The 144,179-nt window shown below is 43.8% G+C and overlaps 3 protein-coding genes across 7 annotated transcripts; 1 reads left to right on the forward strand and 2 right to left on the reverse strand.

The window, feature by feature from the left end:
- Positions 1 to 4,102: 4,102 nt before the first annotated feature.
- On the forward strand, positions 4,103 to 63,667 carry hdac5 (histone deacetylase 5). Of its 4 annotated transcripts, XM_078161736.1 has the most exons (29): positions 4,103 to 4,347; positions 18,828 to 19,004; positions 39,867 to 39,950; positions 40,348 to 40,607; positions 40,692 to 40,836; positions 42,368 to 42,473; positions 42,931 to 43,064; positions 45,031 to 45,162; positions 45,289 to 45,398; positions 45,734 to 45,850; positions 46,005 to 46,116; positions 46,267 to 46,380; positions 46,488 to 46,681; positions 46,764 to 46,882; positions 46,973 to 47,168; positions 52,138 to 52,252; positions 53,523 to 53,656; positions 55,419 to 55,539; positions 55,630 to 55,679; positions 55,773 to 55,880; positions 55,969 to 56,024; positions 56,137 to 56,224; positions 57,892 to 58,011; positions 58,133 to 58,230; positions 60,146 to 60,264; positions 60,386 to 60,519; positions 61,142 to 61,223; positions 61,318 to 61,498; positions 61,588 to 63,667. In XM_078161736.1, exons 2-29 carry the CDS (start codon positions 18,983 to 18,985, stop codon positions 61,625 to 61,627), a joined length of 3,291 nt encoding a protein of 1,096 aa, XP_078017862.1. In that variant the 5' UTR covers positions 4,103 to 4,347; positions 18,828 to 18,982; the 3' UTR covers positions 61,628 to 63,667. The 4 variants fall into 4 exon arrangements, with proteins under 4 accessions (XP_078017862.1, XP_033500407.2, XP_033500405.2 ...); XM_033644516.2 differs by having other exon boundaries at positions 4,106 to 4,347; positions 40,348 to 40,836; XM_033644515.2 differs by lacking the exons at positions 4,103 to 4,347; positions 18,828 to 19,004 and adding an exon at positions 28,055 to 28,339.
- Positions 63,668 to 83,336: 19,669 nt separating this feature from the next.
- On the reverse strand, positions 83,337 to 90,986 carry pex12 (peroxisomal biogenesis factor 12). Of its 2 annotated transcripts, none has more exons than XM_033644203.2 (4): positions 90,757 to 90,986; positions 87,816 to 87,943; positions 85,817 to 86,352; positions 83,337 to 84,167 (listed from the first exon to the last, which is right to left on the reverse strand). In XM_033644203.2, exons 2-4 carry the CDS (start codon positions 87,936 to 87,938, stop codon positions 83,738 to 83,740), a joined length of 1,089 nt encoding a protein of 362 aa, XP_033500094.1. In that variant the 5' UTR covers positions 87,939 to 87,943; positions 90,757 to 90,986; the 3' UTR covers positions 83,337 to 83,737. The 2 variants fall into 2 exon arrangements, with proteins under 2 accessions (XP_033500094.1, XP_033500096.1); XM_033644205.2 differs by having other exon boundaries at positions 87,816 to 87,940; positions 90,757 to 90,974.
- A 4,952-nt stretch (positions 90,987 to 95,938) lies between these two features.
- Positions 95,939 to 128,272, reverse strand: tanc2a (tetratricopeptide repeat, ankyrin repeat and coiled-coil containing 2a). Its single transcript, XM_033644579.2, has 26 exons — positions 127,296 to 128,272; positions 122,255 to 122,394; positions 121,962 to 122,127; positions 121,550 to 121,873; positions 119,104 to 119,229; positions 118,742 to 119,008; positions 116,446 to 116,579; positions 115,708 to 115,939; positions 115,453 to 115,625; positions 114,889 to 114,969; positions 114,608 to 114,808; positions 112,831 to 112,965; positions 112,034 to 112,230; positions 109,768 to 109,876; positions 109,268 to 109,390; positions 109,053 to 109,190; positions 108,855 to 108,953; positions 107,554 to 107,839; positions 106,162 to 106,295; positions 105,952 to 106,075; positions 105,679 to 105,854; positions 105,422 to 105,554; positions 104,246 to 104,337; positions 104,009 to 104,143; positions 103,820 to 103,920; positions 95,939 to 103,082 (listed from the first exon to the last, which is right to left on the reverse strand). The coding sequence occupies exons 1-26, from the start codon at positions 127,582 to 127,584 to the stop codon at positions 101,255 to 101,257; spliced, it is 5,943 nt and encodes a 1,980-aa protein (XP_033500470.2). The 5' UTR covers positions 127,585 to 128,272; the 3' UTR covers positions 95,939 to 101,254.
- Positions 128,273 to 144,179: the final 15,907 nt, after the last annotated feature.

Genomic DNA, 144,179 nt, shown 5'->3' on the forward strand with positions numbered 1-144,179 from the left:
TTCTTATCTGTGAAATTAAAGTAAATCAAAGCTTTGTTTCCACTGAGGGAAATGGTTTCAGCTCACAGAGACAGACAGGAGGTCTGCGTCACTGTGACAATGACACAGGATCAACAGTTACAGACGATGGATGGATGAGATGACCTTTGACCTTCACCTCTGTCAACCAATCGACAGCCCCCCTGCTCCAAAGACCTCAACCAATCACTGACGTCCTTTAAAAATACCCACGAGGCACCTGTGGAGTAGTCAGACTGAGGACAGCGTCTCCATGGCAACAACATCATTACCAGAATAGCTCTCTGTTTCTCTCTATTTCTGTCTCTGTCCTTTCATTCCACCTCCCGCTCCCTCCATCTCCTCCATCTCCTCCATCTCCTTCTTTTGCTCTGTTCATGCAGAATGTTTCTCCTCTCTGTTTTCTCTTTCTCCACCCTCCTTCATTTCTACTTTCCCCCATCCATCCTCCCTCCATCTTTCCTCCTGCTTCTCCCCTCCACCCTCCCTCTGTCGCATCCTCTTACCTTCCTTCCACCCTCATTTTCCCTCGATCTCCACCTCTTCTGTTCCCTCCTCCTCATCTATCTGTTTTGCAGTCACATTGTGCAAAGAGTGAAGATATTTATAGCTTCGACTGTTTCCTTCTCTCCTCTCCCCTCCTCTCCTCTCCTCTCCCCTCCTCTCCTCTCCTCTCCTCTTGGTGTATCAGGTGTATACAGGACAACAGAGGTGTGTTCATTAGTGACATTACTGCAACAACAGATTTGACATATAGCTCCTCCTCCTCCTCGTATACAAAGCCCTACATGGGCTCAGACCGAGCTACATTGCTAACTCCATTCATCCATTTTCATCCACTTATCCGGGGCCCGGTCTCTGGGGCAGCAGGCCAAGCAAAGCTCCCCAGTGATGCTTTCCAGCTCCAGCTGGACCAGGAGGATCCTGATCAGATGTTGAACCACCTCAACATGAAGGAGCAGCGGCTCTACTCCGAGCTCCCTCCAGATGTCTGACTCCTCCCCCTATCTCTAAAGACCCTGACACGTCAAGCTGATGGTCGGCCGTCGACCAAAGTCATGCCGTCGGTGAGCGTCTGTCGCCCTAGTTTTTGCGGTGTGTCCCGCACCGTCGGCACTTCGGTGTCAGCGGCTTTTCGGCCAATTGAGCATGTTGAATCTGCAGTGGAGCTTGTCGGTGAGAGAGATCACTCTGATTGGCTGATCAGGTTTTATTTCCTCGCCCCTGTAGGTTAGGTTAGGTTCTTTAATGTCCCCAGGGGGATAATTGTTTTCACACATCATTGTTGGCTTCAGGGCAGCATACACAACATATAACAGATAACAGATAACAGACCCTCTTCCCACATATTCCCCAGATAACAAATAACAAATAACTCTCTCCCACACATACCACAGAAAACCATATAAACATAAACATGACATAGACAGTGTACAGGGGTGAAATATTAAATCTACATGTTTTTGTTTAGGGCTGCGATGGCTGAGGGGACAAAACTGTACCCTGTATCTGCGGCCAGATGGGAGAAGTATGAAAAATTGGTTCAGGGGATGGTCGGGGCTGTTTACTATTGCACATGCTAGGCGTGTGATGGCAAGTTCATTTGCTGCATTCACTCATCAGCGAATGAATCTGCCTGTAGTGAAACCGGGGCTAACCGGTGCTTCCTCCTCAGGCTCCACTTCACTCAGCTGCCCCACAGACCCGCTGAGAGAGAGTTGGGTACCCAGGGGCATGCGGAGGGGGGCCAGCCGAGGGCCGGTCACCGCGACTGCGTTGACTTTTGAGGTTCTGAGTGGTTTGGCGGGCCTCTCCCGGAGCACCGAACGGAGGGATGCATCCGATCGGGAGGAGGCCCAGACTAAAAAAAAAAAATGCCACGCGCCGCCGCAACCACTGCCACCCGGTGGCCCGGGAAGTTACGACGTACTGGCACGAGGGAGATGGACGACACGTGGCGAGCGCCTCGGGGCCAGGACCCCTCAGCAAAAAAGGGGCATAAAAAAAGTTCATACATAGCTAACGTTACCGTCGTCAGGTTGCTTGTTAGCTAGCTAGCTCGCACTATCTGGCGTCTGTCATCTGTCCTGTTCTGCGAAATTGTCGGACTTTTCACATTACGATAACACGTCAGCTAGTATAACTACGCTGCCTCGTAATGTTAGCTAGCTAGCTAGCTAGCAGAAGTCCCCTGTCGTCTGTCGTTCATCAAACGAAGCATGATGAATGCAGCAAACGCGATCAGTAGGATGAACTCAACTGGAGACTCCATTGTAGATGCCGGTTGGAAATGTAGATGGCTCGCAGCTTCCTGTTTAAAATAGTTACGTATGTGTGAACATAACCGACACGGTGACGTAGAGAGTGGTGTCTCAATTCCTAGGGAAAGATTTCTACCCCTACCCCTCGTTGCTTTATTTTGAGGGCCAAGGGGTAGTGGACAAGGGGGGGTATTGGGATTGGACCGTATAGTTTACAGTTGGAAAAAGGTAATAAATCACAACATATTTAAAATTGCTATAATATTGTATCATGACTTAAGTATTGTGATAATATTATATATTGTGCATCCTCTGGTGACTCACACCTCTACTGCCTGTTGATTCTGTTTTCATGTGCAGCTCTCAGTATCTTGTATGAAAGGTGCTTCATGAATAATGTTTATTATTATTGATGGTTAGTCAATAAATCAATGTGTTGAAGCTGCTTGTTGTGGACGACAACAAACCCATACATATTTAGGTTATGACGGAACAAAGAAAAGCCACGGATGGATTAACCTGCAGGGGCCCCGGGGCCAAAATGACCTGCTGGGTCTCTGTTAACACCTTCACTTCCCTCCACTCTCTTTTCAGTGTGTAAATGTTTTCTCTGAATTTATGAGGTAAATGTATGAAACACATAAATGCTGGAACGTTAACAATAATAATGATAATAATAATGAAATAATGACGGTCTTGAAATGAGAGGGTTCGTCTTCAGGAGAGAGATCGGGCAGCGAAGCAGCTCCGTCTCTGAGTCAGCTGATATTGTGCTTTAGTGAGACATGTTCCAGACAAAGTTATGATGTCACCAAAACTGTCACACCGTAAGTCTGGTGCTCGTGGCCCCTGTGAGGGCCTGAAGCAGTTGGTAGTATATGAAGAGGAGACTGAGGACTCTGAAAATACCCGCAGATCACTCATGTGATGTTAAACAGCTTTCTGGCTTTTTTCAAAGACTGTGCAGATATTTTATTTTATTTTTATGTTAATTCTGTAATATATACCTGTCATACACAGAATGCAGCACAAAGTGTTTTATAGTTCAGCAGCAGAGACAAACAGCAAATAAATAAAGCCAAACAACAAGTCAACACGTGTTCAAGGGGCAATGAGAAGAATCAATTCACTAACAAATCAATCAATAAATTAGGAGAAAAATAAAAACATATGAAAAATACTAAAACAGATGACTGATAATGAAAGGCTATATTAAAGATATATTTTGAGATGTTGTTTAGATGTTGTTAGCCAGCAAGTTTAATATTTTATTTAATTTATTATCATTATTGTTACGAATTATTTTCTTTTTAAATTATTAACTTTAGGAAAGGTCCAAAAATAACATAAAATAAAATCATAATTATTAATATGTTTTTTTTTTTAAACCTTTAAACATCAACAGTTAAGTTTTAAAAATATAATAACAAATTTATGGTGGAGGGAGGCTCATGGGAAAAAATTATTAAATTTAAGAAGAGTCCAAAAATAACATTATATAAATTAAAATGAAATAAAATGAAATGAAATGAAATATATTCGTTAGTGTCTGTTGATGAGTTGATTAATGAAGGTGTTAAACTGTCCTCACATGTCTCTGTATGTTGGACAGTTAATGTCCTGTGTGCACTGAGGGACTGTCCCAACATGAGACTTTAATATATAAAGGAAGACACCGTGTGTGTGTGTGTGTGTGTGTGTGTGTGTGTGTGTGTGTATGTGTGTGTGTGTGTGTGCTGCCTCCATTGGTTTCTATTGGGTCTATTTTTAGCCCCAGCAGACTGGTCACGTGGCAGGAGGAGGACGTCAATAATGTTGTTGTTGGTGGGAGAGAGGGAGGGAGACAGGACAGAGGAGGCTCACTGTAAATATGGAGGAGGTGAAACCGGAGCGGCTCCGACACGGCTTCATGTGAAATAACGCGCACAGCAGCAGCTCCACGGAGGGACACACACTCACTCACTCACACACTCACTCACACACACACACACACACTCACACACACCGGGGCTCGGCGGAAACCACAGCCGGGGAAGAAGCGATCCAGGCGGACCCGCCGACAATCACGGTACCGAGAGAGTGCGTGCGTGTGTGTGCGTGTGTGTGCGTGACGGTGGGAGAGGATCCACCGAGAGGCAGGCGGTGAAAGGTTTCCTGGAGACTGTTAGCAGAGGTGACATTTTGTGCTCCAACACAGGAGCTAACTCACACACAGTTATCATCACACAGCTAGCAGCTAGCTAACAGAAGCTAACACCTGAGGCAGCAGCTAACAGGCTAACTCACCGAGCAGGTAACACTTTGTTACCTTCATTAGCTGCAGCTCAGCAGCTACCTGGGAGCTAACGGCTAGCTGCAGCTGACAGGCAGAAGTGTAGCTGCGATTAAAGGGACAGTCCGGATGTTTTCATGTGGGGTTGTGTGAGGTGCTGTTGGTCACAGTGGGTGACAGTGGGCACACCCCCAGTTTGGAGAAGCAGGAAGGAGACTGGGCACTGAAGCTGAGTGATGTACTGCGGAGGACGGGGTCGGCAGCAAAACTATATGTCTTCACATCACAGAGAGAGTTCTGCAGGTTGGAAAATGTGAGGCGTGCAGCACTGGCTTTTTAAAAAATGTAAATGTCACGAGTAAGAAAACGCTTGCTGCGCCTTTTTATCGTTGCCAGGCAACCACGCCATCACGTGTTGAGGCAGAGGGTGCTGTCTGTAGCTCTGGTTGAGGGTGAGAGGCTGTCAGCAGATAAACAGAGATCTGTGTGGGTACATGAGACCCTAAAAAAGAGGCTGGATCATGGGGAGTACCACCAGTTGGTCCAGGAGCTTCTCCTCCATCATGGACGTTTACAGTACTGCACTTATCTGCTGTTTTCTATTGACATGGTGCTAACTGTGCTTTGTAAAGTCGTATAGCTCTGGGTATCCAGCAACCACTACCACCAGTTTCTCCTCCATTGTTTACCAACTGTTAACTTGTTGTTGTGACCACCACAGAAGCCCCGCCTCTCAAATCATCCCATTGGACAATGTAGAAAAAGCAGCAATTATGAGGGGTCCTTTTCCAAGATTAGAGATGATACACCGTCTCATGGTAGTCACTTCCTGTCAACGTTACAGATCAAAAGCACAGAGAGTTGTTGACTAGAGACAATACGCCGTCTCATGGTGGTCACTTCCTGTCAACTAGCAGGTTTTTACAACGTTGCAGAACGGATCGTTGCAGTTCATCTTGTTATGAATCTTTGGTCTGAAGTGGACTTTATTAGAGTACACTATATTTAGAATATTTTCACTTCAGTCAGACAGCCTAGTCTGATGGGGTAGCTGTTAATGATTTCAGTTCCTTGTCTATTATTTTGTAAAAACAGACTCCAGTGAGAAAAACAGTGATTTGAAATTGTTGACCACAGGAGCTGCTGCTTCTATCAGTTAGTTAGTGTTATTGTGTGACTTTGGTGAATCTAAACTAACTAACTGATGCCTGTTTCTCTGCTGCCTGCTGCGGCACTCTCTCTCAATACTGAACCACTTTCAAAAGTCTTTCTCCACGGTGCTCATGGGCATCATGTCTCCAGCTAGAAAGTACGACACTGTGTCTATATCTGCTCTTCTATCTCTTCTCATATGGGTTATGGCCTTAAAAGAGGACCCTCTTGATTGGTGTTTTGGTGCCGCCCCACAGCAGCAGAGGTGCTCGGACGTTGCAGTTGTTGGTGGACTTACTACAGTTTGGGTGGATTTTCATGCTCTCAGTGTAGTCGCTGGGACGCCACCTTCCCAGGTGATGGAAAAGGTTTGTTGTGTTTCCCGTCCTGGTTGGCACCAACCGAAGACATATTTACAGACCGTCATTGTCCGTGCGTCGTCACCTTTCAAGTAGCCAAACAACTCCCACATTACTGTAGTTGTTTGATCTTTTTTTATCCATAGTGTCTGTTTTTGAGGATAACGCGAGCTCTTCTTCAGCTTCACTTCCACTCATTTTCCCCTCATTTTGTTATGTCCATGCTACTTTCAGTTCCTCCTCACCTCAGCACAAACTTTGCGGTGACAAATGGGCGTTAACGATGACGCACATCCCCAACACTGCAGACTGACTGACAGCTGTCTGTTAACGTCTGCTGCATGACACGCTGTTTGGATCAATCTAGGTCTGTCCATATCGAGTAAAAATGACTTCTTCGACATACATTTAATATGACTCGCTTTGAGATCGTTTTATCGCCCAGCTCTATGTTACGGTCATGTAGATGATGTTTTTGTAGGGTGAACTGGAGGAACAGAGCACAGCTGATGGCAAATAATGTGTCTGTGATGTTTTTGTGCATTGGCTAGAGTTCAGCCTGACGCAGAGGGGCCCAATAAGAGAAGTCAAAAGAAATCAACATTCTTGCTAAGCAAGGTCAGATTCTCTTATAGAGGGTTTGAACATTACGTCGCTGTATGCCCAGCTGTAAAAGCATCACTTTGTGAGTCTCTGATGACGTTGACAGATCTGGCTTTAGAACAGGAGCCGGTATCTGTATGACTCATCCCTCCATCTTTCTTTGTGGTGTCTAATCTGAAAGTGTCTTTGTCTTCTTTTACCAGTCCTCCCTCACAAGATGTGAAACTTTTCAGCTCACAAAAAGTCAATTTTATTTTATGCAACATTCGCAGTCTAACCTTGGTGACGCATATTGTTGGGCGGCCAGGGATCCACAGAACGATGAAGGACTGAACATAGAGTCAGACTGGAGTTTAATAGGTCTGTACAGAATCTGTCTCAGGACTTTGATGTCTGACGTTGATCTGTTTTCAGTCGGAGTTGATTTGTCACATCTTTGGAAATGTCTCACGTCATGAATACGATCCTTTTTGCACTGGGGTCTGATCTTGGACCGTCCCAACCCCCCGCCAGATCAGCAAACTTTCTGTCAACAGAGCCGCTATTTTTTACATTTGAAGCTTTTCAAAGTGAAAAGTGCACAATTAGTACAGTTATTTGCAATCACACAAGAAAAAAGAAGACTTTACACTACACAACAACACTACACCATATCTGAAAAAATACAGCTGTAGTGCAGACAAGTTACTGAAATGCCTGTCCAAACAGGTGCATCTATAGCTGGCGTTAGGGAGCAGGCAGAGCGTTCCAAAATTTAGGTTCTATGGCAGCAAAAGCTCGATCACGTGGGTCTTAAGGTGAGGGACATATAAGATTTGCAAATGTTCACTCACAGAGTTTGATTAAATCACTGATTCTTTAACCAGTCACACATTTGACAGTTTGTGAAGCGCTGACCTCCACCTATCTGTAGATAGTATGAAAATAAGATATGGTCTCTTATAGTTCTGATATCTGTTGTAGAAGTTTTGCTGACAGCGTTCTGCCTCTCCTCACCCTCTGATGCTGTGAGTCACCTTTGTCCTCCTCTACTTAAAATTTCGATTTACTTCCTTCTTCCTTCCAGCACATCACATTACTGAACATGACGCCAATAAGATATTGTTTTCATCCTGGCAGTTTGTAGATTCAGGGTTTAAGTAGGTTGGAGGGCACACACAAACAAAAATATTTACAGGTGCTGGATCAAAAATCAAACTAAAGCAAGAACCAGACAGGACAGGACAACACACTGGATTAAAAGCTCCCAGCAGTTTTAATTGTGCAATGTTTTGATCTCACAGAGATCTTCACCAGGCACTTTGAAATCACCATCACAAATCAGAGCAAGCAATAAAAAGCCTGACAAAGATCTCTGTTAGAAACAATTAAAATTACTGGGAGCTTTTAATAGAAACATACCACGTCATTACACATCACACTTGTCCCGTACTTTGGCTGCGCCGGTCCGTCGTGGTGAAGAGGGAGCTGAGCCAGAAAGCAAAGCTTTCGATTTACTGGTCCATCTACGTCCCAACCCTCACCTATGGTCATGAGCTCTGGGTAGTGACCGAAAGAATGAGATCACAGATGCAAGCGGTGGAAATGAGTTTCCTCTGTAGGGTGTCTGGGCTCAGCCTTAGAGATAAGGTGAGGAGCTCGGACATCCGGAGGGAGCTCGGAGTAGAGCCGCTGCTCCTTCATGTTGAGGTGGTTCAACATCTGATCAGGATCCTCCTGGGCGCCTCCTGTTAGAGGTGTTCTGGGCACGTCCCACTGGTAGGAGGCCCCGGGGCAGACCCAGAACACACTGGAGGGATTACATATCTCATCTGGCCTGGGAACACCTCGGGGTCCTCCAGGAGGAGCTGGAAAGTGTTGCCGGGGAGAAGGATGTCTGGGGTGCTTTGCTTGGCCTGCTGCCCCCACGACCCGGCCCCGGAAAAGTGGATGAAAATGGATGGATGGACTGTATCTTTGGCACAAACTGGACCGTTTGTTAATTCAGAGCACTGTTGTAATACTTGTACAGTTTGGTTATTCAGAGCACCACACTCAGAGCACAGAGAGTATTCTGCGTTGACTTCTTGTGTCGTTGCCAGGGGTTGGCTAGCTAACGATGATCAGGACTGTGCTTCTTTCACTTCACAAGTACAGCTGCAGGCTACGGGTGAGCTACACTGTGTCGTCTTTGAAGTGCTGTTTTATTTGTCGTCAGACTTGACCAAGAAGGTGGAGTGGAAAGAAACAAAAGTCTGATAATGGTCGAGGAAACCCTGCTGTTTATTCTGGCATCATGTTGACTGAAATGTTGGTGACATTCTTATGGAAACAAACAGGCAATATCAAGGTCAGCGAAATGATCTAGGAAGTCGTAACGTAATGATCCTGACTGATATTTTCAGCTGTATAGACACAGCCACTTATTTGATTGTCGAGAGTGTGGACATAATAACTGTTCACGGGAAAGTGATGTAGACAGCAGGGCTGGACAATATGAAGATATTATATCGTTATCAAGACATGAGAATGTATATTGTCTTAGATTTTGGATATCGGTTTATCACGATGTGGCATTAATGGTGTTTGTTCTCTCACTTTAAAGGCTGCATTACAGTAAAGTGATGTAAATTTATCCACTTACCAGACTTTTATTTGTCTTAACTCTCGCCTTTAACAATTTAGTCGTTATCTCCAAATCATTGATGATTGTTGATCATGTTGTTGAAATATTGTTATGTTTGAGTTTGTCTCCCTTTTGAGGAGATATATATCGTGTATCGAGATATAGCCTAAGAATATTGTGATATGATTTTCTGGATGTATCGGCCAGCCCTAGTAGACTGTAACGAAATGAACAAACGGCCAATGATGTGGAAGCCTGGAGAACGTTTTTACCTTTGTGCTTCTTCTGGGTCGCCGTCTATCAACACTGTGTCCAGTCCTCTTAATACGTCCGCGGCCCCTCCCTCCAGAGGGCCTGACCCCCACATCAGTCCAGCTGCTGGTGTTCTGGTTGGACGGTAGAAAGGGATTTGCAGCTGGGTCTTTTACTGAAGCTCAGAGGTCACAGGTCACAGGTCAAAGGTCGCTCCATTAGTTACATAAGAGCTTTAAGGGCAGAGCCACTGATGTTCACCCCCAGTGTCACATTTTACATCACGCTTATTCTGCTTTATTCTGTTTCAGGTTTTATGTCAAAGTTCATTTCCTTGGAATTACTTTGACCAAAAACATGAGCACACGAGTCACCAGCTGTTCCCAGAGCCATTAACCCTTTCTGACGTGACCATGCTGTAACAACATGAGGATAAAATATCAGGCTGAGGTCGTCAGTTTAAGCACCTCAGTGTTACAGTATTCTTTAATTGTACAGTGTGTCTGTGTCGAGCACAGCAGAGGGAGACAAACTGGTACTCAGGATAAAACCAGCAAAATAACAAAGTCAAAAACACCCTATGGATCTTGTAGGGGTGGGAATCACCACAGCACCCACGATATGATATTATCATGATACAGTTGTATTGTGATTTTAGATATGTTGTGATAAAATATATTGCAATTTATTACCTTTTATCAACTGTACATTTTGTTCTCAATAAAAAAACATTGTCAAAACCTGTTTTTATCTAATAACAGAAAGTTTTCAGTCAGGACTAAAAAAGCAGTTGATTATATTGATCTAGTGGGCTGCCTAAAGTTTAATTTGTAATATTAATAATTTATATAATAAAAAAATGTGATACTTGGCACTGTGTGACGATATGAAATTTGCCACTCAAAAATATCGCAATATTATGCTGCATCGATTTTTCCACCCCTCGTACATTGTGACACTGGGTGTGGTTACATGATGGCTTCTCATTCAGAATGAAATAAATCTGAATGAAATCATTCTGAATTAAAGTCTTTCCAGGTAGTTTACATGGGAAATATTCATTCTGAATGAGGGTTTACACAGAGATCAGTTTAATCGCCTTTATTCGGGTCTGCACAAGGTTTGGGGCAGGGAAGGTTTCTGATTGGATAGGGGGCGGGACGGATGTTACGTGTTTACCAGAAGAAAACACTGTAGTCCTCGCTCTGGATAACAAGATGCTTGATGACGCCGTTCTTAGTGCCTTTTTCGGGCTTGTTTTGCTTATATTCTTGAAGCAGCAGTACGACAACAACCTTGTTCTGCTAATGCTTCGTCTGTTGAGGAGGAGAAGGGAGGTAGAAGGTCGAAGAAGGGAGATAGAAGACCGTGCTGTGGCGAATGGAAACCGGTGAGTGCAACGAGTCCGACTGCTCTATCTCAGCCCGTTGCTATGAGCGCTATATACGTCATGGCGCCAGAAGCGCAAGGAAACGAGCATGTGCAGAAAGACAGGAATGAACTTAAAGAGGAATGAGTGTATACAAGTGTGAGAAATTCTTTCATTCGGAATTAGAAACGGAATATTCCAGCTCCTTACATCGGATTGAATTTTCAATCACATTGGCCATTTTCATTCTGAATTAGGTGTTTACAAGATCACTTTTAATAGGAATGAACTTTCATTCTGAATGAAAAGGGAATTAAACTGTCCATGTAAACGCACTCAGTGTCTTTTTGTAGTCTGATGTGGAAGATTAATTTGGAATCTGAATGGACAATTCATTTTCTGTAGGTTAGCTGTAACGTAACGTAGCTCCAATATGCATTGGTTTAATTTGTATTTGTAATTTTATTTTTTATAATAGATAATTGATACTTGGTACTAGGTGTGTTGATATGATATTCCTACTCAAAAATATCGCAGTACTCTCCCAATCTTAAATGGATCCCTTACAGACCAAGGACCAATTCCATTTCTTTCCCCCCTTCTCCGTCAGGTTAAGAGCTAACCTGATGAAGAATTGGGACACCACTTCCCCTCACGTGAACGCGCAAAACCAATGGGAAGGGCCAAGACAAGGGCTAAGGGGAAGAAATGGAATTGGTCCCAGGTCTGTAAGGGATCCATTTGGGATTGGGGGACTATGCTGTATTAATTTATTCCCCAACGCCTAGTATCTTGTATCCTGTCTAACTGCGTTAGTTCCCCTCCCCCGTCATCTGTCTCATATCCGTTCAATATGTTGTTGTTGGCTTTTTTTTATGTGAAAAGGAGCAGTGTGTAAGGGTTAGTGGTAACTAGAGGTCGGGTTGCAGAAATATACCAGTTTCAGAGTATACAGACTGGATGTTGAATCTCTCCTTTAATTGAGCTGTTTATTTGAGTTATTTTCTAAGCAGCTCCACATAAGACAGTTTCTATAATACAGAGTCCTGATGTCACGTCTGTAACAAGGACAGCTGTAATGTGTGTGACAGACTCTGTGTATGTTTGTCTCCTTGAGCCTGTCAGACAAAAGACAGGGCTGACGTTATACGTGTCATGACTGAATAGGTGTGTGTGTGTGTGAGACAGAAAACCATAAAGAAACACACACTGCACAGAGATGGACTGCCGCTCAGACTCTACATCCCGTCCTCTCACTTGCTCACACTTGCTGTTTGTTTAGGGAAGAGGTGCTCAGGTGAACCGTTACCACGGCAGCCAGCTCCCTGGTTGCCAGGCAGCACTTCCTGCTCCTCTCCAGGATGGGAGGGGCCAGGTATTTTGGGAAATTTTGGTGTGAAGAGGAGGAGGAGGAGGAGGAGGAGGAGGAGGAGGATGAGGCAGCAGAGAGAGATTTATATTTCTTGATACTTTGGCAACATCGACACACATGACTCAACGTGGGAGCTCGTCCTCTTTTCAAATATAGTCTTTCTTTCTTTCTTTCTGTCTTTCTATCATTAGGCTAATAGAGTAGTTGGCCAGCAGGTTAGTCTGTCACAGCTAGTTAGCTCCATAACCTAAGCACACACTCTCTCTCTCACACACACACACACACACACACACACTCTCACTCTTACACACGCTCACCCGCAGCTTTTCATCCCATTATCTGCTGTAGGTCCTGACACTGTTACCACGGCACCCGGCCAAGTGTCTGTTGTGACACGGACTTCCTGTGACTTCTTCTGAGAGTTGGCGGAGTTGGAGAGGAGCCACATGCTGTAAAGGCAGCAGCAGCTATAAATACACACACCAGCTGGACCCAGACTTATTATAGATTCAAATGTCTTTATTTTTATTGTTTCATTTAGTGCTGAATCTTAAATTTCTGTTCAAGTTTAGCTTTTGTTATTTTTCATATGGTGCATTAACAATTTAAACATTTCTGTTTAACCTTGACGACTAACTCGACTGATGAGTCAGAAATCTTGAAAAGGCAGAAATAAAATGGCAGAATTTGAAAGTGCACCCTCCTCCTGCAGCTCTCTGCTCTCTGTCTTAAGCCCCTCCCATCAGACGACTGCGTGCAACATCTGTGGCGGGGCTCCGTTCACTCCAGCGAGTGCTGCTCAGTGACGCTTGAAGCCAAAATGGTTCAACTGTTGCATAAGAATTGTGCAGCCGATACACTAGGCACATTAGAGACTTGCGTCCAACTTCCACCAGCTGAACGGCTAACCCCGAGTTTAGCGCTCTGCTAACTTGAATTTCCTCCAGGTGCTCTGACATGTTCTCCCCGTGTCAGCGTGGGTTTCCTCCAGGTGCTCCAGCTTCCTCCCACAGTCCAAAGACATGCAGGTTAATTGGTGACTCTAAATTGTCCGTAGGTGTGAATGTGAGTGTGAATGGTTGTCTGTCTCTATGTGTCAGCCCTGTGATAGTCTGGTGACCTGTCCAGGGTGAACCCTGCCTCTCACCCAGTGTCAGCTGGGATAGGCTCCAGGTGGACCTTCGCTTGGAGGCTCTAGTAGCTTGATTTTCGGCAGCTCAAACCCTGTGTGTCACAGTGGTCTAACCTGTGTAACAGCAGCAACAGAAAGTTTGCAGATCCGGCGGGGAGTCTGGATTGTCTGGTCCGACGGAACTGGGGTGTTTTTAATCCTTCATGAAAATCACACGTCAGACTGTTTGTCTTGGTCAGGCTACATCACATTGCTACCTCCATCAATTTACAGTGTTGTTGCTGAGAAAGTTTGTTCCCTTGTCTTTGTTGTTGTTGTTGTCAGAAACTCATTTCAGTGAAGTGAGAAATGTGCTGAAGGAATTGCAGCTGCAGCAGTGTGGCAGCTTCTTCATGTACTGGAGACAAAGTGTTAATGTGCAGTGTAATATTGGACACATTCAGCATTTTGAGACTGTGATGAGAACATTAAGTTCTCCTCCCGTCACAGAAGAGTTTTGCTCTTTGTTGGCTGTTTGAGTTTCACTGTGCAGTTTGACATCGGGAGGCTTTTTCACATCCATCTGCTGATGAAGGGAAAATTCTTTGTGCTCACAAACAGGAGACATTGCAGGGGGAATTTGCTTTTATAAAGGAGTGACGCAACAGTTTGTCACACATGATGACTATATATGACTATAATATTATTACTTTCAATAATGTTGTAAGCTACTGTCATTACCTGCATCTCTCTCTCTCTCTCTGTCTCATTGTGTCATACGGATTACTGTTAATTTATCATGTTGATCTGTTCTGTACGACATCTATTGCACTTCTGTCCGTCCTGGAAGAGGGATCCCTCCTCAGTTGCTCTTCCTGAGGTTTCTACCGTTTTTTTTCCCCGTTAAAGGGTTTTTTGGGGAGTTTTTCCTGATCAGCTGTGAGGGTCATAAGGACAGAGGGATGTCGTATGCTGTAAAGCCCTGTGAGGCAAATTGTGATTTGTGATATTGGGCTTTATAAATACAATTGGTTGATTGATTGATTGATTGATTGATTGATTGATTGATGTGTTCAAGGACTGTCAGAAATGTGAAAATACAAAGATGGTTTTCTGTTTTGACACTTTCTGGCTGCGATGAATGGTGTCATTTGGGCTATTTAAAAATGCTTATGGAAGGCATGTTTTCTCCATTTATATCCAAAAGGTCAAAGGTCAGCTTGACTGTGACATCATCATGTTTTAACGTCATATCTCAGGAACAGAAGGGGAGACATTTGGTCAGGTCAGAACCCTGCCATGTCCACCTCATCAGAAACTGGGGAGGGATTAAGAGGAATATTGGATTTCTCTGCAACGCTAACTTTTTAGCACATTAGCTAACGTTAGCTTCCATAGCAAAACAAACAAGTGTGGTCCTCCTTTGTAAGATTGGCTTCCTGTGACATCATCCATCCACTGAGTGAGAGCATACGGGTCGGCCAGTCTGGTCCCGTTGGTCAGTGTTTACTTATTCAAGTAACACTGGCGGTCCCGGAGAGTGAGTGACCTGACATGGTGCGTTGGTAAATTCAGTCTGACGCTCTACACTAAAATGAGAGCCCTGTTGGTGGAAGAAACGCAGCGTTATATTTCTACATGAATGAACCAACGGTTAAGTTAATCACACATTCACTCCGCTCGGCGCTCTGCTGCTCCGTCTCCACAGACAGAGTGTCCAGAGTGCGCTCTGCCACTCTGAGAGTGCGCTGCTCTGGATAACCCAACGCTACATTCAGACAGCGCTCCCAATTTATCAACGCTCCACAGGTGCTCCAGCTTCCTCCCACAGTCCAAAGACATGCAGGTTAATTGGTGACTCTAGATTGCCCGCTGACCTTTCCACCGTCATCTGGGATAGGCTCCACCCCCCGCGACCCCTAACAGGATAAGATGTTATGGAAAATGAATGAATGAATGAATGAATGAAAGGAACAATAGTTGACGAAGGTGAAGAATCAGCCCTCCCTCAATAAGACCTTTAAATGACTGATCTGATCTGGCTCAAAGTGTGTGTGTGTGTGTGTGTGTGTGTGTGTGTGTGGTTTGGAGCTAAACATGTTCCTTTAAATCACATTACAGTTAAGCAGCCTGAGCCTCACCTTCGACACACACATTCATTCAAGACAATTATTCAGGATGTCGCAGTCTGTGACGTCTTCCTGTGTGTGTCCTCTCTCTCACACACACAATCACACACACACGCACACACACAGTGTAGAGAAGGTCCAGCAGGTGGCGCCAGAGGAGCAGGAGCTGCAGTGAGCAGCAGCTTGTTTCCTTCATGTGATGTCATTCCTGTTCAGAACAAAACACACGGAGGATCATTCACAAATGTCGAGCAGACACACACCAGCTGAGTTTATTTTGTTTATTAGGCAGGGACACTGTGCATTAACCCTCTCACGCATGAAGTATGACCACATCAGTCAGCCTGAGTGTTTTTATTCATCTTTAAGCATGAAACAAAAAGCTTGATTTTTTTAAAACATGCATTTTTTAAGGAGTTTTTCACCACGTTCACTGAGGTGGACAGTTTAAACCAATGAATAAAACAATATGTGAAACTATAAAAATATGTTTTTAATCCTGTAAACCCCTTATGGTCATCATAAAAAATAGTATAATGTAAACTGCAGAGGAGCCACCTTGTGGTAAAACATGTTAATGAATGCTCATTGACACACATCAGTAATGTTGTTGGCTGTGTTACCTTCATTATAATCAGGCCCATCTTGAATTTGCACCACAGAACTCTGCAGATTTTAGGAATCTAGCTTCTTGTAAAACTCAGACAGTCTGCACTGTCTCCTCCACCTCCTCGTACATGTGTGTGACGGTCGTGTGTTGTATTCAGTTGCATTAAAATCAGAGTCGGTGTCGTGAGAAGAAATGTCAGAAATCAGATTTCCTCTTAACAGATAGTTTGTGTTTGTTTCTCTCTGCTCCCTATTGAAGCTTCAGTTTTAACGACCGTGTGTCCCACAGTTTGTTGTTTACATTGAAGTATTGATGTTTAAAGGGATAGTGCACCCAAAAATGTAAATTCAGCCATTATCTACTCACCCATATGTCGAGGGAGGCTCAGGTGAAGTTTTAGAGTCCTCACATCACTTGCAGAGATCCAAGGGGAGAGGAGGTAGCAACACAACTCCACCTAATGGAGGCTGACGGCGCCCCAGATTCAAACGTCCAAAAACACATCATTGAAACCACAAAATATCTCCATACTGCTCGTCCGTAGTGATCCAAGTGTCCTGAAGCCCCGACATAAAAAGCTGTTTGGAAAAACCTCATTTGAACTCTGTTTTTAGCCTCATTGTAGCCTGTAGCTCTGACTGCCTCTCTGGGCACCACGCTCACAGATGGAAAACAAAAACCTGACTCAGTGTGTAAAGGCCAGGTCTACCTGTGATGTGTCAAAATGTCTACATGGGGACAACAAAGAAACAAAGTGCAGTGAGGCTGAAGGTGATCATGGGTTAGCAACATCAATTCAAAAAGTAAAACACTGTGTAAAGACGTAAATCTGGACAGACTGAAGGATCGGAACATTTGGATATAAACTGACTCCAGGAAGTTGTCGAATTTGACAATAGAACGCAGGTCATTCATTAAGCTCATCTCTTCCTCTGTCACTTCCTCGAAGAGCAGCAATACAACAATAGACACTGAGGAGAAACCACCAGGAAACACACTGAGGCTCCACAGCAGGACTATATATGTCTGTAATCCTCTCACTAACGTTCCTCCTGTAGGAGTGAAAACATTGAGTTTGTTGTTCTCTAATGTCACAGTGTATCTCTGTGAGGATGATTTCATACCTGGACAAAGAAGACAGAGGTTTGATTTATGCTCCTGTTTCAGTTTGTTTGACTTTTAAGTGCGGGTGGGAAACAGTTCACCGAAGTCTGGGCAGAGACGGAAATCAGGTACAACTTTTACTGTTGTAATCTCTGAGTAAAGTGACAAAATATCAGTTTCAAGAAAAACATGAATGAAGCAGGAGAGCAGAAAAAAGCAAACAGCTCAAGGACGTGGACCTTTAGTTAGCAACTGTAGCAACTCAAGTTAAGCTAATGTCTGATCCTGGACCACCCTGACTCCCCGTCAGATCATCAAACTTTCAGTTGCTGCTGTTACACAGGTTTGACCCAGCACTGCGACTGGCCTCCAGCTCACTGTGGCCCTGGCACTGGAGTTTGCACTGGTTGAAGGTCCATCTTCGGAGCTGTTGCCTGACTTCCCTTTCGGCAAAGTCTATTGAGCCTTTTCCACTCTCACTTTTGGCCCCGCCGAGTCAAGAAATGCAGCGCCGATTTGCGTTATTGCGTTACATTAGCCTCAACTCTGATGGATGTGCTGTCATGAGCCAGGCTTTTTAAAAACATAGTTAAATTTCCCAGGGCCCTGGAAGTACCGCTGGGTACTGGGTTCAGTCACAACTGTAGTTCGTAAGCGAACTAGCTATTGAACTACAGTTGTGACCTGCTAATGTTCAAACTACATGTTACAGCAGGTAAACATCTCGTCTTACACGTTTGTTCTTGCGTTTTTATGTGGCTGGAAGGGGTATGTTGGACATTCTTGTGATCACGATATCTCAAGAACGCCTTGAGGGAATTTTTTAAAATTTGGCTCAAACGTTCAGATTCTGTTGTTCAAAGGTCAAGGTCACCTCGTCTGTCTCGTACTTGTGAAAAGGGTATCTGAGGAACACTGTCAGTCATTTTCTTGAAATTTAGCTCAAACGTCTGAACTCAAAGATGAGGTCAAGGTCACTGTGACCTTGCGCCCATCTGATTCTCATAAACCTGACATCTCAAGAACACCTTTCTTAATTTCTTAAAAGTTGGCACAAACATCTACTTGGACTCAACACTGAACTTACCAGATTTTGGTGGTCATAGGTTAAAGGTCAAAGTCACTGTGACTTCATCTGTTTCATACTTGTGATTGCGATATCTCAAAAACACCCTGAGGTTTTTTTGTTTGTTTGTTTATTTAGCACAAATGTTCACTTAAACTCACTAATGATCTGATTAGACTCTGTTGTTCAAAGGTTAAGCTCACAGTGACCTCATCTCATCACAGGTTAAAGGTCAAGGTCACTGTGACTTTGCCTGTTTCATACTTTTGAGCACAATATTTCAAGATGGCGTTGAGAGAAATTTTTTTAAATTCTAGATTGGATTTAGAAAAGCTGAATAAAATGACCACCTTCTAAAGTCTTTATAACGACTGTCACCAACATGGGGACTCATTTATAGCCTGACAGACCTGCTGTGGCTACTTTCAGTTGCTGAATCATGATTGGACAGTTGCTGTTTGGGGGGAGGGGTTTACTGAACACTCACCTGTATGAAGACAGAGAAAACCTGGTGCTGAGAAACTTTTTATTTTGTCTTTTTCAGAAGAGTCGACATTGAGAAGAAGACCTGATTCATCCGTCTGTCCGTCCGCTGTCTGTCCTCCAACACATGGCCGACCTCGAGGACCCACTTTAACACACACACACATACACAACCACAGTGGAAGGACGGGGGAGGGGCGTCCAGCTTCAACCTTCATGAATTCATCACACACCTCAGGTAAACCTCCTCTAGTCTATCTCAAAGAGCTGCTGTGGTTCATACTGGTGTTACTGGAATTACATGTACTGGTTTGTCAAATGAAACCGTGTTTGACTGGTTGGCTGCTGCTGATTTGATTGGTGGTGGTGGCTGAAGACACTGGGGACTGGACGTCACCTGTCTGAATGTCTTATCATCTTCTGTTTTGATACTGTTGTCAATGAGCATGAACTGTCTGCACCTTCACCTGATGGTGCTCATACAGGTGATCTCTGTGTTCACTGTGTCAGAGTTTTGAATCCACATGATCATTTCCAGCTCCGGTCTTTGTCCTCGGGGATTCGGTTCCTCAGTTGTTGGTTTGTTGTTGCTCTTGTCAGCTCAGTTGATTATATGAAGGGAACCTTATCGAGCTGGCAGCTCAGTTTACTGACCGGAGGTAAACAGTCTGAGGACAGAAAGATTTCCAGCTGATGCATGACTCCTCCTACCTGAGGTTAAAAAAATATTTTGTTTTCATGTCTTTATGCCGTTGATTGACTGGTCGGAGGCATTATGTCTTCAGGTTGTTCGTCCATTAGCATGTACGTAAGAACGTTTGTCCGTCTCATCCTTGTGAACACGATACCTCAGGGTACCTCAAGGGACTTTCCTCAGATTTGGCACAAACGTCCACTTGGACTCAACGATGAACTGATTTAGATTTTGGTGGTCAGAGGTCACTGTGACCTTGCATCCATCTAATTTTTGTGAACATAATATTACACGAACACCATAGGGGAATTTTTTCAATTTTGGCACAAACGTCCACTTGGACTCAACAATGAACTGTTTAAATTTCAGCATTCAAATGTCAAGGTCAGTGTGACCTTGCCTCTGTCTCATTCTTGCAAACGTAATATCACACTTAACACGTTAGGGGAATTTCGTGGTTGCAGTGATATACTAGTTTTAAGGTGTACCCTGATATTAAAGTTGATGATTATCTACGATATTGGAAAGAAAATGCAGCTAGTCGGAGAATCTCAGCTTCATTTTAGTTCTTTTCAAAAGGGAGACATTTAAAACAAACTTCCATTTAAAGAAGTGTTGCATCATCAATCTCAGCTTTATTTTACTTTTTATACAACCTTTCATTTATAAAAGTGTTTTCAAGTTTCAGTTATAGCAATAAAATATTTGTTCAACCAAAAGCAACCCCTCTGGTTTCATTCCTTTAGGGGTCATTTAGACTTATTCTGTAATCCTCTGGGGTTGTATGAGGTACTTATCCATAGGCAGGCCCCAGCTTGGAGAGGCAGGCCAACCCAATCACCAGAAAAAATGTTGGCATTGTACATTTCTGTATACCATGGATACATTACATTTAAATGTTATTACGTGGTGGATACGTTGAAACTTTAGGTTTCAACAACACTGTGGCTAATGCGTGGTCAGGTTTGCTAAAAGATGGCGTGGTTATCATTAGGAAGAGTTCATGTTTGAGCTTAAAAGTCCTGGTTTTGGTGGGACAAAAGCACCTTATGTCATCCTCATGGCGACAAGAAAAAGTCAGGGGATCATCGAAGTCACAAGGGTTCATCCTCTGGGGAGCAGAGTACAACACATCAGAAATGTTAGCTTCATTTTTAACTGTAAATATGGACATAGAGTCATTGAATAAAAGAACAGAGCACCACAGTTATTATACATACAGTTATGTAGGAGGGCTGTCTCATAGAACAGGAAGCTCAACAGGGTTTCTGTTAAATTAAATTACAAATAAAAAAAAACAGCTGTTTTGTCGGTGAACCTTGTGAGTCATAACGGAGCTGAATGTTGTAACGTTACCATTGTTAAAAGTCGAGGAAAATTCTGCTGGCCTCTAGGCTAATTTATACAATGTAAAATACCATAGGCTCATGCTAATAACGTTAGCATGTTTTATTTGTGGGGGAAAGTGTCCAGATAAACACTGTTGTTTTATCTGTGAACCTCGTGAGCTAAAATGGACCCAATTTGTGTCCTTGTGTTCAGTATTGTCGCCATTAAGGCATGTTTTAGGTGTGTTTGAATCACAGAAATCAACACAGTGACATAGAAACCACACCGACAACTATTTGGAGGTGTAACGACAGAGCAACACAGAGACACCACTGCACAAGTACAAATGCTCACAACGCTGAAGGCCATGTGTGTGTAGGCTACGGCCACAACTATAAATCTGCCTTCAGGCCTACTTATCCTCAGAGCCAATTATTCTCACCGCACATTATGAGTGTAGAGATTTAAATATGTCGGACTAAAGCAGATTTTTATCATCAAAGACCAGTAACTATTGGATAAACAAATCCCTGATGCCAAAACACACTGATACTCTGTTCCACCAACATGGAACCAGTTGCGTTCCAGTTCCCGCACCTGATTTTTAACTGTTCAAAATCATGTGTGTGTGTGTGTGTGTGGGTGTGTGTGTGTGTTAATTTGGCAGCAGCACACGGTGAAGACACCTGTGCGACCTCCGCTGGTATTTCTTGACACTTTGTCTCCGACTGACTGACTGACTGTAATTTGGTTGTCATGGATACAGATATAGTACCTAACGCACACACAGACACACAGACAGCAGTGTGACTCCAGGGGTTGATGCGCCTCAAATAGAAACGCAGAGATGAGTCATCCGCTGAGCTGCTGCAGTACACACACACACACACACACACACACACACACACACACACACACACACACCTTCAGCAGATGTGTTTAGTATGTGAGAGCATTAAGATGTCTGACACACTGGTCAGCACACGGTCCTGATGGGTCTGTGTGTGTCTCTGTGGAGCCATGACGTCAGGTAACAGGACAGAGGACCAGAGGACAGGAGGACAGTAAAACACAGGACAGGAGGATAGGAGGACAGAAGGACTGAGGACAGGACTGAGGACAGGACTGAGGATAGGAGGACAGGAGGAGAGTAGGATAGGAGAACTGAGGACAGGAGGACAGGAGGACTGAGGACAGGAGGACAGAAGATAGGAGGACACAGGACAGGAGGAGTGGGAACAGGAGGACAGAGGGCGGGAGGACACAGTACAGGAGGACACAGGACAGGAGGACACAGGACAGGAGGACAGAAGATAGGAGGACACGGGACAGGAGGACTGAGGACAGAAGACAGGAGGACAGAAGGACAGTAGGACAGAGGACAGAGACAGCACTGCAGCAGCTCCCAGCCTCACTCAGGGATCAGTCGTCAGTATTTACATCTGTGTGTGAGTCACGGTGAATCTGCTGGAGGACACAGAGCTGTTTACACAGGAGGTGAGGACGATGAGGGTGATGAGGGTGATGAGGAGGAGGTGGGATGAAGGTGATGATGATGATAAAATGATTCAATGAAATATTATCATTCCTGGAAAGGAAGCTGTCACCAGAGCAGCAGCAGCAGAGCACCGTCCTGAGATGATCCACTGGATCTGATGTAGAGCTCTGACTCCATGACGCCTGATTGGCTCTGATCCTTTGGTGTGTTTATTGTAAAGCAGTCAGTGACATCCCATAATACTCTGTGAGAACACTGGAACCTCAAAGCTTCAGTCAGGACACTATAAATAGCAGCCAAGAGTTTCAATTAATAATATCCACACTGCCACAGCTACGGCCCAGAGACGTACCCATCGGTAGCTTTGTCACCTTCTACCTATGCCAGTCCTCAATGCCTATGTGCAGTTTCACATAGATTGACCACGTCAGTGAGTAGAAAAACGTGGGACAGACAGAATGACTGATCGGTCGCATTTTAGCCATTTTGAAGCATTTTTCTGTTGTTATAGCGCCACCCAGTTGCCAATTAGAGTTAAATTTCTCCAGTCACCTTGAGGCGTCCTGTTCTACATATCTACCAAGTTTAGTAAAAATCCATATGGCGGTTAGGCCTAGATAAGAAATGAGCTCTCTAGCGCCCCCATTTTGTTTGATGGGGTCAATAATGGAGGGGTCCCCTCAGATTATGTGTGGTCATATGCCTACAAAGTTGCGTGGTGATGGGTGAAACCCTTGAGATGTTATACACCTTTATGTGATGAGCCACGCCCTCCACAATATTCATTGCCTTATAGAAGCTCAGTTTTAGTAAGTTTTCCAACTTTTGCCAAGAGGGAACTTTAGATATTGGTCCCTAGATTATGTTCACCCAGTTTCATGCAGATCGCTCAAACTTCCTAGGAAGAGATCCATTTGAAGTGTTTTTCAAAAAATTCAAAATGGCGGAAAATCTCTATAAGCGGAAGTTATGGGTTCTTGAGGCAAATGTGTTCCTCATGAGGAGAGGCATCTCTGTGCAAAGTTTCATGTCTCTACAACATACGGGGCATGAGATATGCCCATTCAAAGGTTGACATTTCAGTGGGTTGCTATAGCGCCCCCCTTTGGCCATGGATTTCACATGGATTGACCAAGTCAGTGAGGAGAAAAACATGGAACACACACACACACACACACACACACACACACACACATTATATAATAAGATAAAATATAATCAGTGTGTTTTATTTAGCATTTAATCAGCTGAGAATCAGAATCATGTTCTCGTTACCTCAGAATAAGACGTTTGTACGGACATCAGGTCCTCGTCTACAGAGATCACCATGTTGCACTGAGGATTCAAACTGTATTGGTCAAAGCTACTGGTGAGTTTACATCAAAATAAAATGTCACATCATTGAATCCCCAGAGACATGTCGGAGCTAAGCTACAAGAAAACAGCAAAAGTAACTCGCTACTTTTTTTTTTGACTTTATGTTAAATCAACGTTGTCAGCAGAAAATGTTCAGTTGAACAGTTTATTATAAAATAAGAGCTAAATGAAAACTTTTCTTTTCATGGGACATTTGGACTAGGCTTGGCACGATACCAGAATTTCAGTAGTCGATACCAACACCAGTGAATTTCCACGATTCTCAACACTCATTCGATACCACGATAAAAATCAAAAACAGAACTCATGTATTTCTAAATTCTCTACTTTATTGAAACTGTTTCAAACTTTAACTCTAAGGCCTCATCTACACCGCAAGTGATGCGGCAGCACACGTGTATTCACACCACAACCGAACAGATGCGTCGCGCAGCAGCCGCTGCTGTCCCGTCAAAATATAAACCACATGCGAACAGTTGGTGGCGGCAGTGCACCGTGTTTGTAAATCTCCAATAAACAACCCATGTTGCACCGCCATGTTTTGATTGTAGCCCAGACAAACCAAACACTGGCTCTAGACAGAGACTTTAGTTCGCAGCCTCTCTGTGACGAGCAGCGATGAAAAAAACACTGATTTGTAATGGGAAGCACTTTATTCAAAGTTTTTACAGGTTTAACCTTTAAAACAGATCATTATGTGAACAATTCTGTTTATAACGATCTTAAATAAGAACAATTACAGCAGACGTACTTACTCTTCCTGCAGCAGAAAGCTGAGGCTTCTGTCTTCCTCGTCATCACTTTGTATGCTCGTAATGACGTCACTGCGCTACAGTGTGTGCTGCAAAACCACGCAACTGACGTCTCTTTGACTGGATGGTGAAAACATTCAATCACTGCCAGGTTAGGAAACATGTTAGCATGCTCCTTCCACCACCATCAAACCTCCAAAGGATCTGAACTCCATGTAGGCTGCCACCTCATCCTCGGGCTGCAGAGTTTCATGGCTGGAGTCCTCCACGTCGGTGACCAATGTGACCAGTTACCCAACCCGATGAAGGACTCTGACCTCAGTACTTTTTGGTACCGACCAAAATGTGTCTCGTGATGTGTTTCATTCAGTGATTTTGGGTCTTTTTATCAGCTGAGAAGCCAAACAATGAGCCAGTATGAAACACACAGGTGTCGTAGCATCAGAGAAAGTTATGACATCACGTCCACGGCTTCTGGGTGTGTAGTCTTTCTATTGACTTATGTTCACAGTCAGTTTGTTTCACAATAACCAGCGACGTTCTTGACTCATAAAATTATCTGGTCAGTTGGAGTTATCGGGGTATCACGCTGCTCAGCCTCCCTGAGAAGATTAAGTCAGGGTACGTGAAAGGAGGCGCCGACTGATCCTCCTGAATCTGAGGTTCATGTGGATCCTTTCCTGGCCGTGGAACAGTGGACCAGCTCATCACCCTTGTAGGGCTGCTTGAGGGGTCGTGGGAGTTTGTCCATCCAGTCTACAAGCGTTTTGTGGACTTGGCGAAAGCTTATGATCGTATCCTTTGAAGAGTCTTGTGGGGGGTACTGTGTACTGAAGTCAAACACGTTCTCAGTGGTCGTCAGCCTCCGCCATTGTTGTCCCTTCTCTCTGATTCTGTTTGTGATATTCATGGACAGGATCTCGAGGTGCAGCCGGGGGAGGAAGCGGTCTCGTTTAGGGACCTTAGCATTGCATTTCTGTTCTTTGCAGATGATGTGGTTCTGTTGGCTTCATCACACCGTGACCTCCAGCAGGCACCGGGGCTTTTTGAGTCAGCATCTCCAAATCTGAGGCCGTGGTTCTCTGGGTTTGGAGAGAGTTACTGCCTCAAGCGAAGGAGTTCAAGTATCTCATGATCTTGTTCATGAGTGAAGGTAGAATGGAGTGTGAGATGGATCGGCGAATGGTGCTAGACCATCATGGTGAAGAGGGAGCTGGGCTAGAAGGCAAAGCTTTCTATGTACTGGTCCATCTCCGTCCCAACCCTCACCTATGGTCATGAGCTCTGGGTAGTGACTGAAAGAATGAGGTCACAGATACAAGCGTCTGAAATGAGTTTCCTCTGTAGGGTGTCTGGGCTCAGCCTTAGAGATAGGGGGAGGAGTCAGACATCTGGAGGGAGCTCGGAGTAGAGCCGCTGCTCCTTCATGTTGAGGTGGTTCAACATCTGATCTCGATCCTCCCGGTCCAGCTGGTAGGAGGCCCCGGGGCAGACCCAGAACACACTGGAGGGAGTATAGATCTCATCTGGTCTGGGAACACCTCGGGGTCCTCCAGGAGGAGCTGGGAAGTGTTGATGAGGAGAGGGACGTCTGGAGGACTTTGCGCAGCCTCAGATAAACAGCCCAAAATGGACGGACAGACAGTTGTCATATGTGTAATTTAATGACACAATTCAAACAGGATCAAAATATTATTTATCTATCTGTTGACTACTGAACATGTTTAATCCCAAAATAAGTTCCCATGGTGTTCCACAGGAAGGGGAGGGGCTTTCCCATCCCTCGTGTCACCAGTCTAGCACTGCAAATATAAAGTGGAGCGACACCTTCTCTAACACACAGACGGGACAGGGCGGCAGCGCGAGCAGTCACAGACGCCGAGGTTCAAACATGGCTGATCTCCACCTATAGAAACTCCAACACAGAATCAGAGGAAGAGGAGGTCACAGCCCCGCCCACACGGTTTGATTGACAGGTGATCTCTGGGCAGTGCGGCGCAGAAACATGACAGCGCTGAACAGCTCCCCCTCCCCCCTCCACCACCACCACCACCACCACCACCCCAGAGCTGTAGGCTTACTGCTCTCCCTCCGTCTATTTTTATCCCCGGCTCCTCCTCCTCCCCGCCAGGCTATTTTCAGCTATAGTCCCTCCATCAACCCCCCATCTCCTGTGTTAGTAAATGCTTCTCTCCTCTCCTCTCCCCTGCCTCGTCTTTAATCTTTAAACAACAGAAGCACGCAGCAGAAAGAGGAGTGAGTGAAGGTGGACGGAGGGACGGACGGCGAAGGAGTGTTTCCTGTTTCCCTCCGTCTGCATGTGAAGAAGAAAATAAGCTGTTGTTGACTTTCTCTTCATCCGTTTAACTTCCTTTCCACCCAGTGATCTACTTTCAGCCTCCCTCTCTGTCCTCACCCTCCTCCCTCTTCCTCAGTGTTCATTCAGCAGCTCAAAGAGCGTCACACACACACACACACGCACACACACACACACACACACACACACTCGGCAGTGACTCTCAGACAGTGAATATTAGCCGTCTGACCAGCAGCTGTTTCTGGTCGCTGTGCAGAGCTCCACTCTGCAGCAGCCTGCCGCTCTTTGCTGTGTGTTTTCAGGGATCAGAGGACAGCGTGTGATCTGTGGATGTTCATTTCTCTGGGAGGACTTTAACTCGCCACCGCTCGTCTTCCTCATTTCCTCTTTTTTTTTTTTTTTTGTTCATGATTATAGCGCTCTGTCCCTCTCCCTCTTTTCCTTCCATTTCCCTCTCTCTGTCATTCTCTCAGCGCTTCATTCTAATTTTGGAAGCATGGAACCTCGGGGAGCACTCTCCCAAAGCTATTTACGTCCTCGCCTCTCCTCCTCTTCTTCCTCCTCCTCCTCCTCCTCCTCCTCTCCTCTCCCTCTCCAGGAGGAGAACAGCATGAGGATCCTTTGATGCAAGCGAGCAGGGGAATTCTGCTTCTCCTCTCCTCTGTATTTGTGTTGTGTTGTTAGCTGCGGGTGGTGGTGGTGGAGAGGCTGCAGCGAGCGAGCGCTCCTCAGCATATGGAAATGCACAGGCTGATCACGGCGATGTGATTTCATCAATTACCTCCTGGTCTCCGTCTTCGCTCGTCCAGTTTGTTTGTGAAAGAGTCAGAGAGGTGTTCAGTGCACCAGAGGAAACTTTTTTCTTCCGTCTGCAGCAGAGCGCTCTGCGTGGATCAGGACTCCAGGTGATGGAGGCGACCGACCACAGAGTCACATTTCAGGTCACTGCAAAGTCTGGATTTCCTAAATTTGACTCCTAAAGCTGCACGTCTTTTTTGAGTTTGATTCCTGAAGCCGAGCAGAGGGGGAGATTTGTGCAAGCTGCGTCTGAGCCGTCTGAACATTAGAGGAGAAGATTTTGTCCCAAGTGTCAGTGACTGGTCATCGCAGCACAAACGGAGCAGCCAAACAGCAGACGCTCCGGGAAAAGGTAGAAGGTCCCTGCAAGAATCTGCAGCTGAAACAGGACATCTCTGCTGGATTACACAATAAAAGCACAGAGGAGTTTTCTGCATTTTCTCTTTGATGGAATTTATGATCATTTTTTAATCAGTTTAAAGAACAGAAGCACAGAAAAGCTTTTAAAGTTGAAGAGCATCTTTCAGTGTCTGCCCCCCCCACACCTGTCCCCGGCAACTTGAATCCTAAACTGAGCCATGCTGACATCGGGGGAGAAGAATTGACTGGTGTCTGTTTGTGACAAAAGAGAGCGCTGCCTCTTGTCTTGGCATGCTGTTACATCCCACAGTGTCAGGATTGTGCGCCATGTTGCAGACCATCTATGAGACTGAGTCCTGTTTCTCCTCCACCAGCACAGACAGCCACCACCAGCCTCTGGAGCTCCTGAGCGGCAACAGGGGCTCCAGCACCGCCATGCCCACCGCCGGTGAGTCATCTCTGGGAGAGGAGAGGAGAGGAGAGGTGGGGGGGGGGGGGGCTTGATAGGGCATCAGACTCAAGGTTCAGATTCAAATATAAAAAATGTATCGCTGCTTTGCAGGCTTTTATGTGTGAAGAAGTCTTTTGCTCACCTTTCCATGTTATGTTTTAGTGTGGTTATGAAAGAAGGATGTGTGTGTGTGTGTGTGTGTGTGTGTGTGTGGGCGCTCAGAGGTTTTGTTGTTGAATCGGATGTGTTGTCTGAGACATGAGGCGAAGATACAACGTGCAGTGAAAGGTACAGGAGCACGCCGCTGCTCTCAACACAACAGGAAGTTAGTTATTGTAGTTTGACCTGCTTATTAACACGGTCAGCAGTTTAAGCTGCAGCAGCGTCTGTGACACACAGATCATGGAGGTAATTAAGGTACTTTAAAACCCCTCAGCACCAGACTGCTGCACCCTTGATTCAGGACTGCTTCTCATCGTCAAATCTTAACACAGACATGTTGCACATATTTTTAAATTCAGTGTGACTTTATCTTTCTGAGGATCTCATCCTCTCTGATGTCCATCACAGATAAACTTGTGCAAGTCTGCACTTGCATCTGAACTTAAGTTTCCTTCAGTATCAAAGTATTTCAGTGAAATGTTTCCACATTAACGTGTGCACTGCAAACAGGTGCTGCTGGTGGATAATTCGGCATACTTCTAATAATGCCAGGGCTCAAGTTATAGCTCAGAGCTAACTCGCTGCATCCACAGCAACATAATACTTCCTGTTTACATCCTCCAAAGCCCCTAAATTCAACACATCAATTATAGGACTATACTTCACTCACAGGATGACATTTTGTGTTATCTGTCAGTCCCCCTTTGTTTATGTTGAATTTTCTTGCATCCAAAGAATCCAAAAATTGGAGAATTCTTGATGAACTGACTGGAGCTGAACAACAGCAACACTAAATCAAACATAAAAATTCTTACAACTCGTGCAGAGTAATCCGAGTCTCATTCATCCAGTCAGTACTTTACAAACAGCCCTGTCTGAGAGCAACTAAACTTAAAGCCAGACTTCACTGACAAAAGCACTAATTTTACCTGACTGAACACAGGAGCTGCTGGTCTATAGCTGCCCCCGTCAGTTTTGCTCGGTGTAGCTATGCTGTTGTTAAACTTTCTCAATAATTTCTTGGGTTCTTTGTTCATTCTGGATGCGTGAAAGAAATACAAAGGTTTGTTCGATTCAGTCACACTCAGGTTGGTTTGCTCCCTCAGTGCGGTTCATTTGTGCAGGTGTGAACACACCAAAACAACCGGACTGAGACCTTCTTGAAGAGGTGGTCTCAGTCCGGTTCCAAAGGAACTCTGGTGCGGTTGGTTTGTGGTGAGAAGGTGTTCCGACCTGGATGTGAAGCAACTGCAGTCACATGACACATTGTTTGGGTTAAACATGAGCATGTTACAGTCCTGGAGGATTATTAATGTGCACCTCCTCCTGTACTGCCTTAATATGCACATTCAGCACATCCAATGCATCAAAACATTGTTTTCTAGTTGGAGCCGCGCCTCGTTTTCAAACTGTATGCTTTGACTAAAATGAACAATGACAGCAATATAGTCCACGATGAGCAGCGCTAAAATCAACCTGCGTAGTTGTCCCTCCATTGTGACATTAGAAAGTGTCACATTTATCTTGCAAGTGTACTCTTCTTCAACGTTTGCTTTACTTCCTGGATTTTTCCCACATGGAAATTCTGACCAATCAAGAGCAGCTTTCTCACACAAGGCATTTGATCTGGTCCTCTTGTAAATGCTGCCGTGAGAACACCAACCAACTCTAGGCAATTATACAACTTTGGAACAACATGAGTCCTTGATTCAGACCAAAGCAGACCACTCTAGGGCTGACAGGATCCCTAGATACAGATATTTGCCTGTGTTAAAAACCAGTGGACATATGGTTAATATTTTTAAATTGTACCCAGGGTGACGGAGGTGTTGATGCAGTAAAAACTACATATAGATGAACCAGTTGTTCTCGAAGCAAAGTAGATCCATAAAGCACAAAATCTCCTCAAAACTTTCTAGGATTAAAAGGGCAAGAATGCTTCAGGCGCTGCTCCTTAAATCACACGCGCTCGTGATTTCCTGTAAAATTCCATCCCTGCTGTACACAGCTCCTCATCTGTTTATGGATAACCTTTATTTGGGAACTTTTTGAGACTGTGAAGAACAGTTTTGGATCACAGAGCCGTGAGTGTTGACTGCTGAGGACCTTTATCTTTGCTCTGATTATTGATTGATTCAGGTGATTTATTGAAACACACATGTAGAGTGCGAGCGCAGAAACTCAGTGGCTTTTGTTGGTGTTCAACCTGTGGACTTGTTGTTACAGTCCAGTCTGCTGAACACAGTGAGGTGAGCCGGGTTTGGAGCGTGGCTCGATGCCTGCAGGTTGTTAGCTGGTACAAGCAGGACGTGCGTTCACACTAATCTTCTTTTCTGCTGCATTTACAGTGTTGGCTCAGCGGCTAGCTCAGGTCAGTGTGTGTGTGGTCAGACTTAAAGAAATACCTCTCCCCCCATATGATCTGAAATCCATCAGTAAAACAGCCTCTGGTGGACAAAGAATCCAAAAACTGAGAAATTCTTGATGAAACAGGGACCTTGTATAATAATCCACGTCTCATTTATCAAGTCCTACGCTCAGTTCTTCACGGACAGACAGACCTCTCTGACAGGAAACGGAACGCTAAACTCAAAAATGTTCACAGCCACAAAAACACTGATTTTACTTCACTGAACACTGGAGCTGCTGGTCTACAGCTGCAGTGAGGTAGTTTGTGTTATTGTGTGACTTTGGTGTATCTGAACTAACACCAACTACCGAACTCATGGAGGCAGCTATAGACCAGCAGCTCCTGTGTTCACTGAGGTAAAATTAGTGTTTTTGTCAGTGGAGTCTGGCTGTGAAGAGATCATAGTTGAGTTTCTCTTTTTGGGTCAGTTTTAAATCGTTAAGTTTTAGTGAAAAGTTGTTTTTTTTTTGAAGCACTGAACACAACTGGATGAATGAGACTCGGATTTTACTGCATGAGTTGTGTGAGACTTTGTAAATGGATGTTTTGATTTAGTTTAGCCGGTGTTAAACGTGGACCTCAATGACTTATGTTCATCAAGAATGTTCACCTTTTTTGGATTCTTCGTTCACTGTGGAGGCATTAGAGTTTTCTTGAGTAATTAATACAAAAATAATTATTTGGAGGGGTGAAATTTTCAGTTACACAGATTGTCACAGAGACGATGTGTCCTTTGCCGTAGCTTGTGTATACGCATATTAGCGTGTGTTGCTCAAAGCATATGGCTCAAAGTTTCTTGTGAAGTTGATTCCATGTTATACGCATCAGTCTGCATGTCATGTATGTTGCACGTGGCTGCATGCACTGAACCGTGACCCCTGTACTGTGGCTGTTTGTCGCTGCGCTCATAGGGCAGTTGATATTGGACTTAGTTGTGATGCCCAACCTCCAGTTTACCCTGGTTAGCGCTGTTAGCTTAGTTAGCATTATTAGTGCTGTTAATGGAGTTAGCAACATTAACGGCTAGCCACCAGCTCAGCCACCTCCATATTGAGAACTGTGTGCTACAACTCATATGCTGCGAATTCACCTCCATATTAAGATCCATATGTAGACAGCTTATGTGCTTCGTATTTCACAGACCATTAGGTGCTAGCCACCAGCTCAGCCACCTCCATGTTGAGAACCATGTGCAGACAACACCTACCCATTAAATTTTGAGTAGCTATAATTGCAGCTGGAGCAGCTACATGACCTGCCTTCTAGCTATATGACTAACCTACCATACGGACACGTCAGTCCACCATCAGCCCCCTTTGCTCCTTGGCCTGGAAGCAAAAGTCCCAACAAAAGTTAACTAGCTATAAAGTACTACGTTAAAAGAGAGGTGGTTGAGGTTAGGGTAAGGGTAATGGAAAGGCTACACATTTGTTGTATTATGCTAATGCTAACTTAGCAATTAGCTAACGTTAGCTATGAAATATTACGTTAAAAAAGAGGTGGTTAAGGCTTAGAGGATAATGTGAAGGCTACACCTCATTATGTATGCTCAAGCTAACTTAGCGATTAGCTAGCAATGAAGTAGTATTAAAAGAGACCTGGTTAAGGTTAGGGTAAGGATAATTTGAAAGCTACATCTCGATACTTATGCTATTGCTATCTTAGCTATTAGCTAACATTCACTATGAAGTATTACTCTAAAAGAGAGGTGGTTAAGATTAGGGTATTCAATACAACATAGTGCTGTAGCAGGGTTCAGATAGCCGCCATGTTGACAGGTTTGTCTTGTAAAAGTGGTGGGTGTGGTTTGTAGGGGCATGTCGTGTACGCTACAAACTGAATGTGTCTGCAGCCATACATGTTTCCTGAATTTCGCACAGGGCCTGAGTTAGCTCCATTAGCTGCTAGCTGCTGCTCAGAAACCTCCATGTTGAGAACTGTGTGCAGACAACTCTGGATGTCACACAGAGCCCTGTAAACAGTACGAACACTGACTGTGTAACTGATCAGACCAGATGTTGTCAAAGACATGAAGCCTGGTGTAACAACAGACATCATCAGCTGTGGATGACCTACAGTCTGCCAGCCCATAATAATTCTGACCCACCCTCTGTCTCTATAGCAACGCTACACATGTGACTGCTCCCTCTCTGTAAGCTTCTAATTTGTCTAAAGTACACACAGCCATTATACTATTTTTACCTCCCTCTGCTGCTCTGTCTTTTCTCTCCTCCCCTCCGTCTCTCCCTCTCTTCGGGCTTTTTTTAGTGTTTTGCAGGGCTGATGTCATCGCGCCTATTTTCTGTTAGCGCCGCACAGCGAACAAGACAGAGACAGGGAGAGGAAGAGAGGGAAGAGAAAAGACGAATATTGGTTTCCAGAAATACCTCCGAGCAGCAGCAGCAGCAGCAGCTCTGTGAAATCACAGCGACTGAGACAAAGTGACAAAAGTCATCAAACTACACATTGAACTACACACCTCTTCTGTGTCTTTATGACCCAGACCTTTATTCATACCGGTTGACAATCTGAGAATGTTAGAGACGGCCAATTTAATCATTGGAAACATAAAGTCAAGACTTCCCAGGTAGCCAAAATCACCTGGCCCAGCATCTGGCCGAGACTCGGCATAAATGGCGCTCTAGACCATGCTGCCAATACTGTCATCACTGGGTCCTTATCAAAAATCACCTGACCCAGCATCGGCCCAAACTCTGCACTCTGGATGAAATTAGCCGGGCTGTGTCCAGTTGCCTAACTCGGCTGAGACTCGGCATGAAGGAGGCCCCAGAATTGGGCCAGATCATTTGGCCCGATTCCGGTTGCCGACTCTGCCATCACTGGGCCATCATCAAAAATGACCTGGCCCAGCATTGGCCCAAACTTGGCATGTTGAAAGCAATAAGACAAGACACATTTAGTTTCCCAACTTTGCTGAGACTCAGCATCAATGGCCTAAGAGACTCGGGCCATGTTCAGACACACATATAGAGACCAACGCATAGAGCAGTGTTCACAAATGCCTCATCATTTTGCCGTTTGCAACAGCGTTCGTAATCTCCAACTGGCGACATAAAACTTTTTTTTTGTTGTTGTGGCAAAGATGTTAGCGGAAACTCTGTGGCGTACCCGGCTGGCTAGGTTTGCAGCTATATACCGGTTTCAAGGTATACAGGTATAGGTTCATCTTGACTTATAGGAATAACTCAGAAATATTGTAATACCGTGAATCATGTTATTTTCTTTCATCGTACTGTGAAAATCTCACATCATGTTAATCCTACAGCTGGCAGCTAGCGACTGGCGGTGAGCAGCTGGTCCCTGCTTTGCTGCGGTCCAAAACAGACGGCTCTTTTCTACCTCTATGGCAGTTTTGGCGACACCTCTTGCGTCGTACTGGGCTGATTGCGATATCGTGACCATATCTGTGCAACAACTGTAGTTACAAATGACAGAAATCCACCACGCACACAAACAACAGTGTTTTCCATGAAGACACTCATCAAAGTTTGGTCGAGAGCTGCAGGCAGGGTGAAAATTAAAGGAGGTGGCCGCCTCCTTTAATTCTCTGCAGGAAAAACCCTCCATGTTTGAACTTATTGATTAAATTAGGTTTGACTTTGCTTAGTTTTTTTTAGTTTTCTTGTACTTTAGACTCATCAGCTGGTCTGAGTTTAAACTTGAAACGTTGGTGAAATGTGTCGTTAGAAACGTCCTCAGACTGGACAAACTGGATCCAGTGTTTTTACTGCTGCAGTGAGCTGAAGTCAGTTTTAAACCAACACGACTGACTGAGATGTTGCCTCTTTGTCACACTGTACGTTAGTGTGTGTGTGTGTGTGTGTGTGTGTGTTTACCAGACTATAAATGTCTTCAGTTTGACGTCAGACGCTGGCTGCTGTGGAATGCTGCTCTCTTGCCAAACTGACTGTTGCACACACACACACACACTCACACAGGGACAGTGTGTGTGTTGTAGTGGAGGGGGAGACACGTGCGTCACAGTCAAACGCCAGAATATTTGTTTAGGTAATTTAGATGTGAGTGGCTGCACACACATGCTCTCAGTTTTGGGTTTTGAATCGGCCTCAGTGAGTGAGCTGAACGCTCGCAGTGAGTGTGAGTGTGTGTGAGTGTGTGTGTGTTCAGTCTTTATCCAGAATAAGACGACGGAGGTGTAACGGTGGATTTGAATGAGTAAAGTCGGTGTTCCTCTCTCACGTTGGGACTAAAGTCAGCTCAGATTTGAAGTGATGAAATCTTTCCTGCTCTAAGTCGTCACAATCCTCCGTAATGAGCTCGGCCTAATTGTGACTGTTGTTGTTTGATGAGCTTAGAGTCCACGTGGGCCGCAGGAGCAGAGAGCAGGAGCTGACCAATCAGAGCCGCCCTGTAGAGACGGGTCACAGGTCAGACTACACCGTAGCTTCTTCCTAATTGAATTTCCTCTTTGGCCGGCAGACAGCTGAGAGCCTGACATCCCAACACTGATCCAATAGCAGAGAGGTCAGCTGAGGCCAGGAGAGCAGAGGCAGGTCAGGGTCGCTGCCGCCCTGCTGAAGGGCACGTCGACAAGTACTGCAGACCACCCCACATATAGATCTGTGTGTCTGTCTGTGTGTTAACCTGTAGCAGCTGAGATGACAGAGTGACACTGAGTGTTAGCGTCAGCCTATACATGTAAACATTGAAATAACCCCACACAGGAAGTGTTTGTTCATCCACCTAAGTTTATACACTTTTGAATTTTGCACAAAAAACATGACTCTCAGCAGAGCTGGAAGAGTTGATGTATTGATGAGAACACTACCCCCCCTTGTCCACTACCCCTTGGCCCTCAAAATGAAGCAACGAGGGGTAGGGGTAGAAATCTTTCACTAGGAATTGGGACACCACTCACTACATCACTGCGTCGGTTACGTTCACACATACGTAACTATTTTAAACAGGAAGCTGCGAGCCATCTACATTTCCAACCGGCATCTACAATGGAGTCTCCAGTTGAGTTCATCCTACCGATCGCGTTTGCTGCATTCATCATGCTTCGTTTGATGAACGACAGACGACAGGGGACTTCTGCCAGCTAGCTAACCAGCTAACATTATGAGGCAGCATAGTTATGCTAGCTGGCGTGTTATCGTCATGTGAAAAATCAGACAATTTTGCAGAACAGGACAGATGACAGACGCCAGATAGTGCGAGCTAGCTAACAAGCAACCTGACGACGGTAACGTTAGCTATGTATGAACTTTTTCCCCATCTCTTGCTCGGTGGTAGCCATGGCGACATCTACCCCTTGCTGGCAAGTCAGCATCTGAAATCCCTCGCTCCGAAGGGCTAGTTTCATACCCACTACCCCTCGTTATGCCCCCTACACCTACACGCAAAAAGGAACTACCCCTCGCGGGAACACGCAAATGTAGGGGTAGGGCTAAGGGGGGGTACTGGGACGGGCCCTTGTTTTTGAGGTTGAGAAATATCTTAAATTAAACGACCCACATTCCCATCGTCATAAAGATAGTGGTAAAAAAAGATACGTCCTGGTGAGCCACAGCTCTGGAGATCAGCTCCTCAGGTGAGAAATAAAGTCAGATTAGTGCTCGTCCACACATGATCTGAAGCTAATGCAGAGGTGGAGGAAACACACTTTTAGTGTGTGGTCTTTAGATGACGCACTGCAGCGCAGTGCTTCCTGTTGGTGTCAGCAGGCGGCACTTGACGCCCGTCATACGAAGACGCCAGTGTGATTTCTGTTGTTTGATGCTCTTTTAACGATGTGCTGATGTTCAGGGCAGACACCTGATTGGTCGGTTGATGTGCTCTTGTCCGACCAATTTCTCATTGGTTGGACAGTTCCTGGTGTTTCTTTCATAAGACTGTGTGTCCACCAAGGTGTTTTTTTTTCTAGCTGAAAACACTCAGCTGGGAGTGTGAGATAGCTGTAGGCTGAAGGCATTATGTTTGGGGTCATCTGTCCAAGAACACCTTGAGGGAATTTCTTCAAATTTGGCACAAACGTCCACTTGGACTGAAGAATAAACTGACTAAAATTGTTTGTGGACTCAACCAAACCAACCTGTCGTAACAAGTACTTGCTCTGGACGATGGGAAGTGCATGTAGGGTTGTGGGTTCAGTATTGATCCCATATCCATCGTCGTACTTGGTCTTTGTCCCGCCTCTCCTCCACTGTGATTGGACGGCCTGACTCATAATGTTTGCATCACAGAAGTGAATGGAAATATGCAACAATTCACATTTTGTTATGCAGAAAATGTGCATTAGGTTTGATGGAAACTTGACTACAGAGTGTGTGAAGAATGTTCATGAGAGACACAAGTTTCAAAAGTTTCAAAAGTTTCAAAACACACTCAGCATCTACCAGACACACCCACACAGCACAGTTACAGCCGGACTGTCCCTGAACACAACACTTTACAGACTGAAGCTTTAATGAAGCTGAAACATTTGAAGTGATGGTGATGAATTTTGGCCTTGGTGAGTTTCCATATCTGTTATTGAGCTAACGTCACTGTGGAGCCTGAAGCAGGAAATCAGTATTAATCTGTCACTGATTAGCCCACAAATCCAGATCAGTCGGAGGCGCTGCGTTTGTCACTGACGGAGAGGAGGGATGTGTTTTCTGTTTCTGGACTGCAGCAGGCTTTTCTCTCTCTCTGCTATAAATATGTCCAGTTAACGTGCGCAGGGATCAATGATGAGGATTGACTGATCACCCAGCGCCAGTAAATCAGCAAAAATAGTAAAAGTTGTAAAAAAAAGAATGAAATTATTTTTCTGGAGCTGATGACAGTGGTAGCGAAAGTGTGAGTCATCTCACTTCTTCTCATCTCTGTTGAGAGTTGCATACGTGCAGTACAGGTCGGGAACTCATGAGAAAATGGCGGCGTGTAAAGAAAGGTTGAAAATCAGCACCAGCCACCCGATGAATACCTGCGAGATTTGCTTCACTCATCAGCTGGAAGAAAGAAACAATGTTCACATATTGAGTGGCGTCGATTTCCAACTCTGTTGAAAAGACAGTTTATGAGCTGAAGCTGAACAAAAATACAAAATAAAAAAATACGCAGCTCTAAAACACATAATGTCTTTATCTGAATGGTGTCAGAGAACGAAGGCAAAACTCCGTCTGTGCATCGCTCAGTTTGACACAAGTTTGAGAGCAAAAAGCCAACATCAGTGTGTTGTAGTAAGATGTCAGCAGGTCACAGAGCACATCGCGGTAATTAAGATTTATATTTACCATTTTGGATATGTAAGAGTGTTTGTTACTTTGCTTCTATGACTTAAATGAAGATAAAACACAACTGTTAACGTCAGTCTTTGTTGTTATTTGATAACCACTAATAATAATCACTGATAACGATTTCTGACCAGCATTAATGTTTTTGTTACCATATCTTGCAGTGTCCTTCAGCCTAGCCAGTGTTGGGCAGTAACGCGTTATTAGTAATGCCGTAAGTTTTGGCAGTAACTAATAGCCTACTCTAAGGTGTTAGTTTTTAAATTCAGTAACTCAGTTACCGTAACCAAACGGTGCATTACTCCGTTATTTTTGGCTAGGTTTTAAAACAACCCGCAGCATGCAGTATTCCTTCACAAACTGAAGTTCGCTTTCACTAAAACATTTTAGCCCTAAACAATAAAAGATAGTCAAGTCAGATAGAGGTATATGAACAATTGACCTATGGCTAAGCCACGCCCCCTCCACTCACTCGGACAAACTATCAACATTCAGTGAGCGGCGCTATGGCAGGTGTCACAGTACACGGCATTTCACAGGAGGCAACTGATGATTTTTGGAGACATAACGATCAGATGTCATTGAGAAGTAACCAAAAGGGCCTAAACTACGCATTGGAGGGATATATTCATCATTTTATTGTTGAGAAGGTCGATGAAAAGCTTAAATTACAAGCCAAAATTTACAGGTCACAGTGTACGCTTGTGAACCGCATCTGGTTGCCGTCACCATCAAAGACAACAAGTTAAAGTGCCACTGAAGTTAAGGTTTTTGGCTCAGAATATGAGAAAAGGATAACGGCCTTTTTACCATCTTTACCAAGAGTGTCTCTCCGTTAGTTTGGTGCTACAGTATTTACACTGAATCATTCAGCATAAGGTTTGCCAACCTTTGTTATCTCTGCCATTACAGATAAGTTAATGAAGCTAAGCTCCAGAAGTTAACGTTAGCTTAACTAGAGCCCTTTGGACAACAGCTAACAATGATGTACGATCACCAAAGTACAAAACTAGAACAAAATAGGCTAATGAACTCCCAGCAAACAAGGTGACATGATGAACAACGCAGCTAGGAGCTAACGTTAGGCTAACTTTAGCTAACGTTAGCTAGAGATGTTAAAGATAACTTTATATTTCTTTCCAGCAAAGTGACAATATGTTGCCTCAAACACAATGTTGACTTACCTTAGAACAGATGTAGACATCATTGTTAATCTTATTCACGTTGAGTTGATGTTGTGGTCTAACGTTACCACACAACTTAACTAAAAAGTTACTTTTCTCAGTAACGCATTACTTTTTGGTTTAAGTAACTGAGTTACTAACTGAGTTACTTTTTAATGAAGTAACTAGTAACGGTAACTAGCTACGCTAACTACATGTTAGGCTAACTCCCATTGTTGCTGATGACAACAGTAGGGTAAGTCAATGCTAGGCTAATGCTAGTCTCGTGGTTGTTTTTAGGTTTCAGGACGCTGTGTTCCTCACCTCTTCCACTATCACAGCTCATCTGAATGAAATGAGAACTCTGTGTGTGTGTGTGTGTGTGTGTGTGTGTGTGTGCGTGCGTGCGTGCGTGCGTGCGTGCGTGCGTGCGTGCGTGCATGTGAGATGAATGATGTAATAGTCTGACAACATTTTCCAGACTAATCGATGGCTCTGTTTCTGTCTCTCTGTCCTGTGTCCTGCAGTGGAGGTGAAGAGCAGCCTCCCGTCGGGGATGCAGAGTCCCGTAGGAACAGCCAGCGAGCAGCGAGGAGGAGGCGGGGAAGGAGGTGAGTCTTTGATGGGGGAGGCCATATCTCAGAAGGGCGGTTTGATGTAGTGGGTTTATTACATCCTAAAAGTGGATCAGTGGACTGTCTAAGGGCCCGTACACATGCTGCGTCTTTAACCGCCTGGAAAACACGGGGTTGGTGCTGGGTGCTACTCTTGTTCCTCTTCTGTGCCTGTGTTTTTATAAAGCGACATTATCCTGCAGAAACCTTTGCCAGGTCACATGGGAAACTTTTTAGAAAATAAATTATATTTCAATGCTAAAACTTCAACCAAAAGTTTGGATTTGAATACATGAGGAACCTTAAAGAAATAATGACGCTGCTGTTTAAGGTGAACAAACAATCAGTGATGTCACCAGTATGTCTGACCTGTTGTCTGTATCTGTTTTCCCAGGTGGGGGTCCAGGTGAAGGCCCAGGAGGAGGAGGTGGAGGAGGAGGCCCAGTAGATCTGCGGACTGAGCCCAGGGTGGGCTCTCTGTCTGCGGGGGTGGCGGCGGTGGACACAGCCATGAGGGAGCAGCAGCTCCAGCAGGAGCTCGTTCTGCTCAAACAGCAGCAGGAGCTCCAGAAACAGCTGCTGTTCGCCGAGTTCCAGAAGAAACACGAAGTGCTGACAAGACAGCACGAAGTCCAGCTGCAGGAGCACCTGAAGGTAGGCCGACAGGTGTCCGCTCACCGTACCTGGCTTCAGCTTCCTGCTCTGGTGGTCAGCTCGGTAACATGTGTGTGTTTGAAGCAACAACAGGAGCTGCTGGCGGCGAAGAGGCAGCAGGAGCTGGAGCAGAAGAGGAAACTGGAGCAACAGAGACATGAAGAGCAGGAGAAGCATCGACTGGAGCAACAGCTGCTGCTGCTGAGGAACAAGGAGAAAGGCAAAGAGAGTACGTTACTCTGATACTGCTGCTGTTAACATCATGTCTGGCTCTGTCTCCGTTCCTGTCGCTACGTTAAACTCGTCTCACATGGCCAGACCTTTGTCCACACACGCGGAGATTTAATGCCAGCACTCACCTCTCCACATGATGTTCCACCAAAATGAGTTCATTCCCAACGCTTTTTGCATGAGCAGCGTCGCTGCATCCTGGGCTTAGCTCCGCCCCGATGACTCTGATTGGTTTAAAGAAATACAACTCAGAGTGTTTATATGCCTCTGTGCTGGTGAAAGCCGTGAACAGAGGCATGATGTTTTAGGGTTGTCTGTCCATCTGTCTGTCCCATTCTCACAGGCACGATATCTCAAGAATGCCTGGAGGAAATTTCTGTAAATTTGGCACAAACGTCCACTTTGAGTCTACAATAAGCTGAGAATTTGGTGGTCAAATGTCAAAGACGCTGTGACCTAGCACTTGTATAATGGAAGGAAATATCTTAAGAATGCGCGGTGGAAATTGCTTTCAACTTGGCACAAACGTCCACTTTGACTTAGTGATGTACTGATTAGATTTTGGTGGTGAAAGGTGAAAGGTAGAGGTTGCTCGGTCTGATTCTTGTGAACACGATATCTGTAGAACACCTTGAGGGTATTTCTTTGATCATCAAAATCTAATCAGTTCATCCTTGAGTCAAAGTGAACATTTGTGCCAAATTTGAAGGTCGCTGTGTATCCGTTTCGCTCTCCTAGAGGTTTCCACAAATTTGGTTCAAACATCTACTTTGACTTACAAATGAACTGATTGGATTTTGATGGTCAGAGGTCAAAGACACTGTGACCTTGCGTCCATCCACTACTCGTGAACACGATATCTCAAGAGTGACCCGAGGAAATTTCTTTAAATTTGGCACAAATGTCCACATTGACTTAGTGATAAAATGATTTGATTGTGGTGGTCATTTGACCTGACGTTAGCTGCGGTGGCCGATCATGTAACTGCCGATCAGAGCGTAAAGACACCCGCAGTCCACAGGAACAAGTCACACAGTCTGTTTCTATCTTTGAATATTACAGTGAGTGAAAGACTTAAAGTGTGTATTAGAAGCTTGTGTGTTTTATCCCTCAAAGGAGTGTGCACTTTTGTTTGTGTGCACACATGTGCGTCTTTTGTGGCCATAATGATAATCAAGAGAATCTCTGCAGATCTTTGAAGACATCCTAAACTTAGTGACAACAAAAACTCTGTCACTGAGATGGAGAGATTTCTCTCCTCCCTCCGTTCCCCCACAAACGTCCCATTTCAGCAACACTCCCAAACGCCACACACCCCTGTGGCTAATCGCCGCAGCACCAGATTTGGTGTAAAGCAACCTTAGTGTGGAATTTTAATGGGTTCAGCCAGACCTTCTCCAGCGCTGGCACAACCCGACGTAGGTCTGGCTCTGTGAGACTAATCACTACCATGCTGTACACATGTTTGCTGTGTGTGTCTATACAACATGGCCGCCGTCCTTTGCTGACTCTCTGCTGTGTTTCTGAAGGTGCCATCGCCAGTACGGAGGTGAAACTGAAGCTGCAGGAGTTCCTCCTCAATAAGAAAGAGCCCGGCATCGGTGGACTGAACCATTCCTTCTCCCCAAAGTGCTGGTGAGGCCTGTGGAGACATCAACCTGTCGCATCACTGAAACATGATATACTGACCCGAGACGGGTTTTGTGACTCATCGTTCACCCCAACTCGCCTCCTTACAAGCGCTCAGGACTGCTTCCTTGTTTACTGCCATCAGCACATTGGTCACGTAATTGTAGCCTTTCAAAATACGTGGGATATGTACGAATTTAGGTGCGTTACTTTTCATGGGGAAACAAACAAACAAACAAACAACGGTCGGGTCAGAAACAGGCTCAGATCATTGAGTGTGTGTCCAGATGAACAGGATGTAACAGGAGAAGGTTTCTGGGAAATGTAGGAAGTGACTAAATGAAGTTCATGAAGCAGGTCGTCAGAAAATTACTTCACTGAAACACTTTATATTCTGAAAGGATTTACCAGACGGATAACTCAGTGTGTGTGTGTGTGTGTGTGTGTGTGTGTGTGTCTTCAGGGGTGCCCAGCACACCTCCCTGGAGCAGGGCTCTCCTCCGCAGAGTAACACCCCAGGAACTCCTCCCTCCTACAAACTGCCCCCACTGCTGGGGAACTACGAGGGCAAAGACGACTTCCCGCTCCGCAAGACAGGTAGGACACACACACAGACAGAGGGAGGACGTGTGTGTGTGTGTGTGTGTGTGTAGTTTGACGAAGGATTATGTGGAGGAGGTGGAGTGTGGTGTGTTTCTGTATATGTGTGTGTGTGTGTGTGTGTGTGTGTGTGTACGTACGTACGAGTGTGCAAGTGTGAGTCACTTTGAGTCTGACTCACCAGAGAAGAGGTAGCCTTAACAAGACACACACACACACACACACACACGGTTTCAGATATAACTGATAGTATGTGAAAGCATTTCTCCGAACACGTCAATACAAAGCGAGGAGGTCAGGACAGGACAGACCAGACGTCAGAGGAAAACTTTAACATCGCACATTTACACGTTTCATTCGCATCATATCGGCGTTTCTGAAGTGACGTAGTGATGATGTCATCAGGTGGTGGAGAGGATGGTGGATGATGTGACACCTGCCAAGGTGCAGAGCGTTGGCTGACTGTTGGTGTGGTGTGTCAGGGCTCTTACACATGATAGATTTATATCACACATGTAAAACATTGACCGAAAGAATGCTCATGCAAAATCCTTTCAAGTCTTTCTCAGTCAGATCTGTTATTAGCTGCACTGATCCCACAGTCGAAGGATTAACACTCACCAAACATCCAGGATTGCAGCTGCAGCTGGATTCACAACATCACGCAAGAATCATGAGGTCACGAGAGAGTCCGACCCTGAACAGCTCACATTTCTGCTGCTGTTCGATACAGTGGTGAAATTTGGTGTTTGGAAAATGGCGCCACCTTTTTATGAACATGAATTATGTAGGTAGGTAACTTTCCAAAATCTCTCTCTGAAGGTGCGGACACACCAAACCGACCGCAGCACCTCCACGGACTATTACATCCAGACGGTCCCGGTGTTTCCTCCTCAGGCTCCACTTCACTCAGCTGCCCGATAAACCCGCTGCTTCTTCCCACTTTAAACCTGAATAACAAACCAGGGCTCGGTGCTCCGGTTGGATCCAAACGGAGAGCCGGGGCTAGCTCAGAGACTAGCGGAGGCTAACTGGCTGTGCTTCCCTCCGGTCATGCTGCGGCTAACGCTCCGCTAGCCGCTCCCAGCTAGCTCCGGTTTGTTATTCAGGTTAAAGTGTGAAGAAGCAGCGGGTCTGTGGGGCAGCTGAGTGAAGTGGAGCCTGAGGAGGAAGCACCGGTTAGCCCCGGTTTCACTACAGGCAGATTCACTCGCTACAGGGGCGAGGAAATAAAACCTGAACAGCCAATCAGAGTGATCTCTCTCACCGACAAGCTCCGCCGCCGATTCAACATGCTCGATCGGCCGAAAAGCCGACGACGCCGAAGTGCCGACGGTGCGGGACACACCGCAAAAACTAGGCCGACAGACGCTCACAGACGACCTGACTTTGGTCGATGGCCGACCGTCAGCTTGGCGTGTCAGGACCTATAGGCAGCTAGATTCTTGAGATCACGACAGAATCCAGCCCTGATTTGCTCCTGTGATAGAAACAGTATCGCCAAATCTCCCCAGTAGACACATTCCTACCGTCAGTGCTGGACACTGTTTCAGCAGCTTAAACCAATAAAACCTGGACGCTTCTTGTTCCTCTGGTTCCTCTTCCTGCTCTCTACCCTTCACCTTGACTTTTAAACCAAAGCCTCCTTAAAATACACCTGCTGCTGGCGCCGCTCATCCAGCACGCCAATGCTGCAGCCAGAATGCAGCAGAGGATTATCAGCCTGCGCTCCTGTATCCGCCCTGATAGGCTCCTGTTGGCACATCACCAGGAAACCTTCAAATACCCCAAAGAAATCCTCCGCCAACCAAAACAATGACATCACAATCAAACAAATCGCACCAGATTAAAAAGCCCCAAAGAAAGAAACACACACAGGAACAAATGTGTCTGAACAGACTGAAACACAGTCGGCTGTTGATCGTTGATGTGGTTTTTTTTGGCGTCGTCTTCCTGTCTGCAGTCTCAGAGCCCAACCTGAAGGTGCGATCACGGTTGAAGCAAAAGGTGGCGGAGAGGCGGAGCTCCCCACTCCTCCGCAGGAAGGACGGGACCGTCATCAGCACCTTTAAGAAGAGAGCCATAGAGATATCAGGTAAACACACACACACACGTGTACACACTGACATGACAATGATTTACATTCTGGAAGAACAAAAGGAACAATGTGTTTTCAAAGTAAATATATGAACTCCTCTTCCTCTCTGTGTCTCTGGTCCAGTCTCGTCTCTGTGTAACAGCGCTCCAGGTTCAGGTCCCAGCAGTCCCAACAGCTCCAACACGGCTATCGCCAACGGCAACACGGGGTCGGTCCCCAACATACAGACTGAGGTACACACACACACACACACACACACACACACAACCGAACTGACCCAAACAGGTCAGGTGTGAACGCAGCCTGTTTTTGTGTTGTTGCACAGAAACATTTATTTATTAACAGAGATAACAAGGCTCAGGAGCTTCATCGTTGATCCAACATGTGCAGGTCAGATTTTACATGAGGAGACTGAGGTGAAAACATGAGGTGGAGTCAAACAGCTGCACTCTGATGATTAATGACAGATGTTTTATTAACTGGTTAATGAATTTGTTTTAAAGCAGTCGAGCCCAAAGAGAAGAGTCACAGAGTGAGATGAGCTCCTAACTAACCTCTCTGTCTGCAGCTGAGGTCTCTGCACCAGACGCTGGGGGCTGATGGGACATTGAGTCCTCTGAATCTCTACACCTCGCCCTCGCTGCCCAACATCTCCCTGGGCCTCCCAGCCAACACACACATCACGGTGGGTCACTGGCGGCATTTAGGCGGCATTTTGCTGCACTCCCCGATTTTGTTTTTATACTGCCAATGCTGAAAAAAGACTGATTGGGCTTTCCTGCAAATTTGCACAACTCCTGTTTAAAAACCCCAGTAACCATGGTAACTTCCCCCCACAGCCCCCTCAAAAGCTGTCCACCCAGCAGGAGGCCGAGCGTCAAGCTATCCAATCACTGCGAGGGGGCGGAGCTCTAACAGGGAAGTTCCTCTCCACGTCCTCCCTACCTGCAGGTAAACTCACCTGAACGCATCATTTATTTTATTCTTAAACAGCAGGTGTATGTGTGTGAGGAAACATTTAATTAAAGAAGCTTCTTGAGCACTACGTACTGAAGCTGTGTTCTCTGGAACGAGTAATGATGTCATCATGTGTCTCTGCAGGGGTGGGGCATGAGGTGGAGACTCCGCCCCCCAGCTCTCACTCCGCCCATTCCTCATTATTACAACATGTTCTACTGCTGGAGCAGGCCCGACAGCAGACAGCCATGCTCGCTGGTACACACACACACACACACACACACACGTTGTCCACGCTAAAGTCCACGTTAGTCTCCGCCCACAGTGTCCAACTCATTGTGTCTCTGCCCCCCCCCCCCCCTCAGTCCCCATGTACAGCCAGTCGCCGCTGGTTACGGCAGAGAGAGGCGTGTCCGGCGGCATGCGGGCGGTCAACAAGTTGCCTCGCCATCGGCCGCTGGCTCGGACCCAGAGTGCACCTCTGCCGCAGTCGCCACAGGCGCTGCAGCAGCTGGTGGTGCAGCAGCAGCACCAGCACTTCCTGGAGAAACACTACAAGGTACACACACACACACACACACACACAGGTTCATATGCACACACACACACATTCACACACTGACGTTACCTTGTGTGTGTAGATGCTGTCGAAGGGGGCGGAGCTTCCCAGGCCGCCGCCCACCCACCCAGAGGAGACAGAGGAGGAGCTGACAGAGACCAATGACATGCAGGAGGACGATGAGGGGGCGGGGCTCCACAGGTGCCGTCAGTCAGCATCATCATCATCGTCACTGATCGATCTTCATCAGTACCCGCGCTCTGTCTCTAACCTGTCACTCTGACCAATCAGGCTCCAGAAGGAGGGATCAGACGACAGCACGCCGTCCTCCGAGCAGCTCGCCGTGCACCTGAAGGGCGAGGAGGAGCACGGGAGCATGCACGTGAAAGGGGAGAGCACGGAGAGCGAGCTGGACGAAGAGGAGGAGGAGGATGACGTGGTCCAGCTGAGGGAGGGGGATGAAGAGGAGAGGGGGAGCTACTCACAGGTTTGTGCTTCGTTCTTATCTCCCAAATATCCGACTGCCGACGTCACAACACCAGGAGTTTAATAATCGAAACCAACAACAGTGAAATTCCAAATATATTAATTATCAGACATGAACTTTATTTCAAGTTGAGTTTTGGTTAAAAAAAAGACCTGTGGACGAAGGAAAGCAGCTCAGCGTTTGTCTCTGCTCACAGCGAGCAGCTGGTGAAGCTGAACCAGAGTCGGAGGGAGACAGAGTGATTTTATGCCAGACTATCTTAAATTAGATTGGCTGTACTGATATGTTTAACAATGGTTTGAATTTGATTTGTGTGCGTCTGCCTCAAGGGAAGAGAGAGGGGCAGGGGCTCAACTCAGATGAACACGTTTAATTGAGAATTAAAAACTAAAATATAAAATAATAATAATAATTCCTTCAATTTCAAGAGCGTCCTCGCACAGTGTGCTCAGGCCCTAATTATTAAGAGATTAACAAAAAAAAAGGTCTTGCAAATAGCACCACCTGGGGTCTGTCTGTGCATGTGCCTGCTTACAGGTGTGTACGCTGCTCCGTCAGGTCGGGAAGAGTTGCCCGTGTGAAGCTGCAGCACTGGAGAGGAACCAGTAGCATCAGAGATTTGGCATTGACTTGGTACTGAACCGTCGAACCTCTTGCACTCCACCCCGATTCTGTAGCAAAAACGCCTAAAATGACATACTCAAATTAAAATGACTGTAGCTTCTGAACCGCTCTGACAACATGCATGCATGAGGTCTTGCCAGAAAGAAAACTCTCTGAAGTTTCTTGTGAAAGTGTCAGAAACACTCTAGGTGATACAGAGACAGAGTAATGGGCCTCTGAAGTCAGTAAAAAGATTTTGCCTAAAATAAAATAAAAAATATGTTTCAGGATGAATAACTGTCTGTGGCTTCATCTGAGCAGGTAAATGACACTGTGGGACTTTGTGTGTTTAGGCTGCTCTGGTGCAAAATACATAATAAATAAAAGAAAAACGATGTTATTTTTGAAAAGTCGAGAGCTTCCTGAATCCAGCAACACCAAACATCACATGGTTTGATGATGTAGTGCGCCTGGGAGATACCATTTAACAGAGGAGGGGGGGGGAGCGAGGTTAAGAAGGACTTGCAACAAAATCCACTTTTTTGGTGGTTTCTAGTAACAGTGACTTTTAAATCACAGTACGAAGATGATGGTGGGATGAAGGAGTGCTGGAGCTCCTCTGATACTCCCTCTTCATCAATATGGAACCGTCTTGTTCCCAAACCTAAGTTTGAACTGTTCAGAGCATTTCGCCCAAAATGATTTGCTTCAGAACCAGAACAGTTTCTTCTCAGCTGCAGCAGGTTTTTTGTCTCATTAACAGTTATTTTTGGTAAAAACAATATGTGTAATAACAGAACTAAAGTTTGCAGGTGATCAGTGATTTTGCTTCTAATGTTTATTTCCGCCCAACGCCCTCAGTTGATGACACATCCTCGATTAAAATGGCTCCCCTCACACGGGTGGAAAGGCGGGCTGCTTCATTAGATGTATGAATACAGCTCATTCATTAGAGAGCATCAGGTTTATAAGAATCCTGAACAGAAGTGGTTGAAGAGCTGAGTTAATGTGGTGTGAATGGAGAATGTCGGGGATGTGGGGGCACGTCAGATGGGTAAGCGCCGCTCTGAGGTCTCAGGTCCGTCTTTAACTCAGGCGGCGTTCAGCATCATCCCACAGAGGGATGAATCACTCAGCTGCATCATCAGCCGTCCTCCTGCTGTTTGCAGTCTTCGCTCTGTTACAGATGTTGCTGTGTGTTAGAGATCTGACTCATCGCAGCGAACGCTCGGCCCGTTGCTGCGGTCCAAACCTGAGATGGCTTCAGGTGCTTTTCACCCTCGCACCGTTGTTTTCACACTTCCTGAGCCGCAGAGCATTTCTGTTTTCCTTCTGGGTTTTTCTCTGGTCGTGCAGCTTCGTTACAGAAACAAGACGCTGCGCTGTGACGAGTTCGTTGTGTAACATGATTATTATCTGCTCTGAGAGAGAAGTTCTCATCTTTAATGAACCCAAATGTGATGAAGAGTCACAGACGAGACTCAGTGTGCTTCAGTCACCAGCTGCTGTGAAACTTAAGACTTTGAAACGATCTGATGTGATAGTCAGGTTTGTTGTCACATTAGAATCAAAGTTTTTTTACAGAGAGGATTTTGGATCTTTATCAGTCAACTGATTTTATTATTCTCGTACCAAAGGTTGTGTTGAAATTAAGTCTGTCAAGCGATTGAAAAAATAGAATCTAATTAATCACATATATCAAATTTTGCTGTGAAAGTATTTAGAAAATTTCAGGTGAAATGAATGTTGTCAGATGTGTCGTAGTGAAGCTGCTGGATTTTGGACACAGTTGTCCCTCTGTCCTCGACCACCCACACTGGTCTGCAGTCCATTCTCTGAAGGTCCTGACACATCAAGCTGACGGTCGGCCGTCGACCAAAGTCGGGTCGTCGGTGAGCGTCTGTCGGCCTAGTTTTTGCGGTGTGTCCCGCGCCGTCGGCACTTCGGCGTCGTCGGCTTTTCGGCCGATTGAGCATGTTGAATCAGCGGCGGAGCTTGACGGTGAGAGAGATCACTCTGATTGGCTGTTCAGGTTTTATTTCCTCGCCCCTGTAGCGAGTGAATCTGCCTGTAGTGAAACCGGGGCTAACCGGTGCTTCCTCCTCAGGCTCCACTTCACTCAGCTGCCCCACAGACCCGCTGCTTCTTCACACTTTAGCCTGAATAACAAACCGGAGCTAGCTGGGAGCGGCTAGCGGAGCGTTAGCCGCAGCATGACCGGAGGGAAGCACAGCCAGTTAGCCAGCTCAGTCTGAACACCTGGTCGAGCATGGCTCGATGAGGCTGCTAGCGTTAGCATCAGAGGCTGTGCTAGCTCAGACCTCTTTGTGTTGACGTGATAGTTCAGGCTGAAGTTCTCTGATGGTGCGAAAGTTTCTTCCTGCAGAACCTGCAGAGAACAGTGCTCCTATCAACAGCTCCATCTGGGTGTTTTTTAAATGTAAGCAGCGTCGTCTCGTCTGCCTCTATCATGTGACAGAGACACTGTGGCCTTCAGTGACACACAGGGTCAAAGGGCATCATGGAACACCATCAGTCAGTGTTTATTTTCTAACACGTTATTTTTCTGTGATTAATTAACCAAAATTAACACGTTATTTTAACAGCATTAACAAAATGTGTATTTGCAAAAATGAATAATGTAGATAATAAAAGATAAATACTTGTTGTCCATGTGTAGACACAATATCACCATACTTTGCTGCATCAAAGTACTAGAAGACAAAATATGAACGTCATCCTCTGTCAGTATTTTACTTAAAGTTCATGTTGGTATTAGACGTCCTGACATTGAGTGTGGTCACCCAACACCAAAGGCGCTCTGAGCATGCTCCACAGTTTCCGCCCCGGGCTTTGACCCGGAAGTCCAATAGCATTAAATGTGTAAGAGAAGAAGAAGCCGGTAACAACATGGAGAAATCTACATCCAGAGCCGTGACTTTTTGGACGGACCAAATGTACAGAGCTGTAAAGTTGTCCACCATGGTAGCAGTTAGCTGCTAGCTAACCGTAGCTAACTTGTTTGTCCATTGTTTGGTCTGTGACGTAATAGGTCAACAGGAAAAAGGTCCAATACTAACAAGCTGAAAGGGGGCATATCTCCACCTATCGTAGAGGAGTCGCACATACTTGGCTCAATAAATGGATTCCCCTCCCGTGCTTGTATACTGGGACAAGGACAGTAGGCCAGTTAGATGTCCTCGTCCAGCTGGGACTGTAGAAACACTTCACTGCGCACAGGAAACATACTGAGTGATGGTGGCGAGCTGGGTGGCGTCTTGATGCTGCTTAACAACATTCGGTTTCTGCAAACAGAAATGATGCGTTTGTTTATTTACACACAGAGCAGGAAGTGAGATCAGATCACAAGTGTCACTCGAGACACATTCTGATATCATTTGTGAACGGGCTCTTTTGTTTCTCCCGCCTCGTCACACCCGGTCGACCCCTCTGACCCGTGCTCGCTGTGGGAGGTCTTTGTGCTGGAGGATGAATGGATGAGTCTCAAATCTGTGATCACATTCAGTTGAGTGGATTTTTGTCAAAGCGCACAGGAGCAGGATGAGTCATCCGGAGAGCTCTGACATTTTACACAAACAGAAAAAGGATGAATTTGAATGAAACTCAGTGCAACTCTTCGTTTTGTGAAATGCTCGCTGACGTCATCATGTGACATATAGATCCGTGTTCTGTCAGCGCCTGAAACCTGAAACCTACCTGAACAAACTCCTTCAAACTGTCCTCCAACACGAGAGCCTCACCGCTGGGCGTCCACACACACACACACACACACACACACACACACACACACTGACGCTGCAGTGACATCACCAGCTGGTGACTCAACCCCTGGACTCATTGCTGTGTGTCTTCCTGTACGTCTGTATATCTTGAAGTGTGTGTGTTTTAGTGTCCACCCACACATGATGAGTCACCCAGATCGCAGCAGGGAGCACAGCAACACTCCCTATATATAGACCCAGTGTGTGTGTGTGTGTGTGTGTGTGTGTGTGTCTGCAGACAAACCTTAAAATCACACACACTCTGTGGAGGTTGGTGATGAGTGAAGATTCAGCACAGTCAGTCCGAGTGTCACGAAAACCTGAACACAAATGTCGTCATCATGAAACGAGTCGCAGCAGCATTTTTATCACTGCGTCGAATCAGTCGCTGAGTTTGAGCGCTTTTATCAACGTTTATGAGCTGACAGAATATCTGAGTGTGTGATGACGGAGACGGACAGGAGGACTGTTGGCGTTCAGCACGCCATCTCTGCAGTGAATGAACGCCTCTCTGATTCATCCTGCTGCTGTGAATCATAACTCTCTCTCTCTCTGTGTCTCTCTTCTTCCCTCCTTCCCATCAGGCCTTGCAGCAGCTGGGTGTGTTCCAGTCCTCGCTGCCCCACAGACCTCTGGGACGAGCTCAGTCCTCCCCCGCCACGGCTACCGTCAATCCCATCAAACACCTCTTCACCACCGGTCAGTTTCTCTCTCTGCACATCTGCTCCCTTATTGGACGACAGTTTGACATCAGCCGTGTCGGTGTGCCCGCTGTTAAACCACCGTGCTGGTTGCCTAGCAACAGGGAGCTGACTGTTAGCTGGCGGTTCAGATGAACTGAAAAACCTGAAATTCTTCAGAGTTTCTTCTGCAGGAGCTGATGTCCTGGGACCAGCTGCACAAAACACCTTTAGTTTTCTCCTTAAATGTGACACTAAAGGCTTTATTGCTCCTTAGCTGAGGGACTTAGTTAAGTGGGATTCATACTTCTGTGTCGAATCAACACCGTACAGAGTCTACGGCATAACCTGCTCCGTAGACTGACGTTACATTACAGATCAGAAGTACAGAGAGTCGTTGACTAGAGATGATACGCCGTCTCATGGCGGTCACTTCCTGTCAGCGTTACAGATCAGAAGCACAGAGAGTCGTTGACTAGAGACGATACGCCGTCTCATGGCGGTCACTTCCTGTCAACGTTACAGATCAGAAGCACAGAGAGTCGTTGACTAGAGACGATACGCCGTCTCATGGCGGTCACTTCCTGTCAGCGTTACAGATCAGAAGCACAGAGAGTCGTTGACTAGAGACGATACGCCGTCTCATGGCGGTCACTTCCTGTCAACGTTACAGATCAGAAGCACAGAGAGTCGTTGACTAGAGACGATACGCCGTCTCATGGCGGTCACTTCCTGTCAGCGTTACAGATCAGAAGCACAGAGAGTCGTTGACTAGAGACGATACGCCGTCTCATGGCGGTCACTTCCTGTCAACGTTACAGATCAGAAGCACAGAGAGTCGTTGACTAGAGACGATACGCCGTCTCATGGCGGTCACTTCCTGTCAACGTTACAGATCAGAAGCACAGAGAGTCGTTGACTAGAGATGATACACCGTCTCATGGTGGTCACTTCCTGTCAACCAGCAGCATTTTACTACGTTACAGAACGGAGTGTCGACAGCAGTTGTTTGTTTGAATCTTTGGTCTGCTCTGCTCTGGACTTCACATTCAGGTGTCTTCTCCGTCAGTTAACTGGGACCTTCAGTCATGTTTCAGTTGTATCTGCTGACACCTGGTGGTGATCATCAGTTACTACAGAACACACAGTGGAGGATCTTTAGCGTGTATGATCTGTATGTTTTATTTCTCTTTATGAGTTTATTGTTTTACCCAGCATGCATCTCTCCCCAGCTCTTATTTGTTCAGCCCTGGTTGATATCTACATGTCTCTGTCCTTACTGTCTGCAGGGCTCGTCTACGACAGTCTGATGTTGAAGCATCAGTGTGTTTGTGGCAACGCTCACATCCACCCGGAGCATGCTGGGAGAGTGCAGAGCATCTGGTCCAGACTGCAGGAGACGGGCCTACTGGGCCGCTGCGAGGTACACACACACACTCACACACACACACACAGTCCTTAATACTCTGGACAGAGCTCCGCCCACATTGCTGTAATCTGATGGTTATAAAAGTTTTACTTAGTTTTTTTTTATTATAATTGTTGATTTTCTTTCATAAGGACAGGTTCAATATTATACCCATACAGAAATTGGAGAACTGACAAACTCACCAGGGGTCTCATTATTAAAACAATGAGTTGGATCTATACTAAAAATGTACAGTATGTACAGACAAAAGTCAAAATGGCGCGCACCAAAATATATTCAACCGTTTGCAAAATCAGCCTCCACCGTCTGCATCGCAGATTCCCCTTTTCCAAAATGTTCGTCAGCATGGATCAAAATTTCTTACGTCAAGTCTGTTTTTATAGATCACAACTTTTGCATGTGAAGTGGCGTTTGCCTCTTTCAACCCTCGGTTTGTGCGTACGCAGTGTTTATAAATGAGACTGCAGCTGATTTAAAACCTCTTGTACTCCACCCCCATTTTGTAGCAGAAACACCTAAAATGACATACCCAAATTAAAATGACTGTAGCTTCTGAACCGCTCTGACTACATGCATGCATGAGGTCTTGCCAGAAAGAAAACTCCCTGAAGTTTCTTGTGAAAGTATCAGAAACACTCTAGGTGATACAGAGACAGAGTAATGGGCCTCTGAAGTCAGTAAAAAGTTGAAGATTTTGCCTAAAATAAAATAAAAAATGATTTTCAGGATGAATAACTGCCTGTGGCTTCATCTGAGCAGGTAAATGACACTGTGGGGCTGTAGGCACACTATCAATGAACACTTGTTTCAGATTTGAAGAAGACTGCTCAAAGTATGACCATTCTACAGTGTTTTTACCATGAAAAGATCCAGGCGGAGCTCCAAATGACAAGTGGGTCACTCTGCTTCAAAACAGTACTATCAGTGATCAAACAACACTCAGCCAGCTTCAAACATTGTACCTTATTGAAATCAGGTGTGATTATGATAGCTGATGTTGTTTATGACACAGAAACACCATAAAATATCACCAAATAAAGCCATATGAAACGTGAAAGTTATGATCCCACTTTCTAGACGGTGTATCTCAGCCAAAAATAGTGGTAGGAGTGAGACTCTTACCTTTTATAAAACAGCTAAGTCCCCGCTAACAGCTCCACATAAGATCACGAGTAATCCTTTAACTTTTCCCCTCAAAAAACAGCATGACATGACTTGTCACCACTCATCGCGATTTTGGACTTTGTGTGTTTAGGCTGCTCTGGTGCCAAATACATAATAAATGAAAGAAAAACAATGTTATTTTTGAAAAGTCGAGAGCTTCCTGAATCCAGCAATACCAAACATCACATGGTTTGATGACATAGTGCACCTGGGAGATACCATTTAACAGAGGAGGGGGGGAGCGAGGACGTCGGCGTCCTGGCTGAGTTAGAGAGGTTAAACCAATAAAAACTCTGAATAAAGACGTTTCATTGTTCACATCAGTGTTTCTCTGAGACTGTTTGGTCTGTTGGAGATGAGCCGTTAGTTCAGCTTTGTTTCACATTGTAAAGTCTGGGCTACTGTAGAAACATGGCGGTGCAACGTGGTGATCTCTGTAGACGAGGACCTGCTCCCTGTGTAGATATAAACGTCGCATTCTGAGGGAACAAGAACACAAACATCAGATCAGATTCACTTTAAATCCGACACTCTGGAGCTTTGACTGTTTGATTTGTACAAACTCAGTGTGTGTGTGTGTGTGTGTGAGCAGAGGATTCGGGGGCGTAAGGCGTCTCTGGATGAGATCCAGTCGGTCCATTCAGAGTTCCACACTCTGCTGTACGGAACCAGTCCGCTCAACAGACACAAGCTGGACCACAAGAAGCTGCTGGGTAACCATCTGTCTGTCTGTCTCACTGTCTGTCTGTCTGTCTGTCTGTCCTGACATGACCTGTGAGCTCTGCTCTGATTGGTTGTTTCAGGTCCAATCAGCCAGAAGATGTACGCTGTTCTTCCCTGTGGAGGAATCGGGGTGAGGCTCTCTGTCAATAAACCATGTTTACTTGCTCACCAATATTATTCTATCTGTGGTCTGATGGTCTGAGCTCTGTGCCGCCCCCTGCAGGTGGACAGTGACACCGTGTGGAATGAGATGCACTCATCAGCGGCGGTCCGCATGGCAGTCGGCTCCGTCATCGAGCTGGCCTTCAGAGTGGCTGCAGGCGAGCTGAAGGTAACACACACACACACACACTGCTGAGTTTTCTGATACTCACACACTGTCTGATCCGTCCTTCACTCTGCGTCTCTGTCTGTCCCAGAACGGCTTCGCTGTGGTTCGTCCACCAGGTCACCACGCTGAGGAGTCCACCGCCATGTCAGTACACACACACACACACACACACACACACGCGGTCATTGTTACATTGTTGGGTGTTTCACCACGTCACACTCTGATGACGACTAACTGTAACACTCTGTGTGAACAGGGGGTTCTGTTTCTTTAATTCAGTCGCCATCACTGCCAAACTGCTGCAACAGAAACTGGGAGTGGGCAAGATCCTCATTGTGGACTGGGTGAGTAACACACACACACACACACACACACACACACACAAGCTTTCCTCGTATGCGCATGGAAGGGCAACTGCGTCACGCACGTAAAATCACTGAATCGATGAATGAACTTCTGCAGGTACGTCCTTGGTGTCATACGTCCCCAGAGGATCTCAGTGCTGATTGGCTATCACGGCGTGAATTGGTCGCTGAAGATCAGATTTTTCAACTCTTGCAAATAAGTGGATGATGCGAAATCACTCTACTCGCGTTATTCACGCCGCATCCATTCGCATCCATCACACTGCTCGGCAGGAATTCACATCTAATCGCGTCTTTACATTAACTTTACATGTAATTCACTTGTGTGAATTGTTTTATTTTCACCCGGTGTGAACAGGATTTCCTCGTATGTGCGAAGAGGTTTGCTCTCTCTGCCTCATATTGTGTTCTCATGGTGCGTTCGTTTTGTACTCGGAGGCTGTAAATTCCCAGTACCCAGTCGGAAGTTTAAACTCGAACACACCCTGAGATCGAATTTCCAACTCAGAAACTCGGAGCAACCACATCAACCTCGACATACAAATTCAAGATGACTGCCGGTCACATACATAGTGAGTCAACACTCTGCTAAAGTACTGTTTATAGCAATTTTATCTTATTTGTTTCACATCAGTTCAGCCTCATCTGCGGCGTTCATCAGTTGGAGTGCATGATGGTTTTGAAGCTGTCTATACTCCAAAAGTACAAGGGCAACAAAGGCTTTCTTGCGGGCGTCTGTGTTTTTTTTCCAACTTGTCCACCGTCGTCAACTAGAATGTAAAAACTGTTGTCAACTCGGAGGTGACGTCATTCCTACTTCCGACTTCCAACCTATGAGTACAAAACGAACGCAGCATCACCAAATGCGATGCAAATTTTCATGTCATATGACTCGCCTAAGTTTGAACGCTAGAATATTTTGTATTGGCTCAATTCACACGCGTGAAATTGCTGAATCAATGAATAATCTTCCGCTGGTATGCCCTCTGCGTCAAAGGATCTCAGTGCTGATGGGCTGTGGCGGCACGAATCAGTCGCTGAAGTTCAGATTTTTCATCTCTTGTGAATAAGCATGTGACACCAAATCATGTATTCACTTAATTAATGCTGCTTAATTCACGTGTTCGGCATTCATTACACTACCTGCTGCAAATACGTCATAATCTAATGGCATCTTTATAATGACGTTACAAGTAATTTTTTGTTTTATTCGTGCCCAGTGTGAACACATCAGGCTTTGCTCGTGTGCACGTGGAAGGGCAGAGCCATGCCGCCAAATATAACACTGCAAATGGGAATGAAGTTTCTTTGACTGAAGTTTTCCTGACTGAAATAAAGTTAATTCATTTGTTAAATCAGAGTCTGCCTCCATCCTGTCACACAAGTAAACCAGCTGTAAACACACGTAACACACGAGTTACGTTTAACCAGACGACTCTGTTTTCACCATTAGTCATAAAACTAACGGCTGATTTATTCTCAGTGTAGCTGAGCTGATCTTTCTTATATATGATGAGATGACAGCGTTACCATGACGTCTTTATGTCACAGTAATCATAAAGTGAAACTCAGCTCACACAGTGTGTCCACAGCGTCTTCATCAGCACTGACCTTCTCTCTGATGTCACTGTGACCTGTCACTGCAGGACATTCACCATGGCAACGGCACCCAGCAGGCCTTCTACAGCGACCCAAACGTCCTCTACATCTCCCTCCATCGCTATGACGACGGGAACTTCTTCCCTGGCAGCGGAGCTCCTGAGGAGGTACACACACACACACACCCACACACACACACACACACACACACACACACACACACACAGAGGTAAAATTACTCTGTAGCGTCCACAGTGACCACAGCTCTGTGTCTGTCTCTGTCTGCAGGTGGGCTCAGGTGCAGGTGTTGGTTTCAATGTGAACATCGCGTGGACTGGAGGAGTGGAGCCACCTATGGGTGATGTGGAGTACCTCACTGCCTTCAGGTAAACACTCGTTATTATTGTTATTATGGGATTGTTATCTTTTACATATAGTTTTCAAAAAGTGACACTGTTTGTAAGATCAACAGAGAGACACAGGTGGAGTGAGAGTGGACGCTGGTCGTCAGACAGTCAGTCTGGTGCTGCGTTCAAGTGCTGCTCGAATTTTCCCTTTTTCAGAGTTGGAAGTTGTTCCTATAACTTCAGAGTGTTGATGAGCTCTAATAGTTGTGATGTGGAAACAACACGGTTGCCATAAAGACGTGTTGTGTTTACAGATGCTTATCTGTAGGGCTGGGCGCTATGACAACATTTTCATATCACGTTTTTTTAAAAATCACATCGGTTTCACAGTGTTTCACGGTAGTTTGCTCGGGTTCGGCCCACTTGACACGCTGCTGTGTTGTGCTACAGCCTATTCAAGTGCTGGAATTTGTTATGTACGTAACAACGCCTGAACGCAGCACAGGCTCCACTCCATTAGTGCCATGCTCGCTTTTAATTGTCACCATGTAGAGAAAGAAATGACATGCCGTCATGTAAATAATATATATATATATATATATATATATATATATATATATAAGATGAATAACATAAGGCTCTTTAGTTTGTTTAATAAGAGGACAAGGTCTAGACCTGTTCTATAGGCCTGGATATGAAGCGTCCGTAGCTCCAAATAATGTAACGGTAGTTTCTAAAGTGCTAAGACAAAAAAAAAAGAAAAATAATTCAGCAGTTCATATTTCAGCATGACGGTGCGCCGCTGCTAGTTGCATTCAGGGAAACACTGCTCGTTGTGGTTTGAGTTCTTCTGGGTCATCGTGTACAGTTCAGTTTCAGGACTCTCTCCAGCAGCCATTCTCGCCTCTAAACTTTTCTCTATGCTCTCGCCGGCTCGAGCACGCCTGTGGTGTGCAGCGGTGAAATGGGTCCCCGCTGAAACACTTTCCCGCCGTGCACATTCCGGACGTTGTTTGGGCTATTCACCGGTATTGCGGTGTATGAAAAATTCATATCATAAGGAGAATAAAATAAACACCGGTTTTCGGTATGAACTAGTGTACCGCACAGCCCTACTTGTCTTGTTTATTAGATTCTGACAGTTTGGCTCCTCCCCCTTTAGTGCTTCTATAAAGCAGAGAAGAAGTGATGATAGACGCACGAGATCTGTGATACCTTTAATGATGATGATAATAATAATAATAATAATAATAATACATTTTATTTTTAAGGCGCCTTTCATGGCACTCAAGGTCACCATACAACAATCAAACAAAATACAGGTAATACAATTAAAACACATCTAAAATACAACAGAAAAACGGTCTGGTCAGCTTTTACAGTGAGAGCAGCTCAGTCAGACAACACTGATCAGAGACAGCGACACAGATCGTTCATATGGCGAAAAGAAAATATAAAATATGAATAAATAAATAAATAAATAAACAGGCAGCGAATCAGAGCAGAGGCAGAGAAGGACGCAGCACACTGACTGGCTCTTGTCACGGTTACTTCTGCTGCGTCATCGGCTATTTGATTTTCATATCCAGTAAAAATGTCCAAAGTTTTTCATCATTAAACATGAATTTCATCACAATCGGCTGTCGACATCGTTTTAATCGCTCAGCGCCAAATATGTGAACTAATACGAGTTTATTTTCACCTGCCAAACATTTACTGTCATCAGGTTTCTGTATATATGACATCAGAGTCAGCAGGTCCAGGTGCACCAACAACTTTGTCAAGTTTGGAGTTTACGTTCCAACTTGAAGCGGCGTCAGGAACTCATTTTTCCTTTTATTCTGACAGCACATGAACGCAGCATGAAAAAAATACCCTGTATTACGAATACTGTAAGGAAGGAGCTGTAATAGAGTGTGTGTGTGTGTGTGTGTGTGTGTGTGTGTGTGTGCAGGACCATAGTGATGCCTGTCGCCCAGCAGTTCAGTCCAGACGTGGTCCTGGTGTCTGCGGGCTTCGACGCCGTGGAGGGTCATCAGTCTCCTCTGGGAGGATACAACGTCTCCGCCAAGTGTGAGTGACACCCCGGTTACCATGGTGACCAGACAGAGACACGTTTGTGAGCGCGGCCTCAGCAGCACTTTGCCAAGTGCTTTTAATAATCAGTGTCTCTGAACATGTCGTGTGTCGGCAGGTTTCAGTCAGCTGACGCAGCTGCTGATGGGTCTGGCGGGCGGGCGCGTTGTCATGGCGCTGGAGGGAGGTCATGACCTCACAGCCATCTGTGACGCATCAGAGGCCTGCGTCTCTGCGCTCCTGGGAGACCCGGTGAGAATCTGATCAGTGATTAGTTATGGCTTAGTGTCAAACAGTGAACAGGACGAAGACATGACGAGGACTCTGTAGGTCTGCAGAACGCTTCGTGGTTGTTTGAGGCGTTTTACAGATTTTAAATCTCCGTACGACAGATTCTCATGTCCGTTTGAACGTTAAAGGAACAGTTCAACTTTTTATGCTTTGGCGCCAGCGATAGCTGCGAAGCTGCATTTTGTTTGCAGGTTCTCTGTTTGTCTTTTCATACGTATTCACACACTTTGAGGGAATTTCTTCAAATTTGGCACAAACGTCCACTCAGACCTAACGAGGTCACTGAGATCATGTGTCTGTGTCATTTTTGTGAACATATCTAAAGAACATCTTCAGGGATTTTTTTAAAAAATTTGGCACAAACGTCACTTCGACTCAACAATGAACTGATTAGGTTTGGATGATCAGAAGTCGAGGTCCCTGTGACCTCCTCTGTCTCATTCTCATGAACATGATATTAAAACACCTCGAGTGAAGCTCTTCAAATTTGGCACAAACATCCACTTAGACCTGATTAGATTTTGGTGGTCGAAGGTCACTGTGATTTGTGTTGTTAACGTGTGTGTGTGTGTGTGTGTGTCAGTGTGACGCTGTGTTTCAGAGGCCGCAGGAGAAGCCGTGTCCCAAAGCTCGGGCCTCGTTAGAGAGAGTCATCGAGATCCAGAGTAAGACACACACACACACACACACACACACTGTACGTATACACACTGATGACGCTGCGGCGTGTCCTGACCCTCCGTCTTTTCGTCCCTGCAGGTAAACACTGGTCCTGTCTCCAGACTTTGTCCCAGACGAGCGGACAGTCACTGTTGGACGACCCCATCAGCGCTCAGGGCCAATCAGAGAAGGAGGAGGCGGAGACAGTCAGCGCCATGGCGTCCCTCAGTGTTGATGTCGAGCCGCCGGGCGCGGATCCTGACGACACAGAAACCAGCAGGTCAGCGGTGCGGCGTGACGTTTCACACTGAGCACATGAACGCCTTGTTTAGATTTTAAATGTGTGACATCATTTCCTGTCGCCTTCAGGTCCACGGAGGAGCCGATGGAGGAGGAGCCTGTGTTGTAGGAGGAGCTTTAACCAGAACCACACAAGAACTCCACATTCACCTTCTGCTGGCACCTCCTCTTCCTTGTCCTTTTCCTCTTCCTCCACAAACACAGAGTGGAGGTGTGCCGCTGTGGAGGACTCTGATTGGCTGAGGAGGACATTATGGAGGCAGGAGGAGGTGGGGACTGTGACAAACAGAGACGCATCTCTTTTCTACTCGACCCGAGGAGGAGCGGACGACTTGTTGGCATCTCCATGGAAACCAGAGGAGGAAGGGTCATACGTCAGCACCTGTACACAGCTTCATCACACACCTGTCTGTCCCGACTCCTCTGTTTCCACAGCGGGACGATGACCTGTCAAAATGCCAGACGCCAAGTGGACGACTTGTCCTCTTGTCTGTCTGTGCGTCCGTCTGTCAGAGACAGGCCGAGCGAGGAGTTTGACAATGAACAGAGGAGGAGGAGGAGGAACTAGGTGCCTTTTTTTAACGAAAAACAAAACCGTCCGATCCACAAAACGCCACCGCCACAGCACCTCAGCAACCAACCAGCCAATCAGGACTGAAGAAACACACTGATGTGCACACACACACACACACACACACACACACACACACACACTGCTGTCGGTCAGTTCATCTTTGAGTCTTTGTTTCTTCGTCTGGATGCCTTAATTTGTTCTCATGTCACTCGTCAGCGCCCCGACAGAGACGGCGAGGGGAGAACTGCCATGTAACCACACATCCATCAAAGCTCCTCCCATCAGACTTTAAAGCCATCAGAACACGCCGGGACGTCCCGCAAAGTCTCCGCTGAATATGAACGTCACTTTAATAATGATATTCAGCCAGACTCTGTGGGCGCTGGCGCGAGTGTCTCAGGATCAGGCCCGTCTCAGCATCTTCATCACGTCAACCAACCCTCCGTCACTCCTCTCCCTCACTCACTCAGTCATGTGACCTGAGCCCCGCCCCTTCCTGTAAAGGGGATTGTGGGATTGTGGCACGTTTTTGAAACACCACAGCGACCACCACGCCCCTCCTTCCTTTCTTTCTTTGTTTTTTTATTTGGTGTAAATACTGTTTCCTGTCGTGTCCACGGCGCCGTCACAGCAGACTCACTTTTCTATCTCTGTACATACGTCTATGTAAAAAACACAAAATCTCTTTTTGTATAAAAAAGAAAAAATCATATTCTATATATAAATATAAATATATATATATGTAAACATTGTTTTATCCAATCAGATTGGAGTTCTGAATATATTCTATTTGGAGATTTGATGTTTTAAAGGTTTGAGCTGTTTGACAGGAAGTAAGCACACGGTCTGAGGTCGTCGGACCGCCACCTGTTTGTTTGTTTGTTTGTTTGTTTGTTAACAGATGTTGAGGGTGGCTGGATGATGTCATCGTAGTGGTGGTTGTTGTTGTTGGAGGTGAGCGGCGAGCTCCAGTTCCTCTGGCAGGACCAGTGCTGCCCTCCGCAGGCAAACAGCAGCGACTACAGAAAGGCAGGTTATCCAAGGTCAAAGGTCACGACTCGGTAAATAGGCTGGTCCAGTGATGATGCGTTTTTGTAGTCCAACAGCCTCGACCGCTGAACTACACGAAGCTGTTACAGAGACGGAGTTAAAAATACAAACCCACCAGATGGACGTCTCTCGGTTCAGGAGAAACGGGGTGACTCAGAGGAAGTTTGCCTTCCATCCTGTGAATTCATTTCTTCATCGTTCTTGCTGAAACAAACTTTTGATCCACTTGTCGTTCACGGTTCACTGTTCCTGGATCAGAGCTAACGAACCGCTCTGCGTACATTTTGATAGTGTGTTTTTTTTCCAGGATTCAGGTGCAAATGACAAAAACTCAGATATTCTCTATGATTAGTAAATCACAAATTTTCAATAGAATCAGAAATACTCTAAAATTAACGTCACAAATTGATGATAAAATTCCTTGAAAATTATCTAAGATTATTAGATCACAAATTTACAAAATACGTCAGAAATTCTCTCAGATTAAAGTTGCAAATTTAAAAAAACCCCCACAAAAGTCAGAAATTTACAGAAAAATCAGAAATTCTCTAAAATGTACGTCAAATTTTTACGATAAAAAAAATACTGAATATTTTGTAAGATTATTACGTTGCAAATCTTAAAAAAAAAAAAAATAGAATTTCTCAAAAATGAAAGTCACCAATTTACCATAAAAAAACCCTAGTGTGCTAATAGTAATGAAATCACGTCTGACCTGAATGTAAAAGTTTGTTCAAGCTTCTGACGAGTCGACCAAAACTCCAAACCAACGACTGTATGTAAAGATGGCCGACACGTCTCCACTTCCTCCTACTGTGCAAACACTGAGGCCAAAGTATCGCAGATACGGCTGCGGCCATCTTGTATCAAATTCCCGCCCATACAGCCGCACAACCAACGGCTGTTTGTCCCCTTAAAGCACAGCTTTAGAGACGTGACGTGTTCTCCAGCGTCACTTTTCACAAAGAATTCCCAGTCAAGGCCGTTAGCGACTGTTCTCTGTTGGAAGCCTCAGAACTGGACCACTCTATTGCTCACATCTACAGAAACTCAGCAGAGCGACATCAGTCAGCGAACTCTGCCGACACACTCTTCAAACCTCACAAACGTCCGTCTCCCAGGAGCCTGTAGCTGCCGCTGCTACCTCTGGGTCTCATCTGTTCAAAGCAATACAACACTGACAGGACAGCAGTGACTGGACCGACAGCGTCCAGCCTTCAGCAGGCAGCGTCACAGCACCACATCATCATGGAGCTTTTAAAGGTGCGGGTGAGCGCTCTGTGTGTGTGTGTGTGTGTGTGTGTGTTACCTGTCAGGTGGATGGACAGAGGATTGATTGATTGATTGATTTATTGAGCTCAGTGTCGTCTTTTTGTACTGATGTAAACACTAAGGCCATTTTGTCCATCATACCAGCAGTCAGTGAACGCAGTGCCTCAGGCTGGGGGGGCGGGGAGGGGGCGGGGTTACGGCGATGACACAAAAATTTACGTGGGAGGAACAAAACAAACAGCTGGAGTGGGACGAACAAGCAGCAACTACCAGGATTTTATCAGCTGTGTTTAAATGTACGGAACATCAACTGAGTTAATATTAAATAAATAAATACATGAATAAATTAATGTTTATGACAAATAATATATATATAATATATATATATATAAATGTTAATATAAAAATATAAATAATGAGTCAATAAATAAATCAATAAATTCTTTTTTTTTAAATTTCCAGAAATAAATTATGTTTTTCAAAAGAAACCTTTTTTATTTATTACGGAGGACTTTTACCTCCTGATGTCACATTTATCTCTCAGCTCTTTTAATAACAGGTTGTGATTCAGTTCAGTTCTGGTGCTGTTGTTTTGGTTTGATTCTATTGTTCAGACCGAAGTAAATATTTATTTAAATAAATCAGATGGAAATAAATGTGGAATTAGGAAATAAAAGTCCCTTAAAATAAGTAATAGTCTTTTGGCAAATGATATCCTATGTATTTATTTATTTATTTATTTATTGAATTACATTGACTCATTTATATATTTTTTGCTTCATTATTTATTTATTTCACAGCCATGTTCATTTATTTAATAGGAATAATTGTGCATTTATTTATTTAATTTTTACTTAAATTGAATTCTATATTAAACAGGCACCAACGAATTCAATTAAAATGAACTAAAATTAAATTGTCGGTTGAATAATTTGGTCTTTTTTCTCTCACTGCGGCAGCAGCTAGTGGCCATTAGAGGAACTGCAGTGTAAAATATACAGCTGTTATCATAACTCTGGTTTATCACAACTTGGGCCCTATTTTTCCAAAAGTCAAAATTAGTTTTTTTAAGACAGATGGAATCATTTTCAAAATTCACAACATGTTTTTATCCAATAAAATATTCTTCTTTCATTCATATTTATTGGCATTCAGCATTAATAATAATAATAATTAAAAAAAACATTTTCCCTGCAGTCAGAAAACTGTTCATCAAAAAAAAACTTTATGGTTAGACAGGAAGTGGTGAGCAGAAGGGTTTTCAGTTGGTTGCAATCTTCAACTTCACCACTAGATGCCACTCTTCAAAAAGTCATTGTTGTTGCCAAGACAATTAATGTTAAAAAATGATTTAATTGGTTAAATCATTTTATTTAAATTGAGGATTTTGTCTGAATATTTTTATTTCTTTTTTTTTGTTTGTGGGGGGTGATGACGTCTTGAAATACGACAGACGTTCAAAGCTTCCTTTGAAAACCTTTACAAAAGCTTGTGTCCGGCCGTAGTTGCTGCTTGTTCAGTTTGGTTGGGGTTTTTTTTCGGAGACAAACTGGAGTTCAGCACGTAGAGGAGCGTCTGCACCAGCACAGTGAAAACTCTGAAACATGAACAGTGCTGACAGTCTGATGATGATGTTGATGATGAATGTCCTCCTCAGTCCAGAGGCTGCGCAGCATCACTGTTGCTTCCACCCACGCACACACTGAGGTGAAGCGCACACTTTGACACACACACACAGACTATTTTGCTACATGAGTTAATACTGTATATTTCTTGATATGTTTGATACTGTGGTGTAAATGTAGTGTCCTGCTATGACGCGGTGTCGGGGGTGGGGTGTGGGGGGGTATTTTTGGACTCTTGGTGCGACAGAGGAGGTTCACTGTCACCTTCTCTCTCCGTCTCTTTTACCTCCGTCTCTTTTCGAGGGGGGACCTTCCTTCTCTCACCTTTCTCTCATCCAGCTCGTGACTGAAAACTCGGAAAACGCCGTTTTGGTTGGAACTGATCACAAGCACATTCCTGACTCTTCTCTGTCCGTGCTGTCGTTTTCTCCAGATTCTTTCCTGTTGCGACGAAACAACATGTGTCTAGATCTTGCAGACTCACATGTATATAAAGTGCATATATGTGTACACATGTGCAATACACGCTATTCGAGCAATCTATTACTGTGACTATTATTGATGATGATACTTCAGCCTGTTTTTTCTTCTCGTCCTGATTTCCTGTTGATGAATTGTGTTGCAGGAGCTTAAAAAGGGAAGAAGGTGACTCTTGTGATTCTTCACACTCAATTTAATTTCAGGGGTTTGTGGACATTTTAATGAAGCCCTTTTTTTTTATTACTCTCACTGTAATGTTGTGACGTTGATCCTGATTATCTGTTTCTTTGTTTTTTTTTTTAAGTGGGCCTGTTGTTAAACTTGTCTGGAAACTCAATAAAGCAATTCACTGACTGTCTGTTGTATTTCCCAACTCTCTGCAGAACACGAAACAAAATCTCTCTTCCATCACCTGCACAACTCCTTAACACAGAGCAGGGCTGTTTCCACTCTTATGCTAAGCTAAGCTAACCAGCATAGTTTTAATGAAAAATGTCATAGTAGTATGTCGCCAAATTTTTAAAAATACAAAACGTCATAGTGTAGTATGTCATCTAAATTTTCATGAAAAACGTCGTAGTATAGCATGTCGTCAAAATTTTCCATCTAGAACGTCATGGTATAGCATGTCGTCAAATTTTTCACAACAAACGTCAGTATAGCATGTCACCAAACTTTTTTTATAAAAAAAAGTCATAGTGTTGTATGTCGCCAAACTTTTTTATAAAAAACGTCATAGTATAGCATGTCGTCAAAATTTTCACGAAAAACGTCAGTATAGCATGTTGCCAAATTTTAAAAACTAAAAAACGTCATAGTGTAGTATGTCATCTAAATTTTCATGAAAAACGACATAGTATAGCATGTCGTCAAATTTTTTCACAAAAAAACGTCAGTATAGCATGTCACCAAACTTTTTTTTATAAAAAAACATCATAGTATAGCATGTCGCTAAACTTTTTTTATAAAAAAAAAAACGTCATAGTATAGCATGTCGTCAAAATTTTCACGAAGAACGTCACAGTGTAGTATGTCGTCTAAATTTTCATGAAAAACGTCATAGTATAGCATGTCATCAAAATGTTCTTCTAAAATGTCATAGTATAGCATGTTGCCAATTTTTTCATCTAAAACGTCATAGTACAGTATGTCGCCAAAATTTTCATGAAAAACGTCATAGTATAGCATGTCGCCAAATTTTTTATAAAAAACGTCAAAGTATAGCATGTCACCAAATTTTTTTTATAAAAAACGTCATAGTATAGCATGTCGCCAAAATTTTCATGAAAAACGTCACAGTATAGCATGTCGCCAAATTTTTTATAAAAAACGTCACAGTATAGCATGTCGTCAAGAATTTCATCTAAAACGTCACAGTATAGCATGTCGCCAAATTTTTTATAAAAAATGTCATAGTATAACATGTCGTCAAAAATTTCATCTAAAACGTCATAGTATAGTACGTCATCAAAATTTTCATCTAAAACGTCACAGTATAGCATGTCGCCAAATTTTTTATAAAAAATGTCATAGTATAACGTCGTCAAAAATTTCATCTAAAACGTCATAGTATAGCATGTCGCCAAATTTTTTATAAAAAATGTCATAGTATAACATGTCAAAATTTTCATCTAAAACGTCATAGTATAGTATGTTGTCAAAATTTTCACAAAACGTCACAGTATAGCATGTCGCCAAAGTTTTTTTATAAAAAATGTCATAGTATAGCATGTCGTCAAAAATTTCATCTAAAACTTCAGTACAGCATGTCGTCAAAATTTTCATCTAAAACGTCATAGTATAGTACATCGTCAAAATTTTCATCTAAAACGTCATAGTATAGTATGTCGTCGAAATTTTCACAAAACATGTCATAGTATAGCATGTCGCCAAAGTTTTTTTATAAAAAATGTCAAAGTATAGTATGTCGCCAAATTTTTTATAAAAAATGTCATAGTAGAGCATGTCGTCAAAATTTTCATGAAAAACGTCATAGTATAGCATGTCGTCAAAATTTTCACGAAAAACGTCAGTATAGCATGTCACCAAACTTTTTTTTTTATAAAAAAAAGTCATAGTATAGCATGTCGCTAAACTTTTTTTATAAAAAAACGTCAGTATAGCATGTCGTCAAAATTTTCATCTAAAACGTCACAGTATAGCATGTCGTCAAAATCTTCATGAAAAAAGTCACAGTATAGCATGTCGCCACATTTTTTATAAAAAATGTCATAGTATAGCATGTTGTCAAAATTTTCATCTAAAACGTCATAGTATAGCATGTCGTCAAAAATTTCATCTAAGCATTATAGTATAGTATGTCGTCAAAATTTTCATCTAAAACATCAATTTCAATTTATTTCAATTTCAATTTCAATTTTATTTATAAAGCCCAATATCACAAATCACAATTTGCCTCACAGGGCTTTACAGCATACAACATCCCTCTGTCCTTATGACCCTCACAGCTGATCAGGAAAAACTCCCCAAAAAAAAAAAAACCCTTTAACGGGGAAAAAAACGGTAGAAACCTCAGGAAGAGCAACTGAGGAGGGATCCCTCTTCCAGGACGGACAGACGTGCAATAGATGTCGTACAGAACAGATCAGCATAATAAATTAACAGTAATCCATATGACACAATGAGACAGAGAGAGAGAGAGAGAGAGAGGGAGCCCGGTGTATTATAGGGGGTCCTCCGGCAGACTAGGCCTAAGTCAGCCTAACTAAGGGCTGGTACAGGGCAAGCCTGAGCCAGCCCTAACTATAAGCTTTATCAAAGAGGAAAGTCTTAAGTCTAGTCTTAAATGTGGAGACGGTGTCTGCCTCCCGGACCGTAACAGGAAGATGATTCCACAGGAGAGGAGCCTGATAGCTGAAGGCTCTGGCTCCTGATCTGCTTTTGGAGACTTTAGGGACCACGAGTAACCCTGCGTTCTCAGAGCGCAGTGTTCTGGTGGGATAATATGGCACTATGAGCTCTCTAAGATATGACGGAGCTTGACCATTTAGAGCTTTATAAGTTAACAGTAGGATTTTAAATTCAATTCTGGATTTTACAGGGAGCCAGTGCAGAGAAGCTAAAACAGGAGAAATATGATCTCGTTTCTTAGTTCCTGTTAGTACACGAGCTGCTGCATTCTGAATTAGCTGGAGAGTTTTTAAGGACTTACTAGAGCTACCTGATAATAGAGAGTTACAGTAATCCAGCCTTGAGGTAACAAAAGCGTGGACCAATTTTTCTGCATCTTTTCGGGTCAGGATAGGCCTAATTTTCGCAATATTACGCAGATGAAAAAATGCAGTCCGTGAGGTTTGTTTTAAATGAGAATTAAAAGACAAATCTTGATCAAATATTACTCCGAGGTTTCTTACGGTAGTGCTAGAGGCCAGAGCAATGCCATCTAGAGAAACTATGTCATCAGATAAAGAGTCTCTGAGTTGTTTGGGGCCAAGAACAATAACTTCAGTTTTGTCTGAATTTAACATCAGGAAATTGGTGCTCATCCAATTTTTTATGTCTTTAAGGCAGTTATGGAGTTTAGTTAATTGATTACTTTCTTCTGGCTTCATCGATAAATACAACTGTGTATCATCCGCATAACAATGGAAATTTATAGAGTGATTTCTAATGATGTTACCTAAAGGAAGCATATATAGAGTAAATAGGATTGGTCCGAGCACAGAACCTTGCGGAACTCCAAAACAAACTTTGGTACGTAAGGATGATTCATTATGAACGTGAACAAACTGAAAACGATCAGATAAATAAGATTTAAACCAGCTTAGTGCTGAACCTTTTAGGCCAATTAAGTGATCCAGTCTCTGCAGTAGAATTTGATGGTCAATTGTGTCAAACGCTGCACTAAGATCTAATAAAACAAGAACAGAGACGAGTCCTTTGTCTGAAGCAATCAGAAGGTCATTTGTAATTTTAACTAGTGCTGTCTCAGTGCTATGATGCACTCTAAATCCTGACTGAAATTCCTCAAATAAATTATTATCCTGGAGAAAATCACACAGCTGGTCTGCGACTACTTTCTCAAGGATCTTTGACATAAAGGGAAGATTAGATATTGGTCTATAGTTGGCTAACACCTCTGGATCCAGGGTGGGCTTTTTTAGTAGAGGTTTAATTACAGCTACCTTAAAAGACTGTGGTACATAGCCTGTTAATAGGGATATATTGATCATATCTAATATATGAGTGTTAACTAAAGGAAAGACCTCCTTAAGTAGCCTAGTTGGGATGGGGTCTAAGAGACACGTTGATGATTTAGATGAAGAAATCACTGCAGTCAATTCTTGAAGAGAAATTGGGGAGAAGCAATCTAAATATATATTAGATTCTACAGCTGTGTTTGAGGTTAGATAGGTAGGCCTACCATCTGAGGGCAGGAGGTCATGAATTTTGCCTCTAATAGTTAGAATTTTGTCATTAAAAAAGCTCATAAAATCATTACTGCTAAGGGCTAAAGGAATACAAGGCTCAATAGAGCTTTGACTCTCAGTCAGCCTGGCTACAGTGCTGAAAAGAAACCTGGGGTTGTTCTTGTTTTCTTCTATTAATGCTGAGTAATAGTTTGCTCTGGCATTGCGGAGGCCCCTCTTATAAGTTTTGAGACTGTCTGTCCAGATTAAACGAGATTCTTCCAGTTTGGTTAATCGCCAATTCCTTTCAAATTTTCGCAATATTTGTTTTAACCTACGGGTTTGAGAGTTATACCAAGGAGCAAACTTTCTTTGCTTTGTTAACTTCTTTTTAAGAGGAGCTACAGAGTCGAGCGTTGTTCGCAGCGAGCCTACGGCGCTATCAACAAAATGATCAATTTGGGAGAGGTTAAAGTCGGCATGGGAAACCTCTGTTACTGAAGGTATTGGTATTGAATTTAACGACGAAGTAATCTTTTCCTTAAATTTTGTGACAGCACTATCTGATAAACATCTAGTATAGTAACTGTTGCTGAGTGGCGTGTAATCGAGTAAAAAGAAATCAAAAGTAATCAGATAATGATCTGATAGCAAGGGATTCTGTGGAAAGACTTTTAGGTTATCAATTTCAATTCCATACGTCAGAACTAGATCGAGGGTATGGTTAAAACAGTGAGTGGGTTCATGTACACCCTGACTGAAGCCAATGGAGTCTATTAATGAGATAAACGCGGTAGCCAGGGAGTCATTATCAACGTCGACATGAATGTTAAAATGGCCTACAATAATAACTTTATCTGATTTAAGAACTAAACTGGATAAAAACTCTGAGAATTCAGATACAAATTCAGAATACGGGCCAGGAGCACGATACACTATAACAAATAAAAGTGGCTGCGAGGTTTTCCAGGTCGGATGTAAAACACTAAGAACGAGGCTTTCAAATGAATTATAATCTAGTTTAGGTTTAGGGCTGATTAACAGACTAGAGTTAAAAATGGCTGCAACTCCCCCTCCTCGGCCGCTGCCTCGAGGAATGTGGGTATTATTATGACTGGGAGGAGTGGACTCATTTAGACTAACATATTCATCTTGACACAGCCAGGTTTCAGTGAGACTGAGTAAATCAATATGATTATCTGATATTAATTCGTTTACTAACACTGCTTTAGACGATAGAGACCTGATATTTAACAGTCCGCATTTAATTCTCCTGTTTTGTCTTTCTGTCACAGAAGAGGTTTTAATTTTTATGAGGTTGTTATGCACAACTCCTCTTTGTTTAATTTTAGATTTAAATAATTTAGGTGGTCGGGGGACAGACACCGTTTGTATAAAACTATGAAAACTATGGCTGGGTAACTGAACTAGAAGCTCAGAGAGGCGTTTAGGACTGCAACTCTCTGTCCTGGTCTCAACTCTGGGTTGTCAGGGATTTAAATTACTAATAAAATTTGCCAGGGTCCTAGAAATGAGAGCAGCTCCATCCAAAGTGGGGTGAATGCCGTCTCTCCTAATAAGACCAGGTTTTCCCCAGAAAGTTTGCCAATTATTAACAAAACCCACATCGTTTGCTGGACACCACCTGGACAGCCAGCGGTTAAATGATGACATGCGGCTAAACATGTCATCACTGGTCAGATTTGGGAGGGGTCCAGAGAAAACTACGGAGTCCAACATCGTTTTTGCATATTCACACACCGAGGCAATATTAATTTTAGTGACCTCCGATTGGCGTAACCGGGTGTCATTGCCGCCGACGTGAATAACAATCTTACTGAATCTACGTTTAGCTTTAGCCAGCAGTTTTAAATTTGATTCAATGTCGCCCGCTCTGGCCCCAGGGATACATTTGACTATGGCCGCTGGTGTTGCTAACTTCACGTTCCTCAGAATAGAGCTGCCAATAACCAGAGTTTTATCCTCAGCGGGTGTGTCGCTGAGTGGGGAAAAGCGGTTGGAAATGTGAACAGGCTGGTGGTGAGCCGTGGGATTCTGCTTGGAGCTGTGCTTCTGGCGAACCGTAACCCAACCTCCCGGCTGAACGGGAGTTACCGGAGGACAGTTAGCTGAGGCTAAGGCTATGCTATGTGGCTCCGCACCGGCTACAGGGAGCTGGCTAACTACCACAGCTACTGAATGGTTTTCCATGGTGCGGAGCCGCGCTTCTAATTCACTAAGCCTCGCCTCCAATGCAGCAAATAAGCTACACTTATTACAATTACCACTGTCGCTAAAGGAGGCAGAGGCATAACTGAACATTTGGCACACCGGGCAAGAAAGAGCAGGAGAAGGAGAAGCCATGGCTAAGCTAAAGTAGCTAACAAGGCTAAGAGCGTGCAAACAACAGCTAAGAGATTAGCGAGAAAGTCGTAGAAAGAAGGAGAGCTATAAGTGCTTAAACAGAACCAGTGTGGGTTATGACTTGAAGTAGACGTTAAAGCAGCGTTAAAGCAACTGAGGTGAGAAAGCAGGCTAGCAGAATTCACCAGAGCATCACAGTATAACATGTCGTCAAAATCTTCATGAAAAACGTCACAGTATAGCATGTCGCCACATTTTTTATAAAAAATGTCATAGTATAGCATGTCGTCAAAATCTTCATGAAAAACGTCACAGTATAGCATGTCGCCATATTTTTTATAAAAAATGTCATAGTATAGAATGTCAAAATTTTCATGAAAAACGTCATAGTATAGTATGTCGTCAAAATTGTCATGAAAAATGTCATAGTATAGCATGTTGCCAAATTTTTTATAAAAAAACGTCATAGTATAGCATGTCGCCAAAATTTTCATGAAAAACGTTATAGTATAGCATGTTGCCAAATTTTTTATGAAAAAACATCATAGTATAGCATGTTGCCAAATTTTTCATGAAAAAACGTCATAGTATAGCATGTCGCCAAAATTTTCATGAAAAACGTTATAGTATAGCATGTTGCCAAATTTTTTATGAAAAAACATCATAGTATAGCATGTTGCCAAATTTTTCATGAAAAAACGTCATAGTATAGCATGTCGCCAAAATTTTCATGAAAAACGTCATAGTATAGCATGTGGCCAAATTTTTTATAAAAAACGTCATAGTATAGCATGTCGCCAAATTTTTTTATAAAAAAAGTCAAAGTATAGCATGTCGCCAAATTTTTTATAAAAAACGTTATAGTATAGAATATCGCCAAAATTTTCATCTAAAACATAGTATAGCATATCGCCAATTTTTTTTATAAAAAACATCAAAGTATAACATGTCGCCAAAATTTTCATCTAAAATGTCATAGTACAGTATGTCGCCAAAATTTTCATGAAAAACGTCACAGTGTAGCATGTCGCCAAATTTTTTATTAAAAACATAATAGTATAGCATGTCGCCAAAATTTTCATGAAAAACGTCATAGTATAGCATGTCGCCAAAATTTTCATCTAAAACATAGTATAGCATGTCGCCAAATTTTTTATAAAAAATGTCAAAGTATAGCATGTCGCCAAATTTTTTATAAAAAACGTTATACTAGAGCATATCGCCAAAATTTTCATCTAAAACATAATATAGCATGTCGCCAATTTTTTTATAAAAAAACATCAAAGTATAGCATGTCGCCAAAATTTTCATCTAAAACGTCATAGTACAGTATGTCGCCAAAATTTTCATGAAAAACGTCATAGTATAGCATGTCGCCAAATTTTTTATTAAAAACATCATAGTATAGCATGTCGCCAAAATTTTCATGAAAAACGTCATAGTATAGCATGTCGCCAAAATTTTCATGAAAAACTTCATAGTATAGCATGTCGCCAAAATTTTCATCTAAAACATAGTATAGCATGTCGCCAAATTTTTTTATAAAAAACATCAAAGTATAACATGTCGCCAAAATTTTCATCTAAAATGTCATAGTACAGTATGTCGCCAAAATTTTCATGAAAAACATCATAGTGTAGCATGTCGCCAAATTTTTTATTAAAAACATCATAGTATAGCATGTCGCCAAAATTTTCATCTAAAACATAGTATAGCATGTCGCCAAATTTTTTATAAAAAATGTCAAAGTATAGCATGTCGCCAAATTTTTTATAAAAAACGTTATAGTATAGCATATCGCCAAAATTTTCATCTAAAACATAATATAGCATGTCGCCAATTTTTTTATAAAAAAACATCAAAGTATAGCATGTCGCCAAAATTTTCATCTAAAACGTCATAGTACAGTATGTCGCCAAAATTTTCATGAAAAACGTCATAGTATAGCATGTCGCCAAATTTTTCATTAAAAACATCATAGTATAGCATGTCGCCAAAATTTTCATGAAAAACGTCATAGTATAGCATGTCGCCAAAATTTTCATGAAAAACGTCATAGTACAGCATGTCGCCAAAATTTTCATCTAAAACATAGTATAGCATGTCGCCAAATTTTTTATAAAAAACGTCATAGTATAGCATGTCGTCAAAATTTTTATAAAAAACGTCATAGTATAGCATGTCGCCAAAGTTTTTATAAAAAACGTCAAAGTATAGCATGTCGCCAAATTTTTTATAAAAAACATTATAGTATAGCATGTTGCCAAAATTTTCATCTAAAACATAGTATAGCATGTCGCCAAAATTTTTATAAAAAACGTCATAGTATAGCATGTCGCCAAAGTTTTTTTATAAAAAATGTCAAAGTATAGTATGTCGCCAAATTTTTTATAAAAAATGTCATAGTTTAGCATGTCGTCAAAATTTTAATCTAAAACATAGTATAGTATGTCGCCAAAATTTTCATCTAAAACGTCATAGTATAGTATGTCGCCAAAATTTTCACAAAACACGTCATAGTATAGTATGTCGTCAAAGTTTTTTTATAAAAAACGTCATAGTATAGCATGTCGTCAAAATTTTCATGAAAAACGTCATAGTATAGCATGTCGTCAAAATTTTCACAAAACACGTTATAGTATAGTATGTCGCCAAATTTTTTATAAAAAATGTCATAGTATAGCATGTCGTCAAAATTTTCATGAAAAACGTCATAGTATAGCATGTCGTCAAAATTTTCATGAAAAACGTCATAGTGTAGCATGTCGCCAAAATTTTCATGAAAAACGTCATAGTATAGCATGTTGCCAAATTTTTTATAAAAAACGTCATAGTATAGCATGTCGCCAAAATTTTTATGAAAAACATCATAGTACAGTATGTCGCCAAAATTTTCATGAAAAACATCATAGTACAGTATGTCGCCAAAATTTTCATGAAAAACGTCATAGTATAGCATGTCACCAAATAAAAAAAAGACGTCATAGTATAGCATGTCGCCAATTTTTTTATAAAAAACATCAAAGTATAGCATGTTGCCAAAATTTTCATCTAAAACGTCATAGTACAGTATGTCGCCAAAATTTTCATGAAAAACGTCATAGTATAGCATGTCGCCAAATTTTTTATTAAAAACATCATAGTATAGCATGTCGCCAAAATTTTCATGAAAAAAGTCATAGTATAGCATGTCGCCAAAATTTTCATGAAAAACGTCATAGTATAGCATGTCGCCAAAATTTTCATCTAAAACATAGTATAGCATGTCGCCAAATTTTTTTATAAAAAACATCAAAGTATAACATGTCGCCAAAATTTTCATCTAAAATGTCATAGTACAGTATGTCGCCAAAATTTTCATGAAAAACATCATAGTGTAGCATGTCGCCAAATTTTTTATTAAAAACATCATAGTATAGCATGTCGCCAAAATTTTCATCTAAAACATAGTATAGCATGTCGCCAAATTTTTTATAAAAAACGTTATAGTATAGCATATCGCCAAAATTTTCATCTAAAACATAATATAGCATGTCGCCAATTTTTTTATAAAAAAACATCAAAGTATAGCATGTCGCCAAAATTTTCATCTAAAACGTCATAGTACAGTATGTCGCCAAAATTTTCATGAAAAACGTCATAGTATAGCATGTCGCCAAATTTTTCATTAAAAACATCATAGTATAGCATGTCGCCAAAATTTTCATGAAAAACGTCATAGTATAGCATGTCGCCAAAATTTTCATGAAAAACGTCATAGTACAGCATGTCGCCAAAATTTTCATCTAAAACATAGTATAGCATGTCGCCAAATTTTTTATAAAAAACGTCATAGTATAGCATGTCAACAAAATTTTCATGAAAAACGTCATAGTATAGCATGTTGCCAAAATTTTCATCTAAAACATCATAGTATAGCATGTCGCCAAATTTTTCATCTAAAACGTCATAGTATAGCATGTCGCCAAATTTTTTTATAAAAAACGTCAAAGTATAGCTTGTCGCCAAATCTTATTATAAAAAACGTTATAGTATAGCATATCGCCAAAATTTTCATCTAAAACATAGTATAGCATGTCGCCAATTTTTTTATAAAAAACATCAAAGTATAGCATGTCGCCAAAATTTTCATGAAAAACGTCATAGTACAGTATGTCGCCAAAATTTTCATGAAAAACGTCATAGTATAGCATGTTGCCAAATTTTTTATTAAAAACATCATAGTATAGCATGTTGCCAAAATTTTCATGAAAAACGTCATAGTATAGCATGTCGCCAAAATTTTCATCTAAAACATAGTATAGCATGTCGCCAAATTTTTTATAAAAAATGTCAAAGTATAGCATGTCGCCAAATTTTTTATAAAAAACGTCATAGTATAGCATGTCAACAAAATTTTCATGAAAAACGTCATAGTATAGCATGTTGCCAAAATTTTCATCTAAAACGTCATAGTATAGCATGTCGCCAAATTTAAAAAAAAAACCCGTCAAAGTATAGCATGTCGCCAAATGTTTTATAAAAAACGTCATAGTATAGCATGTCCCCAAAATTTTCATGAAAAACGTCATAGTATAGCATGTCCCCAAAATTTTCATGAAAAACGTCATAGTATAGCATGTCACCAAATAAAAAAAAGACGTCATAGTATAGCATGTTGCCAAATTTTTTCATAAAAAATATAGTATAGCATGTCGCCAGATTTTTTTATAAAAAACATAGTATAGCATGTCAACAAAATTTTCATGAAAAACGTCATAGTATAGCATGTTGCCAAAATTTTCATCTAAAACGTCATAGTATAGCATGTCGCCAAATTTTTCATCTAAAACGTCATAGTACAGTATGTCGCCAAAATTTTCGTTAAAAACGTCATAGTATAGCATGTGGCCAAATTTTTTATAAAAAACGTCATAGTATAGCATGTCGCCAAATTTTTTTATAAAAAACGTCATAGTACAGCATGTCGCCAAATTTTTTATAAAAAACGTCAAAGTATAGCATGTTGCCAAATTTTTTATAAAAAACGTTATAGCATAGCATGTCGCCAAAGTTTTCATCTAAAACATAGTATAGCATGTCGCCAAATTTTTTTTATAAAAAACGTCATAGTATAGCATGTCGTCAAAATTTTCATCTAAAACATAGTATAGCATGTCGCCAAATCTTTTTTATAAATAACGTCATAGTATAGCATGTCGTCAAAATTTTTATAAAAAACGTCATAGTATAGCATGTCGCCAAAGTTTTTATAAAAAACGTCAAAGTATAGCATGTCGCCAAATTTTTTATAAAAAACATTATAGTTTAGCATGTTGCCAAAATTTTCATCTAAAACATAGTATAGCATGTCGCCAAAATTTTTATAAAAAACGTCATAGTATAGCATGTCGCCAAAGTTTTTTTATAAAAAATGTCAAAGTATAGTATGTCGCCAAATTTTTTATAAAAAATGTCATAGTTTAACATGTCGTCAAAATTTTAATCTAAAACATAGTATAGTATGTCGCCAAAATTTTCATCTAAAACGTCATATTATAGTATGTCGCTGAAATTTTCATGAAAAACATCAAAGTATAGCATGTCACCAAAATTTTCATCTAAAACGTCATAGTATAGTATGTCGCCAAAATTTTAATCTAAAACGTCATAGTATAGTATGTCGTCAAAATTTTCACAAAACACGTCATAGTATAGTATGTCGTCAAAGTTTTTTTATAAAAAACGTCATAGTATAGCATGTCGTCAAAATTTTCATGAAAAACGTCATAGTATAGCATGTCGTCAAAATTTTCACAAAACACGTCATAGTATAGTATGTCGCCAAATTTTTTATAAAAAATGTCTCAGTATAGCATGTCGTCAAAATTTTCATGAAAAACGTCATAGTATAGCATGTCGTCAAAATTTTCATGAAAAACGTCATAGTGTAGCATGTCAACAAAATTTTCATGAAAAACGTCATAGTATAGCATGTTGCCAAATTTTTTATAAAAAACGTCATAGTATAGCATGTCGCCAAAATTTTTATGAAAAACATCATAGTACAGTATGTCGCCAAAATTTTCATGAAAAACATCATAGTACAGTATGTCGCCAAAATTTTCATGAAAAACGTCATAGTATAGCATGTCACCAAATAAAAAAAAGACGTCATAGTATAGCATGTCGCCAATTTTTTTATAAAAAACATCAAAGTATAGCATGTTGCCAAAATTTTCATCTAAAACGTCATAGTACAGTATGTCGCCAAAATTTTCATGAAAAACGTCATAGTATAGCATGTCGCCAAATTTTTTATAAAAAACGTCATAGTATAGCATGTTGCCAAAATTTTTATGAAAAACGTCAAAGTATAGCATGTCGCCAAAATTTTCATGAAAAACGTCATAGTATAGCATGTCGCCAAAATTTTCATGAAAAACGTCATAGTATAGCATGTCGCCAAAATTTTCATCTAAAACGTCATAGTATAGCATGTCGCCAATTTTTTTTTTTATAAAAAATGTCAAAGTATAGCATGTCGCCAAATTTTTCATCTAAAATGTCATAGTATAGCATGTCGCCAAAAATTTCATGAAAAACGTCATAGTATAGCATGTCGCCAAAATTTTCATCTAAAACATAGTATAGCATGTCGCCAAATTTTTTATAAAAAATGTCATAGTATAGCATGTCGTCAAAATTTTCATCAAAAACATAGTATAGCATGTCGCTAAATTTTTTTATAAAAAACGTTATAGTATAGCATGTCGCCAAATAAAAAAAAGACGTCATAGTATAGTATGTTGCCAAATTTTTTCATAAAAAATATCATAGTATAGCATGTCGGCAAATCTTTTATAAAAAACATCAAAGTATAGCATGTCGCCAAATTTTTATAAAAAACGTTATATTATAGCATATCGCCAAAATTTTCATCTAAAACATAGTATAGCATGTCGCCAAATTTTTTATTAAAAACATCATAGTATAGCATGTCGCCAAAATTTTCATCTAAAACATAGTATAGCATGTCGCCAAATTTTTTATAAAAAACGTCATAGTATAGCATGTCAACAAAATTTTCATGAAAAACGTCATAGTATAGCATGTTGCCAAAATTTTCATCTAAAACGTCATAGTATAGCATGTTGCCAAATTTAAAAAAAAAAACCGTCAAAGTATAGCATGTCGCCAAATGTTTTATAAAAAACGTCATAGTATAGCATGTCCCCAAAATTTTCATGAAAAACGTCATAGTATAGCATGTCCCCAAAATTTTCATGAAAAACGTCATAGTATAGCATGTCACCAAATAAAAAAAAAGACGTCATAGTATAGCATGTTGCCAAATTTTTTCATAAAAAATATAGTATAGCATGTCGCCAGATTTTTTTATAAAAAACATAGTATAGCATGTCAACAAAATTTTCATGAAAAACGTCATAGTATAGCATGTTGCCAAAATTTTCATCTAAAACGTCATAGTATAGCATGTCGCCAAATTTTTCATCTAAAACGTCATAGTACAGTATGTCGCCAAAATTTTCGTTAAAAACGTCATAGTATAGCATGTGGCCAAATTTTTTATAAAAAACGTCATAGTATAGCATGTGGCCAAATTTTTTTATAAAAAACGTCATAGTATAGCATGTCAACAAAATTTTCATGAAAAACGTCATAGTACAGCATGTTGCCAAAATTTTCATCTAAAACGTCATAGTATAGCATGTCGCCAAATTTTTCATCTAAAACGTCATAGTATAGCATGTCGCCAAATTTTTTTATAAAAAACGTCATAGTATAGCATGTCAACAAAATTTTCATGAAAAACGTCATAGTATAGAATGTCGCCAAAATTTTCATCTAAAACATAGTATAGCATGTCGCCAAATTTTTTATAAAAAACGTCATAGTATAGCATGTCAACAAAATTTTCATGAAAAACGTCATAGTATAGCATGTTGCCAAAATTTTCATCTAAAACGTCATAGTATAGCATGTCGCCAAATTTTTCATCTAAAACGTCATAGTATAGCATGTCGCCAAATTTTTTTATAAAAAACGTCAAAGTATAGCATGTCGCCAAATCTTTTATAAAAAACATCAAAGTATAGCATGTCGCCAAAATTTTCATGAAAAACGTCATAGTACAGTATGTCGCCAAAATTTTCATGAAAAACGTCATAGTATAGCATGTTGCCAAATTTTTTATTAAAAACATCATAGTATAGCATGTTGCCAAAATTTTCATGAAAAACGTCATAGTATAGCATGTCGCCAAAATTTTCATCTAAAACATAGTATAGCATGTCGCCAAATTTTTTATAAAAAATGTCAAAGTATAGCATGTCGCCAAATTTTTTATAAAAAACGTCATTGTATAGCATGTCGCCAAAATTTTCATGAAAAACGTCATAGTATAGCATGTTGCCAAAATTTTCATCTAAAACGTCATAGTATAGCATGTCGCCAAATTTAATAAAAAAACCCGTCAAAGTATAGCATGTCGCCAAATGTTTTATAAAAAACGTCATAGTATAGCATGTCCCCAAAATTTTCATGAAAAACGTCATAGTATAGCATGTCCCCAAAATTTTCATGAAAAACGTCATAGTATAGCATGTGGCCAAATTTTTTATAAAAAACGTCATAGTATAGCATGTCGCCAAATTTTTTTATAAAAAACGTCATAGTATAGCATGTCGCCAAATTTTTTATAAAAAACGTCAAAGTATAGCATGTTGCCAAATTTTTTATGAAAAACGTTATAGCATAGCATGTCGCCAAAATTTTCATCTAAAACATAGTATAGCATGTCGCCAAATCTTTTTTATAAATAACGTCATAGTATAGCATGTCGTCAAAATTTTTATAAAAAACGTCATAGTATAGCATGTCGTCAAAATTTTCATCTAAAACATAGTATAGCATGTCGCCAAATCTTTTTTATAAATAACGTCATAGTATAGCATGTCGTCAAAATTTTTATAAAAAACGTCATAGTATAGCATGTCGCCAAAGTTTTTATAAAAAACGTCAAAGTATAGCATGTCGCCAAATTTTTTATAAAAAACATTATAGTATAGCATGTCGCCAAAATTTTCATCTAAAACATAGTATAGCATGTCGCCAAAATTTTTATAAAAAACGTCATAGTATAGCATGTCGCCAGTTTTTTTATAAAAAATGTCAAAGTATAGTATGTCGCCAAATTTTTTATAAAAAATGTCATAGTTTAGCATGTCGTCAAAATTTTAATCTAAAACATAGTATAGTATGTCGCCAAAATTTTCATCTAAAACGTCATATTATAGTATGTCGCCGAAATTTTCATGAAAAACATCAAAGTATAGCATGTCACCAAAATTTTCATCTAAAACGTCATAGTATAGTATGTCGCCAAAATTTTAATCTAAAACGTCATAGTATAGTATGTCGTCAAAATTTTCACAAAACACGTCATAGTATAGTATGTCGTCAAAGTTATTTTATAAAAAACGTCATAGTATAGCATGTCGTCAAAATTTTCATGAAAAACGTCTTAGTATAGCATGTCGTCAAAATTTTCACAAAACACGTCATAGTATAGTATGTCGCCAAATTTTTTATAAAAAATGTCATAGTATAGCATGTCGTCAAAATTTTCATGAAAAACGTCATAGTATAGCATGTCGTCAAAATTTTCATGAAAAACGTCATAGTGTAGCATGTCGCCAAAATTTTCATGAAAAACGTCATAGTATAGCATGTTGCCAAATTTTTTATAAAAAACGTCATAGTATAGCATGTCGCCAAAATTTTTATGAAAAACATCATAGTACAGTATGTCGCCAAAATTTTCATCTAAAACATAATATAGCATGTCGCCAATTTTTTTATAAAAAAACATCAAAGTATAGCATGTCGCCAAAATTTTCATCTAAAACGTCATAGTACAGTATGTCGCCAAAATTTTCATGAAAAACGTCATAGTATAGCATGTCGCCAAATTAAAAAAAATAATGTCATAGTATAGCATGTCGCCAAATTTTTTATAAAAAACGTCATAGTATAGCATGTCGTCAAAATTTTCATGAACCAAAAGATTAACTAGGGAAATACTGAAACCACAATTTATTTATTTTTTAATCAAAGTAGTCAAAGTTAAATGTCCTCAGTCAGACACTGGAATCAGACTATAAAAAATCATGTGCATCAGTTCATCACATTCAGAGGGACCAAACTCCAACTATCCAATCAGCAGCCTGCTGCCGGCCGCCTCAGCTGCTCAGTTTGTTGCCTCTACCTCGCTGCAAACAGACGACTGTACAGTTTGTGCAGTTCGGTACCTCCAAGGAAACAATTTCAGAATTAACTTTTCAATATTAAATGTGATGTGAGCTCAGAGAGAATTCCAGCATCACATCTGAAATCAGCAGGAATCACCGCAGGTCCTTCTTTCTTCCTAATAGAGTCTGTAGCCGAACAGGAAGTCTGAACATGTGGCTCGGTGGCGTGCTCTAGCTCTCAGGTGAGTAGATCTTGATGAGGTGTTGCGGCTCGGAGGGGTACCCGGTGACGGGGCAGCGGCGGTTGGCTTTGACGTACATGTAGATGCAGCGGTAACAGAAGACAAAGCCGGAGGTGGACAGTACCGTGGCGTTTGTGTGAAGCTTCTGGCACAGCGGACAGTTCCTGCTGTCGGAGTCGAGCTGAGTTTCTTTGTTGTGATTGGCCGAGCTGGATGAAGAGTCCTGCTCCTGCCGCAGGTGGAGGGGGGGCGGAGGAGCAGGCAGGGAGGTGAGGGCCTTCACGGTGCTCTGGTTGTCTGAGGAGTACCACCACTCCAGGAACTGGAGGAAGAAGACACCCAGTGACAGGGAGGTGGAGAGGGACACGGCCACGCCACGCGCTGCTTGTGACATCAGCCACCACGCTCTCTGCACCAGGCTGCAAACAGAGGCACAATGCATTATGGGTGATGGATTTAAGTTCTTTGTCTGACACTGGGAAGAACACTTACTACACATATTCTTCACCTAAACTTGTCTTTGTTTCACCTCGAGGGACAGTCCACCCAAACTCAGAAATACGTCTCCTTCCAGTAATCCATAGACCTTGTTGTGAGCTGTTTCACATAGGAACTATTCCCTTGTGTATCATCACGCCAGTGTTAATGTTGTTGATAAAAACTATGATCGTGCTATGTAGCGTGTGAAATAGAGTGTGGTGAATGTGCTAGGAAAGGTAGTATCAGCACTGCTTCTACCTGGAGCTCGCATGTACGGAGCCTGGGTTTGGTTGAAGGTGGCAGTGCTGTTTGGGCTGAGAAAGCCATGTGTAAGTAAGGTAAAGGAGGTTATTGGGTTGGTGCGGGGAGCAGTGAGACCTGGCATTAGGGGAGTGTCTCTGGGACGCCAGAGATCACTGTCTAGCCTCCTGGAGGTGTCGTGGGACCAACTAGACAAAACACCGGTGAAAGGAGGTTCCCACCTGATGACCCCAAAGACATGTTAGTTATCACTGCTCACTGGTCTGTATAGTTAAGCCTTGCCATTATGCCATTAACAACTTTTTTCAGTGTTACGAAGACGGGATGTTGACAAGTAAAAAATAGATCGTGATATTAAAAAGTTTGATGAAATGTAAGTTTCAGTGGACTATCGCCGGCATGGAGGCATAAAAACATGTTGACTGTAAGGAATAGCTAAAAGTTGACTAAAACTATGGAGGATAAAATAAATAAAATATGACTAACACTTAGAAGTATTGTTTGTCTTAAGACTTAAGGCATTTGCAAACTGAGTCCGTTTTCTTTTTTGTCCAAAACTGTTGCACGTCTAAAGATAAATAAGACGTCTCTGTGTCATGTTCGCACACTGAGTCTGAAACTTTTGTCCGTCATTAAAAATTTTGGAGCAAGTTCAATTTTCTGTTTTTCTCCTCCATCAGAGTCTTTAGAGACGTTTGACCAAGACTCAGTGAAGATAATACAGCTGAGACGAGGAAGAGGAAGAGACAGAGGAACAGAATCATTTCATAACTCAGACAGATACGTTCAAAATCCAAAATGGCTGCCAAAATTAACACTGCACAGTGCAGAAGGAAGAGTGCATCTACTGCTAGCTCACCTAGCGTCACTAAGCTAGCTAACATTACAGCTCGGCCAAGGAGGACGCCATTAATGTTTACAACTCATGCTGTCACAAGCATCTCGTTCATGAGCAAACGCTTCCTTCTGCGCAGTGATACAGTTTGCGGGTGTAGTTTGGTGGAAAGAAAGTAGTTCCTACATGAAACTGCTCAAAACACGGTCTGTGGATTATCTTGAGTTAACGGGTCATTATTTCTGCAAAGAGACATTGATGTTGAGTTTTTCAAATGGATTTTTTTGGCACTTTGAGCACCACAAACCGAGTGACATCTGGTCCCATTACACCGGAGAGAAGGCAGACGTCTCTACGGACGATATCTCCAACACTTGACGACTCACACCAAAACTATCTGACTGACAAACAGGTAAAACAGGTGAACTGTCCCTTCAAAGACAGATGATTGGAGAAGGTGAGAACACTGAGTGTGTTAAATCTGAGACGCACCTCCCCTCCACCGGGCGTCCGAGTGTCCTGGTCTTCAGCTCCATGTCTCTGATATCTTGAATGTTAAGTCGTGCCAGTTTGACCCTGGCCAGCCACAGCAGAGGATTATGGGTCCTGGCGACTCCAAAGATAAAGAGAAGCTGCTGGCAGAAGACCCAGACCTGCCAGGCGGAACTGACGTACGGGTATGCAGCCACGGCTGCCCGGTACAGCCTCTGGCCCCGGCTCTGCGCCAGCCGGATGGAGAAGTCCTCTTCGTCCCTCTGCCGCGCCAGCGTCGCCTCCAGCTTGGCCCGCAGGTACGGCGCCAGGCACAGAAGAAGAAGAGAGCGCCACTGTGACTTCCTGTCCAACCCCAGGCGATCGGGAAGTACTCGCCTTCCTGAAACTCTCTTCAGGCCGTAAAAGTTCTCAGAGAAGGAGGCACTGCAGTGAGACAGGAAGTGGTTTTGGAGGAGAAGGTCCAGCACCAGGTAGAGCTCATCAAAGTGTCGCCACAGGAAGCCGAAGCGGGACGGGCTGGACTCTGCCAGAACCTGGAATGAGTCACAAACACGAGAGGAGTTAAGGTGCAGACACACCAAACCGACATCAAAGAACTAGTGACGACGAAAGCCAACTGTTGTGTCATCTACGTCGCCCTGTGTCAGTTGCATTTGAACACACTACACGGACTACATCCGACGGCCAAGTAGCACGTACGTTCTGCGCCTGCGTGAGAGAGAGCGGAGTGAGAGAGTGGTACATCCTGTCAGCCGAGGGGTTTCCTATCTGTGCAGCCGAGCACCGCAGCACCTCCACGGACTATTACATCCAGACGGTCCCGGTGTTTCCTCCGCAGGCTCCACTTCACTCAGCTGCCCGATAAACCCGCTGCTTCTTCCCACTTTAACCTGAATAACAAACCAGGGCTCGGTGCTCCGGTTGGATCCAAACGGAGAGCCGGGGCTAGCTCAGAGACTAGCGGAGGCTAACTGGCTGTGCTTCCCTCCGGTCATGCTGCGGCTAACGCTCCGCTAGCCGCTCCCAGCTAGCTCCGGTTTGTTATTCAGGTTAAAGTGGGAAGAAGCAGCGGGTCTGTGGGGCAGCTGAGTGAAGTGGAGCCTGAGGAGGAAGCACCGGTTAGCCCCGGTTTCACTACAGGCAGATTCACTCGCTACAGGGGCGAGGAAATAAAACCTGAACAGCCAATCAGAGTGATCTCTCTCACCGACAAGCTCCACCGCCGATTCAACATGCTCAATCGGCTGAAAAGCCGCAGACGCCAAAGTGCCGACGGTGTGGGACACACCGAAAAACTAGGCTGACAGGTGCTCACAGACGGCCCGACTTTGGTCGACAGCCGACCGTTGGCTTGGTGTGTCAGGACCTTAAGAAACAGGGCTGAAGTTTATTTGTAGAGCAACAATCAGGGTCTAACGATGAATCACATGATGACCTCCGTCTCTGTTCAGCCCAGCTCAGTTTTCTGTGACGATTCTGTGGCGTTTCTATCAGATTCATTACACCAGCACAAACACTACTAATTTCTCCATAAGCTGCATCAACACATGAAAAGTGTGCATGTTGCTCCGCTGTGCATATATTCATCGAATGAAATTTTTTTTTTTATCAGAAACAAGAAAAGTTAAAACCCAGCGATGGTGCTGAGGATCAGATACTTTCTTCGTCATGTAGTGGTGTCTGCTCTAACTTTAAAGTGTCAGTCGAGGCAGAAATATGATAAAACACATTTTGAAGACGAACCACAGAGTCATACATCAGTCTGTTTTTATCATGAACAGTGTGACCCTACAGATGGTCTGTTCATATTTCAACACAGACACTGACAGCTGCTGACGAGCCATGTAGACAGCAGACGCTTCTATTTGTGTTCAAGAGTCACAACTCTCTTCAGTAAGTTTTCCCTGAACTCAGTGTTTCACCATTTTATCCTGTCAGACATTTGTGCCAAGTTTGGTCAGAATTAGTATCTGAATGAAGGTGAACCCTCGCTCACCTTGACAGCGTGTCTCAACGCCGGTCGGACCGCCTCCATCAGAGACTCCTGAGCCAGGACCTCAAAGATGGACGGCTGCTCGTTGGCAGCGGAGGAGGTCAGGTGGGCTCCGGCCTCGGCCATGGCTGCTGCAGAACAACAACACAAGAGGACAAGCAGTGAAACACTCAGAGGAAAGGCGTTTAGGTTTGTCTCTCTCATTATGTTCAAAACTAAGCGTGGATTTTTCTGACAGATCAAACTCTTACCACTGTTTTTATTCTAGTTTTATTTTCATAATGCCCAAAATCATGCATTTTGTTTGCACTTTTTAAACTGGTCCCACATGATGAGAGAAAACAGAAAAAAGGGACTGTTGCATTTGCTTTTTTGACACAGGAAACTACACGGCAGCCAGTCAGAAACCAACGATGTTACTACAGACATCTGGGCTGAGAAATATGAAACGCAGCAGCAGAATCAGGGTATCTGCAGGTTTCAGTAAGTTAAATTTAATACTTTTTGAGACCTTTTTAATGCCACCTTGAATGGAATTTAAGACCGAAAAAACTAGAAATATAAGCGATGGTTGGGGGATCCCGCTGTACTATAACCAGTGCTTTGTAAAATTAGAAGTGGGGGAACACTTTTTTAAGCAGCACCAGAGCTGCTTCACTGCGCAACTCCAAATGGAATGGTTGTGACATCTAGTGTTGTCACGGTACCAAAACTGGGACCCACGGTACGATACCAGTGAAAATATCATGGTTCTGAGTAGTATCAGGATACCACAACGAAAATGAGGCAGATGTGCCTTTTGTCATTTATAAAAAGATAAATCACTTTTCTATAATACATCAATGATATTTCAATGGAATAAATTACTTATTGACTTATTCATACTTCAAAAACAGCATCAATAAGTGATTAACATAGGGGGGATCAAAATAAAATAAAAATCAACCAGCCACCCTCCTCTCCTGACAAGTAAAGAACAGTCCCTTCATAAGTAAATAACAGTCCCTAAAGTGCGGTGAGGTTTGTGGACCGTTACCTGCCACAGAGAGAAATATGAACAGCAGTCATGACGCCAACAAAAGAGGAAATTAGGCTACTGGACCTGGAGTCGGACTTATCTGTCGCCGCCGGTAAGCCGTTATTTTGCGCCGCAGAGCCGCCGTAGGCTATTTGACCACCATGTTCCTCTCTGTGACCCCCGTTCAACCCACAACCTGCATGATTCGCCTTTCGTTTCTGCTGCTGGTTGAAATCCGAATGATTTATTTTGCTAGCACAAAACTATTTTTAGTTGCAAATGCGAGTAAAATGCTCGCACGTAGAGCTCTGTGGAAAACAAATCACTGCCGACAAGTAAAAAGTCGTAAATAATAACTTTCACTGCTCAAAGATACTCACGTCTGGAAAACAAACCACTACGGCAGCATATTGAGTGCCAGGTGGCCAGCACGCGCCGTTAAGCCCTTTTCACACAGAGCGCGCAAAGCGCAGACCTCCGCCGACGAACCCATTCATTGTGTATGTGCTAACATCAGCGCGCGTCGTTATTGGACGGCACATGGACACTCACAGAAAAGTGCCGCGAGAATAAAAAAAAGAAAAGAAATAAAATCAGATTAAATATTCCTTCCGCAACAATTTTAAGACCTTTGAGTAATGAATTTAAGACCAATTTGAGACATTTCTAATGAATTTAAGACGTTTTCAGGCCTTACTTTTAGATACATGAATTTAAGACTTTTCAAGGATCCGCGGGTACCCTGAGAATCTTGGTTTATATTTGATCATAGTTTTGCTGTTTTCAACAGATTTTTTTCAGCTTCCATTTTCTCAACAAAGGAAACAGTATGGCGCCCACTTCCTGTTTACACCTGATGAATATTTATCATATATTACACTTTATTTAAAGTCCACAGACACAAAATCAGCCTTAGTTCGTTTTTCCACTGTTTCAACAATCACCAGCTCTGATTTGGTTGAAATAAACATTTAATTCAATTATAGGTTGTGTTTTAAATTATGTCTCTGAAGGCAAACTGTGTCAACATCTGTTTTATATAATAAGATACAGTTTCTAACTTTCATCATTTTCAGTGCAGCAAAATGTTTCTAGCAGGCTGGAAAAGAAACTGATTTTATTATTAGAGTAAGCTACCAAACGTTTAATTTGTTTCTGCAATATTAGTATTTATTATTAATATAATCTAAATTATTATTATATATTTCCCCATCCCTGCTGTGTAGTGCTATGATATTTAAATTGATGGTTATCGTACCATGTACATTTGCTTATCTAAAAATATGCAGATTGACAGAGAATCTCTCCTTTGAGTTATTTGTACACAAACTTCATTAACAAAATGTTTCAAGGTTCAGTTTTTATTAATAAAACGTGTGTTCAACCAACAATAACCTTTCTGTTTTCTTTAAGGGTCATTCTGACTGATAATGATAATAATTCTGTGATACCATGAAACTGGTATTTGTTTAGGTTGCTGTACCGTGTAAGTCTCTCACTGTTGCATCATCACTACGTAATTAGCAGTTCATTTTAAGGTAATGAAAACACAGTGGTTTATATTTTCAGGTGATTTTAACCTAAAGACATAGTTGTGCATTTTACATTCTATTTCTGCCAATATATCCCTTTATATTCTGCACATTAGACCTTTAAATAATATGTTTAATTCAGTAGTTTAACCTGTAACAGAGCATTTTCACACTGTGCTGTTGCTACTGCTGCAGAGCAGGTTAAAGTTCACTGAGCTTTATTTAACTCCGTGTTTAAACAAACCAGGTGACTTCAAGAACAGCAACCTTTGAGTTATTAAGATGTAAAAGTTAAACAACAAAAGGTAACGTTGAGACACATTTAAATGAAGCTAACACACACATTAATATCTGATTTATTTCTGTGGTCAAACTAAGACAACATAAACTTTACCTTCCTCTGCTAGCTGCTAGCACTGATGCTAGCTGCTGCTTCGTGACGTCTCTTCCGGCTCCGTCACATCACACGGTCATTTAAAACCACCGCGTGTTTCTGTGAACATTAAAACATCATCACAAACACAGACTCATCATGTGTTCATGTGTTCATCTGGACTTAACCTGCCGCCATGCTGAGAGCTCTGCACACATACCAACACTTCCGCATTCACATGCTGTTCTTCCGCTTCCTCTTCTTCTCTGGTTTCTAATGGCGGTAGGCACCCGCAAAGCTGCATTACCGCCACCTATTGGATTTACCCTGAAGTCTCCATTTTATTAAACACCCAAATTACCCATGATGCAGTGCGAACTACAGTTTTTTGACTGTAACAACAGACTGGTGGTTTGTGGTAAATAACTGTAGAAATTACACTGATGTCTGACACGTCACCAGAAGTCCCAGCAGAGCCTTCTGTACAATAAAGTTAAAAAAAAGTGTTTCACAGTGACATCACACTAACGCTCCACACAGGTTCATAAATATGAACTGCAGATTCTAATAATCACAATCTGATTTGGAAGACAGACACACAGAGTTCAACTAATAAATATTTATTTCCGTGGTGATTTTTGACACTTTTGGAAAAACATAGGTTAAGATCACCACTCTGACAGACAAATACAGTTACCTGCCTAAACTCAAAGCTTTGTTTTATAACACACAACATCTAAAAATGATTGGATTTTGACATGGATATATCAGGAGACCTGGCCCTGTCATATTATGCAGCAGAATACTGTGCCCCTGTCTGGTCCAGGTCGCCACAAACACCCCACATAGACACCCAACCTAACTCCACTGTGTAAATCATAACTGGAACTATTTGTTGAACACCGCTCCCCTGGCTCCCTGTCCTATCTAACATACCCCCCCCCCCACATCAGATGAACTGAACTCACCTATAGGATGCTCCAAAAGGTCAACGACTCCCCCCATTTACCAATCCATGCCAACATCTTCAACCCACCACCTGCTCGTCTCCGATCTAGACTTCCAATTTGGAAGGACCCCCCACCCACTGACTTTGCCGCCCTGTCTGCCTGGGTGACTGAATGGGACTCCAAAGACACCCCAAACAAACATCTAGTGTCAGACCCGACTCAACCAGTCTCTGCACCAGCCTCCCAAGGAGACAGTGGTCCACCTTGAACAGATTTAGGACTGGTCAAGGTCCCTGCTTGGCCAGCCTCCACAGATGGGGGAGCAGCTTGAGCCCACTGTGTGCTTGTGGAGAGCAGCAAACCATGGAGCATATTATTGAAGCCTGCCCTCTCCAAAGACTAAAAGGAGGTCTAGTCTCCCTCCACAGTATAGATCAAGAGGCTACTGCTTGGCTTGAGAAATTTGCATTTGCTAAATAAATAAAAGTGGCACATGAAGCCAAAAAAGCCCAGTTTCTGCAGTATGAAATTACCAGAATCTTTCACATTGTGGGGCCCATAGAGAGGTGCAGGTATGAGCCTTAAAACCTGGAACTGAGTTGTCATTTTTACACTCCTGTGATTCAATTCAATTCAATTCAATTCAATTCAATTCAATTCAATTTTATTTATAAAGCCCAATATCACAAATCACAATTTGCCTCACAGGGCTTTACAGCATACGACATCCCTCTGTCCTTATGACCCTCACAGCTGATCAGGAAAAACTCCCCAAAAAAAATCCTTTAACGGGGAAAAAAAACGGTAGAAACCTGAGGAAGAGCAACTGAGGAGGGATCCCTCTTCCAGGACGGACAGATGTGCAATAGATGTCGTACAGAACAGATCAGCATAATAAATTAACAGTAATCCGTATGACACAATGAGACAGAGAGAGAGAGAGAGAGAGAGAGAGAGAGAGAGAGAGAGATGCAGGTAATGACAGTAGCTTACAACAACATTAATGAAAGTAATAATATTATAGTTATAGTTCTGGCTACTGTGGTACAATATGTTGAAAGTATGTATTAATATCTGACAGTATACTTGTGTGACAATAGTCATATGTGTATAATAACAGTAGAAGTATGACTAATGACTAATGATGGCAGCAGCAGCAGGAGGCATCTGGCAGGACCACGGCAGCAGCACAACCACACACGTCACGCTGTCCAGGCACCGCTGTGATATGAGTTAATCTGAGAGACAGTGGAGCACAAAGGCTCCGGAGAAGAAGCCGAGTTAGTGACATCCAGAATGGCCGAGTTAGCAAGATGCAGTAATAGGATGAGAGTGAGAGAGAGAGAGAGAGAGAGAGAGAGAGAGGGAGCCCGGTGTATTATAGGGGGGTCCTCCGGCAGACTAGGCCTAAGTCAGCCTAACTAGGGGCTGGTACAGGGCAAGCCTGAGCCAGCCCTAACTATAAGCTTTATCAAAGAGGAAAGTCACCAGGAAACTGTAAGAGAAGTTTCTGTTCTCTCACACAAACTTCCTTCTGGGCTCTGACCAGCTCAGACCCTTGCTCCTTGCCCCCGAACCATCAAAGGGGGGTCAATTGCTCACTTTCTTCTGGACCATGACCTGCATGTCCACAGCAGGGCCATAACCTGACACCAGGAAGTTAGTGCACAAACACAAGGTTTGCAACTAACTTTCCAGCAACAAGGAGAGCCAAGTTGAGTTAGAACCCCAGCGTCTAACTCTGCATGAGCCCCGAGCGACCGGTTTCCTCAGATCTGCACCTTCTTAACAAGGACACAACAAAGACTGCACCTGGAACCACAGCTCTTTCCAGCCTTCCTCTGCCGGCTAACAAAAGCAGCACACCTCAAACCAACCAAGTAAGGAATGGTAACGTTACAACTGGGCATTGCTTCTTCACAGCTTTACAGAGTAAGCAAGACTGTTTGACTTGTTGTATGTGATTTAATGCTGTCATTGAGTTATTGTTGTGATTGTTTGCAGTCAGGTCATTGATTAGTTGGCTTCTCCAAAGCTAAGTGATGTTAGTTTGCCAATGCTGTTCACAGACAACGTCTTGCATGCAACTAAACATCCTCTGCACTAACCCAGGCACCTTTTGCAACTCAAATCACATTCTCATAGACTAATTTGCAAATTTGCTTTCAACAGAGCTACACCCAAAGAGACATCTCAAAGTCCTGCTTCTTCTCCTTTGTCTTTGTTCTGACCACACAGTCAGACAAACACCTCTCCCGACCTGAAGCGAGCTTTGATTTGGCCATCTTGTAGTTCTTTGTTGTCAGCCATTTTGTTTTGTAGGCCATGTGGCCCTTTGATTACCACACCTGCCTTTGTCTTTCTCTCTCTCTCTCGCCCACACACACACACACACACACACACGCTTGCTTGTATATAGTTTTTATAGAATTTGTGTGTTTTGCTTACTTTGTGAATAAATATATTTTTGGAATCATACCTGCTGTCTGTTTAATGTTGCACAAGAGTAAATGAAGAGTCAGCCTCTGCTGCGTCAAGAACTCAGAAATCCTTCAAGCTTTACTATTAAATTTGGTTATGGTTATTATTTTAATTATTAATCAAAATTCCAAACTAATAGTTTAGTGAACTTTTTGAGACTGATATCTTTACTGGCTATCACTTTTCCCTTCTTAGGAATGGTGCCCCACGAGCTGATTTAATGTAAATTACGTCACATAATTTAACATAATTAATCGTCATAATTAATAAGTATTTATTATTTCAGATAGCCAATTTGATACTTTAATTGGAGATCTATTACGAGGTCAGGCCTGTGTTAAGGCTTAACTAATGGTGCTGCCATGTAAAACACAGCACTGGTGCCTAGATCACATTTTGGTTTCCCCACATGACACAAAGTATTGTTACAGATTTCCAACAAATAGTATCCCCGCTTTTATAATACCAGTAGATTCCCTACAATCTGGTGCCTCTGTGTGACGCCTATTATTGGATTCCCAACAGTATCATAAATGTTTGTTTGCTACAGAGCTTATTTTCTGCAAAAATCCAAAATCCATTGAAAAAGTTCAGTGGCTTTTTGACGAGGACACCAGGGCGTAACTATATCGTCATCGACCTACAATAAACCGTCATCCCATCTTGAATGGGGATAAAATTATTTAATCCCAGGGTTCTTCAAGATTTAGAAAAGTTATCGGACTGAACAGATTAAATCCCAATAGTGAAACTAGGCATTTCGTGGGGTCGTCACACGAAAAAAACAAAAAAACAAAATCAACTGATTTACAAACGTCTCTTTCACAATATAAGGCTATGGGGGAAAGTCTTTGGGACGTAACTCCACATTTGGCCACTATGTAAAATCTGCAAGCCTCCAGGAGAGCCACTCGCCCTTGCAGCAAATTTTTCCCAGTGGCCACTTGCGGTACGGCGATGAAAAAAATCCCGTCCCCAGAAAGCTTTTTCCACATAGATCACTATAAGAGACATCTGTCAAACTGTTGAAAGGACACCAACAACTTCAAACTAGGTCAATTATGACTCTTTGAGTTTTTGAGCCATGGTAATTTTAAACATGTAACATTTTCCTCAAGTTCAAGAAAAGCGATTTAAAAATTCAGTGATGTCATCACAATATAAAGCTTATGAGCCAAGCAGGAATTCGTGGGCGGGACCAGCGGGAGAAACACTTCCTACACCGAGGAAGTAAACCCGGAAGCTAGAAAACTTTTTTGGTGTATGTGTCAGGTGAGCAACCCCACTGAATTGAATAGGCGCCATCTTGGTGTCCAGTATCTGGTATCCTTAAAATCTACTCAAATTTGCTTCAAAGCTCGGCACTGTTCCTGGGGGCTTGGAGTTTGACATAAGACTATGAAGGCATTGATTTTTTGTATTTTTTGGCATATGTGAGAGATGTGATCTAAAAGGATTAAAAGGTAAGTTTTCATTTCATCTTAACTTTAAGTAAAGGATTCAAATACTTCTTCCACCACTCCCAAAATAAAGCTAGAAGGAGAATGGATATTTCTCGTCAGTTAGCCAAAGACACAACTCCAAATGAATTCTACAGGCGAATTTATAAGGTGATAGTATATTACTGTTTGGTTAACAGCACCAACACCGCCCCCAAGTGGCAGATAAGTAAATAATACAGCTTTAAGATGGATTTCTAATTGGTGCATGACTGTGAAAGATGATGTCGCCATACTGTATGATAGTTGGAGAAAGAGACAAAGTGATAGATGTGCACGTGTCTTTCATTCATCTTTATTCCTCTTTGTAACGTTCACATGAGCTGACACATTCATGTTCTAAATGTTTAATAATGATGTTCTTCTTGTGACCGTCCTGGGTTTTAAATATTAACTTATCTTACACACAGTGAAAAAGCTAACAGGGAACACACACACTGCTCCCTAATGCTCGATTCCCTGTGTTTCAAACCTGGGGCTCGGGACCCCTCAGCAGGTCGGGGGTTACATCCCACATTTACAGCACAACACATTGTTTTATTGACAGACGACACAGCTGTCATCTGGCTCATTTAAAGCAACACTGATGAACTATGACGAGCTGTTCCCACTTTGAATTTTACACCAGTCAAAAACATCCAATCAACTTCCTAATAATGTACTTCATCACTTTGACTGGCCCGAATCAGATACCACACCCAGAACGTCTGACTATGAACATGGCTTCAGAACTAACCCAAAAATTAGGTATAACCACGTCTTCTCACGGCTGGAAGCTCCTGAGCAGTATGAAATAAGGGCAGTGGTCACAGAGACTGTACCGTTACAGAGAGGTCAGAGGTTTCATCAGCAACTCCGAATCCAAGCTGCTGATTATTAGAAAAATAACACAAAAAAAAACAGGTATTCGTGTGCATAAAATACATTTAAAAATGACAGTCCCACTCTCTGAATCCTGTCTGAAGTGATTGTTAGCTAACCTCCTCCCCTCGCACAGCGAATATCCAGTTTACGGGGGGTGACAGACTGAATTTATGTTGTGATTTTTTAAGTGATGGGTCCTGGTTTCAGACGGGAATTGATAAATACAGGTTTCATATTTCTATGCAACAGCTGCTGCATTTGCTGATAAAATGAGAGCTTTTGTTGGCTGATTTTATGAGCTGTAGCTAGCATGCTAATCAAGTTAATATTAGCTCCAGTGGTCAGCTAAAAATGCAAACCGTTACATCTTCTAAATATTTATGTCACCAGCAAATGTTGAAATGATAATCTTGCAAAAGTAGATGAGAAAAGTACACAGGTTTCTGATTTGTATCCATCAATCACTGCATTAGCATGCTAATCAAGCTTGAAAATGGCTACTAAATCTGACTGCGCCCAGCAAAACTGTTTTGAAACCAGAATCTTGTAAAAGTAGATTAAAGACGTAAAAGCAGGTTTCTGATTTGTATCCATAAACTAATGCATTTAGCATCTGAAATAAGAACTTTCTGATTTTATGAGCTGTAGCTAGCAAGCTAATCAAGCTAATATTAGCGCCATTACTCGATTTAAAACGCCTAAGTTACTTCTAAATTATGTTACCAGCAAATCTTGAGACGATAATCTTGTAAAAGCAGATAAATAAGTAAGCAGGTTTCTTATTTCTATTCGATAACTACTGCATTTGCCATCTGAAATGAGAACTTTCACTGGATGATTTTATGAACTGTAGGTAGCTAGCTAATCAAGCTAATATAAGCTACATGACTCGGTTGAAAACACCTACCCCGTCTGACTTTTTAATGTGACCAGCAAAATTGTTTCAAAATGAGAATTTTTAAAAAGGAAACCAAAAAGTCGCTGCATGTAAAATTCAAAGCATCTACGTTGTCTGCACACGGTTCTCAACATGGAAGTGGCTGGGCAGGCGGCTAGCAGCTAACGGTGTGACTCCTTAAATGGTGCTAAAGCCGCCGTTACAGCGGTGTCCAGATATGAGCAGTAACTACCGGATGAGTACAGTGCATAGCGGGGGTGATGAGCTAGCCAGTGGAATACACATATTCATGTGCATCCAGACCAGCCTAAGACAACCAACCACAGAGAAGCTCGGACTACAACACACAGAGGTAGCATGACTTAATTCTCTGCTCAGGATGCCATTACTCCAAAATCTTTACATAGCAAACAGACCTAGTGGTTTAATGTTGTGTTAATGCTCTTAATGTCACATACAGATAAATATGCACTTGAAGGCTACAAACATGATGCTCAAAAAATACAAGGCAAAAATTTGGTTTTAACCCTTCTGCAAAGTTCTCCTGTGACCAGGAAGTAGCATTTGACTACCTCCACCAAGGGGGTGAGGGTTTCAGTTAGTTTGTTTGTCAGCAGGATTATGAAACATGCAGAACTTGACCGGCTCTGCTGTGCCTAGTTCAGATGGGACAATCACTGTTTTGGGGGGGAGGGGTCAGATTTCTTTTATTGAGTTACAGACAGTAGGAGAAGCCGATCACCAGTTCACGAGGAGTGTTAGCACTATTTTTCCATGGCAATGACTGTAAAGGGCCCTCAGTAAGGATCCTTGTGGTTTGCATAAATTAGGACCTTTTAGGACACACATAATACAACACATACTACAAAAGACCTTCATAGAAAAAACAAGATTAACTACCTAAAGCAAAAAAAATACATTAACATTGAAAGGCATTTTTACAGAATGTTCATTAAAGATCGATGCCGTTATACACAAGCAGGAAGATGTTCACCCAAAAACAGAGCGAAGCTGAACTGACTGCTCTTTTATCACTTTGTGTGAAGAACCCTCAAAATAAACATATAAAGGCAAATCCAAAAGGAATATACAGGTAAAAGAGAAACAATATCATACAGTTTAATACAGATATAACTTAAAAAAGATAAATATCACTTATTTTTGTTTTATATACAGCAAGCCAGTGCTTATTCAATGACAGCATCAAACTAGTTTCTCAAACTATGGCTTGGGACCGGGTCACTGACCAGCATCTGACTGGTTTTAGAGTCTGGATCCTGCAGTGACCGTGTCCAGGTTTCCAGTTATATCACGTAAGCACTTCAAACTCAAAATGAAAATCTTCATTAAAGGCGTCTGCAGTAGACGAAAGTGAAAGTGGTGGGTTTGTGTCTCTCTTGTCTGAGTTAATGTCTCTGTCTAGAGTTGTGAACCTGGCAGGAGTGCCACCTGATCTTCCTCTTTTTTGTGTTTCCTTCTGATTTTCCCCAAATCTTACTTTTCCTCTTTGTGCTTTGTAATGGCAGGAGCCGTCTCATGTTTTACAACTCTCGTTATTATCATAGACCATACAAAATAACGTGGCTACCATGGCTTCACCCATTGGTTCATGAACTCTTGTTGTGAAATTTTTAGTTTTCAGCTGTCGCCATCTTGAATTTTGGAGCCAAAAGTGATCATATGTGAAAGAGAGGGTGGCGCCAACTCATACCCCTTTTCCAGCAACATGGAATGGATTCTGTTCTGGTTCCTGCGCCTATTTTGAACTGCTCTGAGAATTTCAATCAAAAATAAATTGATTCAGAACCCTCCATCCATCCATTTTCATCCACTTATCCGGGGCTGGGTCGCGGGGGCAGTAGGCCAAGCAAAGCACCCCAGACGTCCCTCTCCCCAGAAATGCTTTCCAGCTCCTCCTGGAGGATCCCAAGGCGTTCCCAGGCCAGATGAGATATGTAATCCCTCCAGTATGATCTGGGTCTGCCCCGGGGCCTCCTACCAGTGGGATGTGCCTGGAACACTTCTAACAGGGGAGATGCCCAGACCACCTCAACTGACCCCTTTAGATGCAAAGGAGCAGCAGCTCTACTCCGAGCTCCCTCCAGATGTCTGACTCCTCCCCCTATCTCTAAGGCTGAGCCCAGACACCCTACAGAGGAAACTCATTTTGGCTGCTTGTATCTGCAATCCCATTCTATCAGTCACTACACAAAGCTCATGACCATAGGTGAGGGTTGGGACGTAAATGGACCAGTAAATCCAAAGCTTCGCCTTCTGGCTCAGCTCCCTCTTCACCACGACAGACCGGCGCAGCGTCTGCATCACTGCAGAAGCTGCACCAAACTGCCAATCCATCTCACACTCCATTCTACCCTAACCCTAACCATTCAAGAAGAACCAACCTTGAATCAACCTTCATGACAAGGAATATTCAGGCTTCGAGCAGCTCATCCGGTATGGGGACACTGGGGCCCCCTTATGGAGCCAGACCTCCATAAGTCTTGCCAGCGAGCGTCTCGTGGCCGGGCCTTGGGCAATGCCCAAAGACACAGAGCAGCACGCTGTGGGCCCACCGCCCGCAGGGACAGAATCAGGGTTCGGTGCATTGTGTGCCAGGTGACAGTGCTGATCCCTGGCATCGCGGACTGGTTCATCGCAGATTTGGAACCCTGAAAAGGTCATTCTCAGCTGGAACCAAAAAACCTCAGTCTCAGCATCAGTAGGTGCATCATATTCTACAGGTTGGAAAGAGAGGAAGCTCAAGGCTTGGTGTGCAGTGGTCTCATTAATAGTATTAGTATTAATAATCAATGCAATCCATCTTGCTACTACTGTTAACTTCCATTTTATATTGTGCAACACCCTTTGTTGATGACACATCCTTGATTACAATGGTTCCATACAAAGGTGGTGGAATTGCGGGCTGGTTTGGAAGATTGCACCAAGGTTCTGAGAATCCCAGACACAACCAGTTCAGGAACCAGAGCTAATTTGGTGGAAAAGAGGTATCATTGGCTGTGGTGACGCCTGGCAGACCGCCTGGCACTCAAAGTGGCCACGCCCTTAATTTTGAGTGACTTTAAACCTTAATAAAATGTAAACAGGTGAGTTGTATAAAACTTCACCCCTGTACAGTTGTTATGAACGTTCAAATTAGCAATTGAGACCAAAACTGTTTTCTGTACCAGGCTGTAAAGGTGTATTCCTACATTTTAACATGGGTGTCTATGGGGACTCGCTCTTGGAGCCAGACAGAGGAAGTGCAGGTTTTGGCACTTTGGCAGCATTCGGCTTCAGTTTTGTTTTTTTTTGCTCCATTTTCTTTGTCCTTGCTTTTTTTCTTTGTCTCTGGTTGGTTAACAGACAGACCTCACCTGTAAACAGGAAATATGTTCCATATCAAATGTATAACTTCCGCTCTTCCCTACCTTTTCTGAACAATAAACGAGTCACTATGTTTCGAAGGAAGTGCTTCACATTCCGAAAAATTCCGAAGAGCACACAAACTTCAACGTAGCCTCTGACAAGGTGCGTGGAAGTAAAAACATAGGCAGGATTTGTTCTTCTCTCAACATCAACTTTTCATGTGTACAAGTGCACAAAACCATACACTTTAAAGACCTTCAGGGAGTGTGCTGTTACCCCTATTCGAACATTTATTGTGCCGTGCCCCTCTTAACGTCATACATGTCCATTTCAAGCATTGTCCGGCTCTAATTATTCCACAGTCTCAGTCATTACTGGAATACATGAGTGCACTAGTTTCTTTTTAACCGCTCTTTTTTAACCCTCCTCTCATATTTCTGATTTGACATTTACACCTCTCTCTATACATTGGACTCTACAAAAGGTCTTTTTGGTTTGACAGGAGAGGTAGGGCCCGTCTGTCTGTCACTGGGTCTGTCTGAGCAGCTATGAATCACCGGCAGCGTTCGGGCCAGCTTCACATCCAGGTAGGAGGGATTCTGACTGGCGAAGTGCACCGAGCCTTCGCCCTGAGGATAGTAGTCGCGCTGGTTGTCATTGTGGGCGTTGTTGTTGCTGCGGTTGTGGTAGGCGATGGAGGATGGCTGGGGTTGACCGTAGCCTCCTTGAGTGGTGGGGGCTTTGCTGGGTGAGGTTACAACCGTGTCCACTGATGAGACGGCCCAGGAGCGAGACGGGCTGAGACAGGACGCTGAACTGGATGGAGCTTGTTGTTGGTACTGCGGCTGAACCCTCGCCGTCCTGTCGATTATGCCCATAAAAGGAGTGTTCCTAGATGATCGGCCGGCCTCTCCAGGATAAGTCCCGCCTCCGACCATGCATATTTCTGATTGGGGAGAGGAGATCAGAAAGAGATCGTCATGGTAACCAGTGACCCCTCCAACCGAGGTCAGATCTGAAGGTGAATCCATGTGTTGGACGGAGGCCGAGGTCCTAAAGCCTTGGCTGTGATTACCGGGCTGCCCACCTGCAAGGCTGCCGCTGCTGGTGGAGAAACGGACACTGATACTCTGGGAGTGGGCAAGAGGCCTGGGGGGAGGAGCCGGGGCGGAGGTTGGGTGGGCACTGAGCGGGCGTCGTAGTCCCCCCTGATACTGGTATTGGAAATCGTGCAACGGTGGAAGGCTATCAGGAGGTTCCACTGTCGACTCGGTAACTTCCATGGGGTAGTAGGCTGCTTTGGATTGGTTGCGAGTGAAGTGACGGGACTGGCCAAATATATTTACACCCGCCCTCTCCCCTCCTCCTTCTCTCCCGTAGGCTGGTGCAGGTCTTACCTGGCAAACCAAGTCAACGTCTTCATCATTCAGTGGATATGAAGCTGCAGAGCTCAGACCAGCCTGGGCCTGCAGGCTGGGCCTGATGTCGAGGGGGTTCGGGCAGATGCCCTCCCCCAGCTCAGCCAGTTCTTGTGGCAATTGGCCAAACTGGGAGTAAGCAGAAATCATGCTGGAGTGGGCCGAGGAACTGGGCTGACTGGTTCTGACGACCTGGACTTTGGCTGGTTGGAGCCACTGGCCTTGAACGGTGTTCTGCTTCTGGAAGGATCTCTGATTGGACAGGTGGTGGAGCTGCTGCCCTCTCTGGCTCTGGTGGTGGTGGTGGTGACCTCCATTCCCTGACAACGCAGGCATACTTTCTGACATTGGACTGGGTCGCTGATGCTGCATCGGAGAGGGAGGAGGGCTGAAATGGGGATAAGAGGAGGATAGAGGAGGAGGCACAGAGTGACATGGAGAAGACGGGGAGTGGGTGGGGCTGGGGAGGTGACGATACAGGTGAGTGGGGGAAAGAGAGGAGGATGATGGCACGCCAGGGCGGCCGTGGGTGTCAAGACTTTGAACCACAGGTGGAGGGTGGAAGGAGGAGTGAGGAGGAGGAGCATCTCCTTCCCTGTGACTCCCCTCCTCCCTTTGCTCCTCTTCCTCTTCTTCCTCAGTAAGCCCCTCCCTGTCCTGCACCTGCAGACAACCTGAGTCTCTGCTCCAGGCCTCATTAACGGCCACGTTTTGTTGATGAACACGATGCGACGAAGGAGGGGGAGAGTCTTGTTGTTGTGCAGCCTGCCGACACTCCTCTTTGACCCGGGACAACAGCCGCTGGATCTCCCGGTTGGTTGGGCACAGGTTGCTCGCCTCAATCAGGTCCTCCAGGGCGGCATGGAACTGTCTGCATGGTGAAGAAGAGTAGAAGCAAAGACAGAGGTACGATATCAGAAGATGACATAAAGACAGTGCTGCAATAATCGATGCAGGGAGAATCTGGGGATCCAAACTAACTTAAGACTTTCGGTTCTAGAGAAGTCATGAGAACAAATACTTCTGTACCAAGTCGATACCAAAATTCTGAAAACATGACGGCACTGGTTTTTCTTCAATACCTTAGATGCGTACCAGTGTTCTTGATATTTAATGCCAAAGGAAGAGAAAGAACAGCGACCAGCACATAAGAACAACAATGAGGAAGACAGCGACAAGTGAAGGTGCGGCGACAGCTCCGCCTCAACTCGTCAAATAGAAGAGTTTTTTTTTTTCCTAACGCCAGTGTCTTTTGTTAGTTCTTTGCGATGGCAACCACTCATATTTATACTCTGATACAAACAACAGCAGCGTGATGTGACGCTGAACGCTGGCGGGGCAAGCAGCCAAATGCGAAGACCAACTCCAGTTTCCTCGTCCCCAAAATCTCATGAACCCACACAGACTGGTACTTTGTGTTCAAGACAGATTATCAGGGATTAATAATAATAAAAAATGTTTTTAATAAAGAAGAGTTTGTTTGTGGGATTTATTGTTTTGTTTTCATTTTTTACTCTGGTGTTGAATTTGGTGCTGAGAATGGGTGAGTTGGGGACAGGTTTGGCATCTTTGGTATCGTCTCACACGTCGTCATGTCACCATGGTTACCTGCGTCCACGTTTGGCGCGGGCTCGGGCGTAAAAGGCTTCGTAGGATTTTGCTTTCAGCTCCAGCGCCTTGGTTGCAAACTCCTCAGCGAGGCCAAAATCCTGCAGGGAAAATAAAAAGAGTTTGTGATGGTGTGTTGACACCGAAGAAGGAAGAGATGAGATTGTCTTCAAAATAAAAGGGACTGACGTTCATCTTGCGGTGGCAGCGGGAGAGGTTGAGCAGCACACACACTCTCAGCTGTCTGAACGTCTTCAGCTCGTCGCCCGGAAACTTCTGGAGAGCCGACTGGTAGGAGTGAGCTCCTTCCCTCACTTTACCTTGCTGCAAATACACACATAGAAACGAGACGTCATCGGTAATCATGCTGTGTGTGTGTGTGTGTGTGTGTGTGTGTGTGTGTGTTCTTGAGTGCATGTGTGTTACCCTGTACAGTCTGTCTCCCTCTTGGATCAGTTTACTGAGCAGAACCATTAGGATGTCGGGTTTAGAGGTCGCCATGGCCCACGTCGCTGGTCCTACACACACACACACACACACACACACACACACACACACACAGTGATATCAGCAAACATCTGACAAACGTTTGATTTCCTCTGTAAAGAAGATTACTGTGTTCAGTCTCAGATTTCTGTTTGTCAGTTATCAGTATTTTAATAAATGACAGCGGATCCATCTGTGTGTCACAGTAACCAGTATGAGGCACTCGGCGGGCCGGGTGGCTTCAGGATCTGGGTAAAAGGCTCATATCTACCACGCACGTCTCTGAAGGTTTCGACACACTGGAGTTTTGTGTGGCTGCTAGTGTGAAAGGTAACATCAGTGTAGCCTGGCAGGTTTTGGTTTTTGTCCAGCTGTACATCAGGAGGGATGTTATTTTAGGAGAACAGGAAGTGTGCTTTGTTTTCTCTGTTCTATGGTTGGCACCACTCACCGCCCTTCCCTTTGCGTCCGCCTGGCTGGCTTCTCCTCTGTGAAGCATCTCTGTGTGTGTTCATGTAATTTCACTTCTGTCGGTACACTAAACAATAAATGGCGGTGCTTGCCTGACGACATCGGCTTCACGTTACATCCGTTACCCTCAGCCGTCTAACAGGTTTGTATCACAGCCGCTCAGTTATTAGCAAAAGCAGTGACGTAGGTTAGATCACTGATAATAATAATAACAATAACTAAAGTGGATATTTTGGATTTTTGCAGTGGGTTGTGTGAAGTTCTCATGGCTACGACTCAGCTGTCAGAAAACTTTTCAGCTAGCTAACGTTGCAGCCATAAACAAGTTTCTGTGATCCATCGCCTGTTTGATAATCTAAACAAAGAACATGTTTGCTTGTGGTGGTTCTACTAAAACGACCTGTGGTGAAACTATATTCTTAATGGTCCCTGATTAAGGAGCTGATGAGGAAACAGCGTTAGCTTGCGGAAAAATGTTCTTCTTCCACTTTAAACAACCAGTGGCAAACACAAGTCTAACGTTATTTTTTCAACAGCAATCTAAAATGTATATTTACACGTCTGTTGTACTATCCTACGTGTCCTCTCTTGCATCACTTCCTGTCTGTGTCTCTGCTTGAACACATGCTAGTCGTGTGTTCGTACCAATCTTGGCTCCCTTTTTGAGCAGAGCGATGACTGCTGAGGTGTTTCTGCAGCCGACCGCCCGGTCCAGAGGACGCATCCCGCTGCAGTCCACGTGCTCCACCGACGCACCGTGATCCACCAGGTGCTGCACCTGTAGGAGAAGACACGCCCACATTTAACATCTCTTACTGACTTCAGATTTCTCTCCTGAACAGAAGGAGCCTCGTCACCAGCTCCTTCACTTGCGTTGTGACGGGACGGACTCTTCTACGCACCACTTCAGGGTCACCGCGGAACGCAGCCAGATCCAGAGGTGTGCGTCCGCTGCGGTCAGCGTGAGTCGTGGCTGCTCCTCTCTCCACCAGCTCTTTGACCAATGGGAGCTGGCCTTTGAGACACGCCCAGCTCAGCGCCGTTAACCCCTCCCTGTCCGTCTGCTCAAGAGACGCTCCTGGGAAAACAAAGAGAGATTCATCTCAGGGCGGAGCGTAACGTGGGGTCAGAGGTCTTCCTCCACTCACTGATGATGTGACATCACAGGTGGTTACCATGATCCAGCAGCAGCTGGGCGCTGGTCACATGTCCCTCTGAGGCTGCCGTCATCAGAGCAGTTCGACCCTGCTGGTCCATCGTGTTGACCTCCACCCCGTGACTCAGTAAGAGCTCCACCACCTGACGAGAGACGGAGACAGACGCTCAGCACCACCGAGTGTGTGTGTGTGTGTGTGTGTGTGCGTGTGTGTGTGTGTGTTCTGTACCTGCCAGTGTCCTCGTCTCACAGCGCTGACGAGTGGAGTGACGCCGCGCCTGTTGCCTTGTTCTACAGCCGCTCCCTGATCCAACAACAGTCTGCAGACAGACAGGCAGCCACTTCCTGCTGCTGCTGTCAGAGCTGACACACACACACACACACACATACACACACAGATACACTGTCAACATGTAACAACATGTTACGACCAATTCACACTTTTTAACAGATCTTATGGCATCACCAACTAGAATCACCGCCCTGCAGCTGTACGTCTCCACTGACCTTTGACCTTTGACCACCAAAATCTATTGATGTCATCGTTGAGTCCAGGTGGACGTTTGTGCCAAATTTGAAGAAATACCCTTGAGGTGTTTTTGAGATATCGTGGTCACAAGGACGGGACAGAGTTGTTCTGATCCTGGTAAACTGAGGCAGCTGTGTCGGACTGTAGTGCTCAGTTTCCTCCACTAGAGGTCAGTGACGTAGCACCGCAGCCACTGACTGACAATCTCTCTTATTTACTACTGTCTTGGAGGTCTTTGAATGCACCTTAGAGTCAATGATGGGAGTCACCTTCTGACCTGCAGAACCTTTAACAGCAACACGTGACGTAACTTCAGTTCTGGTTCAGTTTGCCACTGAAATATTCTGATTCACAAGGTGGCGCCTGTTATTACTGCTTTGTTTTTATTTTTAACTATTTATTTATATATTTGTATTTTTATACGACCCTTTCAGTATTTTCTTTCTTGCTTTTTTTTGTAATTCTACTTTACGTATTATTTTGTGTGTGTGTGTGTGTGTAAGTGAAGAAGTTTTAAGTTTTCATGCACACATACACATATATTAATGTTTTGTATGTGCTACTTTTTGTATTTTGTAATTTTTTAAACAATATTTTATTTATTGGTTAATTGATTCTTTGATTGATTGACTGGTTGAATGATTATTTTTTAAATTATTTTAAATTTCAATTAATTAATGAATTTTATTTATTTTTTACTCAAACATGCTGACAATAAAAAGTATCTTCTTTCCTTTTTTAAAAAATGTATTTATTTTAATTTATTCAATTGAATTAATTTGTTAATTTGTTTATTTCTTCCTGCCTGATTGTTTTTTTTTTACCACTAACGGTTTTTCCAAGGGTTGAAAAATCTTATTTTTATTTTTATTTATTGTACCACTATTATCTAATAATATCATATATGAACAGTCAAATGTTTTATTTGGTTATTTGATCATTTTATTACTTTATTTAAAAAATAAATTGTAATGATGTGCTGGAAGATTTGCTCCAACTTGGTTCTAAATAAAATTTTAAATTAATAAAATAAAATAAAACCCTGCAGTTGTGACTCATCAGCAGTAACAGGAAGTACAGTCGTCATGGTACCTGTCTCCCCCCACAGACTGTCAGCTGTGTTGATCTCAGGTCTCTCCTCCTCTTCCTCGTCTTCCTCTGGGAGATCCAGGAGGTACGACAACAGCTCTGATTGGCCCATGCTGGCGGCTGCGGTCAGCGCCTGCTGCAGCGCCTGACGCCTGCTCGCCTCCCTCTGGCCGCAGCAGGAAGTGCAGCTCCAGTCCGCACGCTTCAGCAGGAAGCTCAGCACGTCGAGGTGACCGCACTGAGCGGCGTGCACCAACACACAGCGACCTGAGCTGTCCACGTGTCCCACCTGAGAGCAGACAGAGAGACAGACACTCAGAGACACCTCGAAAAAAATCTGAATCTGTAATCTGTAATTATTCTGACAGATATTAAAACCATGATTTAATATCTGTCATTTTCTCTATAAACAATAAAAATAATGATGATGTGATTTCTGCTGAGTCTGTACCAAACAAACATGATCCCTCACATCTGGAACAGGACTTGTAGCATCTCTGTAGCCCCACAGTGCTTATTATTTATTATGATGTGATGTGAGACATTTTAGATTTATCAAAAAACTGCAGCAGTTACAAGTCTTGTAATTTTGAGGAGTCAATGACAAAATAAAACTGTCAATAAAACAGGTTATTAAACTGCTGTGAATCACTGCAACCACCTGAGACCTTTAAGCACACAGTCATTAATGTGCACACAAAATCTGAGGCTGATTGCTCCAGTAGGTTGTGAGATTAGCTGCGAAAAGAAAGGAAAGACAACTGTTGGAGACAGCGTTGTTCCTGCTATGACCACTGGGTGGCACCATAGTAAACATTTATATAATTCAGTGACTTCAGAACTAGCAGCAGACACAGGGTCTGAATGAACACCCACCAAATATGACCACGATGGTTGTTTAAAACAGGAAAGCTTCTCTTTTTTGTTTTGTTTTCCTTTGTCGAGCGTTTGTCGTGACTTCCTTTTTGTTTCACTGCAGCAGTTTGATTAATTAGAGGTTAAAATTCCAAAACATCTCAACATCATTTCTACACTGACGGATTTTAAAAATTCTATTTAAAACTTTAATCAAGTTGCAAACCCCAAAATATTCTTGCTCAACAGGTCCCCTGGTTCCTCTGTGATCATTTGGATAATTAAATATTAAAGTCAGACATGTGCGTATAAGTTGATCAGTAAAAATATACATCATCAATATAAACTGAGCTCTGTCCTTTTGGCCACGGTCGGTGGATTATTTAATCTACCAGTCTCTTTGGCCGGTGAGTCGTTAAGTTAATTTCTGACTCTGGGTCGGCGGCTACCTTTGCTCTGTGCTGACTCAACATGGTGACGATGTCCAGATGTCCGGCTGCAGCAGCGAATCCCAGCGCAGTCAGACCATCATGTGACTGAGCGTCCACCTGAAACAGCGACACAGACGCAGACACACGTTTGCTTCCTTTAAATTATCTGAAAAAAATCAAATCATCTCAAACATTACAAACATGTTTTTTTTTAACCTGAGCTCCGAGGTCGAGCAGCAGCGCCACAGCGTCTCTGTGTCCCAGGTGAGCGTGGACGCACAGCAGGGGGGCGTTGTTCAGGACGTCACTCCGCACATCCACATCAGCCCCGCCCATAATCAGCAGCCTGCTCACCTGGACAGGTGGGGAGACGGTTACAGTCCAGCTGTGTGAGCAGGTGTGTGTGGATGAGTGTGTGTGACGTGTGTTACCTTGATGTTGGGGGTGTACAGGTTCCTCAGCGACGACAGAGCAGGACTCAGACTCTCTGTGCTGTAGGACAACCACAGCCCCTGCAGGACTGACGAGGAGACCCCGAGCTTCTTACTCAGACCCTGAAGACGAGGACAGATGCAACGACACAAACTGTTAGACGGACGTTGATATGAACGCTGACGAGGAATCAAACAACTGGATTTTAATGTCTTTATCATTCAGGGACTATTCAGCGTCTTCCTCTTCTCGATCCACGTTATGATCACGTCTCACGACATCGAGTGAAATCTTAACGGCCTGAAAATCCACGATGATGAGTCGCATGTACCAAGAGTTACACAGCTCAGCAGTAAACAGCTGTTTTTAAAAGCTGTCGACTCGATGAGTCCTTCAAACAGGTGGCCCCGCTGTATGCAGATACACATCCCTACCCACCGAGTCAAGGTGTGTGTGTGTGTGTGTGTGTGTGTGTGTGTGTGTGTGTGTGTGCGCTGACCTTGTAGATGTGAGCCTTCAGGATGTGATGTCCCAGCTCCAGTGTTTGCTGTCGGTTCAACTTTCCGTCCTGTCTGCAGAGCCAGAACGCCAGCAGAGTGTGACCGCTCCTGGAGACGGACAGACAGACAGAATGTTGACACAGCTTTTGCTCTGTTGTCAGTTGTTCTCCCTACGTCTGAGGATCTGGAGAACCAGAGCATATTCTTTTTTTGGATGCATATGTACTCACAGCAGCTGCTCAAGTATCGTGTGTGTGTGCTCACCATTTTACTTCAGACATCTTTCTCAACGAGCCGATACAAAACAGGATTCACTACATTTCTGAAGATAAAGCAGGATCGGTACCAACTGTCCGTGACCCAACTTTAATCCAGTAAAAACACTGAACAAAGCTGCTTCAGTGTCTGTTTTTCAAAGTCTAGAGTCTTTATCTAGAGCCAGCGTTTGGTTTGTCCATTCTGGGCTACTGTAGAAACATGGCGGTGCAACATGGTGATCTCTGTAGACGAGGACCTGCTCCCTGTGTAGATATGAACGTCTCATTCTGAGGGAACGAGAACACAATTCTTTTTTTTTTTTTAGGTGATTATCCACTGAAGAAAACACATGTATCATATTCTACGTCTGCTGATATTTCCCCTAGGACCCGTCACACTGGAGCTTTACACAAACTGTTGAACTGGCACAAAAAAGAAATGCAAACTCAGCGTGTTTCCATCAACTGATTTGGAGCAAATAAACTTGGCTAGATAAAGTGTACTTTGATCACAAGGTGGCGGTATAGGCTACACTTTACGCAAAGAGACCTGGTTACAGCGTTGAGGGCGGGGCCCTGGTGGCAGAAGGCTCCAGTCCACACTAGTAACTAGTTAAAGACTTCTCTAAAGCATTTGATACTGTAAATCACAATGTCTTATTGGTTAAGTTATATAAATATGGTTTTCAGGATGTTACTCATAAATGGTTGACAAATTATGTTTTTAACAGAGCTCAGTTTGTTTGTGTTAAGGGATGTTATTCTAACAGAGCAAAACTACACTGTGGGGTTCCGCAGGGATCCATTGTTGGACCACTATTATTTCTTATTTATATAAATGATTTAGCAAATGTTTCAATCTCTTCTCTTCTATCATGTTTGCAGAAGACACAACCCTTGTTCTCTCACACTCAAACTTTAGTTCATTCATTGAAAATGCAAATGTTGGTTTAGGTGCCTACGTTGCATTATTTAAAATAAATAATCTCTAAACATTAAAAACTCTAATTTTATTATTTTTAGCGGCAGAAAATCCTATAATATGGATTTATCTCGCATTACAACTGAGTCCATTGAGATGCCGCAGGTATCAACAACAAGATTCCTGGGAATTATCATCGATGAGGGTCTGAGCTGGAGAGAACAAACTGATTGTGTTAGTAGAAAAATAAACCCTTTTCTTTTATAAACACAGGTGTAGTTCCAAAGGTGGCGTTCTGAATCATTCACAAGTGCCCCCCCACCCCCCACGGGCCCCAGTGCAACCACACTGCCTTCGCCTGTCTATTTACTGTTTCTGTGAAAGTTGCTCAGTGGCGCATAAATCTGCTCTGCGTCTGCATCACTGAGCCCACAGAGCAGGAGCATGAGAGACTTCTGCCGGCTGAGTGGCTAACTTCCTGTTTAGCCCTCTGCTAACTTGAAGGGGATAAAATTATTTAACCGTGCGTCTCTCCGAGAGTTTCAAAATGATATCGGACACAATGGATCAAATACTGATGGTGAAATGGGACGTTCTGTGGAGGCTGTGATACTCATAAAGTCTTTAACAACATAAATCAATGGGAAAAGTCTTGTTGGGTCCCGGAGCTGTTCACACACACTGTAACCTGCCAGTATACAGAGTAGAAGAAGAAGAAACACCAGGAGAAGCAGACACAAAACAAGTTGTCTGAACATCCACAGGAGAAAAATGACCAGAGATCTTCAGGAAGTTGTTCTAGTTGTGCAACTTTTAATTGCTCTTTCACATCAGAAAGTGTTGACCACGTGTCGTGGAGTCCAGAGACGAATACATATTGAAGCAGTGGTCTTTGGAGACGCCGTCAGCAGAAACAGCTGATCGGTGATCTGAGGTGAATGTTCCCACATCCCGTTTATCCCATCAACTCTTTTTCCAGAAAACTTTTTCGCACAATTAATCAAATTTAAAGATTTCCATACAGCTTTTCTAACGTGATGCTTGTAGAACAAATTAAGGGAACACGTGTGCTGTCGGTCAGCGTACCTGGGGTCGCAGAGGAACCTGTCGTCCTGACCCTCCTCTCTCCACATCAGCCACTCCCTGAAAGAGGCGTGGTTCAGCATCCTGCTGCCGTCGCTCCGTCGCAGCAGGAAAGGCGAGAGCTGCTCCACCCGGTGCACAAACTCTCCCCAGTGCAGTGTCCCTCCGCTCAGAGCGCCGGCGTTTACCACCTCAAACAGCTGGAGGGGGAGAGGAGCAGTCACAGATCAGCTGGAATCAGAATCCAGGTTCAATGAATCAAAGATGAACTGACGAGACGACTTCAACGCGACTGAGAGGCTGCAGCTCTGTGAGCTCATGTGTTCATCATACACGTCCTTCATAATGTTCTCAGCCCCTATAAACTCTAAACTCTCCCGTTTGAACAGGTGTCTCAGCAAAACAAAAGCTTTACTGCAGATTTATGACCAGAAAAATGTGACACACACGCACACGCACACACAGCTGCTTCTTAGATTAATCTTCAGGTTCTCAGCTTCTGTGTGACGTCTACTGCTGATCTGCTGTCTCCTCCTAAAAAGACAACAATGTCTCTGTGTGGGTCTCAGAGAGTGAACAGAGTATTTACACAGAGTGGTGTTAATACTTTTACTTCAGTAGAGTAACTGAGTACTTCCTCCATCACTGTTGGAACTAAACATGGAGTAAATCTCCAACTGCAGGTTTCTGGTCACAGACAACTTGGACAAATAAACATTTTGACCTGATGATGGCGCTGGAGTCACATACACACACACACACACACACACACACACACACACAGATGGCGTGTTCTGTACCTGCTGGTCGGTCAGTGGGTGCAGTGACGCCACAGTCACGTTGAGAAGTGGCAGAACTCTCTGGAAAGATGACTGGGTGGGAAACCGCATGTTGAGCTGCAGCAGGTAGACTTCAGCTAGACTCACAGGGACCACCTACACACACACACACACACACACACAAACATTAGAGGGACATATCAAAATTAGGTCTTGCTGAGTCTTTGTGTGGACTGATTTAGCTTCATTTATTTGAAGGAGGTTTACTGCCATCCAGGACTTTATTTCATTGATGCAGTTGAAGATGTTGGTGAGTTTGGTCGTTTGCATTGAGGGGAAGATAGAGCTGGGTGTCATCAGCATAGCAGTGGAAAGAGATGTCATATTTTTGAATGATTTGACGGGGAAGCATGTAGATGGAGAAAAGAATGGGACCTAGGGTCCCGCAAGGTTCAGTCCTAGGTCCCATTCTTTTCTTTAAAAAAAAGCCTCTGAGTCCTCCTGATGTTGCCTATGTGTTTATTTGTGTCTTGATCTATGTTGGTTGCTGTTTTTGTTCTGTTTATTATTTTACAACACTTGTATCTCTTTTATTCATTTTTAACTGAACAGCACTTCGGTCAACTTGGGCTGTTTTTAAATGTGCTTTATAAATAAATTTGACTTGACTTGACTTGGATCTGTCTGACATGTTACTGAGGCTCTGGAGAAAATGGAGCCGGTACTCTTTGCTGTTTTATAAGTAGAAAACATGACATTTCCTGTTGCCAGTAGGTGGCACTATAACTCCTACTAAATGTTGACATGTAGATGTGTTCAGGGCCAACATTCATCAAACATAAAAAGTTTGGGGCATTGGATCTTGTATGGTTGAGTTACAAACCACTTCCTGTTTAGTGGCAAAACAAGGTAATTTGATGCCTCACCTCCAACACACGACTTGGCAAAAACTCAAGCTGTGAGCAACTTTTGATGATGTAGGTCTTTAGGTGAACTCAATCAAATCAAATCTGTAGGAGGAGTTGGTCAAAGTACAGCTCCTGAAATCACCAAAAATGCTCAAAAATGGCACAAGATAAAAATGGCTGACTGCCCTGCTGGGTTTAGGGTACGGCGCAATTTTCCACCATCTAGGTGAAAGCAGTTCCACTTCATGGAAATGTTGTGGGGGGGCGCTACTGAGCCATTTTGTTTTTACAAATGAGGATGAGACCCATAAAATATCAAAATGTTCATCAGTTTGGATGTGTGTGCAAAGTTTCATGAGTTTTTGAGCATCATGAGCCCCTCACACACGTCATTGAAATTACTGTACATCGTGACGGCCTGCGTCAGCACTCAGGCTCCAATAAGTGAAAAACTAAACTGATAATTTCATAATTTTTATGCAGGAAAGTTGAATAATGTCTCAGTGCATCAGAAATGTATACCTCAGCCCAACATCATGATCCCCTGAATCAGATTTGTAAGACCGAGCTGTACATTCCCCACGACTGAACCAACTGGATGCTGAAATAACGCTCATAGGAGAAGTTTTTCTTTTAGGCTTTCTCCAACAAAGCCCTTTTCAGACAGATCTATTCTTTTCCAAAGCTTAACCAAGAGATCTCTTTCTGGTAGAAAACCCTCGAGGAAAATTTCTTGTAGCTGTGAACGTAACGGACGTAAAACATGTGCGTCACTTTAGATATTTCTATTTTACTGGGAAACAAAGTAACTAAAACAATCACAGAGGAGGAGATTCAATCATCTGACCTCCTTCCTTCCTTCCTTCCTTCCTTCCCTGCCTCCTCCTCACCTTGAAGCTGGAGCTCTTCAGGACCAGGTATCCTCCCTCGATCAGATCCAGGGTCAGTTTCAGGTACAGGTACGAGCCCCGGCTCAGGCTCTTAAGGTGGCTGATCAGCTTGGCCAGCGCCGCGTTGTCGAGGCGACCGTTGCTCAGCGACACGTTGCTCTGGATCTCTGCGCTGCTGTGGATACGCTGCATCAGGTAACCCTGAGAAAAACAAGACAGACATAAATATACATACAGACAGGGAGACAGACAGATGGACGCACAGACTGTGTGCATGTTACCTGCAGGTCCTGGTCTATGGCGCTGTTCTCCTCCATCCTGTCCAGAGAGATGCAGTGAAACGGCAGAGAGCGCGTGACGTCCTGATGAAAGAAACAGAGTTCGTTTGACTTCATGAGTTTGTTTTATGTTTCCAGCTCGACTCAAGTTAAAATAACAACCCTGTTACAGCTGTCTTAAACATTTACCTGATGCAGGGCGGTAGAGTTTTTCAGGACAATAAGGAACGGATCAAGATCAGACTTATTTTGTCCTTAGATCCCCTTGATGACATTAGAATTTACAGGCTTAAGCCGGATTTAAACATGTGTGGTGGACCCTATGGCGTGGCCTAAGCACGTCGCCTATGCCGTTGTGAGCATTTAAACTTGTGCAGTGGTCTGTCTGTGTCACTCTGCAGTTACACCTCCAAAACACTAGTGGGCGGTGGAGGTTTCTGTGAAGTACTGTAAAGTTTAGCTGATTGGTCTGCGCTGCTGTGACATGTAGTTACATGTCTGGGGAGGTGCACGCCAGGCTACGGCGTCAATTCGATGCAGGAGTATAAATCCTGTAAAGGTGTGTACCTGCTGTCCGGTCCTCACAGTGGTGATGACTTTCAACCAGGAAGGAAATTTCTGGATATTTCGGGTCAGGAAGGAAGTTAGTGTGTCACCGTAGTCTGGCCGGTGGAACTCTGCCTCATTCAGTCCATCGATCAGCACGATAAGCCCCGCCCCCTCCACGTGTAACTTCCTCTCTGGAAGAAACAACATGGAACAGATTGAGTTCAGTCCCTGGTGTTACTGGACAGAAGCTGGCAGGATGCAAGCTGGGTTTACCTCTGTAGAGAGCGTCCAGTGGTTCTAGTATTCCTTTCTGGAGGGCGGAGCTTGGATCCTGGATGCAGGAGCGCAGACTGAGCGTGCTCTGCAGCTGTGGCGACCGGTGCAGGAGCTCTCTATAGACCGACAGCTGAGGGGCATCACTCAGCATCGCCGCCATGTTGTGGACGAACTCGGGAACCAGACAGGTGTGACAGTTATCAGCCTGACAGAAGTGATACGAGACGACCTGCAGAGACGGACAGGAAGTAGGCTTGGATCGATCTGAGTTTGTTGGTGTGGAGTTCTTCAGCAGACTTTTAGAGAGAAAAATCTGTGATGAAATGTGTCTGAATAAACATCACAAATCAGTATTAAAGCATTCTGTGTACCAGGAGTGTATCTATGTTCCCAAGGTCCTATGATTTCAAGGTCTTAATTTCTCAGTGTCCTAAGTTCCTAGAGCCCTATGTTTCCATGGTCTAATTTTCCTAAGGTCCCCAGGGTCCTAAGTTCTCAAGGGCCTAAGTTCCTAAGGTTTTTTTGTTTCCAGAGTCCTAAGTTCCCAAGGGTCATATGTACTCACAGTCCTAAATTCTCAGTGTCCTAAGTTCCTAGAGCCCTATGTTTCCATGGTCTAATTTTTCCAAGATCCTTCCCAGGGTCCTATGTTCCTACATTTTTTTTGTTCCAAAGTTCCCTTTTTCAGTATTCTGTAACCTGTCATGTGATACAGTGGATCTAAACAGATCCTACCTGTCCTGAGAGCCTCCTCAGCGCTGCCTCCTGCCTCCTCCTCATCTCTGGAGTCCCTGGACAGCTTCCTCCTCCTTCATCTCCTCCTCCTCCTCTTCCCAGGGAGTCGTGGGAGAAAGAAACAGCCTCTGCATCTGGGGTGAAGGCCGCTACATGGTTATCAGACATGTTTTAAATCTAAAAATACTGTGCCATGGCTGTATGACTCCGCCCACCAGCCCACCCTGTGGTTGTATGACTCCGCCCACCAGCCCACCCTGCGGTTGTACGACTCCGCCCACCAGTCCACCCCGTGGTTGTATGACTCCGCCCACCAGTCCACCCTGCGGTTGTATGACTCCGCCCACCAGTCCACCCTGTGGTTGTATGGCTCCGCCCACCAGCCCACCCTGTGGTTGTATGGCTCCGCCCACCAGTCCACCCTGTGGTTGTATGACTCCGCCCACCAGTCCACCCTGTGGTTGTATGACTCCACCCACCAGTCCACCCTGTGGTTGTATGACTCCGCCCACCAGTCCAGTGTCTCTGACAGTCTCCATCCATGTCAGTGAAAACATGGATGCTTCACACACAGAAGATCTATACAATCAGCACAGTTTCAAGATTAGAGTCACCAATTCAGTATCTGACCAAATGTCTCCCCTTCTGTTCCTGAGATATGACGTTAAAACATGATGATGTCACAGTCAAGCTGACCTTTGACCTTCTCACCTTCATTATTTTATCCTGTTAGACATTTGTGTCAAGTTTTGTCACAATTATTGTATGAATGCTGGAGTTATGACCCAAACACATTTTTGAAGTCACTGACCTTTGACCACCGAAATCCAATCAGTTCACTGTTGAGTCCAAGTGGACGTTTGTGCCAAATTTAAAGGAATTTTCTTAAGATGCTCTTGAGGTATCACTTTCACGAGAATTAGATGAATGCAAAGTCACAGCAACCTCGATCTTTGACCCTTAACCACCAAAATCTACTCACTTCAACCTCGAGTCCGAGTCAAACCTTTGTGCCAAATTTGAAGAAATGCCCTCACATTGTTCTTGAGATATCACATTCAAAAATGAGACAGTGACCTTTGACCACAAAATTCTAATCAGTTTATTCTTCAGTCCAAGTGGACATTTGTGTTAAAATTGAAGACATTCTCTTGAGGCGTTCTTGGGATGTCATGTTCACAAGGATGGGACTGACGGACGAACAACCTGAAAACATGCTGCCTCTGGTCACAGCTATCCCCAACATGGAGCCATAAAAACACAAACCATCTCTCTCAGTCTGCTGCCTTCTTCATTCTCAGCTGAATCTCAATCGTATTTTCTCCACTGTCTGATGTAGTATTTTTTGGCGGCTGTTTCAGCTCTCTGTCTGGTTGCTGATCCTGAGTCTGTCTAGTTTTATTGGACTCTGTGTGATGACTCAGCTCTGTCTTAGAAAACGAATACAGTCGTCTTCATGACTCAAGAACTCACTGGGGGTCTTTTAACAAACGTGATACGAGTTCCTGCCAACAGTTTACTGCTGCGTGTCGCCTTCAGGCACCGACCGAGAGCTTGGTAAACTGTGTGATACTGAAATCTAATGATAAAACATTTCTGAAACCACACTGGGACAAAAACCTTGTTTTACTGCCTTACTGGAATGTCTTCTGGTTTCTGGAGCTAAATATTTGTGCATGAGCTGAATGAACCATGAAAAGTCATGCTGCTTTGGTAGGATAGTTGAAAGACATGACTACATTACCATTTGTTAATAAGTCACGCTGTGTTACCTCGAATTCATGCAGAAAACTTCCTGAAAGTCTCATTTATGAGAGGAAATAACTCTCCATAGCAGCAGACGGTGGTGGTCGCATTCAAAAAGGGAAACAGGAAGACCGACAGGACTGATTCAAGACGCTACTTAGCCAGTTAGCATGTTAACAAAACAACCCAAAGTTTAAAGAACTGTATATTTACTGTGTACTAGTGAACAGCAACACAATTACGAACCGTTTCTGCCATAGGAATTCAGTGACTAAAGAAAAATAATTTTACCTAATATAACAAATTTGGGTCCATCTCACGCTCTTGACTTAAATTGTTTGTTTACTTTCCTCACTTCCAATTTTCTTCTCTGCACTGAGCTGAACTGAGAGTATTTTCCTGGAGTATAATCCCTCTCACCTGGCTAACGTGACAAGATCAGATCAGCTGACGGGACATAAAACCTGATAAACAGTCGGAGTTGTGCTGCGTGTTTAGATCTTTGAACCCGATCTGTTCGACAGAATATCTAAAGTCTGTCTTTACTTACGTTTGGGCATCATCTGGCTGCTTTCGGCGGTGGGCCACAAGCGGTTTCCATGACAACTGAGAGCCACCAGACGGGCGATGATGGCCGTTTTGCCGAAGCCCATGTTGCCGACGATCACCACGCCCCGACTGGTCGCTGGGTCGCTGCTGCGAAGACAGGCGTCCACTTCCTGGAAAAGCCACTCCCTGCCAGTGAACAGCCAATCAGACGAGAGACCGGAAACCTCAAAGTGGAGCGGCTTCAGGTTGAGAGAGGGAGTGAAACGAACTGCGGGAGGAGAGGAAGAGGAGGAAGAAGAGGAGAGCATTGTGATTCTGTTTGTGTGTTTAAAAAGTTGCCTACATTCATGTGTGTGTGTTTACCTCTGTGGTCCTGCTGACTACGACTCCCAGAATTCTGTCTGGGCATCCTGAGGGACGTCCTCGACGGGATGTGTCTCTGCTGCTCATCCAGATAGGCCAGGTCTTCAAGGTGGGCGGAGCTAGTGGCTGCAGAGAGAAGACAGACATTTAGAGAACTGTCCAGCCCCCCGGTGGCACACTGCAGGATAAAAATGTTTTCCGAAAGATGGTTTCGGTCACTTTCAGTAGCACTCGTCACGCTGATGTTCAAGTGTTCGTTTTTCTTATAAGTTTGGTTTTAATTTGTTATTTGATGCTGCGTGAGCCAATTTGTGTGTTCACAATCAGTAGCGCTGCTCGTGATTGGTCAGACACGTGTATGTGTGAAAACTCGATACAGCTGAGACTGAATTAGGAGGTTTTTTTGGGTCCATGAACGCAGCACAGACATAACTCTGAGGGGTGTTTGGTTCCTCAGTGGCAGACTGTTGAGTTTGAGTCAGGCGGTTTTATCGATCGGAGCTCATCAGTGGATCAGAGGAGCAGCTGCTGCAGAGGCCAGTGAAAGCAAACTTTCTGTTGCTGCAGTTACACAGGTTACACCCAGCACTCAACTACAAGACATGCAGTTTCCATGGGAACGCAGACAGTTTCATGTTTAAAGTAGGTTGGAAAAACGATGGAAAACACTAAAATGAGAGTGCTGAGTGCTGTATTTCTATATGACGTAACAAACAGTTAAGCTTGTGTTTCACTGGGTTGTTTTGTTCTGGTTTCTCCGCTTTGGACTGGTTCACTTCTTACCTCTCTGGGAGGACACAGTTCGTCAGATTGGGAACTGCAAGGTCCCAAACCCTCCCCGTTACATGTGGTGTCCCTCAAGGATCTGTCCTTGGCCCACTTCTATTCATTATATACATGCTCCCCCTTGGCTGTGTCATCTAACAGTGCGGGATTTCTTTCCACTCATACGCCGATGACACTCAGCTGTATCTCAGGACTGACCCAACCCCTTCAACTGCTCTACCACCTTCATCTTCACCTCTGTCCACACTCACCAACTGCCTGGAGGAGATAAAAGCATGGATGAGTCGTAACTTCCTCTAACTCAACTGTTCCAAATCCGAAGCCATACTTATTGGCACCCCTCATCAGGCCCAGTCATCTTCTATAGGCACCACCACCTTCTCCGACCAGGACATCCCCCTTTCATCTACAGTTACCGACCTGGGCATGACACTGGACCCTCACCTAACATTTGTAAATCACATTAAATATCTGTGTAAATCCTGCTTTTTTCACCTTAAGAACATCGCTAAACTCCGTCCCTCTCTCACCCTCTCTGATGTAGAGAAACTAGTCCATGCCTTTTTCTCCTCCAGGCTCCATTACTGCAACGCCCCTCTAATGGGAGTTCCTGGCAAAAGTCTGCAAAAATTACAGCTTATTCAGAACAGTGCTGCTAGGATCCTCCTGAAAGTCAGAAAACACGAACACATCACATCACTCCGCACATCATTATTATTATTATTTGGTTTCTGACTGATGAAGACAGTTGGGGAATAATTATACAAAATTATATGGCAACTTTCACGTTTTTCCCAAATGACGTACAGATTTGAGGTGTTCTATGATCCTACATGACTCGAAGAATAACGCACACGGCTGCTGCAATGGGAAAAGGAAAATCTCCTACAAAGAGCACGCCCCCCGGACCCCTGGGTTTGGTCTGACCCTGACTGTTTACAACCTGTGGCTCCGCCTCTGCTCAGGGGTCGAGCACAACAAATAAATCCCCAACCTGTAGGAACCTCTGCATGAACACCTATCACATAAATATCTGAAAATACAACCACGAACAGAAGAACGTTAAAGTCACATTTTTCAAATTTCAAATGTCCATCGTTTGTGAAGTCAAGAACAGGCAGGATCTGTAGGGTATTATCAGAGGAGAGCGGCGTCCTGACTTTAACTACGGCTGCTGATAAAAGCTAACGTGAAGTTAACAGCACAGACACAGGATGAGAACATTCAGTCGTCTTCAGCCGGAAGAATCAGAGCAAAAACACACCTACCCGAAGTTTGATCCAACCGAACCAGTTACAATCCTCTAACACCACGAGAACGCCACAGCTGCTGCGCCTCGTATCCTGTGTGTGTGTGTGTGTGTGTGTGTGTGAGAAACGCCAAACATGTCACTTCCTTCCTTCTTATGACACACAGAGGGAGGAAAGGAGGGATGAGATGTGAACTGGTCGTTTACAGACACGGAGCTCATAATCGCCTCCATTTTATGTTTCTGTGCGTTTGCAGCTTAAACAGACCTGACTCTTGTTACGTGTCCACTGTGTGTCCACTGTCCAGCGTGGACACAGAATGGAATCAGCCTCACTATGCGACAGAGAGTGATGGATTTCCTTCCTAACAGGAAGTGTGTGTGAGCTCTGAGTCACACACACACACTTACCAGCCACTGAGTTTGGCCGGGGCATGAGGTAGAGAGGAATGGAGTGGGTGGAGCCTGACGAGCGGGCGGAGCCAGGGCCTCGGTCTGGGTGGAGTTTGTTGAGGCTGTAAGTGGAGGCGGCCATGACGTCCTCCGTGCTGTACAGGAAGCCATCTTTCACACTTCCTGCTACCACCATAGAGGAAGAAGACGTGGAGGCCACCACCGGCCGGCCCCCCTGCTGCCACAGATTCAGGCTGCTGCCATGGTAACCGTCACCGGGACACTTACCGCCGCCGTCGTCCCGCTCTGCGGCGGACTCGGCAGAGTAGCTGGTGAGTGTGGCTGAAAGAGAGGCGGAGTGTTAGCAGAATGATGGCGTGTGTGTGTGTGTGTGTGTGTGTGTGAAGAAGCTGCAGCTGCAGTGTGTCACCTATGATGCCGCTGTCTCTGCTCTCCAGCGTGGAGGTGGGGGAGGTGACGGAGGCGTGGTTGGAGCAGGCGTGCTTGTTGTTGCCACCCTCTCCTCCAGCAGGAGGCTGCAGAGTGGAGCAGGGGGAGGTGCTGCTGCTCGCCAGGCTGGAGGACGGAGAGATCCTCTGTGGGAAAGACAAGAGAGATGAGCATCTGGGCTCCTGATGAGTCGGAGGATGGTGTCCTGGGGGATCTCCTCCCAGACCTGGATCAGTAAAACATTCTGGATGTGTGTTTGTGTGAGTTGATCACCTGTCCATCATCCTGGGCGTGGTACGGCGACCCCGGCTCTCCACTGACAATCTTCTCCCCCAGCAGGAAGCCCAGCCTGGTCATCAGAGCGTCAGCTGCCTCGTCCACTGAGGGCGGGGGTCCTAACTCCTCATCCTCACCTGCAGAGCGGCAGAGAGAGGAGAAGAGGAAATGGGTTTGTCTCAAACACTTCAAATCTACCAAAACAGTCACAGGGAACAGAGAGATCAGTTTTTAAGACCTAACACAAATCAGATCTTTGCACTCGAAACTTGTTTTATGCCAAAAACTGAGTGTCTGAAAAGACTGTGACGTTTGGACGGAGCAATGATAGCTCATCTCAGTCTTTATGCTAAGCTAACAGGGGAGGGTTAGATTTACGACTTTAAAAGACTGACAAACTAAAATGTGTGTCCTCAGCCCGTCTATAAACCCCTTTCCCTCCACCTTTCAGAAAACATGTTCACACAGGCTAATCTGACATTCTTCCTTTCATGAGGTCATGCGGGGAAATAACATCTCAAGCTAGGTGTTCGTTCCAGTAAAACAAAGACGTTGAAAGTACGAGGAGACCACGCCATTGCTCTGTCGTTGGCTGCACAAACGACCACAGAGGCCTTTTTTTACTTGCCATGTCTGAGGATCTGAAGACCCAGTGGACTCATTTTGTTTTTGACATAAATGTCCCCACAACAGCTGCTAAAGTGTTGCGCGTGTGCTCACCATTTCACTTCGGACTGCTTTTTTCAACGAGAGCCGGTACAAAGCAGGATTCACTACATTTCTGGAGATAAAACATGGATCGGTACCGAGTGTCCGTGAACCAACTTCACAAGTGGGAGCTGTAAGTTTTACTGTTTCCTGTTGTTTCACTTTGTACAGCATGATGGTGTGTTGGGTGTGTTGTTAGCATGGCAGCTAATGTGGGCGGTCACTGGGAATTTAATTTAAGGTCAAATTTACAAAAACCAAAATTGAAGAAAACAGGACTGAACAATTATGCGAGTGCTAATGTTAGCTTGCTAGCTAACACTCTGCATTTTATGCCGGGTATATATATATATTGGCAGAAATGTAATCTAATACAATCAATGTGCTTTTTCAATCAATTTAGATCCCTTTCAATTTAGAAGTTGAAAAAACTTTAACTCAGAGCAGAAACAGTGCCACACGTCATCTCTGCTTTTTTCGTCATGGTCATGACAACAAGTTTACAGTTGGTAACCAATGGAGGAGAAACTGGTGGTAGTGGTTGCTGGATACCCAGAGCTATACGACTTTACAAAGCACAGTTAGCACCATGTCAATAGAAAACAGCAGGTAAGTGCAGTACTGTAAACGTCCATGATGGAGGAGAAGCTCCTGGACCAACTGGTGGTACTCCCCATGATCCAGCCTCTTTTTTAGGGTCTCATGTACCCACACAGATCTCTGTTTATCTGCTGACAGCCTCTCACCCTCAACCAGAGCTACAGACAGCACCCTCTGCCTCAACATGGCAGCAGCTACACACTCATTACTGCAGGATACATAAACTGCAGATTGACTACATGGGAAGGTTAGGGTGAGGAGGTGATGGGCTGGTTGCCTGGCAACAATAAAGAGGTGCAGCAAGCGTTTTCTTACTAGTGGCATTCAGTTAAAAAAAAAAAAGGCAGTGGGGCACGCCTCATGTTTTGCAACCTGCAAAACACTTCCTGTGTGATCAGGGTCTTCGGGTGTTTTCACACTTGGTCCTTTTCAGCCCTCTAAATGGACTCAGTGAAGACTTGAAGAGAACTCAGACTGTGGCACAGTTCACCTGTGACCTGTGAACACAAAGTGCTCCAGATTCACTTTGCTCTGTGTCGTTGTATTCAGCCGTCTGGATCACATGATGCTGACCTGGGACGCTTGAATAAAACAGACAAACCCACGTTGGCCTGTAACGCTTGCAGGGACGCAGGACGAGGAGCAGTTTGGTCCACAGCAGATACTGCACGTCTCCAGATGTGGAAGGTAGAACACATCAAACAGGAACACTCAGGTTCTCCTCCAGTTTTAGTTCATCTGAAGGCGCGGGGCTTCATACACCCACTGCAGTGACACGTCAAAACTATATCAATGTATTTATTATATTAAGGCGAGAGTGTGAACTGGTCCACTTTTGGTCCACTTTCAGAGGACTGAGTTCAGTTCGTTTTAAAAGGACTTTATATGAAAACACTCAGAGTGAACAGGCGCTGTGAGACAGAAACTGAATCTGCAGTCTGACCATTGACTCCTCACAACATGAGATCTGTCCAATCAGAGGAGGTTATGAAAATAGAACAAAAGAACTTGAAACACACACACACACACACACACACACACACACACACACACACACACACACCGAGGCATGAACTCAAACACAAAGCCCACTGGGAAGATTGTGTGTGGAACACTAATTGATCTCCACGTTAATATATTCACTATCATGACCTAAATATGCCACGAGTAGACACACACACACACACACACACACACACACACACACACACAGAGACTGTAAGCCACAGCAGTCTGTTTCTCCGACAGTCTGTAATTATACAGCTATAAACTGCTGACTGCTGGACTAGAGAAGCATCACACACACACTGAGGAGACTGTGTGTGTATGTGTGTCTGTGTGTGTCTGTGTGTGTCTGTGTGCAGTTGCACATACGTGTGTGTGTGTGTGGTCAGTCAATGACAGGGTGTGTGAGTCATTTTTAGAAGAAGAAAAATAAAATGGAAAGATCAGATACAGAGACTTTTCCACTTTACTGATTCCTCCTCTCAGTCCCTCCCTTCCTTCCTTCCTTCCTTCCTTCCTTCCTTCCTCCCTCCCTCCCTTCCTTCCTTCCTTCCTTCCTTCCTTCCTTCCTTCTCCACCTCACATGCTGATTGTTCAGGTAAGAACGCTGCAGGTTCAACCTCCCCCTCCTGTGACGGCGTCCTGCCTTCGAGTGTGAACAGCCATAAACACTCGTGTTGTTTGTTGCCTCGTTCGCTTTAATCACACCTGTGTAGATGTTCCTCCTGTCGGGTCGTTTTCAGCTCTGAGGTCGGTTCAGAGGAACACAGAGTGGGAACATGACAGATGCAGGGATCAAACCTGCAGCTGGGACGGAGTTAGGTGACGCAGAAATGTGTCGTGGTTTTCAACCACAAAAACAGCAGATGTGACTGAGACTTTAAAACCAGCTGAGAACGACAGAAAAGCTAAAAATCAGAACCAAGACTCTCTGACATCACTGAATTCATCTTTGACATTATGAGTCAACAACTGATGAACAGAAGAGACCACATATGATTCGTACATTTACTCATGTACCTAAGTACAATTTTAACATACTTTATCTCAGAGAGAACTACTGTACTTTTTACTGCTCTACACACAGCCTAATTTTTGTTTTATTTATTTTTAAACCCATTTGTAACCAGGTAAGTCCCGTAGAGATAGCGCTGTACAGAGAAAACAGGAAGAAAATCTGCGACTGACAGGTGTTAGCATGTTAGCATGTTAGCTGTTAGCTCGTCAGCTACAGTTGTTTACCAACTAGCCCTGGAACAAGCATGGATGAATTCCTCTGCGACACTTTCTGGTGCGACCAGATATCATTCAACAACCAAAGTGACTGACAAGAGAATTCAGGTACCGTTAGCCATTAGTAGGGCCGCCCCCCTAACAGCCGACCAGAAAGGTCATTAGTCGGCAAGATTTCATTGGTCGCTTAGTCATAGAAAAAAAGTTTTTGCTCAGCTCTAACAGACGGTTTAATCAGAGGTGCTCTGAACGGGAAAGCGTGTCACTAGACATCAGTGTCAGTTACACACTGGAGTGCGTGTTTTGGTATGTGCATCCTACAATGTGATTTTGCCCAGTAGGACCAGCTCCTGGATCAACATTGCAATCAACCAATCACAGCCCTGTGACATCATCAGTGTGCTGCTCCTGTGCTTCTTTCAAAATTCCTTTGGAGCTGAGTAAGTTTTCAAAATTAGTTATTATGATTAAACAAAGTCCTCATAACCTACTGCAGGGTTAGTGAGTTAGCTTGCTAACTACGATAGCTATGCTAACAGGTAAACTTGCCAATAGGCTAAATTGTTGTTCACTAACATTAAGAGGAAGGATAATGTTATTTTACAGCTGCAAAGACCTGCAAAAGACATATTTTCCCTATCACTGTCATGTTGATCTTGAATATCTCTACTATGTTGACATAAACTAGTGATCCAGAATCAGTATGATGATGATGATGATGATGACGGTCCTGGATCAACCAAATCTATCCAAGTTCAAGATGGAAAAAAGGAGGGAGAAATTTGCAACAGAAAAATGATATTATTCTCACTCTAGCCTATGGGCAAGCTTAGCATAGCATACCTAGTTAGCAAGCTAGCCTGCTAGTATTCTTGTCCATTGGCAAGTTTACTCGCAAAAATAGTTTTGACGAGGCTGTCAGACAGAGGGAAAATGTGTCTGTAACTGTGTGCAACTGTAAAATAACAATACTCTTACTCTTACTGTTACTGAACAACAATTTAGCCCATTGCCCTACATGTTTACTTGTTAGCATAGCATACCTAGTTAGCAAGCTGACTCGCTAACCCTGCAGTAGCTTACAGGGTTTTTGTTCAGTGTTACTGAGGATTTTGTTTAATTGTACGAACATAAATTTGTAAAACTAGCTCAGCTCTGGAGAAGCACAGGAGCAGCACACTGATGATGTCAGAGGGCTGTGATTGGTTAACTGCAATGTTATTTCAGGAGCAGGCAAAATCAAGTCGTGCTGCATGCGTGTCAGTGAGTGTTGAAAGTGTTGGTTATATGTTGATGACAGTGGGACTTCCTGGTTAAATAAAGGTAAAAATAAACAAATAAATAAAATCATGGAGGAAGATGAACCGCTCACACAAAATAACATTTTCATTAGTAAATATGAAAGAAGCCCCACAGGTTGACTCGACCCTGACAGAAACCTGTCGGCCTCAAAAACAAGGACCCTGCTACAGAGAGAGTCCTTCACTCTCACCTTCCTCCTCACTCCTTCCTCTTCCTCCTCTCTGAGATCCACCAGGACGATCCACCCATTCCCGACACAGCTCAGATCTCTCCTCATGCGACGCACAACAGCAGGTGTAAAACAACAACCGCCGCACGAGGGAAGAGGCGTGACTGACGACCCCTGCTGCCATGACATGTCCGCCGCAGCTGCAGCCACTCGCCGGTCTCCACGGGTGACGGATGGAGGACCGCTCGTGCCGACACCACTTTGCTCTGGTGCGGGCGCACGCTTTCAAAATCGCCGCCGTGCAGTCCATGGCTAGCTGGCGGTGGCACTGTGATTGGTTCAGAGCGGTTCCATGTAGAGACGACAAATCAAAGAGCCGTTACCGAGAACAACAGACGAGATTCTTCAACTCAGCAGTTCTCTCTGTCTCTGTCGTGCTGTTGGTCGTCTCCATCAAGCTTTATTGGTGGAAGTTTAACGCACATGACATCACTAACCAGTCCTGAGCTCCTCCTCCTCCAGAGGACACAAAGGAGAGAGGGAGAGGAAGATGAAGAAGGTATGAATAAAGAGATAAGAGAAGAAAAAACACTCGAGGAACTCCAACTTCTGAAGCCGAACGGCTGCAGTTAATAAGGACGGTCAAACGTACGAACACTGAGGTCAGACTCTTCATATGTTCAGTTAAACTCTGCCGTTACTTTCAGAGCTGAAACCAGAATCCACGAGTCTTCACACAGCAGATCAGGACCATGTAATCCTCTGCTTATTGTCCTTTGTTGCCCAAAAATGCAGCCCTCTTTCACTCACAGCCAGAGCCTCCCTAAAACCAGGCAGAAAGAGCAACAACAGCTGAAGCCTGAGGTGGAAAAAATAAATCTCCTCTCAGATGAAGTTTCTCTTCAGACGGAGGCTCGAGAAGTAAAGTTTCCAAGAGCTGAAGAGTTTTTCTTTCAGCCTCCATATCTGCTCTGAAAGACGACCTCCCTCGTCTGACTGCACTGCAAATCAAAACCTCCCCTCCTCCAACCCAACACACACACACACACACACACACACACACACAGAGGAGGAGCTGAGCGCAGAGAGGAGTAATCAGTTACATGTCGAGGAAAGTTTGGACTGAAGAAAAACAGCCAGAGAGGAGATCCTGGAGGAAGACTTGGATGAAGGTCGGCAGACCAAAGAAATGCTGCAATTAAAGTGAAACTGCTTCTCCGAGAACAGAAGAGCGTCTCGCCACAAATCACAGTGAAGACGGAGGGTTATAATCCACCGTCGTCCAAAAAGTCTGAGTTAAATGACGATTAAATGTTTCGCTGATGTTTTTAATCAACAGAAAAAGATCTTCTCAGTGACAACAGGAAACAGACAGAGACGGGGTCGGGGCCAAGACGCAAAGAGTTGGACTGAGATTTAAAGTCGTCCTGAGGTTTACAAAAACAGATAATAAGAGAGAAATCTGCTGGACACAAGCAGAGAGCAAGAGAGGAAGAGGTGAAGACGAGAATAACAACATTTCGCATTTTCAGGCTGAATGACAAACTGCATGAAAGCAGATTTATAGTTGTGTGTTAAGGTAGACTACGTTGACATGATCAAATCTGTGCAGGCGAAACGCTATATGTCATCATAGATCGTTTCTCACGCTGGGGGGAAGCAGTTCCATCAAAAGATCTTGGTTCAGAAACTGTCATCAAGTTTCGGTCAAGAGAAGTCATTCAACACTTTGGTGTCCCTTCACAGATACGTTCAGACAATGGCTCCGCGTTGGGACTTAAAGTAGCCGAAGTTCTACAACAACTACAAATCAAACAAAGACTTTCGGATCGAAAATAAACAAAATCTGTGCGAGCAGGAAACTGAACTGGGTAGATGCTTTGCCTTTCGCACTGATGAGTTAACGCATGTACACTCACAGAAGCACTCAACTAACCAGCAAGAAATGCTCACAGGTCGACCTATCCCTACAAGGGACCCCCGCTAGAGCAACTGCAGATTGAGCTGAAAGACTTTATGAAGTAGCTAAATGCCGTCCATAGTTCAATCTATCTGCAGTAAAAAAGGAGAGAACCAAGTCTCGACCGAGCCGTTGAGAAACCAGTGTTGCCAGGTGATCAGGTGTACATCAAAGTCTTCAGAAGAAAGTGGCCCGAGCCAAGGAGAGAGGGACCCAACATGGCGGTGCCAGCAACTCCCACAGTAGTCCAGGTCGAAGGAAGCACAACGTGGAATCACCTGATTCACTGCACGAAAGTTCAAGGAAAGAGCAAAGGTCTGGATACATTACCCCCACAAATACGACATGCTAACATTATTAGCACAAGCCTATGGTATTTTACATTGTATAAATTAGCCTAGCATCTAGCAGAGTTGGGTCGATTTCTGGGTTTGTCTGGTCTGATGTACCGGCTTAAACCAGTTTGATTTATGCGAAATGGCTGAACTGATATTTGGAGGAGAGGAGAGGAGGGGAGAGGAGGGAAGAGGAGAGGAGAGGAGAGGAGAGGAGGGGAGGGGAGGGGAGGGGAGGGGAGGGGAGAGGAGAGGAGGGGAGGGGAGGGGAGGGGAGGGGAGGGGAGAGGAGAGGAGAGGAGAGGAGAGGAGAGGTTTTCAAAATCCCTTTATTGAACCATTGCCAGACCTAATGTACAACAATAACAACCACCATCAAAACAAGAAAAGAACTCTCTCCAATCAGAAATTTACAATCATCTCCTCATCCTCCCCCACAGAGCACAGAACCCCGCCAACAGCCCATATTTGACGAAATGTCAATATGTTGTCCGTCATCCTATAATAGGCGTGTTCCACTCTCAGTCTGGCTTTTAACAAGCCCTCCAGAACCGGCACTGGCTCCACACTGGTGATACCCTGCGCCTGGTTCTTGCGCGTCAACCAAATGGCCAACTTGGCAGAACCAGATATGAAGTTAATCAGTGTGTGAGCACTCTTCCTCCGTGCACTGTACTTTGGGCCAAAGATGAACAAGCTGAAAGAAAAAACCTCCCCGAAACCCTGAAACCATCTTTTTAACAGCTCAAACAATGCTGACAGCCGGGGACACTGTACAAATAAATGAAACAAAGTCTCTGTCTGTGTACAGAAAGTGCACTCCTCCCCAACCCCTGGATCCAGGTGCGCTCTGTATCTGTTCGTGGCTATTGCACCATGTACAACCCTCCACTGGAGGTCTGCTGTCCGCTTTTCAACGGGCAGCTTGTACAGGGACCGCCAGCTGCCTTTCGGGGACACGTCTGTGCCAAAAAACTCAGCCCACCTCGACTCCTTCAGCCCTGCCAAAGAGTGCAGGTTCAGCACCTTCACGCAGACATGGTAAAGTGCTTTCTTCCTTACATCCTTAAAAGTGTCCAGGTGAGGGGTTGTAAAAGACAGCAGCTGACCACCTCCCTCCTGCCACTCCCCCACTGCTGGGGAAATGAGCAGAGAGGGGAAGCTGTATTCACTGTTCTCAGACCACTGATCACATAAAGCACAGTTCTCTGCAAAAGCTCTCAGAGATTGTGGCAGGGCGGCATGGACTTCCTCCACCACTCTGGTGATGAGCCTGATAGAGGTGATGTTGGTCCTCGCTCTCAGGGTGTCCACAGAACTTGCCGTCATCTTCATCAGATGACCCAGTTTGGTGCAGCCAGCCTCTCTGAGGCTAGCTCGCAGACTGGGAGACTGTAATGTCTGAGTCTTTAGAAGGTTGTTAAAAAACAAAGGCTCCTCAAACAGCCACATACCTGGTGTCTCATCTGTGGTACGTACCAGCTGGAAAATCTGCCATGCCTGCAACACAGAGCTGTAAAACGGTGTCAGTCCAGCAAGAACCACAGCTTCAGGTTGTAGAAGGAACAGTTGTTTGTCATAGCCCAGGCGCCCAGCTCTCCTCAGCAGCAGTCTAGCTGTATCGAGCCAACCTGGGCCAGAGGTATACAGGAGTCTTTGTGCAGTCTGGAGTTGAAAGGAAGCAATTTTAGACTGGATGTTTATCAGACCCTGTCCCCCTTCTGCCGCAGGCAGATCAAGGGCTGCTGCCCGGACCCAGTGTTTGCCAGACCAGAAGAAATCCACGATGGCTCTCTGAATGTCCTCTATCAGGCTTTTTGGTGGTGTTAAAACGTTGAACTTGTGCCAAAGGGCCGAGGCAACCAAGTTATTGGCAACCAGAACTCGTCCCCTATATGACAACTGGGGTAGCAACCATTTCCATTTAGACAACCTCGCGCACACCTTCTCCCTAATACCCTCCCAGTTCTTTGCCTGAAAACCTTCTGTGCCCAAGAACACCCCCAGCACTTTCAGACCCTCCTTCCCCCACTCAAGACCTCCAGGCAGAATGGGCACTGCCTGATCCCTCCACTGTCCCACCAACAAAGCTTCACTTTTTGCCCAATTCACCTGTGCAGATGTGGCCCCTTCATACAGGGACAGGGTGTCCTGCAAATATTGAACATCCCTCTGGCTGGTGATGAAGATACAAACATCATCCGCATAGGCCGATACAGTAGGAGGTTGAGCAAGATCCGAGGACCCAGGCAGTGAAAGACCACGGAGCTGACCCCTCAGCCTGTGCAACAAGGGCTCGATGGCTAGACTATATAGCTGACCTGAGATAGGACAGCCTTGCCTTATCCCTCGCTGCACAGGGACTGGCCGACTCAGCCCCGCTCCCGTCTTCACCAAACATTGAGCACCACTGTACAATAAACCAATCCAGGCCAGAAACCCATCACCAAAACCAAAAGCCCTAAGTGCAGAAAATAAATAAGAGTGATCCACCCTGTCGAAAGCCTTCTCCTGATCCAAACACATAATACCAAAATTGACATTATCATAACATCTGCAAACATCAATAACATCACGAATGAGGAAAATGTTGTCCATAATTGTCCTGTCAGGTACACAATATGTTTGATCTGTGTGAACAATTAATTCCAGGATGATCTTAAGTCTGTTCGATAAGGCTCTGGAAAGCACCTTATAGTCTGTACAGAGGAGAGCAACTGGCCTCCAGTTCTTAAGTAAGGCCAAGTCCCCTTTCTTGGGCAGCAGGGAAAGTACTGCTCGTTGACAGGAGACAGGAAGAGATCCTGCTCTGAAGCACTCTAAGAAGACAGCATGCAAGTCAGGTCCAAGAGTATTCCAGAAACGCTGAAAAAAGTCAGCAGAGAGACCATCAATCCCAGGTGCTCGCCCTGATGCCAACTGGTTGACAGCAACTGTCAACTCCTCCAGAGTCAGCTCACAATCCAGCACAGCTTTCTCCTCCAGGCTGAGCTGCGGAAGCCCCTCCAAGAGCTTCTCTCAACACGCCATGCTGCACTGCTCTGCCCTGAAGAGTTCAGCATAGAAGTCCACTGCATGGCTCCTCATCTCGTCCGGGCTTGTGGTCACCCTGCCCCCTGGCAGCTTAAGGCAGGTCATCTGCTTCCTCTGCGCCACCGATCTCTCCAGACTGAAGAAGAAAGAAGTCGGGGCATCCATGTCCTTCAGCTGGAGGAAGCGAGACCTGACAAGGGCCCCCTTCACTCTCTCCTGCAGGAAAGAACTTAATTCCAACTTCTTCTCCTGCAGCATATGACCCATAGTGGGATCAGAGTCCCTACATAACCCTTCCTCAATGTTTTTAATACTGACTTCAAGTTCCTTCACTGCTGCCTTGATTTTAGCAGTGGAATGGGAGGTGTACTGCTGACAAAAAACACGAATTTGTGCTTTACCAACCTCCCACCACTGCTTCAAGGAACTAAAATCACCTTTTTGCCTTTTCCATTGCTGCCAGAAGTGCTCAAAACTCTGACAAAAAGCACTGTCCTGAAGAAGTTTGTTATTGAAGAACCAGTGGGAGCTAACCCTTTCCCCTGACGAGCTGACCAAATCTATGCTGACAAAATGGTGGTCAGTGAAACCAACTGGATATATGTTACTTTGAATTAATCTCGAGCTGAGATTCAGGGAAATGTAAAACCTGTCCAATCTGGCTGCACTGACCCTGCCATTACCGACCCTCACCCATGTGTACTGTCTGGACTGTGGATGTTTAACCCTCCATGTGTCTAACAGGTCCAACTGTGTGACGACACTGCTAAGGCTCTGAGATGACTGAGGGTGGGGCTCCTCGCCTGTCCTGTCCATAGTAAAATCTAATGTACAGTTAAAATCCCCACCAATAATCAACTGATCTTGATAGTACTTAAAACAGCTCATTTTTTAGCAGAGTAAAAAAACCAGCTCTTTCTGGACCGTGATTTGGGGCGTACACATTAACAAAACACAGAACTCTGTATTTCAGCCCTAACAATCAACAAACGACCCTTCACCACTTCAGTAGTAGATAAAACTGTTGCATTTGCAGTGGGTCTAAGCAGAACAGCAACCCCTGCACTGAAGTTGGTGCCGTGGCTAAGCGTATATGAACCCTCCCACCATAAACCCCAGTCTACCTCATCTGCTGGATTAGTATGTGTCTCCTGCAAAAAAAGCACATCTACCCTTTTCTGAGTAGAAACCTCAGAAATTAAAGCCCTTTTCTGTCTGTCCCTCCCTCCATTAATGTTCAAAGACCCAATTTTAAGGTTTTGCATTGAGAGACGAAAGCAGAGAAACAGGCATGAAGAAACAAGCAGAGAACAGTAAAAAGAGGAAAACACAGAGTGATACATGATCATGTCACTTTTTTTGCTTTTCTAGCAGGTCTACCAGTTTTTGCCTTTCTCAGAGTGGTAATGTGCTTTTTAAGACGGAAACGTTTCTTCTCATCCAACAAATCAAAACCAACCAGTCTTTTCAGTATGTCCACAGATTTGATGAACTTTTCAGTGTCACTAAAGTAATCACTCACTTTAACAGACTTTTTAAAAGTCACATCAAGGAAATTATTAATGTCCTCTAAAGAATAGAGATTTTCTGCATTTCTGTTGCTTTCACACACAGATACAGTGTCTGACTCTGAGCCAAAGTCCATGTCATCTTCATATGATGCCTGGCTATTGAGCACTTCACTGCTAATAACATTTTCTATGCCTGTAGAGCTTGTAGAAGCTGCTTCCTCTGCAGCCTGAGACTGCATCTCAGTGCCTGCAGACTGAGAACTGCCCAGGTTCCCTGCGTCTCAGACTGGATATATTCCTCCCTGTCATGAGATCTACTAGCTGCTGTACGCACATCACCGCGCTCCGCCGCTGCCGCACTCGCGGCCACAGGCCCAAACTCGGGCTCAAGAGCCGCAGCGGCATTGGACGCGGTGTCAGGCGCGGCGTTCAGCACAGCCGCGGTAACGCTCGCGGCGTCATCCGCCACCGCGGCATCAGCCGCTTCGGGGTGAGCCGCGCGGGCAACAGGTGAACCGCCCGCAGCCCCCTACCCCTTATGCGGACACGCAACACGTTTGTGTCCCACATCCCCACACTCAAAACATTTCAGCTGTCCTGAGTTAGCATACACCATGTAAGACCCATCACCGTGCTTCACTCTGAAAGACACCTCCAGTGTCTGAGAAGACGAATCCAAAAACATGAACACCTGCCGTCTCAGAGACTGCACATGCTTCAGCTTTGGATCCTTACATCCTAAACTCACTGTGAGAGGAGAGGAGAGGAGAGGAGGGGAGAGGAGGGGAGAGGAGAGGAGAGGAGGGGAGAGGAGAGGAGAGGAGAGGAGGGGAGAGGAGGGGAGAGGAGGGGAGAGGAGGGGAGAGGAGAGGAGAGGAGGGGAGAGGAGAGGAGAGGAGAGGAGAGGAGGTAGGCAGCAACGAGCTCAGGTTACATTTCTGTGTTTTCTCTCTCTAAGAAGTCACAGAGGGCCGATCAAATTCAGGGTCAAAGGTCAAAGGTCACCTCCCATCAGCCTCAGTGTAACAGGTCACAGCTGTGTGTCGGACAGAGAGAGAGAGGAGACTCTGATCATGGTTCCTCCTCGTCCTGGATAGATAGATAGATAGATAGATAGGTGGATAGATAGATAGATAGATAGATAGATAGATAGATAGATAGGTGGATAGATAGATAGATAGATAGATAGATAGATAGATAGATAGGTGGATAGATAGATGGATAGATAGATAGATAGATAGGTGGATAGATAGATAGATAGATAGATAGATAGATAGGTGGATAGATAGATAGATAGATAGATAGATGGATAGATAGATAGGTAGATAGATAGATAGATAGATAGGTGGATAGATAGATAGATAGATAGATAGATGGATAGATAGATAGGTAGGTGGATAGATAGATAGATAGATAGATGGATAGATAGATAGATAGGTAGATAGATAGATAGGTGGATAGATAGATAGATAGATAGATAGATAGATAGATAGATAGATAGGTGGATGGATGGACAGACAAAGAGTCCTACCGGGTCTTTTGGCCAGACGAAGGTTGAGGAGGGGAGACGAGGGAAGTGAACGAGTGAATCCCTCCATCATCCTGACCTCTGACCCCTCTGACTCTGGACCACCTGTTAACAGACAGACAGACAGAAGGACACTGTGTGAAACCATGGAAACCACCAGAAGAACATATCTGTGGCCCGACATCAAATCTGTGTGAGTTGATCCTGACACACGACGACACTCAGACGTACTCACCTCCACCGCCACTGTTCTTACGGCCTTTACCTCCCAGCAGCATCTTCAGGCTGTTTCTGAACATGACGGCTCACACACACACACACACACACACACACGTCCTTTCAACACCCCCTGGAAACAGAAACAGAGGGAGCAATCAGTATAATTTACCATCTGTTGGTGAACGAACTCACTGACAGATTCACCACATTCAGACAAACAGACGTCACTTAAGATAATTTTTAAATCACTAATTAAGAAAATAAAATCAATCATGTCAGAAACATCTGAGTCTGTGAGCTTCACCTGAAAACACACTGTCCTACAGTTCAGGAGACGTCTGAGAGTCCATGAAGACGACAACGTGTAAACACCACAGTGTTACTGGGTGAAAATGGTCACAGCTGGTTTAAGTGTGATCCACAGGGTCGGTCAGCTGGTTGGTTATCGTTGGGTTCCTTCTGGTAGCACTGCTAAAACGCTGTCTGAACAAACTTTTTTTTTTTTTTTTATTGCAGAGGCAAATTATAATTTTAATTTGAAATAAAAATAAACTGTTACTGAGTGTCAATATTTTTGGATTATTACTTATTATTATTTTTTTTAATTATTATTCATTTTATTTTTTATTATTATTTAGTATATTGTTGCATTATTACTTATGTTATTTTTTATTATTCCTTTTTTATTTTTTGATTATTACTTATTCTCTTTTTTGGATTATCAATTATACTATTTTTTATTATTACTTATTTTATTTTTAATTATTATTTACTTTTTATGTGACTGAGGTATTTTTCTGTTGGTTCTCACTTGTTTGTATCTTTAACCTGCGCAGTTGTAGCTTTTAAAAATTTCATTGTGTTGCTACAGTAACAATAAAGGACTTCTTCTCCTTGTGTGAACAGATCAACAGTCTGAGTGTTAATGTGCAATCTGTAAATATAAAAAAATTTATACAAATACAAAAACTTCTGTAAACTCAAAACACTATTTTGCAAATATAAATCTAATCTGCACAACACAAATTCCACAAATAAAATAAAATATCTGTGAATACATTTAATCATCTTACAAATATATGAAAAGCATTTGTGAAGATCTCGTCTCATTTAAACCAAAAATAAACCGTCTGCACAAAGGACGAGTGAAAAACTGAAAGTTAAAAGTTGAAGATGAAAAAAGCCTCAAAGTTTTAAACATCGAACAACTCATTTATGATGGGGTGGGTGGGGGTCAAAATGAGTTCAGCCCCCCCCTCCTCTGATAAATAAAGAACAGTCCCTAACCTGAACCTGAACCTTAACAGGCTGATGAAGATGTGAGGAGCGACCAAAATGTCCTCACTTCTCAAAAATGTCCTCACTCTGTCGGTAAAATATGTTTACATGGTCCTCACTATGTATCCTGTACAAGTAGACATACACACACACTCCCCCTCTCGTCTTTTACTACACTGTGACTTTTGAACACACCCAACTCGCTGGCTGGTAACGTTGTTGCTTGGCAACCGTCTGCCGTTGCTAAGCAATCCATTAATGAGTATGCGTATCAGAATGTCACCCTGTCCGTCCGCTAGTGTGTGTTCATGTGCTTGTGTGTGTGTGTGTGTGTGTGTGTGCGTGTGTGTGTTGTTTAATTTACATGTTTCTGAAACAACAACTGATGATGACTTAACGAAACATTCAGAGCATCTGACTGACCGGAGAATCCTTCACTCACACCACCAACCACAGCTTCATCTGAACCACACACACACACACACGCACGCGCGCGCGCGCACACACACACACACGCTGAGCGTCTGTAAGTGATGTTCTTCCTCCTCGTCTGTCACATCGAGCTGATTTAAAAACCATCAGAGTCACAGCAGTGAGCAGATGGCAGATTAAAATAGTTCACACACTCACTTCCTGTTTCAAACTCACACAAGCTCACATTTTTGTGGAGTCAAATTTTTCCTTTTGAAACAGAAGAGAAATGTTACACAGCGTTTGATGACTCTGAACACAGAGACCGAACTGAGAACGTCCTGCAGATAAAGAGTCAGTTAAAGGGTCTCCACCAGTCCCTTTGGAACCAGCAGTAAGCCTTCAGACATGGTACCTAGACCCTCGGTGTGTTCAGACAGTCCTCTTAAATGTGGGCGGGGTTGTTGTCACTCACTGCTCCGTCCAGCACTCGCTGTATTTCCTCATCAGCGGTGACACAGATGGAAGTCTGCACCTGGTTTATCGTCCACAGAACGAGGCTGCACGCCCACATTTTCACAACAAAATAGAACAGGCTGCAGTGAGAGTCTCTCTCCATGGGATATTTAAAAATAGCAGCTTTGTGCATTTAGTCCTTCTCAGGCAAGCTCAGGGGTTTAGTGTTGCTGTAGCCCACAGGAAGTGAGGATTAGAATATATGACCTTCACATAATCCGCTCCAAATTCATCTATATTTTTAAAGTCATTACTAAAAGTGTGTGTCATATAAAAACTAAAGTGATGCTCAAAGTTTTAGGTGTACAGTAACACGTTATATTACTTCTTTACTGCAAAAACGTATATATTACTGTACCAAGTTACTTTTGTAACCTGTTACTCTGACACTGGTTACTGCAGAGTTAAATTAAAGAAGACAACAAATCCATCTGTCGTTAAGAAGATCATAACGGAAGATCTCATCCAGATTACAGGAGGGTTTATAGCTTCCCAGAAATGAGTTAGCATGTTAGCACTTCCTGTTCACTTGTCTTACAGTCGGTGTGTTTTCATAATGTGTTTTTGTTTAGATGTTTGAAATTAAACAAAAAAATCTGTTTTTGTCTTTTTCATTTTCATTCATTATTTATTTATTGTTGCTGTTTGTGTTCACATTTTTGTATACATGTGTTGTTTTTAACACAGCTTGTCACCATGTCTGTGTATATTTCAAGGAAATGACTAGGGCTGTAGTCTCCTGGTGGACTAGTCGATTATTTGGTCGCTATGCTCTCATCCGACCAAATTCTCATTGGTTGAATAATCGCCGTGTTACTTTCATAAGGAGAAAAGTGCTACATCAACAGCTTTCCAGGATTAATCCATTATTTCCTGCGGCGGGGGGACAGGCTAAGTTACCTGTGAAAATGGGGGTGTTTTCAAAACACCCGCGTTGTTGACAGAAAGTTGAACTCGCCCACCCTCACGCTCAGCCAGACATATTGGATGAAGCGAGATACCCAACTCAGCTCACTTCCTGATTCAGTGACGTCAGCGCCACGCCTCCGTAGGAGACTTGCCGCAGCTCTGAATGTATTGTCGTCAATGAGGAAAATGAACGTGATCACAATTTATGGTCAATTCTTTCGCCTTATAGTCACTAAAGTAAATATTGGGTTCATTTTCCACAAGCCACACATCTTACCAACATTCTGACACTAAAGCTGCATTTTTCATCCGCACAGATCAAGAGAAAGTTAACTTTGTTTGAGCCCTGTCCGTCTCAGAATCTCACGAGATCTCGTGATCTTGATAAACAGGCGGTAAAATCACAGTTAGTTTACAAACAGTTATTCACCGCCAGTAATAAATAAAAAATGCCCAAGCTTTGTGCAGCAATAGGCTGCAATAATAGGAAGAATGTATTTTCATTCCTCCTGCTTCTCGATCCACATACACAGACATCCACAGAGCCTCTGTTCAACACTGTGGTGGTGGTGGTGGTGGGGGGGGGGGGGTTGAGGGAGAACAGGCTCTGATTGGAGGGAGAGCTAACCACGCCCACTTAGGAGACAGGAAGAGTAACCGTTTTCTTAACATTGGATAAGCCTACAGTGGGGTATCTCCCTTCATCCAATGTCTCTGGATGAACTCGCCCACCCTCACGCTCAACGTCACAGTGACGCAGACCTCCTGTCTGTCTCTGTGAGCTGAAACCATTTCCCTCAGTGGAAACAAAGCTTGTATTTACTTTAATTTCACAGATAAGAAACAATAAATTGTGAAGACAATAAAGCCTCCACTAAAATAGCATTTTAAGTCTTGTGTGTGATTTATCCTGGCTTCATATGAGCAGAGGAAATCTCTGCTAGCTGCTAGGCTAATTTATACAATGTAAAATGCCATTGGCTTGTGCTAATAACGTTAGCATGTTGTATTTGTGGGGAAAATGTGTCCAGATAAAGACAAGTGTTTGTCTGTGAATGCTGCGAGTTATAGTGAAGCTGATTTGTGTTTGAAACTGTCTCTATTAAGCCATGTTTAATGTGTGTTTAATGTGTGTTTAATGTGTGTTTTGAATCAACTATATAAATAAAGTTTGATTTGAACTAAACTTTACAGCTCTTAACACAGTCCTCCACTGCACAGATCAACACTGCACAAGTAAAAATAACGTGCAGATTTTTGTTTTCCCACGACTAATTGATTAGTTGAAGATTGTGTGCGAGTTTAGTCGACCAAGATTTTCTTTGGTTGGCTACAGCCCTGGTCCTGTCACTGGTTAATCAACTGATGAATCTGTGACCTTGAACTGAGACTGAAGATAAAACCATAGCGGACAAAATGAGCACTGATGCAGAGCGAGCAAGAGACAGGTGTGTGTGTGTGTGTGTGTGTGTGTGTGTGTGTGTGAGAACAACAAATCATTCCTGGTGTGACCGGTCTGAGCAGAAGAAAACTATTAACGCTGAGACATCGTCACGTAAAGAGCCTCAGTCTGACTTCGTCTTGTTCTTTAGATGCAACACACACACACACACACACACACACACACACACACACACAGCGGCCTCTCGTGTGTGCGTGATGTGTGTCAGTGTGTTATCCTTAGTGACAAGCGAGCAGGAATGATGGGATTGAGTCTAAAAAACACACACACACGCACGCACGCACGCACGCACGCACGCACGCATGAGTGAACAGCAGCACATGCTTGAATACGACAGGTCATGTGACCGGAGGAGACAAACGTCGTCTCGTTATGTAAATGTAAAGACAATCAGTCTGCTGTGTCTCTGAGATGAGGAGGAGAGGTGATGAATTAATAACTGAACTGAATAACACAACAACACTGAAATAAAAACTGAGCGTGGATCAAAACAACGAGCTGAAAGACACTGAAACATTTAACGTTATTATTTATAAGATGCTGAAATACTAACTCACACTTTTATTACCAGTTGTTCAGACTGGTGTCATTCTCTTTTCACTAGACGACCCATCCATCCAGTGTGTTCTGGGTCTGCCCCGGGGCCTCCTACCAGCTGGACCAGGAGGATCCAGATCAGATGTTGAACCACCTCAACATGAAGGAGCAGCAGCTCTACTCCGAGCTCCCTCCAGATGTCTGACTCCTCCCCCTATCTCTAAGGCCCTGACACGCCAAGCTGACGATCGGCCGTCGACCAAAGTCGGGCCGTCGGTGAGTGTCTGTCGGCCTAGTTTTTGCAGTGTGTCCCGCACCGTCGGCACTTCGGTGTCGGCAGCTTTTCGGCCGATTGAGCATGTTGAATCGGCGGCGGAGCTTGTCGGTGAGAGAGATCACTCTGATTGGCTGTTCAGGTTTTATTTCCTCGCCCCTGTAGCGAGTGAATCTGCCTGTAGTGAAACCGGGGCTAACCGGTGCTTCCTCCTCAGGCTCCACTTCACTCAGCTGCCCCACAGACCCGCTGCTTCTTCACACTTTAACCTGAATAACAAACCGGAGCTAGCTGGGAGCAGCTAGCGGAGCGTTAGCCGCAGCATGACCGGAGGGAAGCACAGCCAGTTAGCCTCCGCTAGTCTCTGAGCTAGCCCCGGCTCTCCGTTTGGATCCAACCGGAGCACCGAGCCCTGGTTTGTTATTCAGGTTAAAGTGGGAAGAAGCAGCGGGTTTATCGGGCAGCTGAGTGAAGTGGAGCCTGCGGAGGAAACACCGGGACCGTCTGGATGTAATAGTCCGTGGAGGTGCTGCGGTGCTCGGCTGCACAGATAGGAAACCCCTCGGCTGACAGGATGTACCACTCTCTCACTCCGCTCTCTCTCACGCAGGCGCAGAACGTACGTGCTACTTGGCCGTCGGATGTAGTCCGTGTAGTGTGTTCAAATGCAACTGACACAGGGCGACGTGAGGCGACGTAGACGAGGCAACAGTTGGCTTTCGTCGCTGCTAGTTCTTTGATGTCGGTTTGGTGTGTCCGCACCTTAAGGCTGAGCCCAGACACCCTACAGAGGAAACTCATTTCCACCGCTTGTATCCGCGATCTCATTCTTTCAGTCACTACCCAGAGCTCATGACCACAGGTGAGGGTTGGGACGTAGATGGACCAGGAAATCAAAAGCTTCGCCTTCTGGCTCAGCTCCCTCTGAACCTGATCACTGCAGACATCGCACCAAACCGCTGATGCTCCCTGTATCTTTTAGAAGTAAAGTTCTTTTACTGGTTTATAAAGCTTTAAATGACGCCGCCCCTCCGTACATCAGACATCACTGAGCTTCTCCACTGCTTCACTTTGAGATATTCCTCATGTGTCCTGTGAAAATCCTGCTGAGAGTGTTTTCTGTTTTAACGCCTCAAAGCTGTGAAACTCACTGACTCTGGACATCAGGATGGCTAACACACACACACGCACGCACGCACGCACGCACGCACGCACGCGCGCACGCACGCGCGCGCACACACACACACACACACACGCTCTGTATTTTCAAACATAAATTAAAGACAGACCTTTTTAATCTGTCTTTTTAATGTGTCTCTTTCTTTTTTTTACCTTATTTTATCCCTCCTGTTTATTTTTATTGTTTTTTTTATTTACTCTCTTTTTATTCAAAGGAGCTTGTTTTTTAGTTTGTTTTGTTTGCTTTGCTTTTTCAATATTTTATTGTGTTATTGTTGTTATTTTGGGTTAGGGCTAAATAAAGTCGAGTTGAAGCAGTTTCATGTGTATTTTATGATGTCAGATCTGTCTGGTGTATCAGAAGTGTTCTGTGTGAGTAACACAAACTTTAACTTGTGTTTTTGTGTCAATGAAAAATAAAAATCATAAACACTCGAACACAGGAAACAGGAAATTGTTAAAAAACTCTCCATCAGAGAGATTAAGGAGTCATGGCGGTCTGCAGCCAGTAAACATGAGTCAGCACTGACATGGTGAGAGGCTCATTCACACACACACACACACACACACACACACAAACACACACACACACCATCTGTCATCAGTTAGCGCTCCATCTGACCTCCTCTAACTGGGTTTATTACTCCTCTTTGTTTCCTGAACAACAGACCGTTGCCACAGACGCAGCTCTCGTCACAGATGCTTCACTGAGGCAATAAAATCAATTTTAATCAATGAAATTATTTCAAATCAAAGTATCGATTTCTTCAGTAGGCAGCCGTGTCCTCAGCGGGATAACAAACAGAACAGAACAGAGTTCACTGTAAATTCTCATTATTCAGAAGAGAAGCAGCCAAACGTGTTACGACCGTCACGCTGACATGTGAGGAGCACAAACACAAACAGTACAGACGGACGACCTCATTTCAGCTTTAACCTCTCTAGGACGCCGACGTCCTCGCTCCCCCCCTCCTCTGTTAAATGGTATCTCCCAGGCGCACTATGTCATCAAACCATGTGATGTTTGGTGTTGCCGGATTCAGGAAGCTCTTGACTTTTCAAAAATAGCATTGTCTTTCTTTTATTTATTATGTATTTAGCACCAGAGCAGCCTAAACACACAAAGGCCAAAATCACGATTAGGGATGCACCGAATATTCGGTAACCGAATATATTCGGCCAAATATTGCAAAAAAACACACATTCGGTATTCGGTGGAATAAGTTAAAAGCAAGGCCGAATAATAGCGGCGTTTTGATAACGCAATCAAAGAGCGTGCGGTGACGGGCGGAATAAAATGTCGGCAGTGTGGCGATCCGTCCGTCACTGCACTCGCATTTGCGACTAAAAATAGTTTTGAGCGAGCAAAATAGGCTTAAATCATTCAGCAGGCTGTGCGAGCAGCCTACAGATTTCAACCAGCAGCAGAAACGAAAGGCGAATCCCACCGATTGTGGGTTGAACGGGGGTCACAGACACAGACAGTAATGTATTCCTGTCAATTACGGTGGCCATCGGCTTACCGGGCGACGGAGAAGTCGGCTCCAATAATATCCTCTTCTTGGTGTCATGACTGCCCAGAAGTACCTGAACAGCCGAGCCAGCCGAACACAGGTATGTGACGTGTCAGAGGAGAAACGAGCCGTTCACATTTCTCTTTGTGTCAGTAACGGTCCACAAACCTCACCGCACTTTAGGGACTGTTCTTTACTTATGAAGGGACTGTTCTTTACTTGTCAGGGGAGGAGGGTGG

This window comes from Epinephelus lanceolatus, chromosome 18 (assembly GCF_041903045.1).
Source record: "Epinephelus lanceolatus isolate andai-2023 chromosome 18, ASM4190304v1, whole genome shotgun sequence".
In the NCBI taxonomy this organism is placed as follows: Eukaryota; Metazoa; Chordata; class Actinopteri; order Perciformes; family Serranidae; genus Epinephelus; species Epinephelus lanceolatus.

Bases quoted from the DNA above. Each gene is read 5' to 3' on its own strand.
- hdac5 (XM_033644514.2), top strand. From the start codon at position 28,183: ATGCTGTTACATCCCACAGTGTCAGGATTGTGCGCCATGTTGCAGACC. The intron at 45,851-46,004 runs GTGGGTCACTGG...TTCCCCCCACAG, and splicing joins CAGCCAACACACACATCACG to CCCCCTCAAAAGCTGTCCAC. The intron at 53,657-55,418 runs GTACACACACAC...GTGTGTGAGCAG, and splicing joins GCCTACTGGGCCGCTGCGAG to AGGATTCGGGGGCGTAAGGC.
- pex12 (XM_033644203.2), bottom strand. From the start codon at position 87,938: ATGGCCGAGGCCGGAGCCCACCTGACCTCCTCCGCTGCCAACGAGCAG. The intron at 86,353-87,815 runs GTGAGCGAGGGT...GACTCATTCCAG, and splicing joins CGTTGAGACACGCTGTCAAG to GTTCTGGCAGAGTCCAGCCC. The intron at 84,168-85,816 runs GTGCGTCTCAGA...CTCTGTTTGCAG, and splicing joins GGACGCCCGGTGGAGGGGAG to CCTGGTGCAGAGAGCGTGGT.
- tanc2a (XM_033644579.2), bottom strand. From the start codon at position 127,584: ATGGACTGCACGGCGGCGATTTTGAAAGCGTGCGCCCGCACCAGAGCA. The intron at 112,966-114,607 runs GTGAGGAGGAGG...GTGTGTGTGTAG, and splicing joins TGAAGAGCTCCAGCTTCAAG to GTGGTCCCTGTGAGTCTAGC. The intron at 106,076-106,161 runs GTACAGAACACA...GTCTCTCGTCAG, and splicing joins TGAGACGAGGACACTGGCAG to GTGGTGGAGCTCTTACTGAG.